At 49.3% G+C, this 141216-nt stretch overlaps 4 protein-coding genes and 1 long non-coding RNA gene across 14 annotated transcripts in view; 2 read left to right on the top strand and 3 right to left on the bottom strand.

Annotated features, from left to right (window-relative positions):
• Positions 1-22122: 22122 nt before the first annotated feature.
• On the bottom strand, positions 22123-37546 carry HPN (hepsin). Of its 3 annotated transcripts, none has more exons than XM_058279205.1 (13): positions 37385-37546; positions 36907-36976; positions 32057-32164; positions 31932-31973; positions 26726-26855; positions 26529-26651; positions 26349-26389; positions 25849-26014; positions 25545-25735; positions 23335-23430; positions 23001-23143; positions 22679-22843; positions 22123-22465 (listed from the first exon to the last, which is right to left on the bottom strand). In XM_058279205.1, the coding sequence occupies exons 2-13, from the start codon at positions 36920-36922 to the stop codon at positions 22424-22426; spliced, it is 1263 nt and encodes a 420-aa protein (XP_058135188.1). In that variant the 5' UTR covers positions 36923-36976; positions 37385-37546; the 3' UTR covers positions 22123-22423. The 3 variants fall into 3 exon arrangements, with proteins under 3 accessions (XP_058135188.1, XP_058135189.1, XP_058135190.1); XM_058279206.1 differs by having other exon boundaries at positions 22123-22451; XM_058279207.1 differs by lacking the exon at positions 26529-26651.
• Positions 37547-38968: 1422 nt separating this feature from the next.
• SCN1B (sodium voltage-gated channel beta subunit 1) lies at positions 38969-47906 on the bottom strand. Of its 4 annotated transcripts, none has more exons than XM_058279209.2 (6): positions 47529-47906; positions 45691-45857; positions 44656-44896; positions 40111-40252; positions 39614-39685; positions 38969-39535 (listed from the first exon to the last, which is right to left on the bottom strand). In XM_058279209.2, the coding sequence occupies exons 1-5, from the start codon at positions 47566-47568 to the stop codon at positions 39619-39621; spliced, it is 657 nt and encodes a 218-aa protein (XP_058135192.1). In that variant the 5' UTR covers positions 47569-47906; the 3' UTR covers positions 38969-39535; positions 39614-39618. The 4 variants fall into 4 exon arrangements, with proteins under 4 accessions (XP_058135192.1, XP_058135191.1, XP_004484364.1 ...); XM_058279208.1 differs by lacking the exon at positions 47529-47906 and adding an exon at positions 46901-47045; XM_004484307.3 differs by lacking the exon at positions 47529-47906 and adding an exon at positions 46528-46819.
• Positions 47907-50531: 2625 nt separating this feature from the next.
• Positions 50532-77258, bottom strand: GRAMD1A (GRAM domain containing 1A). Of its 4 annotated transcripts, XM_058279201.1 has the most exons (20): positions 76985-77258; positions 75915-76232; positions 65917-66127; positions 65812-65832; positions 65272-65356; positions 65076-65179; positions 64902-64997; positions 63864-63944; positions 60288-60400; positions 59969-60119; positions 59210-59408; positions 58115-58258; positions 56545-56663; positions 56329-56471; positions 54843-54946; positions 54582-54755; positions 54395-54482; positions 53128-53235; positions 52917-53037; positions 50532-50992 (listed from the first exon to the last, which is right to left on the bottom strand). In XM_058279201.1, exons 2-20 carry the CDS (start codon positions 76181-76183, stop codon positions 50900-50902), a joined length of 2424 nt encoding a protein of 807 aa, XP_058135184.1. In that variant the 5' UTR covers positions 76184-76232; positions 76985-77258; the 3' UTR covers positions 50532-50899. The 4 variants fall into 4 exon arrangements, with proteins under 4 accessions (XP_058135184.1, XP_058135187.1, XP_058135185.1 ...); XM_058279204.1 differs by lacking the exons at positions 75915-76232; positions 76985-77258 and adding an exon at positions 75234-75256; XM_058279202.1 differs by lacking the exons at positions 75915-76232; positions 76985-77258 and adding an exon at positions 72817-72969.
• LOC131274188 (uncharacterized) lies at positions 71874-82682 on the top strand. The gene is made up of 2 exons (XR_009181384.2): positions 71874-72219; positions 79050-82682. It is a non-coding gene; the product is annotated as an uncharacterized lncRNA (long non-coding RNA).
• Positions 82683-133907: 51225 nt separating this feature from the next.
• The window catches only part of ZNF792 (zinc finger protein 792), a 7937-nt gene continuing 628 nt past the window's right edge, over positions 133908-141216 (top strand). Inside the window, exons 1-5 of one of the 2 annotated variants that reach the window (XM_012519261.4) lie at positions 133922-134201; positions 134298-134336; positions 138890-139016; positions 139566-139688; positions 140346-141216. The exon at positions 140346-141216 is cut by the window's right edge and continues 628 nt beyond it. In XM_012519261.4, the coding sequence (XP_012374715.3) occupies positions 134304-134336; positions 138890-139016; positions 139566-139688; positions 140346-141216 (1154 nt within the window). In that variant the 5' untranslated portion in view covers positions 133922-134201; positions 134298-134303. Of the gene's footprint in view, positions 134228-134297; positions 134337-138889; positions 139017-139565; positions 139689-140345 lie in introns of both variants that reach the window. The other variant, XM_058279200.2, reaches the window with a different exon arrangement.

Genomic DNA, 141216 nt, shown 5'->3' with positions numbered 1-141216 from the left:
GTGTGCTGCAGTGTGGGAGAGATAGTTCAAAGCAAGGGAAGCTTGATGAAGGAATGGGCTAATGGAAGGGGAGAAGGATGGAAGGGTGGAGGGATGGATGGATCAATGAGTGGATGGAAAGTTGAATGAATGGATTGAAGGATGATTGTATGGAAAAATGGAAAGAGGGATGGATACAGCATGGGCTTAAAGGGATGAGGGAAAGGATGAGGGATTGGCTTGAACAAAGCTGAGAGGTGGTTATTCACCCTTCTGTGCCCTCACCTGGACTTGCTGCCCTCGTTCCATGACCACGTGGGCCTTCAGTCTGGGGCTGCTGAGCTCCACCTCCACCTGGTTCAAGAAGGACACGTGGGGACTGGAAATTCCCCACGTGTTGGGGGCCTTGTTGGAGGCCTTCATGCTAAAGTTAAGAGGTGGATTCTGGCCCACAGGAGTGGGCCAGGTGGTAGGTGCAGGTGCCTTGGAAGTGGGCAATGGCTCCGTCAAAGGTGAAGTAGTGAGGATCTCCCATGGCCACACGGGTGTCCGAGGTGCTCCTGCAGCCCAGTGGGCCTTCCTGCAGACCACAGATCTCCCCACCAGGGCAGTGTGCTGGCCTGCAGCCAAAATGTCTGGATCTGTCACAGCTGCAGCAGTGGGTGCATTGGTTCAGCCAAACCAGGCCTCCCAGCTCTGGGGAAAGAGACCAGAATGGTACCCCCTGCAGGCCCAGCATGTGGCATATAAAAAGTGCTCATAAAACATTACTGATTGTTATGATGATGGGATTACACAGGTAGTAAATGCCCAAAACGTATTTGCTATTGCTATCATTATTATTTGAAATGCTTAACTCAGGAGCATAGTAAATGTCCAGTATATATTGGCTGTTATTATTGTCATCATCATCATCATTTTTATTTATTTATTTTTAAAAGATTTATTTATTTATTTTTCTCCCCTCCCCCCCTCACCCCGGTTTTCTGTTCTTTGTGTCTGTTTGCTGTGTCTTCTTTGTCCGCAGCACGAGAATCTGTGTTTCTTTTGGTTGCATCACTTATTGTGTCAGCTCTCCGTGTGGGTGGCACCATTCCTGGGCAGGCTGCACTTTCTTTCGCTCTGGGCGGTTCTCCTTATGGGGTGCACTCCTTGCGCGTGGGGCTCCCCTACGCAGGGGACACCCCTGCGTGGCACAGCACTCCTTGCATGCATCAGCACTGTGCATGGGCCAGCTCCACTCAAGTCTAGGAGGCCCGGGGTTTGAACCGCGGACCTCCCATGTGGTAGACGGATGCCCTAACTACTGGACCAAGTCCGCTGCCCCATCATCATTTTTAAATGCATACACACAGAGAGACACAGAGTAAATGCCCCCAAAATATAAGCCATTCTTATTTTTGATTGAAATGCTCAGTCCAAGCATGTGCATAAAGTAAATACCCAATACACTATTATTATTATTATTAGCATGGGACCTGACATATGGTCAAGACTCAAATGTTGGCCATTAAAATAATACAATATCATTAACAATAATAAAACATTTAGTACAGAACCTTGCACTTATTAATACTAAATAAAGTTAACTGCTGTGATTATTGTTTTAATTATCATAATTATGAAAGTGTTTAGCTCAGGGACAAGAATTTAGAAGGCACTCAGTAAATGACAGCTAATAAAAACAATAAAGCTAACAATAGTAATTAAAATATGGTTAATACATTTTACATACAAAATATATAACACATTATATAGTACAAATATATATAAATTATAAATTAATAATAAGCATTTAGTGCTGAGCCCACAGAAATGACCTTAGTACATAGTCCTGGTATTATAGAAATCAATAATAAATAGGGGAGCGGAGGTGGATCAAGCCGTTGGGCGCCTCCCTCCCACATGGGAGGTCCTGGGTTCCATTCGGATGCATCCTAAAAAGAAGATGAGCAGACAACAAACAGACACAGAGAGCAGACAGCGAGCACAAACAACCAACAAGGGGGGCGGGGGCAGGGGCGGAAGAAATAAATAAAATAAATCTTTTAAAATAATAATAGTAAAGAGGCCAGCACATCTTAAGTCTTTATCAACCACCCACACAGGTTGAATATGGGTTTTCTGGATTGGGGTTTATTCCTGGAAGATTGTGGGGGTTTCCTCCCCCCGCCCCAAAATGGCCAGGTCCTCCTCCTGTCCCCAGCTCACCTTGTAGGTGCGGCGGCCACGCGTGCAGCCGCACTGCTCAGGGCGCACCACCTGGCCCTGGTCCACAGGTGCGGTCGTCGCAGACGCAGCTCTCGGTGCGGGCGGGGCCATCGGGCAGGTGCACCTGGGCGGGGGCGCAGAGCCGCCCCCGCGGGGTCCTGGCAGAGCTGGTAGGGGCTGTGCTGCGAGCGCGCGGCGGCTGGCCAGGGCGGGGAGAGACCACGCGCAGGTAAGGAGGCGTAGGCGGTGCGCGCCCCCGGCGCCAGCTCTGCCTGAGCGCTTGGAATCCTGGCTCTGTCCCCGACCAGGGTTTCGCTTAAGCTCTCAGTTCCCCGTCTCCAAAATGCGACTCTGTAGTACCCATTTCATAGACGTGCTTCCAGGGTTAAAAAGAGATAAAAATAAATTAAGTGGTTGGGACAGCGCCTGGCACATCGTGAGTCCTGGTTAATGGTAACATATCATTATTCCAGAAACAGGTAGTCTGCCTACCCCTCTCACTCCAGGAAGGCTTTCCAATGCCCCTTCCCTACTCCAAAGTCTTGGAGGGCTCCGTTTCCTGGGTGTCACAGATTCACATCTGGATCTGACATCAGTGGGGGCAAGCCATGGTTTTAGGGGTGTTCTGACCCCCAGAATGTCCCTGTAAGGTTTGGGGTACCTTATTGGTTGGGCAAGGGAGTGGTACCCCCAGAGAACATGCCTGTCTCTGTTGCACACCTCATGTCAGAACCAGGTAGGAACCTCTGATACCCAAGCACTGGGGAGACATTATGGGGCAGCGGAGGAGAGCCTGGTGTTTCTGAAACAATCTGGAAGATCTGAATATGGAGTAGGTTTTTCACATCCAGAAAAATTTTCTCATTTTGTTAGGTGTGAGGAAATCGTGACAGGTTTTTTCTGTTTTGTTTTGTTTTAAAGTCCTAATCTATTGAGGAATCACACTGAAATATTAATAGGCTTACCTGAGCTCTGGGATTTGCTCTGACGTACTTCCTCCACACACCCAAAAAGTAAATAAAGTGAGGGGTGGGGTGAATGAAACAAGAGTGGCCACAATTTGGCCATGGTTGAGGCTGCCTGATAGATACAGGGGCAATCATTATACTATTCCCTCTGCTATAATTTCTATTCGAGAATTCCTATAATAAAGAATGACAGTAAATAAAGTAATTAAGAAGAAATAAAGAATATATGCAGCTCTAATTGCCTTCATAAAATGTCTTCTGTCTCACCCCCATCCCTGGAGAAAGAAAGGGATGGCCTCAGATCTAAACTCTGTCCCTCAGTAGCTGTGGATAGTGGCTTTACCTTTATGAGCCTCAGTTTCCCCAACTGTAAAATGGGAAATGGGATAACTGCCACATTCCCTCACTCACAATGTGTTTCTCAGGGGGTGACAACAAGAAGCAAATAAAGCCCTCAGCCCCATGCCTGGGACAATGCAGATGCTCAGTAAGTGTTTGCAGCCCTCAAACACTAAGGATTATCATCTAAGTGTCTCTGGGAATTAGGGAAGTGGGCATCTTTTGGGTCTGGCTTTCAGAGAGGAAAAGGACCTCCAATTCACTTGACAGGGAGGCAGGGAATGGGCACAAGAAGTCAAAGGGTCAACCCCAGGGTGGTGTTCAGAAAATCTAATTATCGCTAGGACACGAGCACCACACCAACCCGCATGTATCCAGCCAGAGACCAGGAAGAGGGCCTGGGAGCCCCTGCCATGCCAGGCTTCACCCCTTTAACCGCTGGCTGAGGGGAGGGGCTGGGGACACACAGGTGGCTCAGGCGTGCAGAACCAATGCAGATGAATTCCTGCCCGGCTCCACCGTGACTCATCACAGAAGGATGGACTCCTCCAGGGTGGGATGGTGACATTCGTGTCCAAGCTTACTGGCCTAGGCCTGCAGGGCCAGGCAGTGGATGCGCTTGCTGCCCCTGGTGAGACACAGATCGTGGACCCAGCTGGAGACATACGGGTCAGGGCCAATCTCGCGGTGGCAGGGGGAGAAGGGACTCCAGGGGTCTTGCAGGAGGCAGCAGTGCCCCCTGGCCCGCACAATCTGCCCTGGTCCTCACACGCTGAACTGGCAGCCCCACAGGCAGCTCCGCACACTCGCCTTGCTTTTCTTCTCCCAGGCAGCGCCAGCCTCGTCATCATCCTGGAGTCACCGCTGAAGTTGCCATAGAGCCTGCAGGTGTGGCCCACATAGGGGTGGGGCAGGGTGACGGCGAGGCTGTAGGTAAGGTCTGTGCTGAGCCTGAGGCCAAAGCCGGCCTGCAGCCTGGAAAGGAGGCCGTTTTAGGACAAGGCTGCCCCCGTTCAAGCTCACAGGGAGGGCTACTGTCATTCACCTAAGGGGCAGACAGGGACAAAGGAAGATTCCCAGGAGCAGGAACCATATTTGTTTGGTTCCGTGTTGCCTGGCACCCAGTAGATATTCAAATGCATGAAAAAGTATTTTTTAATAAAGGGGCAAAGACGAAACTATTACAGTCACCACTCTTGTTTTAGCCTATCAGCACTCATTCCTCCTGTCTCTGTCAGTGGGAAACTACCCTTTCATTCTCTGTCCCAGTAGGTCACAGGAAGTTGGCCCCGCCCCTAACTTCCAGCACATGACCCAGGCCCAGCCAATCAGCTAGTGCACAATAAATGTGTCAGCAGTGGTCACGTGACCGACTTGGCCCAATTGGGCCCCAAAACTTCACAAAGTGCTGCTCTCTCGAGCCGCATTTGCTAAGCCAGTGACGGTCCTTGTTATCACAAGGAGGGAAGGGCCTGAAAATGAAGCTGCTACATAGGAAAATAGAGTCCAGAATTGGAGACAGATTTCTTACGTGTTGTTTGAGCACTGGAAGCTAGGGACCTGTAGATTTTATTTTTCAGTTATGTAAACCAATCCATTTTTTTTTTCTTAAGGTGGTGTGAGAAGTGTTTCTGTCATTTTTAATTGAATGTGCTCTGATTGATACAGACAGCAAAGGGGGTGTAGTCAGAGAAGAGAGGTAAAAATGTGGAAACATCGGAGGGCAAATAATCTCTTCCCTTAGGAGCTGGGATCCTTAGAAGCCACAAGGCCCCAACGCTGCGTGCTTACCTGGCCAGGCCTGGGTTGTCCCTCTGTAAATGCACCTGGGTCCCCTTAACCTGGATAGAGACCTGAGATATGAGTGGGACGGGGTTCCACCTTGAAGAAGGGCAATGAGGAGCCACCAGATTCGGCAAAGATGGATGCACAGGTGCCTGGGAACTCAGTAGTCCTCCTCCTGTGGAAACTGGTGACGTGGGAGTGCCCGGATGCCTGGCAGGTGCCAGGGGTGAGCGGGTGGCACCAAAGATGCCCCTCAGAGTCCCGCACCCCTCCCCAGGCCCGCAGGAGGAGGGGGAGCTGTGCACGGCGTGGGTGGAAGCCTTGCAGTGTCAGAATTTCTCGCAGTGTTCCCTAGCCCAGGAGGCCTCCCCGGCCACGTGGTACCTGCCCCCAGGGCGGGGGGCCCACAGTCAGTGCCGCTGGGCACGAAGCCCGCGTTGCACTGGCAGCTCTCCTGGCTCGGTTTCGGGCAGCTGTTGGGCAAGGTCAACTCGGCGCAGGGGTTGCTGCGAAGCTCGTAGTGGCTGTGGGGAGGGCAGGCCAGCCCTGGAAGAAGACAAGTCAGGAGTCCGAGGACTTCAACTCACTGCCCCAAAATCAAATTCCGTCCCCTGCTCTCTCCCCACAGTCCGGCATATGGCAAACATCGGTGGATATTTGTTGAAAGAATGAATGAATATATTGAAACCATCTTTGACTGAGCATCTGCTAGGCACCAGGCCTCATTCTAGGGCTGGGGTCAAAGCAGTGACCAAGGCAGACAGAAATACCTGCTCTCATGGAGCGGACTTCTAGAGCAGGCGTCGGCAAACTACAGCCATGGGCCAAACCCTGGCCCTCTCTTGTTTCTATATAGTCGGCAGGCACAGAGTAGGTTTTACATCTTTAAATGATGGGAAAATCAAAAGAATCTTTTGTGACGTGAAAATTATATAAAATTCAAATTTCAGCATTCATAAAGTTTTATTGTAACCCAGCCATTCCATTTATTTGCATATATACTTTCATGTAAATATTTATTTTTATATAAAATATATTTTAAAAAATTATATATATATATATATATATTTTTTAGGAGGTACTGGGTTTTGAACCCAGAACCTTGTACACTCAACCCCTGAGCTACACCTGCTCCAATTTGCGTATATTGATGGCTGCCTTTGTACTACAGCAGAATTGCTGAGTAGCTGTAGCAGAGACTGCATGGCCCAGAAAGCCTAAAATATTTGCTATCTGACCTTTTACAGTAAAAGTTTGCTGACCCTATACTAAGGGTGGAAATTAATTTAATTAAAAAAAGTTTTTTTTAAAATTCAGGGTGAGACACAGGGTTGTATAACAAGGAGTGGGCAAGGCCTGTGGGTTCCTTCGGATCTGAGGGCCAGGGAGGCCTCTCTGAGGAGGAAACAGGTGAGCTGAGACCTGAATGATGGAGGGAGCCAGCCACGTGCTGACCAGGGGAAGGGCATTCCAGTCAGAGGGAACAGCGAATGCAAAGGCCCTGCGGTGGGAATGCTTCTCCCGGGAAGAGCAGGGAGTCCTGTGGGGCAGGAGCCAAGGGCCGACGGGAGGTGGGAGAGAGGGCAGCACATAAGGATCTCTGAGGAGGCCTTGAAGTTCATTCCAAGAGCAGAGGGGAGCCAGGGAGTGTTTGAGGCAGGAGTCTGGTAAGTCTGATAAGCTCTAACTTGCGCGGTTAAGCTCTTGTGCCAGGTGAGACCAAGACAGCCCCACCCGTGTCTTTGGGAGGTTTCACAGACTGGGAGGAAGATAGATATTGGAGGAGGGACTGCTGAGGAGGTGGATGGTTGGGGCTCTCCCAGTCCCAGAGTTAACACAGGAGGCCGGGAAAGGGAGGTGCCCTGGGGTCGAACTAGGGGAGTTTTCCAGCCCAAAGGATTTTATGGTTTGGGTGTGCAGAGTTCTGTTGACCCTCTTGTGCCTCAGTTTCCCCTTACAAAAAAGACAATGATAACAGTACCTACCTTGCAGACTTGTCGTGAGAATCAGATGGATGACCAGTTCCTGGCAAAGCAGTATGTGCTGTAGCAGCATTAGCTGTCCTCCCTGGGTCATTTTCCTGGGTTCCCTCTGCCTGGAATTCTCCCCAGTCCCGTGGCTCCCTCTTCAACCCTTTCCATCTTCGCTCCACCAGCACTTCCCCCTGACCCCAGGCCATCCTGAGCCCTCCGTTTAATACCCCATGCCCCTTTTCCAGCTCCCCCCACCTTCTCTCCAGCCCCATCTTGCTGACAACTGTGTAATGTATACATTTATTTGCACCTGTTCTCTCTTCTGCAACGGATTATTGGCTCCACAAGGGCCGGGTTTGTGTATGTTTTGTCCATCGCTGGGACTGTCCTTGCACTGTCCCCAGCATGGCCCAGAACAGGCCAGGTGCAGGGTGTCCCCTCCCTGCCACTCCCTAGCTGGGTGGCCTTAAGCCAGACCCTTCCCTTCTGTGCCTCCTGTTCATCTATGAAATGGTCCTTTCACACCCCAGCTGCTTGCTGGGGCGCTGACCCCAGTCCTTCCCCAGGACAGGCTGGCTCCTGGCTCTCGGAAGAATCTTGTGAACCAAGGTCGTCACCAACAGGGCCCCGGGGTGCAGAACCTCGTGGCGCTCATCTGGGGGCAGAGTGACATTAGCGCACTGTTTTTCACTCATGCGAAGGTTGGAAAATCAGTCTGACAGTGATGGCTGACACTGCTACAGCACACGCCTTGCATTGCCAGGAATTCTTCATCCATCTGATTTTCACGACAACCACATGAGGTAGGAGGTAGGTACTATTATCATCATCCCTTATGTAAGGGGAAACTGAGGCACAAGAGGTTAAGTAACACCCCTAAGATCGCACAGCCAAGAAGTGGTGGTGCTGGGATTCTAACCAAAGCAGCTTGACTCTGGGATCTGTTTTCTCAGCCTCAGGGCTATACACTTTAAAAGATGAAGAAGAGTAGCACAAAATGGAATGGAATGTATCTGAGTGCACTTCCTACTCGGTGTGTGTATACATTGGTGTGGCTGGTGGATAATGCCTTCCAAAGGTGCCCCTACCCTAGCCTCTGGATGCCGTGAATATGTTACATTCTGTGGCAGAAGGGTCTTTGCAGGTGTAGTTAAGTCTATGGACTCTGGGATGAGAGAGGTTATCCTGGGTTATCCAGAGGGGCCCAGTGTAATCCCATGGGCCCTTCAAAGGGAAGAGGGAGGCAGAAGAGTTAGCAAAAGGCAGGAGAGATTCCAAGTGTGAAAGGGACCTTTTTTTTCTTGGGGGAAGATTTGCAAGGACCAGATTTTATTAGTTTTTAAATCATCCTTGTGGAGAAAGTGAATGATGGCCCCTAGCAGGACACTAAAAAACAAACAACAGATTTCCCAAATCTCAACGGAAGTGTAAGAGCCAAAAGGATTTCACGCACAAATCTCTTTGGCATTGGACCCATCTCCCTCCTTGGAGAGCAATAATTCCTTGTGGGTTTTTTTGGTTTTGTTCTTCCTTATTCTTTTAATGATTCCAAAAGCAGTAAGTTACATTAATTAAGGGCTCCAGTCCTGTCTACCCCCTCCATCTTATTCCTTAGCCCCTCTATTTGGTTTCTTTTCATGTCTTCAAACCAGGCAACAAAGAACTCTTTCCAAAACATAATCTCCCAGTATGGCTGCAGCAGGCAGTGTCTTGGCTGTGTAATTCTGATCTTAAACATGAAGTTGTAAAGCCAGTTTAGTTACGGTGGTATAGAAGGACCCTACTGCTCACTTCCAGACCTGAGAGGGCCAGCTCCATGGGAACATATGTGCTCTGTTCCAGCAGCAACCCTGAGTGCACACAAATCACATTTAATGCAGATTTTAGCAAATTTCTCACCAGCTTTTTTGAAATGAAATTAAAATAATCCCACCCACCAGACCAGTGCTCTGAAGATGGAAGACAGAGGCCAGGAACCAAGAAAGGTGGGCAGCCTTGAAAGCTGGGAGCGGCCCCAGTGACAGCCTGCCTCCTACAGCTGCAAGGAAATGAATTCTGCTAACACCTGAATGATCAAGGAAATGCTTCTCCTCTCTCCAGAGAGGAACGCAGCCCTGCCCACACCTTGGTTTTAACCCGGTGAGAACTGAGATGGACTTCTCACGTATAGAACTGCAAATTAATAAATTCGTGTTGTTTTTCAAGCCTCTGAGTTTGTGGTAATACGTTATGGCAGCAATCAAAACCTAGTTCAATTGGGTGTGAAAACAATTTCATACTGAGGGTCTCCATCAAAAATGTTTGAGAGACTTTGCTTCATGCTTTCAATGAATATTACTTGGCAGCTGGGCAAGGACAAGATAAGTGGAACTTTGTCCTTTAAGCATCAGCCAGTGCCAACTGCCAGCTGTTAAATGCACTCCAACACCCGCTGGTGAGCTCCCCTCTGTCTTTCCAGAGTGCCCAAGATTGCCTCCTCTGCTCAGGGGCAGAGCCTGGGTCAGCAGGGACAATGTGAGGACCGTATTCCACTGACCACTGTGATTGGTACAGAACAAGCCAGCCAGAGCCCCTGAGACTCAGTGAGGTGGCCCCGGGGCTTTTAGGACCAAAGCATCTCCCTTTTCAGGGGAGCAGAAACCTGAGTGGCTGTAGACCCACAGCTACTGTTCTCAGGATGAACCTGTCTGGAAATGGACCACAGGGTGGGAAACCTGGTGGAGAGATGGAGGTGGTGACCCCAGGGCTCGATGACATCAAAGTACTCTTAGAATATAACGAGCCTACTTCTGTAACTAGCCAAGTGGGAGCATCCTGGCTGGCCTGGAGAGGGAGGCAGCGCACGGGAGTTCACAATGGGTGCAGACTTCCCTTGCCGCAGGCCACAGGTTGTCTCCAGGGCTGCACGGGGAGGCCGCCCGCTGGCCCTGCTGGGCGTATCTCCCTAGCGCCCCGCACAGGATCTCCCGTGAGCCCCGCACGGCGCAGAGATCATGCATGCCATTCTCCACGTGGACCTGGAACTCGGCCGGCTCTTCACAGGCCTGGAAGGGCCCATCACGGGCACTGAGCAGCCAGCAGAAGGCCTGGGACCAGCACCGGCCCTCCCTGTCAAGCAGGCACAGGGGGCAGCCCCGTGATGGAGCAGTGGGCCCGGGAGCCTGGTGCCTTCCAGCTTTGTACGAAGGCCTCGGCGTCAGGCAGCAGGGAGCCATCGGGGCCACGGAAGTCATCCTGCGGGTCCCTGTTGAAGCCTCCACCCAGGCCCCAGTGGGCCCCAGCGTAGGTCTCAGGCACATGTGGTGCCAGTTGTCCTTAGGTACTCATTGCCCACCCAGACTGTAAGGTCGGCATCCCAGGCCAGCTGGACAGGTGCGACTCAGCATGTGACAGCAGGCCACCTGGGCTGTGAAGGCTGTGCCGTTAAAGGTGCGGTAGAGGCGGTCACCCCGACCCCCAGCTGCTGCCCCTCCGGACCCCACAGTGCCAGGCCCCGGCTCGCAGGAGGCATGCTGCCCCCTCTCTACAGGCTTGGGGACTGCAGTGAGGGGGCTGCCTGGCACTCTCACAGCTCACGGCAGTTGGGGCTCAGCTCCTGTGCCTCCAGGGGCAGGACATATGGCCCCTTCAGGGGCAGCCACAGAGGGCCGGGTGCACGCAGGCGCCACTGCTGAACAGGTAGCCAGCGTCGCAAACACAGCCCTCACGGCACGGGCTGTTGCAGGCCAGAGGCACTTCCTCATGGGGGCAGCTGGCCCCGTGGGTGTAGGCACATGTCTCCCAGTGCCTGTTTTCAGGGCAGGACAGCTCTGGAGCAAGCAGAAGAGGGAGAGGCATCAGCATCAAGCGTTTAACTCAAGATCAACCTCTCCCAGGTCAGGGCCATGGTCAGGGTGATGGCCTCTCAGAGCTCCAGGACAGGGCTGTGTCCCTTCAGATCCCTACTCCCCCTAACCTCACCAGGCTAGGGCTGTGTCCCCTTCAGACTCCAGGACAAGGTAAAAGTATTTTGTGCAATGCACAGCCTGTGCAACTGTACACAGCACTCTTGGACCCCGCTCCCACCCACCTCCTCACTACCTCCCTCCAGCTCACCACAGAAGCCAGGACCACACCAGGTACCCAAAGGGAGGTCAAAAGCTTGACAGGCCTGGACAAAGGCAGGCAGTGCCTGACAGAGGAACGGCAGGCTCCCGTTGACTGCACACGGCTCCTCTACACAGCTGTCCATGAACGGGCCCACGGGGAGGGTCCAGGCATAGGCTGCAAAGGGTCCCATCAGCTCTGAGAGCCGCCCACGGGCCTGGGGCCTGCGTGCCTGGCCCTCAGCTGATCTGCACTGCCCGGCCACTGTGGGCTGCAGTGCTCCCCCTCCTGCCAGCTGCCCTGGAACTGCCCGGCCTCCAGCTGGGGCATGCCCAGAGGGGTCAGGGCCTCGGGCCCATGCAGGCCCCTGGTGGTGGTGACCACAGCTCCTGGTGCCCATCCTGGCTCCGCAGTGCGAGGTGAGGGCCAGGTCCTGGGTGAAGCTTGAGAGGGGGGCATTTGCAGCAGAATCCCAGGATGAGCTGCCCAAGGGGATGAGTGAAGATGGAGAAACAGGAAGATGTGCTGGGCCCAGGGCCCTCCAGCGGTTAGAGGTGGGCTGGAGAGGAACCGATGGAGGAAACCAGGTGGGCGTGGGACCCAGGAGGAAGTGATTCACAGAGGAGGGAGGGGTCAGCTGCGCCAAAAGTCGCTAGTGGTCAGGTAGGACATGGCCTTGGGATGGCCACTGGGTTCAGCAACGTGGAGCCCAGCAGGGGCCCTGTCGAAGGTGGTTTTGGTGGCGTGAAGTTGGAGTGGGACAGAGGCTTGAGAGGAGAGGACCCGAAAGAGAATGAAGAGTGGATGAAAAGGGAGGAACGGGAGGCAGCGCGTGTAGGCAACTCATCTGGGGACTTTTGCTTAAAGGGTATCTCAGAAGTGGTCCAGAGCGAGGGGCATAAGCTGGGGCTGAGGGAGAACTCAGCCTGTTGGAATGTGGGTGAGCAGGATCCAGTAGAAAGGAGTCAGTGTGTGGTGTCAACACAGAGCAGTGGTGTTCAAACTTCAGGGGACGTCAGAATCCCCTGAAGGCCTTGTTAAAACACAGCCCGCTGGCCCTACCCCAGAGGCATGGTGGGGCCCAAGAATGTGCATTTCCAACAAGTCCTGGGGGACTGCTGGTCCAGGGGCCACGCTTTGAAAACCACTGAGCGCAGAACGCCTTTGGCCGCAGCAGCCTGGAAGGCAGAGGGAACAGGGAGGGCGCGGGGGTGGGGGCTCTCGGAGGCATCCCCGGAGGTCTCCCAGAGAAATAGGGCACGGGATCATCTGCAGATGGGGCTGGTTGGCGGGGGAAGGTTTGGTCTGAGGAGAGGGGAAGGCGTGAGAGGAGCAGAGGATGGCGGTGGGGTGACCCTTCAAATTTATGTCACAGCAGGAAGCTGCCCCGCATGTGCGGGTGGGTGCAATGGACAGGTGGGCTTCCTGAGTTAGAGGGAGGGAGGCGCAACGGAGCCGAGGGCGCAGGCCAGGAGGGGTTGCAGATGGAGCCTGGGGTCCTGGAAGTGAGGGGTGGGAAAGGGCGCAGGGTCAGCAGAGTGGACGGCCCGCGTGATTGACCAGTCGCTGGAGTCAGGGACCAGAGGGTGGAAAAGGGGAAGGGGGGGTCGACCCCAAGGCCCTGGAGGGAGGGCTGCCCCCGCCAGGCAAGGATGGGGCTGCAGGACAGCCGGGAGGTGACAGGCCTCAGGAAGGCGCCCCGCCTGTGGGCCCCAGAAGAGTCTGCGAGTGACTTGCCATCTGCCCGCGTTTGTCCACCTGCCTCCTGGCCTCTCCATCTCTCACCACCTGTCCTGCTCCTCCCAATAACATTCTGTCCTTCTGCTTTCCCATCCGCCTGACACTCTCTCCCTCCATCTGCCCACACATCCTATCTTCCCATCCATCTGTCTGATTGTCCAGTTGTCTGCCTCTCAGTGTTTGATGGTCTGTCTGCTTGTCCATCTGTCTGCTTGTCCTTCTTTCTGCCTGTCTGTCTGCCAGCCCGTCTGCCCTCCGGTCTTTGACAGCCTCTGTGACTGCCTACTCATCTGACGGTCCTTTCGGTCCAGCCCTGCCCCTGCCCTCACTCACCAGCTCGTGCCCCTGTGGGGCCCTCAGCTCTCACCACCACAACCTGGCCGTGGGCCACCAACAGCACGAGGGCCGCCAGTGCCGGGGCTCCCCTGCTCGGCTCCACCCCTCACAGATGCCAGGAAGCAGGGCCAGGATGAAGTGGCAAGGCTGGAGCCGCAGCTGCCGTCCCGAGAGCGTGTGCAGGTGGTCCTGGGGGCCCAGGCGGCAGGAGGGGCTGCGAGGGGCCCGGCAGCATGGGAAGGGGTGTGCAAGCAGCCCTCCGGCCAGCACTGCATCCCACCTTCCTGCCCACAGCGGCACCGGTGGCTGCAGGCGCTGCTGTTCCAGAGTCGCTGCGGGGCAGGAAGCAGGCTGCAGAGAGACTGGGGTTGGGGTGGAGGAGCCTGGACTCTGGGTCCTGGCTGGAGTCTGAGGATGGAATTGGCAGGGGAGAGCAGGGGCGCCAGCACCTCACCACTGTAGGCACAGCCACCGGGGAGGGCGAAGGCATCCGCGCAGAAGGCCCAGCGCTCCGGGACACCCGCGTTGCTGGTGCCTGCCACGTGCGGGATGTCGGGGCTCCTAGAGCCGGGGATGGTGAAGTAGTCCCGCTGCCGGCCACTGTTGAAGCCCATGTGGGGTATGATTAGGACAAGGTCAGCCAGTCTCTGTCTCCTCGCCCTCCCCGCAGGCTCAGCCACAGCCTCTGCTGGTTCCCCCCCCCCCCCACCTGGGCCGCGATGCCCCCCAGGCCATCATGGGGGTTCCCGCCTCTGGCCACGCCCATGTCCACTGGACGATGGTGCAGAGAAACAGTGCCCGGGGATGCTGGCACCCATTCCAGCACTGCCTGGAGGGTGTTCGCCTGTGGGGAGGGTGAAGCCAGGGCCCATCTGGGCTGGTCCAGGAACATGCCCCCCACCGAGGCCCACTCCCCAGCAGGCGTCTGTCCACCCACTGAACTGCCTTCTGCCGGCCCTCCTGCCTCCCGGGCCCTGTCCAGGTCCACTTCCGATGGAGCTGTCCACCTCTCTCTCGCTTGACCTCTGCCTCTCATTTTCCGTTTCTCTTTATTGGTCTTTCCCTCCAACCTCTTTCTCTCTCTCTAGGTCTTTCTCTGTTGTGGCTTTCTTGCTTTCTGCTTTCCTTTTTCTTTCTCTGTCTCTCTGTCCATCTGATTCCTTCTTATTCCTCTCTTTTCTTTTTCTCTGCCTCTCTCCCTCTTGCTTGCTGTCTCCCCATCATTCCCTCTCTCTCCCCGTCTGTCTCTCCCCCCACCCCATTTCACCTCTTTCTCCCCCCCCCGCCCGCCGTCTCTCCCTCTCCCTCATGGTGTCTCCAACTTGCCCAGGAATCAAAGCCCCTCTTCCCGGGGGGCCAGGCTGGGGAGCCTCACCCAGGCTGGGTCCTTCTCCCCCTCCCCCTTACCTGGGGACCAAGGGCCCCAAAGAAGTGGATGTGGTCCCAGGGTGCCACGAGCAGGGTGGGAGGGGCGGGAAGGGCACAGGGGAAGGCGGTGGCCAAGTACTCGGCCGCCCGACGCAGCAGCTTTGGCTGGCGGCTCTGCCAGTACCACACGTGGCCCCTGCTTGACATGGAGCCACCCACCCAGGATGGAGCCGCAAAGGCCTGGCCCAGCTCCAGGAGAAATGCCTCAGGTGTGAACAGGGCCAGTGGCCCCCCCCCGAAGGACACCAGCCCATCGGTGCAGACCTGGGGGAGGGGGAGAGGCGAGGGCCTTAGATCAGGGGTGAGTGTCCAGATGAGAGTCAGGGAAGGGGTCAGGGAGAAGACGGGGCCCTGGGACCATATGGTCAGGGGTCAAGGGTCAGGGCACTCACATAGGCCGTCCTGTGCATGACCCCAAAGAGCGTGATGGGCTCCAGCAGCTGCAGCTCCTCGGAAGAGCTGTCGTCCTCTCCCAGGAGGGCCGGGTCTCCGTGCTCCAGCCCGCAGGGGTACAGGAGTGGGCTGGGGAGGGCCAGGTCACTGAGCTGCTCCAGCCCAACTAGCTCCTTCTTGGACCCCCAGGGCAGGGTCCTGTTCCCCTCAGGCTCCCAGAGGCCCCTTCCTGCCTGCCCCATAATTCTGCCCCTTGTCAGGCTGGGGAGTATTATCCAGCCTCACCCCCCGTCTCCTTGTTCCAAGTCACTTGGCTCTGCAGGTCTGAGGGCAGGAGGTGTCAGCTAAGTTGGTCCACTCCCCACGGTCAAGCCCCCACCCAGAGCTCCCGTTCCCACTCACCCACCAGCAGCAGCAAGAGCACCCCCTTGATGGCCCCAGGCACTGGGTGGCCAAGCTGACTTCTACCTGGGCAGGGGTGGGGTTAGGGCGGGCCCCCGGCGAGGGGAGCCTCTAACACAGCAGCACCAACCCCTTCGTTTGCGGCTCCAGGGGCCTGGGAAGTTCCCAGGGATCCTGGTACCCATTCGGGTCTGGTTGAGGCTGGACCTCACATGGTCAAACCAGGCCTTGATTTGCATGCTGTCCCCCACCCCTGCCACGACCAAGTGGCACCCTTTCTCCTGTGGAGACTTTGGGGGAAGGCCTCCCAGGCTCAGGCCCAGGGCACCCCCAGTTTCTGGAGACACACACTTCCCAGCAGAGAAGGGCTGGGACTGGGGGGTCTCAGCCCCTTCTCCTGAGCTGTCCTGGTTAGAGACCCACTTGCAGCTTTGCCCCTCAGATGTGCCACCTTGGGAAGAAGACATGGCCCCTCTGTAGGGGTGGCAAACCCACAGCCTCTTCCTCCTGGCTTGCAGGAAGAATAAACCTGCATTTCCCAAAGTGTGGCACATGGGCTGCTGGTGCCAGAATCCCAGGCACGTAGAGGAGGGCAACGAAGAAGTGCTGGTTATTATTTTAGTAGTATTGTGAATTGGTACTTGGAAAACCCTCCATATGAAACTCGTGTTTCATAAATATTATTGCCAAAGTCCAGGCTAAATTAAAAGGAGAAAGACAAAAAGAAAGGTATGGGGGTGGGAGGAGGATGAAGTATGAGAATGACCAAGGAGGTACAGATGGCATTTTTTGTAGTCTGTCCCCCATCTGAAGGTCAGGGATTTTTGTCTGTTCTGTCACCAGTGCCTAGACTAGTGCCTGACACATGGCAGGTGCCCAACAAATATGAGCTGGATGAGTGACTGGCTAGTAAAGATAAGAAGGTCATTTGCAAAGGTCTGAAGTCAGGGAAATACTGTAACAACATGTGTAAAATGCTCAGTGCAGCTCCTGGCCCATAATAGTGCTCAAAAATATTTATGGATGTGTTTGTTATTATAAAAATTATTATTATTTAGAATTGTAACAAATAGGCACACTGGCCCAATGCTGACTAAGTGTTCAAATCAAGATGTGCTCAAAGCTGAATATCAACATCTTAGAATGAGCATCTGAGATACAAGAACAACTCTGAAAATGCAGTTAAAAAAAATAAAAGATCACTGCCACAATATTATCAGCCCCAGGATTTAGCCAGCAAATCTCTCCGTGTGAACACTTCAGTGAGAGATAATTTCTCCACTTTGTTCCTATAGTCAAGAAGTTCTGGCAGCTTTGAAATATGACCCTCAACTTTTTTTTTTTTTTTATTACCTCTGCGCCCTCAAGTCTATTTGTCCAACATTATTTGTTGGTACTCAGGCTCATGCCCCCCCTTCTACACTCTCCATACTTTGCTGGGGCTAGAAGCTTGAAAACCACATTACCCAGTTCCATGTTGCTAGCAGAGTCCCATCATGTTCTGCCAGTGGGAGATGCTTACATACAGTTAGAAGGCAGTAGTAGAGGGGGTGTCTTGCTCTTGGGTTCTTGCTCAGCAGCAGTGGTGGGGAGTGCAATTCCAGCAGCCCCAGTGGGCGTGTGGGACAGAGCCTGGCCTCCTGTGGGCCCTGCTTGGTGACAGGAGTTCCAGCAGAGACGCGGCTGGTGCAGGTTCGTGAGCCCTGGAAAACTCTGCTTCTTCCTCCTTTTTTCAGGTCCTGGGATGGTAACATCATCCCACAACTACTTATATGTCAGTAATGATACTTCTTCCTTATGCTTCTTCAGCATTTCCAACATTTTTGCAGCCAAATTCTCGCATTTAATTGCCTCTGTCTAAAAATATGTAAAGCCTTTTTATTCTTCCTGACTGAGCACTATCCTATACACAACCTCAACAATGATGTCACCATCAATCAGTCACTTTTCAATGCTGGATGTGTCAGGACTTTTTTTTTTAACTAAGGATGAATTTTGGGTTATGCCATGACTTTCACACAAAGGCATGAGGTAATACAGGAAAAAAAGTGAAAAAGGTGTTTATAACAATTGCAAAGTAAGTTCAATTCTACTAGTCCCCAGGCTCTGAGAAGGATTGGAGGGGTTCTTTTTTTCAGGTGGGTACTGAGAAAGCATGATTAGAAAAAAGCCCCATGAGAAATGGAATCCAGAACTTCAATGGGGAGCCCTGTCACAAGGAGTACAAGGGGGTGAGGGAGGGAAGGGCAGCAGAGTGCTACTGAGGTGTGCTTCTCTTAGCCAGTCACTGCCACACACTGCAAGCTCTCTGTTCTCCCCATCACTGTCACCTGGGCTGATGGCCAGGCTGGTGAGGCTTTTGGTGGGGCTGGTGGGTTAGTAGCCAGGGGAGGTGGGCAAGAAAGTAGAGCCTTTGGGATAGTAAGTGGGGCCAATAGGTGAATACTTGGGGAGGTTGGAATATAGACAGGAGAGGATGGTGAGTAAGTAGGGGCCATCGGTGAGTATTTTGGGGTGGTTGGCAAATAGTAGGGTTTGTAGGTGAGTACTTGGAAGAGATGGGTGAATATTTGGGGCTGGTAGAGGAGTACTTGGGAGAGGTTATTGTAGACTCTGATGAGCTGTCACTGTAGGAAGAATTGAATGGAGTCTACTTCAGCAAGGTAGGACTGTAGCTAGAAGAGCTCATATTATAGGTTGGAGATGGGCATGTGTTATGAACTTGAAGGGGAAGAGCTTGGAGAAGTCAGGGAGTAGCTGGAGGAAGGAGTAGCTCTGAGAGGTGGGACTGTAGTTAGGGCTGGTTGGTATGTAGTTAAGACTAGGAAGCAAGCAACTGGGTGATGCTGCGCTGTAGCTGGGTGATGTTGGGGCATCTTTGCTCTATTTTTTCTTCTTGTGAGACTCTCACAATGAATATATTGGTGTGCTTGATGGAGTCCCACAGATTCCTCATATTCTGTTCAATTTTCTTACTTTTTTCCTCTTTCTGCTTCTCAGATTACATGATTCCAGTGAGCTTATCTTCAAGTTCACTGATTCTTTCTTCTGCCAGTTCCAATCCACGGAGGGGTTCTTATATGAAGAAAAGTGTAGGGGTTTTAATGCATAATGGAAACTATTTGCAAAGGCTCAAAATCTCATCCATTTCTTTTAGAGTTCCTTTCTATACTCTTGGTTGCTTGGATTGTCAGAGATTTACTTCCTGTATTATAGATTTGTGGTTATTCTGTCCTTTTACCAAAGACCACAAATTAGGATGGAAGTCAGATGTAGTTACACTCATTAGATCCCTTCCACTTTCTCTAGCAGAAAGTTACCCCTTCTTGTGTTGGATCCTTCTGGAGTCATCTGGAGCCCTGTCATTCCAAGAACCATTCCTACTGTTACCCCCATTTTACACAGGTTCTTTATCAGAGAAGAATCACTGGGTTGAGGAGGGAATGGCCCCAACTTTTTGACCTGCCTCCCATGGAGAGGTGGGGAAAGGTTCTGTTTCCCTGCTTCAAGCCTGGGCATATGTGCTATTGCTTCAGCGATGAAGTCCAGCAGGCATGAGAATGGGATACAAAAAGCAGCGTCAGCTGGGAAGCTTACTCTGGAGCCCCAAGCCATCAGGTGAGAAGTTCAGCTGCCCAGTGGCAGCCATGCTGCAAAGAAGCCCAAGCCACTTGGAAAGACAGTAAGTAGACAATAGAGATTGATAGCATGGCCTTGGAGTCACTCCAGCCTGGGTTCCAGCAATCCTATTGCTTCTAGCCTTGAAGCCTTGATACCTGGTAGCATGTCCTTAAGAACCTGGATAGCATGGAGCAGAGAAAAGTTGTCCCTGCTCTTCCTTATTCAACTTTCTGACCCAAGAATCCATGCACATAAGAAAATGGTGGTTATTTTATGCCACTAAGTTTGGGGTGGTTTATTATGCGGTAAAAGAACCAGAACTGCTGAACTGCTGCTCACTTAACAATTGCAGTATTTAATAGTAATACTAGCATTTTGTGCCAAAACCAGCAATTCATTTCCCTATTTACACCATTATCTGAAAGTTCACCATAATTATTTCAGAATATAAAATTAGTGGCCTTCACAATCATTGTTACTTGTGGCAGTGCTTTCCTTGTGGAATAATTATTATGGAAATAATAACTGTATATTTTCCCTTCAGCTCAACTGTGAAAATGCCAGCTTATAAACCACATACAGAGCTGTTCATTCTAAGTCACATCTAGAAGGCTTTTCTACATTTGAAAGTGAATATTTGGATATAAACACTAAACACAAAAGCAAAATCTTGCTTATATGGTTACAATATGGAGCAAATACTTCTGGCTTAGAGAGGCACAGAGACATGGAAGTCATATTTTAATATTCAGCTTTTCTGAACATCAAGAGCCCAGCAGACTTTCAAAGCATGCCTGTGACTGCTGTTATGATTTTTCTGACACCTGCAGGGCTCCTTTGGTTGGAGGGCAAGGCTGGTGGGAATGGGAAGAGAATCAGAGGTTCAGCATCCCTGGCATGCAAAGGAAACTAGTGAATGATTCCTGACTGAATAGCAATCTCCCAACCCCTCCACTTCTCCAAGAGAGCAGTCAAACTGGTTGAGGTCAGGACAACTTCCCTATTCTACCCTATTGGGTTTTTTTAAATTTTTAAGTTTTTTTGTTTATATTTTTTTAAAAGAAAGATATATGGATCACATAAAATATTACATTAAAAAATATAAGAGATTCCCATATATCCCACTCCCCACACTTCCCACTCCTCCCACAATCAAAAACTTCTTTCATTAGTCTGTACATTCATTGCATTTGATGAGTACATTTTGGAGCATTGCTCCACAGCATGGATTATAGTTTATGTTGTAGTTTACACTCTCTCCCAGTCCATTCAGTGGGTTATGGCAGGATATATAGGGTCCTGCATCTATCCCTGCAATATCATTGAGGACAACTCCAAGTCCCGAAAATGCCCCCGTATCACACCTCCTTTTCCCTCTCCCTGCCTTCAGCAACTCCCGTGGCCACTGTCTCCACCCCTATTGGCTTTTGATGACCAAACTTTCCTCCAAATTCCCTAGAACAGGGCCATGTCCCCTCAGAATCATTAGGGCAGGGCTATGCCCTCTTCAGATCCCCAGAGCAAGGCCGTGTGTGCTTAGCGCCCCCAAAGCTGGCTGTGTCCTCCAGACTCTCCAGGGTATGGTCGTTATCTGCTCAGAAGCCCCAGGGTGGGCAATGTTTTTCAGAGTCCCCAAATATCATAGAACATTTATAGTCACATTCTCATAACTCAGTACATTTCCAGCAGAAAAATGGGTGAGCAAAGTCTCAAACAATACCCAGAATTTGATGGGTAGGACCGTGCACTCACACAAAAACCCGCAGTCTCTACAAACGAGACGTGGCTAGTGTGTTCTTGGCAGACAAAGCAATGTTGGTGCCAAGCTTGTTGAGAGTTTGGTGATCAGGGAGTGATACTTGGTTTATCTTCCCGTGTCTATTTATGTTTTAGGAAATTTTAAAAACTCAAACTTTATTTCAAATTCAAAAAAAATAAAACAACAGAAAAAAGGAATTACCTAGGAGCTTGTGATTGTTGGGTGGTATACGCTATTCTCTGTCTTTTACAGCTAAGGAAAACAGGGGCCCCCGTGAGCGTTTTCCTGCAAATGATCTGATTTTCAGCCACGGGTGGCCCCGAATAAGCAGGAAACACTTTAATTTCTCATGGTTTAGGGGGTAGCAGCGCCCCCTAGTGCCCATCGAGCCACGAGGCGCTGCAGATGCTCCAGAAACCGGGCGAATGGATTTCCCTTCCCCGAGGAAGCTCAGATGAAGGAAGGGGTGGACTCAAGCTTCTGTTCACAGGACCCCATGCTCCCATCCCTAGGCTGCAGGATATCTTTTGCTCACTGGCCTCTACATCCACCCTTCCTGGAAACAACATCCCCTTTTTCTTCGGGAAATCCCCCACACTCAGGTCATTTGACTCTTAAGGGTCTATGCCCCCCCATGCATCAGGCACACAGTGATTGGCTGAGGGAGGTGCACGTGACTCAAAGCTATCCAATGAGAGCCAGGCCTGAGACTTCTTATCACTGGAGCTACTGGGAGAGAAGCACTCCCTTCTGGAGTTAGGCTGTCTGCAGCATATAAGCCTGGAGCTTTAGGAGGAAGCAGAGGGCTGCATATCTGTCTCTGGTTGTGGAGAGGCTACTTGGAAATGAAGCTGGTGCAGAGCAGAGCAGATCTGACAAAGGATTTTCCTGATGAAAAATATTTGAGTGGTTGGAGCTGGCAGTATGTGAAGCCAATAAGCTCCAGAGTGATTCAGTTATGTGTACCAATTAAAACCTTTTCCCTTAACCCTTCGGGAATTGGGGGAGCCACCTCCTGCCTATTTGTGGCACGCCCTAATTTCTCTTCCCTCCCCACTGAGGGTCTGTATTGTGGCTTACATTTGCAAACTCAGAGGCCGCATTAATCAAAACCATTTTTATTATTTAAAGAGCATCCTGTGGCCAGAGGCGCCTAGACGGCGTCCCCAGACAGCAGAACAATATTTACATGGGCTCAGTAGGGAGAGGCTGAGGTGGTCCCAGGGCTGAGTGGGCCCGCCACTGTGGAAGAGAGGACCCTGGAGGGAGGGCATCCTTGGACCTGTGGGCTGGGCCCAAGAAGAAAAATGTTCCAAGCGAGGCCCAGTGTGGACCCCACCCCGTGGGGTCAACTCGGCCCAGGAGGCGTGAGCAGCGAGGAGAAGCCATAGGTCAGAGCTGGGTCACCATGCCGCTGGCTTCGGAGTGAGTCTGGGGAAAGACAACTGGGGGCTTCTGAGGTCTGAGAGGCTTCCCCCAAAGTCCCATGGTAGTCTCCACCCTGTCCCCAAAAGCCCTTCAAAATCCATCTGTCCCCTGGGGTGCGTGCTTCCATGGAAACCTGAGGATGGGTTTTCTGGAAACCTCTACCTCTCTTTCCCCCATTAGAGTCCCAAATTATTTCCACCCACTGGCTTCCATGTGGGCCCAACTTTCACCTTTATGGCCTGGAAGATCCACTCTCGGAAGTCTCCGACTTTGGTGTAGACACCTGGCTTCTGGGCCAGAGCACAGCCGGTGCCCCAGCTCACAACACCGCACAGCCGCCAACGTGGCGTCCGAGAGATGCCATCCTCGCACACGAACGGGCCACCGCTGTCGCCCTGGAGGGCGGTGGGACCCAGCTGGAGGCTGAGACGCCTGGTGGGGGGCCCGCTTGGGTGGCCGGGACTGGGAGATGGGGAGGCTGACCACCCACAGCCCAGTGTCCCTGCCCCTGGAGTAGAAGGGGCCAGGGGTTGCCCCCACACCGTCCCTCACCTGGCAGGCATCAATGCCACCCTCAGGATAGCCGGCACAGAACATCTTGGGCTTGATCTGGTTCCCGTAGAAGTCAGGGCCATTGCAGACATCATTGCTGATTATGGGGACTCGGGCCTCCTGGAGAACCCCAGCCTGTTGGCCTGGGGGTGTGCAGGCAAGGCTGGCCGGAGCTGGGGAGCTCGCCCCAGCCCCCTGACTGGTGCCCATCCTGGCCTCTCCGTGTCCCCACGTCCCAGGGCCCAAGAGTCACCCCAGCGGCCACACTGCCTTTCCCCAGCCCGATTCTGAGCTCCCCTAATGGTGGCTTTGCCAGCAGAAAGTGGGGGCCCACCATAGTATTGTGTGTTGCCCCAGCCAGTCACGGTGCAGATCTTGCCATCCACCAGGGCCTGGCCGGCAGCCGGGAGACACACCGGTTGGATGAATTCTGTGGGAGAGACCACGTGTCCAGCCCTTGCTGGCCCGCCCCACCAGGCACAAACCCCTCCAGTTGCCTCCACGTGCCCCCCCGCCCCCGCCCATCCTTTCCTCTGCTCTTTTAATAAGAACCAAAATGGAAGTTGCCATCTGTGAGCACCCGTTATATACTAGGTACCTTCTGGCAGCAATGGCTTTAGTTTCCCATCAGCCTAGGGAGGTGAGGGCTCCTATTACACTTTTTATGGAGAGGGGGATGAAGCCAAATTGCTTGCCCCAAGTCTGACAGTGGACAGAGCCAGCACTGGAACCTGGGTTGGCCCAATTCCCAAGCCTAACCCTGGCCCATGGGGCCACCATCAGCCTAGAAGTTTCCTTTGTGAGAAGAAGAAAAAGGCTCCCTTATCTTGAGTGCTCACCCTGTGCCCACACTGCTTTAAGCACTTCACAGTCTCAGTAACCCTGGGAGATGAGGGAAACTGAGGTACAGAGAAGTAACATCGTGTGCCCAAGGTTGCACAGCTGACAACTACCAGAAGCTGACCTCACAGCCCTTGCTCTTCTCCCCTCATCCATGTGTCTCAAATCCAAGCTGTTCCCACCCCATCCACTTGTGTCCCCCATGGGCTCCTCCTTACTTTAATTTTTTAACCCTTCACTCTCCACTAAAGGGAAAGGTTTCATTTTAAAGGAAATGTGTATCACTCCCCTCATTGGAAAACCAGTATCACTAAAAAGAAAACAACCACAAAAAAATAAATACAATGCAAACCACAAAATGGTACTGAGTTCTCTGGCAGCAGAGCATGGGGTTGACAAGCACAGACTCCACGGCAGTCTTTGCCCCTAGCCAGCAGTGGGAACTGGGTAGTCTTTCACTGCCCAGGGTGAACACTCTGTTTCCCCCATGTCTGAAAACAGGATCAGCTGTGAGAACTAAATGAGTTCATACGCAGGACATGCTTGGAACCATGCCTCGCACACAGGAGGCCCCGTGAGTGTCGGCACCTACTGTCATTATGAGTCTGACCATTTTATTATGTTAATTCATCATTAGTTAATTCATCCGTCTACGGCTGCCTGTTGAAGGCTCATCAGCACCATCACTATTATTACGTCATTATTTTTACTGCTACCACCACCATCACTTTGATGATTATTTATTACACTGTGGCCTGCAGCAGGCTGGAGCCCAAGGCTCGCTCCTGATCCAAAGGGGAGCGAAGCCCACCTTGGGGTGTGGGAAAGGCACATCGGCACCAAGTGAGTCTTTCTCAATGAGACCAAGGAAATGCTCCAAACTTACCCTCTAATCTGGTCATTCACATTTTTAAAAATTTTTAATTAAATTAAAATTTTCAAAAATGTTTGGTAACAGTTTGAGACATGATTCACTAACCATACCATTCACCAGTAAAGTACACAACCATCACCACCATCAATTTTAGAACACTTTCATCATCCCCCCAAAAGCCCCATTCCCATCAGCTATCACGCCTGACCTCTCCATCCCTGCCCCACATCCCCCTCCTTGCCCCACCCAAAGCTCTAGGCAACCACTAATTTACTTTCTGTCTCTATCGCTCTCTCCATTCTGAACATTTTGAATAAATGGAATCATATAATATCTGGCCTTTTATGTGTGGCTTTTTTCACTTCTTTCAGGTTTCATCCATGTCATAGCATATATAGGTATTTCATTGCTTGTCATGGACAAATAACATTCTAACACATGGATACACCACATTTTGTTTATCCATTCATCTGTTGATGGCCACTTGGGTTATTTCCACCTTTGGTTATGATGAATAGTGCTGCTATGAGCATGGGTGTACACATTTTGTTGTGGATGTGCGTCTCATTTCTCTTGGGTATATACTGAGGAGTGGAATTGCTGGGTCAAATGGTAACTCTATGCTAAACGTTTTTGAGGAACTGCTAGACTATATTCCAATGTGGCTGCACCAATCGTTCATATTTAATGCCCAGTGTGTGTCCCCTCAAGATGAATCACCAATCAGCATGGGCACCTGAATCTGATCTGGGAAAGTGTCTATGCCCTGTGCCCCCTCGGCTCCTGCTGGTCTCTGGAGACCCAGGCCCAGGCTCAGCCCCCAGACTTACCTGTGAGGGGCAGAGGGCTGGAGAGGTGGACCAGGGCGATGTCATTGCTGTTTTCCTCGCTGTTGGGGTCGTGGAAGGGGAGATAGCCCCCGTGGTAGACCACCGCCTGCACCCCCAGTTGCAGGCCATGGGGTGAGGCCTGCGCCACAGCCCCAGCAAACACCCGCCATCGGGACAGGACCCGGTTCCGCCTACCAGGGAACGGGAGGGAAGGGTGGCAGCCTGCCTGGCACAGCCTTGCCCGCCTCACCGCCTCCCTCCACCTCCCCCCTGCCCCCACCTCAGCACCCTGGGGGACTCTTACTCAGGGAAGCAGTGGGCAGCCGTCAGCACCCAGTCTCCAGAGAGCAGGGACCCCCCACAGAGGTGCGCCCCATCGTAGCGAAGACTGACTTGCCATGGCCACCTGCCCAGGCTGGTGTCCTGGCCTCCCACAATGCGATCAACCTGCAGCTTCCTGCGGCCACAGTCTGCGGGGGAGGGGCAGCTGGGTGGGGGAAGGGCAGCTGGGGGGGAGGGGCAGTCGGGGGGGCGGCAACCCAGAAGCCAGGCCTCTGGCGCCCAGGACTGACCCCGCCCTAGCGAGTCTGAGGGGACACGGCCCCAACTTGGGGCGTCTGAGACAACATGGCCCCACCTGGGGGTCTGAGGGGACACAGACCTGCCTTGCGGGCCTGAGGGGACATGGCCCCATCCTTGGGGACCCACGAGGACATGGCCCCATCCTTAGGGAATCTGAGGGACATGGCCCTGCCCGGGCATCTAAGGTGAAGGGTCCTCAGTCACAGGTAAGTCGCATCTTACCTTGGCAGATGGCGGCCAGAAAACGGCCCCTGGGACAGTCACTGTGAGAGGGACAGGGATGGAGACACAGAGAAACAGAGACGGATTAAGGCAGATGACAGGAACACAGGGAGCCGTGGGGGCGCCCCAGGGGCCGTGGGCGCTGGGATGAGTGTCCCCACTGCCCGCTGCCCTCCTCACCACACGGAGATGACCTCGAGCAGCCTCCGGGCAAGGGGCAGCCTTCCCTCGTCCACACAGAAGAAGCCCGACGTGCCGTTGGCGCCCGCCGCCCGCACGTCCAGCTCCGAGTGGGCCAGTGCCCTGGGCAGAGCAGGCGTCAGGCCAGCTCCACCCGCCCCCCCCAACTCAGACCCCTCCCAGGGAGGCCCCGGTACCTGAGGAAACCCATCTCCTCGCAGCTGAGCCCGGCCACCCTGGCGTTGGAGCGTGAGGAGCACAGCAGCCGCCACGTCCCTTCCGTGTCATCAAACACCATGAGCCGCGCGTCAGCCGGGCTAACCTGCACTGCGGGGCAACAGGACAGGGCCGCCTGGGTCCCCACAGCCCCAGCGGGGCCGGTCAGAGCGCTCCACCCCAACCCCACCCGTGATCGCCTCTGGAAAGCGTGCGTCTCAAGGCGGACCAGGGACCGACAGCCCCGGGGCTTCAGCGCGCCATGCCGGGAACCAGGGGAACTTCTCTCTTTTCACTAAAATTCCTGGCTACTCATGAGACATCAATCTGGAGCTTTGCTTGGACATTTGGGAAGAGGGAAACTGTTTCAACTGAGTGTCCAAGAGAATGGCATAAAAGGCTGTATCTTCTGAGGACCATCTTTGTCCCCGTGAGGGGAAAAGAAGCCAACATGGAGCAAAGCTGAAAGACAGGGTTCTGACACCGCTTTAAAGGCCCTTGATGCAGCCAGACCTGAAGTACCCCTCCCCAGAATTGTTGGTTAAGTGTAGTGATAATTTCCCTTTTCGTTTTGCCAGTTTCTTTTTTCCTTTTGTTTTTTGTAGCCTGAAGACCCTTGACAAATATTCCAGATTTCCTAAATATTTAAATACATATCCCATAGTGTTAACAGTTTTAAAAATAAAGAGGAAAAGAAAAACTAAATCTTTTCTGCAGGACTTGTCTGGGCCTTGGTGCCTGATCACCCTCCAAGCAGAGGATGTAGTGCTCATGCATTCACTCAATGAAAAGCGCCCTCCCTGCTGGGGACACAGAGATGAGCAAGACAGCCCTGGGCTCTGCCCTCACAAGCCGGAGTTGGTGGGAGGAGGGACAGTGATTAAAATATGTACATATCAGCCAACCCAGACTGTGACAAGAGCTCCCAGGGAGACTGGCGAGAGCCCACGATGGATCGTCCAAGTCAGGGGCTGCTGAGGGGGCAGTTTGTGTTGAGGACGGCTGTTCTCCTCCCCTCGCACTGTTCCCTGCGCGTGGCCAAGGGAATCCTGTTAACGCTTACGGCAGGTCCCAGCCCTTAGCTTGTTCATGTGTTTCCCAAACGCTTAGTACCTGCCTGGCCATATTTTAGGCCATGAACAAATCCAACAAAAGTCCCTGCCTTTAGGGAACTCAGAGCCCGGGAGGCGAGGTGAATCATGACCAAGACACGCAAGTGAACTACATCGTGTGTCCCAAGGTAAGAAGGGGTCACGGCCAGGGGAGGGGGGTGCTGGGCTGAGGGGTGAGGCTGCAGTTTGAGACAGATGGGAGGGCAAGCTCCCCTGAGAGGGTGGTCGATGGACAAAGGCCTGCGGGAGGCGAGAGGGGCGTGGAGGTGTGCGGGCCAGCAGGAGCTGGAGCAGACAGCGAGGGCGCGGTGAGGCGGGGGCTGCACGGACGCCTGTAGGCCCTGGGACGCGCCCGGAGCCAGGGGCAGCCGGGGGAGGCTCGAGCTGAGGGCCCGGCGAGGATCCTGGGGTTCCCGGGCTCCCGCGGGCTGAGTGGGGGGAGCAGGGAGACCAGGGAGGGGGCAGGGGCGATGGTCCCAGCGGGAGAGGCTGGGAGCTGGACCGGGGGGCCAGTGCAGCAGGAGAGGCTCTGCAGGTAGTGCCGAGAGGGTCTGCGGGGTGACAGCACGTGGGTGGGAGGGACAGGGAGGGGTCAAGGACAGCCCCGATGTGTTTGGCCTGAGCCCCTGGAAGAACAGAGCTGACACTGATGGAGATGAGGCAGGCTCAGGGCAAGACCAGGAAACGGAGTCAGGTGCCCACCGCTTTCGCGTCCTCTTAGAGGAGCCCAGCTAGGGGACTTCCCGCAGACCCACAGATCTGGACAAGGCAGGGCTTCCTGGGCGGCCGTCCATGTGCTGGCACTACGCTAGTGCCCCCTGCCCCAGCATCAGCCAAGGCCACAAAGACCGAACCCGTTTTCGAGACAGTAAAGCTAAAGCTCAGAGAGGGGTCTGGCTGGCCCGACCTCACGTAGCAGGACAGGCAGAAGAGGACGTGGCTGCAGGCCAGTGGCTCCCAGCCCCGGGCGTCCCCAGTTGCCCTAGACAGCCTCGCAGATGACTTCCTCTAACGCCCCTGCTGCGCTGACCGGGCTGTGTCAGGGCTGGCCCTGGGCCATGGGTCATGTCTGGGTGGGTGTCTGGATCCCACTGCCCCGGGAGAGAGAGGCCATTTCTAGACCCATCTTACGGATGGGGAAACTGAGGCTCAGAGACGAGGGGTCACTTGCCCTGGGGCAACACGGCTAAGAACTGGCAGAGCCGAGGATTTGCTCCCAAGCCCGCGGCCCACGTGCTCCCCTCTCCTCCTGAGGGTCTCAGGCAGACGCTTGCCTGGGCCCTCCCTGAACGCGCTCCTCCCCGGCCGGCGCTGAGCGGCCCTCTGCCGGTTTCTCCCCATCGTGGCCTCCTGCCCCAGGCCCGGGGACAGGCACGCCTGGCACCGCTGTGGGGTGGCGCCCACCAACCCCTTCGCGGCAACCAAGAGCTGGTGACCGGAGACACCAGTGGTGAGGGAGACGGGCCTCAAAGGTGGCTTCTAATTGTTCTAGAAATGGGGTTTACAGAAGGTGTGAGGTTTTAAGGGGGGAGAAAATCACTTTATGGGTGGGTGCTGAGGGAGGGGGATGGGAAGGGGAGCACATCAGATGCCCCCTCCACAGATTTTTAAGGCCACATTCTATGCCACTGTTTCTCACTTTTAAATTCTTTATCCTTGTTTTTATTATTTTAAGCAACACAAAAAGCGTGTTCTGGGTCAGCCGGGATGCTTACCAAATTGTCTGATATATTTAGAGGTGTGAAAAATCCCAGAGGAAAGAGGTGGGGATACAGTCTGGGGTTGTTTTTATTTGTTTCTTTTGTAATTTCCAAACTTTTCTGGAAAACCCAAGTTCAATGGAAGGGCAAAGGCTTTGGCATTGGCCGAGCCGGGTCTGAGTTGTGGTCGGTTGGCTCCCCAGCTGGAGGCCCCGGGACCAATAAGCCTGTCTCGGTGACACGTTCTCGGGCCTGTTCATTAAGCAAAGATTTTCTGAGCACGCACTAGGTGCCATGCACTGCCAAGAGCAGGGAACAAAATGTCCCTACCCTCCCGGCCTTCACCAGGAGGGAGTGATGAACTGCGAGTGTGCAGAGCGCTTTAGCAAGGACAGCCATGGGCTGAGTGAGTCGGGGGTGGGAGGTCTGGGCTGGGCTTGCGTGGGAAAACGAAAGCCTGGTGGGCAAGAGACCTTAAAAGCCAATGTTTGGGAATCGGCTATGGCTCAAGCAACTGGGCTCCCGTCTACTATATGGGAGGTCCAGGGTTCGATTCCTGGGGCCTCCTTGTGAAGGCAAGCTGGCCTGCACAGCAAGCTGACCTGCGTGGCGTGCTGGCCTGTGTGGGAGTGCTGGCCCGCGAAGAGAGCTGGCACAGCAAGATGACACAACAAAAAGAGACACAAAGGAGAGAATTTAAGAGATGCAGCAGACCAGGGAGCTGAGGTGGCACAAGAGATTGAGCACCTCTCTCCGACTCCGGAAGATCCCAGGATCAGTTCCTGGTGCTGTCTAAAGAGAAAACAAGCAGAACCAGAAGAACACACAGTGAACGGACACAGAAAGCAGACAGCGAGCACAAAATGAGGGGGTAGGGGGTGGGAGTAAATAAATAATAAGAATAAAAAACACCAGCATTTCTTGAGTTGAAGAGCCAAGCACTGTGGGCTAATAATCGCCTCTAATTCTCATTTGATTCTTCTTACCACCACATTACAGATGAGAAAACTGAGGCTTGGAGCGGGTCAGGGCTGGTGTGAGGCCCCAGAGCTCAGAAGTGACAGAGCAGGATCAAACCTGCCTCCAGGTGGGACCTGGGAAGAAGCAGGTGGCCAGGGCGTTGGTGCCAGGAGGAATGGGGCATGGGGGGGGGTGGTGAGAGCCGGCCCAGGAGCAGGGGCTGGAGAGCTCTGGAAGCCTGTGTGAGGGGAAGGTGAAGAGAGCTTCTCACCCTAGGGACCCTGGGGACTGGGTGAGTGGGTCAGGGGTCAGGACTTTTTTTCCGATGGCATTAGGGGCTTTCAGCAGGAGTGTTATCCCCCTGCTCTGCCGCCTAGTCAACGTGTGGTCTCAGGCACCAGTTCATTTTGCTGGGCCTCAGTTTCCCCCATCTGCAAAATGGGGTGATGACAATAGCCCCACCTTCACAGGGCTGCTGTGTACAGCCTGTAGCCAGGGCCTGGATTCGAATCCCAGCCCTGCCACTTACTAGCTCTGAGACCTGGGGTAAATCGCTTGGCTTTTCCATGCCTCGGTTTCCCCATACAAAAATGGGCTGTTGTGAGGATTTAATGACCTGATACCTGGGAAGCCCAGGGTATCTGAGCTTCCCAGTCTGAATTTTTATTTTCATTTCTTCTCTAACGAGGGCTGAATCCTTCATCGAATTAAATGAGGCAAATGGGCATGAAAAACACATCCCCCTTTCCAATTTTCCCTTTTATCCTGCTGCCCTGGGCCATAGAATGCAGCACAAATGGTGTTGGAAGCCACAAATGGAGTTTGGCAAGAGCCTCTCATTCATTCCACAATTCCTTTCTGCATCTATTTATTCACATGGCCATTCATTTTCCGTGTGCCTGCTGACACACCCATGGCAGACAATAGTCACCAGAGCCACTCCTGGCTCCGCAGTCCTCCAGTTGTGTGTCCTCTCTGCTCCTCACTTTCCACTTCTGTAAAAGGAGCCTCTACCTCGTAGAAGAGGTAGAAGGGGTTACTGAATTCAGACAGGGCCTCTCAAACATGTTTTGACCATGCCTCAGAGTAGGAAACACATTTTTACACCATCACACAGCCCACATGAGCTCTGCTTTCTGGGGCATTGCTCTGAGCCTCAGCTTCCCCATCTGTGAAATGAGAGAGAATAATGATTTCATGCAAAACCCTGGGTAAAGACGTGGGAAGTGCCCAGAATGGAGCCTGGTCCATAGCAGGCCCTTAGTACACGTGCACGATTCGTACCAGCATTTACACACTCACGCGTTCATTCTACAGTTTTACTGAGCTCCTCCCTGGCACCAAGTTCCCCCAGGGCCCCCCAGATGAGGGCCTGGGCTCCCCAAACCCAGGAGTCACCAGCTGGCTCGACTCACCCGGATATAGCAGCTCTTGGTCGCTCCTAAGTAGAACGGTCACTGCGGAGAAGGCAGAGGTAAGGGCAGGTGGGCTGAGGCCCGCAGGGGGCAGGGGAGGGGACAGTCACAGGGGCCTCTCTCACCAATGGCCCAGGATGCTGCCCCGATGCCCGTCAGGAGCAGCAGGATTCCCACAGCGAGAGCTGCCGCCTTGGGTCTGGCGCAGCGTGGGCATGTCACCGTCTGGCCACCTGCAAGAGACACCATGCTGGGGACCCTGCCAGGCCTGTCATCGCTGCGGCAGGCTCTGGGCACTGGGCCAGCTCCACCCCACCCTACCCCCAGGGCAAACTTCTCATGCCTGAGCATGCCGTGCCCTGGGACCAGCGTCCTGGGGCCCAGCAGTTGGCAGGGATGTCCCTCTCCTGCCATGCAGACAACCAGGTGTCTGGCTCCTCAAGGGTGGTCCAGCTGGGAAGGGGGTATGGCTGGGACAGCTCCCACCCTCCCTCCTCCCTGCCCCCACTCCTGGCACCTTTGGGTTTTTTCCTCCCCAGTGACACAGCACTTTTCCGGGTGTGTCACACTCCCTCCTCACTTTGTGCTGTCTTCTCTTGTACCTCTTCTGCTAACTTTCCCAGGGGTTCTTGGAGCCTCCTGGGGGACTGCGACCCTTGACCTTTGCCCTCTTGGGGCTTTTCTTTCCTGCTGTTTGGCATTTGCCAACTGCCTGGTTTCTTTCTGCTGTTCTAGACCCTCTACCCACAGGGAACCCCTGAGGCCAGCTCTGAGAACAAATTTGGCCCTGGAGGTTGAGAAGCCAAACGGGAAATTTGCCAGCCTCACCATAAAATACTAGCCTTATCCCTTCCCATATGGGACCTTGGGCAGGCAGCTTCACCTCTTTGAGCCTCAGCTACCTCATCTATTGAATGGATATCCTTCTAGCACCCACCTTCAGAGATAATACTTTAAAGTTCTGCCAAACAATCATAATAGCCACACCCATATCAGATGCTTATTCTGTCCCAAGCACTGATCCAAATGCGTTAAATCCTTCAGTCCTTATCTCAAGCTCCCATTATGATTCCCAGTTTTCAGATGGGGAAAACAGAGGCTCAGAGAGCGGGAGTCATATACCCAAGGTGACCCAGCCAGGAATAGGCAGAGCTGAGTCCCGAACCGTGGGCAGATTTGGTGCTGGGACCTCTGACTGTGCTGTGGTGCCTGGTGTATATAGTAAATGCTCAATAAATGCTTCATAAGTCACCAGTGCCGTGTGGCAACTCCCTTCACTCTCTCAGCCTTGGTTTTCCCATTGGGAATTATTCATCCATCATCCTATGGAGCATTGGATGTATCTGGCACCATTCTAGGTTCTGGGGACATACCCTAAAACAAGACAGGTGAGATTCTGGCCCCATGGGACTCACAATCCCCTGTGTGGAGGCAGGGGAAGGGGCACAGTGCACAAACAAGTAAATGAGCCCAGTCATTTCCAGATTGTGACAAAGGCCATAAAGAAAACAGCCCAGGTCAGAGGGCAGCAGGTGGGGCTGCGGCGGGGCACGAGGGAGGTCCTTTTTGGAGAAGTGACTTTTGAACTGAGACCTGAAGGGTCATGTGCCAGCCATGCAGAGACCTCCAGGAAGAGCATCTGGGCAGAGGGAACAGCACAGGCAAAGGCCTCGAGGCAAGGCCAAGTGGGATGGCTTAGAGGGCTGGAGAGGCCGCTGGGGGCCCAAACAGCATGGGCTTCAGAAAGGGGAAACCATGGCTGGGCCCAGAGAGGGGGCCATGTGGTCCGGGCAGAAGAGAGATTTTATTCTCAGTACAGTGGATGCCCTGGGGATTCAAAGCCAACCCCTTTGCTAGGGACTGTGGGAGGACAAAAGAGGAAAGGCTGCTCAGCCGACCCTGGCATGGGCCCAACTGCCGTGGGCCTCTGCAGGGCTCCCCCAGGCCTGCAGGAGCTCCCAGTTCCCCCATCTGTATCCATGGTCATCTGGCTGGGACAGCGTGGGGAGTGGCCCAGAACCTTCCAGGGACCACCAGTGTCTGGGTGTCTTTAGGATTTGAGAGCTCAGTGGCTCCTGCCAAGGCCCAGGAAGGCCAGGCCTTCCCTCCCGAGAGGCCCCCGTGGGCCGGCTCGGCCCAGCCCCTGCTGGCTGACTCCTGCCTGCCTTGGGGAGGGGCTCTCAGGCCTGCCCCCGACTCTGCCCAAGCCATCGTCCTGGCTGAGGGTCTGGGCTCCCAGAGGCCACCAGGTTCCTCTGTTCTCAGATGTGCCTCCTGGGGCTGGGGGCTCCCCAGAGCCTGGCCTGGGGGCTCTGGCACACCTCGTGGGGCAGGGAGCACCGCCGCCCATGTCTCCTTCCATGCCTAGTTTGGAGGACTTTGGCCATATCTGAAAAGCACCCTCCCTCTGGGTCCCCTGGGGTGAGCTGCGTCCTTGTGGCAGATTTTCACTGGCCCAGGAAGCATCCCTGATCTGGGTGAAAGGCATCCGCGGGCCCTGGATGCCCCGGGAGCAGAAGGGCCTTTTTCCTCAGGTCGCCGGACCTCCCCACCCCACTTCTCCCGGAGGCTCTGCTCCCTGGTCCCCAGGCCCCTCCTGGCTGCCCTGCGGCTTCTCACAGGACAGTTCTTCCATCCCCACCAATTCAGCCGCAAAGAACCTCCCACCAGCCTCAGCCTCTCCTTCCGCCCCACCCTCCACCAGGGGCATCTTCCTAAGCCCAGATCCAATCCTGTCCCTTCTCTGCCCAGAACTCTCTGTGACTCCCCAGTGACTGTGGGACAGAGTCCAAGGCTCTCAGCTCTGAGTTTCCAGGCCCACTAGGATACAAGCAAAGCGTTTAAGACTCGTGGGTTGGACATGTTTCCTCAAATTCCCAGTCATAAGGGTCTTTATCAGACACCAGATAGAGCTCCGCAGAAACAACCAGAACTACAGACCCTGTCAAAACACAAGTAGAAAAGAGAAAGACTAACCACCAGCGCCATCTCGTGGAGAGCCTCAGCACTGCCAAGCAATCTGCTGCCCTCCCCAAAAATAGTCCCAACAGACTCTGGTCCAGCTTGCACACTTCATCTCCCTCCCAGCTCCATTTCCAACTCTACCCCCAGAAACACCCAGGATTCTCAAGGTGTCACTGCACACCTGGCAGATGGTCCTCCCCCAGCTTTCAGCCATGCTGTTCCCTCTGCCTGACACGCTCACCTACTCCCTACTCATCTTTTGAGTGTCAACTCAGATATCACCTCCTCCAGTTTTAAGTCCTGAGGTAGACCAGGAAGCTGGCCTTGGGTGTACTTCAGTGCAATGACAGTAACACAAACACCACTGGCAGCGGCACGTTGACTTGCGGCCCTGTCCTGGGGCCCCCTTGAGCCTCACAGCAGTCCACAGCAGGCAGGGGCTGGGGTGGGTCTTCCCCAGGTTACAGATGAGGAAAGGCGGCCCAAAGAGGTGCTGCCACCTGCTCCAAGTCACCTGGCAGGTAAGTGCAGCATCAGAACCTTTCGGCACCTGCGGCCATGTGTGACAACCCTGACCTCTGGCCAGCCCTGACGGGAGGCCTCCTTTCCAGAACCAGGTCCAAGCCGCCGGGGGATACACTTGGAGCCCTTCTTGTAGCCAGATCCATCTCCGTCCATTTCTGGGTGCTTTCTGTGCTTCTTGCTTTCTTCACCCATGGGCCTCAGCCCTGGCGGCCCACTTTAATCAGCTCCAGGAGAAAGGTTCCAAAGTTGTGACTGCCATCCACCTGCTCAGCCAGGGTGTAGGTCCTTCTCCTGAGCAACCAGCATCCTGGGTCCACTCTGGGCCGAAGCTACGCAGTTTGGGGTCTGAGTCACTAACTATGCAGAGACCAAGAGGCCAGCAATCTCTAATTTCAGACAGCAGTCAGCATTTCCTGTGTATTATCACGCTTAGATCCTCATATACCACCCTGTGAGGGAGGCATTAATATCATCTTCATTTTACAGACGAGGAAACCGAGGCCCAGAGAGGGCAAACTGCTTACCCAGGGCCACACTGCTGGAAAGTGGTACCACCTGGGGCTGAACCCCACTAGTCTGGTTCCAGGAAAAGGAAGTCCTCCCCAGGTGGGGGACGCAGGAAGGCCAGGCCACTCCTTAGCTGGCCTCTCCGCAGGTACCCACAGTGGAGGGGGAGCCAGACCGCCTGGGGCCACTTCCAGAGCTACTGGGAGCCATCCCTGCTCCCTCCCCCCGGTCAGCCATTCTGTCCAGTGGTTTCGCTGTCATTCCCAGGGTGGCTTCTCTGCCATCTTCCCCCTCTCCATCCTTCTGGACTGTCCAAAGTCCTCCCTCCGCTCATTTGCCCACAGAGCCAGGAACCAGAGGAACGTTTGGAAGTAGCTCCCAGGTCCCTGGGACTCTGAGTCTGCCAGCCTCTGTCACGACAGTGCCAGCTTATCACGTGCCTCTTGTGTGCTGAGCTCCATGCTGGTGCCTTGTGTGTGATACAGGCTCCCAACGACATCATGGAAGTGGAATTAGGATCCAGGCTTGACCCAGGAGCAAATTGAAGTCCAGAGACATGATGTCACTTGCCCAAGGTCACACAGCAAGAAAGGTGGCAGAAGCAGATTCAAATGCATGCCTGTGGGCTTGACTCCAGAGTCTGTGTTCTCAACTATGATAGCTACAGTCTCCCCACTTAGCCCCAAGCAGAGGACTGCTGTAAGATCAGCGAAGAAATCACCGGGGGAAGGTGGGGGTGAGAGGAAGCTGAGGCACAGAGCCAGGATGGTCAAATGGGGTGGCAGGGAGGCAGGTGGAGGCATAGCTGCATAGGAAGTTTGGCTAATTCTTAGGTGGAAGAAGTCTCAGAGGGGGTGGGGGTGGCCCCAGAGGGGTTCCCAAGAGAGGGGTCTCTGAGGTGGTGGAGGGTTGAGAAGAGGGCACAGAGGCAGGGGCGCCAAGCAAAGGCAAAGTGGGGGCTCCGGAAAGGGGCACTCACCCTCCTTCTCCGCCATGTCACGGCCTCTTGTTAATGATTCCCCGGCTGACCTCCTGGGCCAGGGCGGGACCTGTGGGGAGAGAGACGGGGAGGCAGGGCCTGGGGGGGGCCGGCCCAGTTGAGAGCCCCCAGTCCCCGGTGCCCATCCAGGGAGGCTAATGGGCCTGGGCCCGGGGCCAGAGCACGCTGCGATCATGGGTGCCGACGGGGCTGGGTTCAGGGACAGGGTCGGTGTCTGCCTAGCGGCAGGGACACCCCTGGGCTCGCTGGCGACCAGGACTCCTGGGTCTGAGGGACAAAGGAGCCTAAGTCTCGAGGCTGAAGGAGAAGAGGGCCAGAACGCCTGGGTCCTTGGGGAAACGTCGGAGAGCCGGCCCTCGGGGTGCCAAGGAGCTTCTCTCTCTGTTGGGTGGTGGGCCCTGGGTTGGGTGAGGGGGTGAAGAGACTGAAACTGTGGGTCGGGGGCCCCGGTCCTTACCCTGGGCTCCAGCAGGTGGGGGCAGAGCTGCGAGCTGGTGCTGGCACAGGGTCAGTCTCCTGGCCTGGACGAGAGCATGGTGGCCCAGCGCACGGTGGCCCGGGAGGCAGGGGCGGCGGGCAGCAGAGGCGGCGTGGGGCCTGCTAGGCCTGGCTGCCTCACCTGAGGAGGAGGGAGCTGGGCCAGAGGCGGGGGAAGGGGCGGGAAGGGGCCGGGCCATGGGATTGGCAGCGCAGGAGGCCACCTGGCCGGTGGGGCAGGGCCGGCGGGGGTTGGACCAACCAGGCCCAGCCACCGCCTGCAGCCCCCGGGGGCCCAGGTGTGCCCTGGTCTGAGGTGGGCTGGGACCAGGGGCAGGCTTGGCGGCCTGGGGTTTAGGGAGACCGAGCAGGTTGGGGGGGTGCTCAGACAGACTGAAGGATGTGGGGGGGGGCGCGGATCGGAGAGAATCCAAAGGAGGGCCCCGGCTGCCCTAGGCCGGCTCCCGCCCCTGCCACTTCCCCTGCTCCTGCCCAGCCCCACTCTGCCCTGCTCAGCAGCCCCTGCCCAGCTCTAGGCCCAATGTGGCCATTTCCTGCACCCCCTGCCAAGCCCCCAAACAAGGTACTCCCCAGCCCTGCCCCTTTCCTGCCCCTCCCAGGCCCCCAGCCCACCCCAGGGCCAGTGCCTGGCCGCCTTGCCCTGCTCATCCCACCTCCCTCTCCCCAGCTGTTTTCCCACAAGTCACGGGGGCTGGTTTGCTTTGGCAGCCTTTCTGCTGCTTGCAGCAGTGACCTCTGGAGCCAGGAAAGTCCTCGACAGGGGGGATGGGGGCTTGGCCTGGAAAAGGCAGCACTGAGTGCTGAGGCCCGGGCCAAGGGCCGGAAGTGTTCAAAGACAGAAACACACTGTGCCGCCAGCAGGCAAGAGTGACCCACGTCAGACCAGGGCCAAACAAACACCCGGGCACACACGAGTCACCACCAGACACCTGTCTGTGGTCAGCCACGCACCCGCACACAGTCAGACCACAGCTGCTCCCCGAGATAGCCCGTCCATGTCCATCCTCACCCAGCTGGACCCCCCCTCGCCCCACAATGCCCCCGAGCTCAGCCCACAGCCTACTCCCCTTGGGCAGCCCCGCAGCCTCTGGCAGGTGGGCACACTAGGTTAGCCCCAATCTCTCTCTTCTTCTCCATTCATCTCCCTCCCTCCCCTTCCTTGGTCTTTCTTTTCCGGACTCTCTGTCTGTTCTCTCTCTTTCCCCCATTCCCACCTCTCTAGAGACTCACACTGCTAGGAACACAGCAGACCCACAAAGGCCTGCACCCAGCCGCGGCCTGGCCTCTCCTCCTGCTGTAACCCCCCGGGCTCTGGCCCTGGCTCCCTCCCCACCCTTCCTGGTCACCCAGGGCGCCTGCCAGGCTAATGCCAGCAAGTGGCCTTGCCTCCTTGGCCCCAGGAGCCGTCCCCTCCTCCCCTCCACCCCCAGCTCTGTGTGTTCTGCAGAGGTGGCTACTGGCGAGGAAGGAGGGTCTCTGGGGAAACTGAGGCTCTTGGATTTGGGGTGAGGGTGGGGGTGACTGGCTCACAAGAGAGACTGAATCAAGTCCAAGAATCTTTATTTCATGAACAAAACTACTTCTGTAAAGAGAGACGAGGCTGAAAGGGCCCTTCTAAGTGGCCACAATCCAAGGCTGGTGAGAGAGGGCAGGGTCGGGCCGGGCAGGAGTGCATCACAGGGGGGGGGCCCCAGGTCCAGCCGGAGGAAGCGGGAGGGGGGACTGTGCCAGCCCGTCGCGATCCCCACCGGGCAGGGACGATGGGGCAGGGAGGGGCTGGGCCCAGTGGTGCATGTCCAAAGCGGCCGACGTGTGCAAATCAGCAAGAAGGAGGGGTGCGGAGCCGCTGCCCCCACCTCGCTGCCGCCCCTCCCCCCAAACAGGCAGCAGAAGCAGGGGTGGGGGCAGCGGCAGTATTGCTTTACCATCATGCATGGCGGTGGGTGGGCAACAGGGGCCGGAGGAGGAGGACGGGGGCAGGGGTGCGAGCCCCGCCCCGCCCACCCCGCGGCTCCACTGGCAGGACTCTGAGGCGCGGCGGGGCCCAGGAATGGCCACCCCCGGGCGCTCCCCGTCAGGGTTGGGTCTTCCTTGAGGCGGAGCTCAGGGCCTGGAGACCAGCAGAGACAGGGAATGAGGCTGGTGTCCCCTCAGATCCCTCCAGCCCCTGCCGGCAACCCTGCCTTACCAGGGCTACTCGGCCACCTGGACGCCAGTGCAGTTCTCTTTGCTCTCTGAGGTGATGGCCAGGTATTCCGAGCTGGAGGGCAAAGACCAGGTGTATAGTGACCCCATCATCAGTCGGGCCCGACCCCCAGAAACCAAGGAGGTTTCTGTCCCAGTGCACAGGGCTCCGGAGCCTGGGGGAGGAGGGGGCTGTGGGCTGACGCCTGAGTCTGAGGGAGGAGGGGGCTGCAAGGGGAACCCTGAGTCTGAGGGAGGAGGGGGCTGCAAGGGGAACCCTGAGTCTGAGGGAGGAGGGGGCTGGGCCTGAACCCCGGGTCCTAAAGGCAGTGGGGAATGGGTGTCTGGGGGGAGAGGACAGGGGCCCTATCCCACCTCTGAGGACAAATGCTCTCCACTGGGGAGGACGTATAGGCGGTGGCCCAGTTGCCCCGACCCCTCGCTCCCCACCCCCACTCAGCTCCGCTGGCCGCCAGGCGCCCCCCCCCCCGGCCCACTCACGCGTTCTCCTGCGCGGCAGCCTCCGTGGCGGCAGCGATCTTCTTGTAGCAGTACACCATCTCTGCCACGAGCCAGATGGTCAACACCACGATAAGCACGTACATCATGATCTCGGACACAATGGACGCCATGTCCCTGTTGGCTGCAGGGCCGAGTGGGTTAAGGAGGCGGCCAAGGCCCGGGCTCGGGAGGTGTAAGGGCCTGAGCGTGCCACGGGCGGGCTGTGGCGCTGCGCAGATGGCCCAAGCTCCCTGGGGCTGCTCTGCAAGTGGGATGATTGCGCTGCCTCGCTCCAAGGCTGGGAGGATGCAGTGAGTGGAGGCTGGGGCCCAGCACACAGTAGGTGCTCAGTCAGCATTGACAGCATGGGTGTCACTTGTGATCATTAATAACCAGACCCAGAATCGGCCTCAGGATCCCCCAGACCTGGGGATGGGGCACCTCTGTGGCAATCAGGCGGCTATAGGCTGCAGCTCTGCACCCAGAAGGTCCAGGCTGAATCCCAGCTCTGTCACTTGCCAGCTGGGTGACCTTGGGTGAATGACTCAACCACTCTGGGCCTCAGTTTCCACATCTGTAAAAACTTGATAATCATAATACCTCCAGGGGATTGCTGCAAGGATTAAGTAAATTCTAAAACTCCTTAGAACAGTGCTTCACATATAATTAGCACTCAATAAATGTCCACCAAACTTATTAGTACCACTGTTGTTGGCACAGTACAGCATAGTGGTCGAGAGCAGGGGCTCCAGGGCCAGACTGCCAGGGTTTGAATCCTGGCTCTGCCCCTTAATAGCTGTGTGACCTTGGGCAAATTGCTTTACTCTCTGGGCCTCGGCTCTCCCTCTATAAAGTGGGGGTGATAATACTCAGATCTGGGTTGCTGGAAAGAAGAAATGAGTTAACATCTGAAATGAGCTGGGATAAGCACGAAGTCAGCACTACCCAAATGTCAGTCATTCCCTGACACTTTCTGGAAACCCTCCATCCTTTCTGCGCACTGGTCCTTGCCAGCTCCCTTTCCCTGAGCCTAAATTTAAACTGTAGAGGAAGCATAATCCTCCAGGAAACCAGTCGAAGGCCACCTTGGCGTCCTTGGCCAGATCTCGCAGGTGTCCACCCTGCATCCCCGGCCCCCGCCTTCCGGATGGCCCAGAGCTCATTTCTCTGCTGTCTTCCTCCCCTGTCAGCAGGGTGCTTTCTACCTTGTGCAGATGGTACCGTAGCTATCTGGGCCAGAGTGAGGGAGGCGCAGGGCTGGGTCCTTCTCCCCTGCTTCCCTGCAGAGGGAGCTGAGAACAAGGTTCCACACCACATTCATTCATTCACTCACTCATTCATTCATTCAAGTGTTCTTAATGCTTCTCATGCAGTGAGCATGTGTTCTCAGCCAGATCCTATACTGACATCTCCCCGACTCCTCAAAACAACCCTGAAGGACAGAGACTGTCCTGGTTTCTCTCGTCACCTGGCCTCAGGAACCAATCTGAGTTGGAAAGATGCTGGATAAAGCCACGTCCCTGGAATTTTCACCCTTGCTCCTAGAAGTCGACACCCAAATGGGCTTGGGTAACAAGGCACCTCCTGCCCTCCCACCGGGCCCTCTGACTCCTGCTCCCTCGAACAGATCAGGGAGGTGACCGGCATGGGTCAGGTCCCCATTTTATAGACGAGGACATGGAGGCCCCGAGAGGAGAAGGTGCTGGGCCAAGGACACACAGGTGATTCGAGCCAGGATTCAAGTCAGTCCCAGGGGGACTGACTGCAGGGTCCACGTTCTTCTCTGCCCTGTAAACTGACCGCGACCAGAGAAACACTCGGCCATTGCTCCCAGGGAGCGAGTGCAGCCCCCATCACCTGCCCAGGTGCCACTGCCCCCACCTCACAGCTGAGGAACTGAGGCAGAAGAGAAGCCCCTCCAGGGCCCCACAGCGAGTCAGAGGCTTCACCTGCCCTGCCCCACAGCCAGCCAGCGTCAGGTCGAAACCCCAGCCTGCCCTCTGGATGGATTTGTCCAGCCTCAGACACCGCTCCTCCTCAAAGAGTTTCCCACTCATACTCTGCATCTCCAAACCAGAATGAAGCCTCTTCTTCCCATCTGCATGCCCCACCCCAGCTGCTTCTTACCTCTCCTTCTACACCTCTCTCAGGTCAGGCGAATCCTCACCGCCTGCGGAAATGGCTTGGTTCACTCCTTTAGGATTATTACCAGGAGGTGACAGAGGTTGTTGGTGATGTTGAAAATGCAGTAAGAGAGTGGACAATAATTTTTTTTAAATACTGGTATGGTATGGTGGGCAATGCTAACGAAACAGGAGCATAGTGGGTAATGAAAAACAATATTGTGATAGATAATGTTAAAAATACTATAATATAATGGATAAAGAAGAAAAATATTACAGCATGGCGCACAATATTAAAAATACTATACTATGGTAGGTACTAGTCTAAAACACCATAGCATGGTGGGTAATGATAAAAATATCATAGTATGGCGAGTAACATTAAAATGATGGGGTGTGATAAAAATATTAATGTATGTTTGATAAGTACTGTGGCATGTCGGTTAAAATACTGTAGGATAGTATATTGTCTATAATAAAATACTTTAGTAGAATAAATAGCATATGATAAAATGCTGTAGTATAGTATGTAGTATGTAATAACATGCTGTAGTATAGTAAGTAATGCTCAAAAGGCAACTGTACAGGATGGTGGAGAAAAAATGCTAGAGTATAGTGAACGATGCTAAACACACATGTTCCAGTTGGCAAGAGAGAATGGTGGACAGTGTTCATAGCTCTATATTAGGATGAAGATTGCTAAAATCATAGACTCTGGGAGGTAGCGTACTCTGAGGATAGTGTTTAAAAAGCAGAGGCTCGACAGGGTCACAGGCCCTGACGCCCGCCCTCCACCCACAGAAGAGGACGAAAGAGCTGAGCAACAATACGGAAAGAACCTGGGTGACTGAACGGCATCATGGAATCTCCTTCTGCCCCTTGGCCCTGACTCATGAGAGAGGAATAACTCAGATTCATTACGCCCCAGGACTGGGGGGCGTCTTTGTAACAGAAACTCCTCTTTGCCCTCATCATCCATGTCCAGGGATGTCCACTACACCCAGGGCTGGCCCTGGCGGATCCTGGAGTACAGAGAATCACGCCCAGAACAGAAACAGTGGTGGCACGGGCTCGCTGGGTTCCAATCCAGGTCATAGCCATGTGGGCTTGGTCAAGGACTAGTCCTCATCTGTGAAATGGGGATAATGAGAGGCCCTGCTCCAGGAAGCGGACTTGGTTAGGGCATCCGTCTACCACATGGGAGGTCTGTGGTTCAAACCCCGGGCCTCCTTGACCTGTGTGCAGCTGGCCCATGCGCAGTGCTGATGCACGCAAGGAGTGCTGAGCCATGCAGGGGTGCCCCCCGCGTAGGGGAGCCACACGCGCAAGGAGTGCGCCCCTAAGGAGAGCCGCCCAGCGTGAAAGAAAGTGTAGCCTGCCTAGGAATGCTGCTGCACACACGGAAAGCTGACACAACAAGATGATGCAACAAAAAGAAACACAGATTCCTGTGCCGCTGACAACAACAGAAGCAGACAAAGAAGAACACGCAGCAAACAGACACAGAGAACAGACAACTGGGGCAGGGGAGAGAAATAAATAAAATAAATAAATAATAATAAAAAAAGAAGCCCTGCTCCAAAGGGAGTTGGGAGGATTCAGTGAGGGACTCCACGTAGGACCCCAAGGCCAGTGGGCATCCTGTGGACAGGAAGGTGAGCGTGTGCTGCACACGATGATGTGAGCCCTGCTGGATATTTGCCAGGGCTCTTGCTGGCCCAAGGTCTGGGCTGTCATCCTGACCCTCTCAGTCCAAGGGCTGTGGGGCCCTGGAAAATTCCCAAGTAAGCCCGTCAGAAGGCAGTTGGGACAAGGGGTGGACTTCATTACCCTCCAGAGCAGCCTTGGCCAAAACAGTGATATGTTCACACACGCTTTAGACCCTTGCTGCACAGTGTGGCCCCAGATTGGCAGCTTGGCCTCACTTGAGAACTTGCTGGAAATGAATCTTGGGCCCACCCCAGAGCTGCCGAGTCAGAATCAGCGTGTCAGCATGACTGCCTGGGGCCCGTGTGCCCAGTGGAGGCCGAGGGAGCCCTGCACTAGATGACACACGCAGCTCTCCTCTCCACCGCAAGGAGGAGGCAGGGCTACGGCCACTCTACCAGCAGGACCACCACTGTCGCCCCCACTCCGCAAGGCCCTGCCAGGAGCTGGCACATGGACCAAAGCTACTCAATGCCATCTCAGACAACACCCCAGCAGGTAGATACTATTATCATCAGAGATGGGCAGGTATCTGCTGGAGGTCACCCAGCACAGGTAGCTGAGCTGTCTGGCACCCAGAACCTCCACCCAGGAAGAGGCCTGCTGGGGGCCTCAATGCAGGTGGGGGGCAACTGGGTGGGGGGCAGGTGTGGCCTCCCCTTTGGCCATGGGTGTTGGCTGCCCTGGGCGTGGAGCCAGGTGGGGCCGGGCTTACCTTTGTCCACCACCTCAAGGTGGATCTTTTTGACGACGCTGGTGTTGTGCTCGTAGTTCTCGAAGAAGAGCAGGCGGTAGACGTGGCACTCGTAGTCGCCCGAGTGGTTGTAGGTGACGTTGGTGATGAAGATGGACAGGTCCTGGAGGTCCTTGGTTCCTCGGCTGCCGTTCCACACCACACGGCCCTCGAAGCGCTCGTCCTCCTCCAGCTGCAGCACCTCGTTCTCATAGCGCAGGATCTGGGGTGGCCAGGGGGTCAGGGTCACTGCCTGGGCCTCCCCATCCGCCCTGCCTGGGCCCAGGCACTGTCCCCAACCCTGATGCACACAGAGACAGACAGACACGGCCCTGGGCTCAGGCACCCTAACCTCGGGCAAGGAAGGGGCAGGGGGTAGGATCATCGCCTGGGCCTGTCCCAGACTCTGATTTTGCCTCAGCCCTGAAGCTCCCCCACCCCCCAGGCCCCTACTCGGCTTTCCTGGCCTTCTGTCTCTCCAATCCTGCCCCCCTCACATCCTCCAGCCCCCCAACACACTGCTCAGACAAGCACTGGGGCAGCCTGATTCCAGCTGCCGTGAACCCCAAATTCCTCTGCTGGCCCTAAAAAGTTTATGGCGCACCCCACCCCATATGTAACTCGAAATATATGCATAGTGTAAAGAAGGTCAAAACTGTTCTGCTTCTTCTCCATGATGACTATCTGAGACATTTTTGCTGGTACCAAGTAATTCCAGTGACATTTACTTTATGCCAACCATGTGTCAGGTGTTTCAACTCACTCAGTTCTCACACAAAACCATGAGGGAGAGACCTGTCACCCTCATCTCACAGAGGAAATTGGCTCGGAGCCTCAGCGACTTGCCCAAAGTCACCAGCTGGTCTGTTCTGGAGCCGGAATTTTCACCCAGGTTGATAACAGCAAATTATTAAAAACTAACCAACAAACATGCACCGCCCCCCACCGGATCCAGCCCCCACCGATCCCTGAACACAGATACCCCCTCTCCCACACTCATGCCAGGCACCCACACACCTTGACAAACTCCTCAGTGCCCTTCTGGCGGAAGGTCCACTCGGTGAAGGTCTCGGCCGTGGTCTCGCTGCGGCGCTTGCAGGAGATGCACAGAATTTTGAAGGTCATCCCGTACACGGCCTCGGTCTCCGAGTCCACCTCCACACAGCCCCCCCAGGCTGAGGACACTGTGGGGACAGTGGGCTCAGGTCGAGCAGGGGCACCCCTCACCCTGGGCAATGCCAGGCTCCCTGGCTGGTGGCTCTTGGGCAGCTTGGAAACCATCTGTTTCCCTTTACTGATGATTAATGAATGGGCAGACCAGGGCATCAAGCCTGGCTCTGCCACTCACTGAGCGACGTTGGCAAGTCACTCAAACTCTCTGAGCCTCGGTTTCCCTCTCTTTTAGCTTTTCCCAGCAGCTGTGGGACAGATTCCATGTTAGGCGAAGCCATAGCAAGCAGCCTGGCACATGGGAGGCCCCCCAACAAGCAGGGCTGTTAACGTCAAGAACTCAGCATCTATGGTACCCAAGTTCCCTTTCTCAGAATGTCACTTGCCCAAAGTACCACACCATCTCTGTAGTGGGACTAGAATTCCAGCTGTGTTAGAAGTTCAAGGTGGCAGAGCTACTTCTACCATTTCGGCTCTGCAAAAGCAGCGAGCCCCAAGAGAAATGGGTAGGGAGAAGGGAAGGCCCCAGAAGGGGAAGTAGGGGCCAGGGCCAGGGAAGACCCACCCTCCAGCCCTGCTTTGGGTCTTACTAGCCCTCCTGTGACCCCACCCCCTTTCTCCTGTCTTGTCCCCTCCTCCCCAGGCTTCCTCACCTCCAGACCCCTCCCACCTTCTCAAACTCACCCAGCTCTTTCCCGCTTCAGGGCCTTTGCACCCCCTTGGATTCCAACCTCTTCCACCTCCTTAGGGCCTCCCACCCAGCGCGCCAGCTAATGTTCTGGGTCTTTTCCTCTGCCCCGAATCTTCCCTCTCGGCATCTTCAGAGCTTCTGAGCACCCTCCTCTGCACCCTTTCAGGCTCCCTGAGTGCCTCTCTCAGTCTCTTTATACCCTCTCTGTGGCAACTCTCATCTTTATATCTCTAGTCCTGGTCTTGAAATGTCCTACCACTTCCCATTCTCCCTCCAAGCTCTGACTCTCTCTCCCCCATCTCTCCCTTTTTAAACCGCCCCCCCCACCCCCCCCCCCCCCCCCGATTCTCTCCCAGGGCGACTGACCTCTCCATCTGTCTCCTTCACCTCTCCATCTTCCTGCTTCTCTCAAGTTTCTCCCCGCCCCCCGCCCCCTCAGATTCTCAAACTCTCTCAGCCATCTCCCCGTCTCACTCTGCATCTCTCTTTCCTCCATCTCCCCCAGTCCTCTGTTTCCCTTCAGGCTCAGAGTCGCTCTCTGGCTGCCCCTTTACCCCCATTGCCCCAGTCTCCCCACGACGCTCTCGGGCGCGCTGAGTCCTCCTCTGTCCGCTCACCCCCTCCCCTGCTCAGCCTCTCCGGGTCTCCCCTTCTCACTCGGCCGGGTGTCCGGACGCCGCCCTCCCCCCAGCCCCACCCGCGGCTGTGGGTGTCACGTTGCACCCTGCGGGGCTCTCGGAGCAGCTGACTCCGCGCCTTCTCGCTCCCGGCTGGGCGCCCGCACCCGCGGGGCACCGCCAGCCGGGCCCCCGCCCGCTCTGGTCCACCCACGCCCCGCCGCGCTCCCCAGCCGGGCTCCCCGCGCGCACAACTTCTGAAGCGGACTTAGTCGGGTCGGGGGGATGGGTCTGGGGCCCCGCTGCCCGGGAACCGGAGCGCCAAACCCGTCGCCCCGCCCGCGGCCCGCGGCCGCGCGCGCCCCCCGCGCACTCACCCAGCGCCGCGCCGACCACGAAGGCCAGCAGCGTCCCCATGGCTGCGCCGCGCGCGCTGCGCCCCCCTCCCGGGCCGCAGGTATTAATAGCGGGGCTCGAGGCGGCGGGACCCGGAGGCGGGTAGAGTGTCCCCGGAGCGCGCGGGCGCGGCAGCTGCGGCTCTAGGACCGGCGGGGGGGGCAAGGGGGGGCGCGGCCCCCCCGCTCCGGTTACCGCCGGGGGCCCAGCCCCCGGGCCCGGCGTCCGGGCATCCCCGCCGCGCGGGCGGCGGCCTCAGCTCGGGCTCCTGCGCTGGCGCGCGCAGCCGGGCGCATCCGCCAGGTACACCGACCCCGGCCCGGCTCGGGCTCCGGCTCCCGCTCGGGCACCGGCGCGCTCGGGCACGGGCCGCGGTCTCCTGCGCACTGCAGCGGCGGCGGCGGCGGCCTAGGGAGGGAGGCGGGAGCGAGAGGGAGGGGGCGGGATGAATCACCGCGGGGGGAGGGCGCGGCCGCCCAGCCTTTGCCGCAGCGGCCCGGGAGGCGCCCGCTGCCCCGGCCTCCCCGGGTGGCGCCGGGACCGCGACTTCCTGGCCTGCGGCGGGAGGTCCGGGTCTCCCCGACCCCTCCAGCTCCCGCGGACCTCCAACTTGGGAGCGGAGGAGAGGTCACCCCCAGAGACACAAAGAGCTTAGAAGGCGGCTTGGGGGTCGACTTCCGACTTTTGATTATAGAGGTCAGACTCAGGACATCCAGGGGCAATTGGCTGGGACCTCCAAGTGACTTCCCGCTCAGATCACTGGCATCTGGGTCTGGAGGTCACCGCGTAGGGACCCAAGGGGGCTGGTGGGGGGGGGGAGCAGGGAGAGGGGTTCAGGCTCGGGCGGATGATAATACCCTGGACCCTACGCAAGCAAGAGGGGGTCACTTTGGAGTCCAAACCAGAGCAGCTGCCCTGGGAGGTTGGGGGAACCACATTTCAGGAGCCAGGCCCTGCCAGACCCCACCCCCAACTCTTTATGTCCCGTGACATCATCTCCTTCCCCTCTCTCCCCCCACTCTGCTCTGGCTGTTATCAAGGCACCAAGCTCCTTCCTGCCTCAGGGCCTCTGCCCTTGCTCTTCCCGCAGCCTGGACGCTCTTCCCCCAGAAGTGTCCAGGATTCACTCCCACATTTCCTGCAGCTGTTGGCTCCAGTGTCACCTTCGTGAGGACTTCTGTATCCTGACGGGTAAACTGCCCCCGCCCCTCACCTCTTACGTGACCTCCTTTACTCTTCAGTTGTTTTCATTGCAGTTGTCACTTGGCATTATATGCTTCCTTTATTCGTGTCTATCTGTTCATGGCCTGTCTTCCCACCCTGTAATAGCTACTCCCCCAGGGTAAGTGTTTCCAGCACCTTACACTGTGCCTGGCACATTGTGGGTTCTCCATAACTATTTGTCAAGTGAATAAATGATAGGTAATGCTTATTAAGCCCTTCCTTTTTGCTGAACCCGCTTCAACCTCCCAAAACCCATTTGCAGCAAGTTTTATTATCCCCATTTTACAGGTGAGGAAACGGGCTGGGACAGGGTCGTTCCCTTCCCAGGGCCATGCAGCTGTCTGAGGTGGATCTGGGGTCTTGCCTGGCTGGTGGGCTCTTGGTAGGTTCTGCCAAGCACAGAGGCTAGGGCAGGGGCTCCAGGCATCAAGGCCAGGGTGGAAGTGTGACTCTTGGCTGGGAGTGCTGCCAGTGCCGGCTCCTGGTGCCCAATTCTGGGTGGGGTGAAGTTCCAGAATGCCCCTGGCCCCATCCTGCCGGGCAAGGGGAACCAGAGTGTGGGGCAGGACCAAGGCAGAGGGGCAGGGAGCCAGGGTCACCGGACACCTTTGTGGTCTGGGCCTCTGTACCAGCACCTCCTGGGCTGTGAAATTCCCAGGCAGAAAATAACCCTCTTACTCTTCCGGGCCGTCCCTCCAGTGGGGGTTGCAGGCAAAGGCCCGGTGAGGACAGGCTCTGGGCATCGGGTGGGGGCCACCTGCTAACAGACCTGCAGGCTGCTATTTACCAGGTGCTTCTATAGGCCTGGTGCTGTTCTCCACTAGTATCAACTCACTTAATTCTTCCTGCTTAGTGGGCATTATTAGCATAATGCCCAATTTACAGATGAGAGAAAGTGAGGCTCGAGTGGGCAACTTACCACAATCACACAGCTAGAGGAGAGAAAGCTGGCCCTGCCCTTCATGACCTGTGGTTCATTCTGCCTCTCGCCGACCTCTCCTCCAGTCCCCTGCCCGTGTCATCTGCTAAGACTGCCCTCACGGCCTGTGTCTTGTCAGAGGTCTCTGCTCACTGTGAGAATGAAATGAAACTCAGGGCTTGGTGCTGAGCTTGGCACCCTCCTTGGTGCCTGCTTCACGAGTTCCTACTTTCTCCCCCTTTCATTTTTCTGCAGTAAGACTAACACAGTGAACATTTATTTGGTGTATAAGCAGTCGTATCAATCCTGAGTCCTTGTAACAGTGGTCCTCAAGGTGTGGTCCCTGGACAAGCACCATCGTCATCACCAGGGAACATTTTAGAAATGCAGACTCTCAGCCCTACCTCACACCTAGGATCAGAAACTCTGCTGGTGGGGCCCAGCAGTCTGATTTCTGACAAGCCCCCCATGTAAATTAAAATTGAGAAACTGTTTGCTAATAGCAACGCTTGGAGGCAGCTGCTATCATTATGCTCTCTGGAGAGAGGAGAAAGCTGAAGCTCAGAGGCTGAGTGACCTGCTCCAGGTTATACGACTGCTAAGTAGCAGAGGTAGAATTTGAACCTGGGGCACCTGGCGCCAGAGACTGTATTTGGAGCCCCCCCCCTACACCCGTACACTGAACTCTGATGATGCAAAACCTGTGTAAATGGTGGGGAATTCCAGATCATTTCTTGAAAATGACCCCAGAGAATGGGCAGATGACCCCCTCCCACCACGGAGGCATCCGATTGCAACAGGAGGCCCCACCCACTCCCAGGGACCCACAGCCACAGCCACAGCCATTTCCGACACTTTATTGGGGCTCCATCAACCCCAAATAAATATAATACATTAAACCCAGAGCTGAGGGAATCGTGTACCCCAGGAGGTGCCCCCCACCACCCCGGCCGGGCAAAATAAGTTAGTGGCAGGGCTGCTGAAGGCTTGGCCAGCTCCCTGGCTGGGCAGGCGGTGACGGCTGGACTTGCACACACTGGCCTAAAGTGCATCTTGCTTCTGTGGTCCCCATGTCGGCGTGGCCCCTAGTTGGGCCGCTGGGAGGAGCGGACGGGAGGCTCCCGGCGCTCCCACTGTGCCAGCAGTGGTCGCCGAGGTTCTGTGTGTCCATCTGTTCATTTGGGGGGATAGCTGTGCGGCCAGGCATCCTCAGGAGAAGCTGTCATCGGGCCGTGGCTGGGAGTCGAAAGGAGGGTCTGAGACAGCAATGCCTTGGTGCAGCTTCTCCAGGGAGAACTTCATCTAGGGAAGGAAGCGGGCAGGGTGGGGTTAATGCTGGCAGGGGATGACACGGCAAGTCCCCACCTGCAGCGGGAAACCACGCTCCCTGCCAAGGTCACCCGTGAGAAAGCGGAACCATGCTGCCTCCAGTTTAACTTCCCAGAGGCAGCAGGTGGAAGGGGTCAAGTGTGTGCCGAGAACCCAGCTGGTCTGGGTTCAAATCCACCACATTTTCAAAAAATCCCTAGATAAGCACCTCCAGCATCACCAGGGAACTTGTTAGAAATGCAGACTCGCAGCCCTGCCCTAGACTTATCAAATCAGAAACTCTGCCCCTTACTGGGTCACCTTGGGGCAAGCCCCTTAATAGTCCTGGGCCTTGGTTCCCTCATTTGAAAGATGGACCAGTAACACACCTGCTTCCCAGGATTATTTCGGGGACCTGCTGGGTGAATGCCTAGAACCCGGCATACAGTAAGTGCTCAATGCTGGCTGTTGTTAACTACTCATTGTGGGGCCTTGGGCAGGTTCCTGTACTCCTTGTGTCTCAGTGTCCCTACCTGCAAGGTGGGAGTAAGGAGAACATCTCTCTCAGAGGGTGGGGGCCAAATAAGAACCCTGTGCAGCACTTGGAACAGCCTGGCTCAAAGCCAAGTGCTCACTCCAAGGCTGCTGTTAGCATTAATTTAGAAAGTCAACGCTGGGACCTTGGCAGCTGGACAGAAAGGGAAGTCATCAGGATTTAACTCAGGATGGGGAACCCCTGCCTTCCCTCTCTAGAGCAATGGGGTCCTAGTCGTCATCCCCTCCCTGTCCGATCTGGCACTGGCTATAGTGCCACATCTCCCTCCTGGCACGATTTCAGAGTACTGTGGGGCCCCTGAACAGGCCCACCCACTGGCGCTCAGTGGTTACAGGAGGTCCAGACCAGGTGCAGTTTCACCATCACCCCCAACTTGGGCTCAGCTCCCCACGGGAGCCCTGCCAACGCCAGACACTTTCCAGCTTCCCATCCCCCCACACCTGAGCAGCAAGCTCCGTGCCGACCTTTGCCATCGAGAGCCCCCTGAACCAACCTCATTGCCACCCCAGCTGCTGGCCGGAGCTTACTGGGGCCCGTGGGCATTGCTATGTGGTGATTTCACATTTACTAAGCACCCATAGTGGTGATTTCACATTTACTAAGCACCCATAGTGTGCCTGGACTGGGCCCACGTGAACAGTAAGAGCAAGCAACATACAAAGCGTCCTGTGTGCCAGGCTATCCAAAATATCAATTCACCTAATCCTCACCTCAGTCGTTTTCTCCTCTGTAGAGGAGGAAGTTGGGGCCCAAATGAAGTCACTTGTATAAGGTCACATGCCAGAATTTTGTTCTGTCTAGGTGGGTGCTGCACCTGAATTATGGGGCTGTCTGGAGCAAACCCCTTCAGGCATCCCCAAAATCCTTTGGAGAACCCCTCCATCGCCCTCAGACCATATGACCCGTGACCTCCTCAAAGTGGGGAGGGGTATAGAAACCAACCTAGCCACCCCTGGCCACTGTGCTGGGTTCCCAGCAGGGCCGATGAAAGTAGCTCTTTCCGCTGCATCTTGGTCATCTTGGAGAAGAGGGAGCCCCCAAACAAAGCCAATCCCAGAGCACGCGGTGCCGAGATGGTGTGAGAAATGGGGCTCTTCATTACATTAAATGACTGGACCTGGCCATGCCTGAAACACCCCTGGATGTTTCTGCAGTGTGGGAGCCAAACCTTCTCTTCCTTCTGATTTTTCGAGCAGCGCTGTGAGTTGGGGACTAGGAATGGCCTCCCCATTTCATGGAAGAGGAAACGAGGGCCCAGAGAGAAGAAGGCATGCGCTACCTCTGGGGATTTGAACCAGGATCCCACAGCCCCAAGGCCCCTCCCCACTCCCACCCCAGCCCTGGCTGATGCGACGCTCCTACCTCATCCAGGAGCTCCACAGAAGCCCGCAGGATCTGCCTCCACCTGTGCACCTCGACGCTGTGGAACTGCTTCTGCAGGGCCAGGATCTCGGCCCACTCCGTGGCCGTCTGGGGGAACTTGCTGCAGGGGACACAGGGCCTCCATGGGGCCTTGGTCTCCCCAACCTGCCCAAGCCCCCCAAACCGCCCTACCCGGAGACTCCCCACTCACCCCTTGGCCAGGGCTAGACTGTGCCAAGACTCGAAGGTGTGGGCTGTCCTCTCCAGGGACCAGAGGCGGTAAAAGAGGAGCACGTTGAGGGCGATGAGGATGATGAGGCTGGGGGCGGGGGCAGAGGTCAGGCCTGGGGCATGGCTGCTCCCGTGGGGCACAGACTTTGGTACCACCCGCCCAACCCAGCCTCAAGGAGCCACGATCTACCTGCCCGTCAGGGGCAGAGGGCGAGTGACAGGCCGGGGCCCCACAGCCTGCAAGCAGCGGTGAGGGTGCAAGCCCAGCCTGTGCTGCGCCAAGCCCTCAGCCACCGCGCCAAGCCCTGCCCTGTGAGGGCCCTGGTGGGGCCAGGCGTGGGGAGGAGGGGCTGCAGCAGGAAACATGGGGAGGGGAGCGCGGGGGAGGCGTGGCAGCAGGACCCTACCTCACACAGATCCTGAGGCAGCAAGGGGGGAGACAGAGAGGTGAGAGCCGCCCAGCCCCTCCTGACCACCCGGCCCACCTCCACGCTGGGCCACTCCGAGTGGAGTAAGCCCGGGGCGTCTGGCTGGATTGGGGTGCTGGGAAACCGAGGCCCAGAGGGGCTGAGCAGGAGGCCGACCTGACCCTCCCTGCCAGGGCTGGAAGCCCAGGGATCTCGTTTCCATTTCCTCCCGGTTCCAGGCCCTGGTGCATGCTGGTCTCTCCGCCTGAGTGCTCGTCAGGTCTCAGCCAGGGTCCTCTCCTGGCTTGGGAAGCCTCCCGACTGCCCTAACTGCCCAGCCTGGGCGGAAGCCTTCACTCACCCCCCCAGCTCCCCCATCCTTCCCCAAACCCCCATCCCAGTCCTGATCACTCCGGTCTAGTGTCAGCTGTCTCCTCCCAGGGCTATTGGTCACCACTATGTCCCAGCATCACCCAGCTTCGGAGCGGACACAGAAAGCATGTGCAATGTATAGATGACATTACTTCTGCAAGCTTCTCCCCGTTCACTGCTGCATTCCTCCTTTGGGTGTCCCCTCCTCCAAGAAGCTCTCCCTGCCCCCAGGGTAGGTCAGTCCTCTCTGAGCTCCCACAGACACTGGGTTCCACTCTCCTGGGAGGGGAGACTTCCCCACCATAAACCGAGCACCTACACTGTGCAAGGAACTCCACCCAGGGCATCCCAGCCACCCTCTCATTTACACCACGCTCCCATCCAAGCAGCGGCCTGGGAGGCTGCGCACATGCCCCAGGCCGGGCAGCAGGGCGCAGGCCCAGGCCCTGGCCGCCGCCTCTTACTCACACGATGCTGATGAGGACCAGGGCACTGGGGATGCCCGCCCCGGGGCCCTGGTCCATGGACGGTTCGGAGAAGCGGGAGCTGAGGGAGCCTGTGGGAGAGCAACTCGGGTCAGACGGACACTTCCCAGGCCACCCCTCCTGGGCTCCCGGCTCCTCCACCACCCCGACTGGGCCCTGACGGAGCGCACCCGAGGTGTGCATGCCAGCCCGGGCACAGGGGTCAGGGTCTGGGTGCTGGGGCCCGTCACTGTGACCCCTCCAGCTCAGGGGCCGCTTCCGCCGCCGCAGGCCTGACAGCAATCCCCGGGCATCCTTCCCGCCTTCCTCCAGAGACAGCTTCTCAGCCTTGGCAAGCTCTCGCTCTGCAGAGAGAGGACAGGGCTCCAGATGTCTGCGTCTGGCCACCTCCCCACCCACTGCCCGGACTCCCACCTACTGCAGACCCCTACCCAGGTGGTGAAAATAATCCTCAATGCCACTCCACGAGTTCTTCTCAATGAGAGACTTCACGAGGCTCCACGGCTGCTTTCGGTAGCGGATCTCAGAGGACACTCTGGGGTTGGGGGACAGGGGCAGGGGATCAGGGTCTGACCCCAGCTCTTGCTGCCCCATTCCCCAGGTGGGCTCTTTCCTTCCGCCAGTTCCCTGAGATACACTCACAGCCTTCCCTCCCTTCCATGCTTGCCTGCACCCCACTCATCACCCCACGGGCTGCAAACAAGGCCAGTGCAGCCCTCGGTCCACACCCAGGGTCAGCTACTGCCTCAGCACCACCCACTCCCAAGCTGAGGTCTTGGCCCAGACCTTGCTCCCGAACTCTTCCATCCTGCTGCACCCCAACTCTACACGGGGTGCCTAAGGGCCAGCTCACCACAACAGGTTTAAAACGGAGATCCTGGTCTTTCCCCAAACCACTCCTCCCCACCTTCCCATCTGTCAGTGTCAGCTCTGTCCTTCCACGGGCTCAGGCCAAACACCTCGGGGTTGACCTTGACCCACATCCAGTCAACCAGCAGACCCTGTCTGCTGCCCCTACCAACCCCACCCAGACTACGCTCCTCCTGCACTGCCTCCATCCTCTCCTGCCTGGACCATGCCAGGAGCCTCCTTCCTCTTCTCCCTGCTCCCGTCCCTGCCCACCTCCCCAGCCCCCAGATCTGCTCCCCACATGCAGCCAGAGGGAGCCTGTGAGCACCTGGCTCAGAGCCCTCCCAACTGCCCCTCACCAGGTAAGAGTCAATGTTCTCACCACAGCCCATGAAACTGTACCATCTGGCCCCATCGCCAACCCAACCTCACCTCCTACTCTTCCCTTCACTTGCTCCACTCCAGCCATTTCCTCCCCACACTCCTGCCTCAGGACCTCGGCCACTGGCTCTTCCCCATGAATTGCTTCTTCACCTCCTTCAAGTGTCTGCTGAAACAGCTCCTTCTCAGAGGGTGCGTCCTTATTCCGAGAATCTACCTCTGACCCAGCCCTTACAGTGCCACCCTTGTCTCCACAGCCCTTATCACCGGAGAACATTCCACAGATTTACGTAATACTGTTAATTGTAATACTGTTTATCGCCTGGTTCTGCACTAGAACATGAGCTCCCTGAAATTCTGTTTGGTTTTGCTGTCTCCTGGAACTGAGCTGGGCACGCGGCTGGTGCCCAATACCTGGCTGCGGAACAAGGGACCTGTTCACTTGTGGACTCGATCACGCCCTCTGGCAGCTCAGACACCCCCAGCAGCCAGGGCCTGTTTCACCAGAGGCCCCCGGGTCAGCCTCTCCTACCCCGGGTTCAGGGGCCTCGAGGGCCTGCCTTCCCCCTGGCACCAGCACTTCTGCTCCTCTGCCAGGGCAGGAACCAACGGCTGTTGTGCCGCTGACTTCGGGGGAGGCGAACGCCCTGGAGCGGGCAGGGCTCGGAAGGCCTGGCCGCTGCTCACCGGAGGCGGGCCTTGTTGCGGGCCAGGCCCAGGATGCAGTAGCGGTGGGCAGTGTAGAAGTAGTCCTGGTAAGGGATGCCCTGCGTCAGCACCTCCGAGTCCACCACGCACCCGCCTGCCTGCGGGCCGCGCCGGAACAGCGTCTGCGGGACCGGGAGGAGGAGGTCAGGGCCCACCCCGACCCGGCCGCCCCGCCCCCCGCCGGCGCCCACCCACCTGAGTCTCCACTACAGATGCGCTCTTGGGGCCCAGTGGGTTGCTGATGGGAATGGTGTACGTCAGCACTCGGCGCTGGTGGCACTTGCTGTCCCCACTCCAGGGGCTCAAGGTCACGTCTGGGGGAGGAAAGAGCTGAATGGGGAGACCATTCTCCAGTCCTCTGCCCACAGGCTTCTTGGAGCCTTCCGGTTCTCCTGGCACCTGCTCCCTCTCTGCGTCCCTGCCTTGGTGTCTACCCACCTCTTCCTTCCGGGCGCCTAAAACTAAATGTTGGTGATGCTCGGAGGTGGGACCCCTTTTCTCCCCACGGTTCTCACCCCTCCTGGGGCCGTCTCCTCCACTTCTGTGGCCTTAGTTTTCCCTTCTCTCCCAGCTCTGGCTTTTCCCCTGAGACCCTCCTCTCAGGTCCCCATCTCAGGGCAGCCCCTCCATCTTCCAGCCTCCCACCAGAGCCCTGGCCTCCCCCTGGACACCGGTCTCCCCCACCTGTCAGCTCCACTGCAGGCTTGCTCAGCCTCAGGAGCATCACCCCTGGTCCAGCCCACCACTGCTGGCAGGTCTCCTCCCTGGCCTCCCCCTGGATGCCTGGCCTTAGTCTCCCTGGGTGGCCCAGCAGTATCTTCCTAAAGGCAAATCTGACCCTGACCCTTCAGCAACCCCAGGACGTGCCAGTCCTTCCAGAATATACACATAATTTTGAATGTTGGGGAACTTGTATTCCCCCAGCACAGGACACAGTCTTATTGATTCTGCAGGGGATTCTACATGGCTCATTTTCATCACTGTGAAAAAAATGAGACAAAGAAAAACTACCATCTGACCAGCCTGTCTCCTGCGAGAATCTCTCCTGGAACCACCCAATTCCTCAGCTGGTCCCAAGGTCAACCCCTCACTCTCACCTGGAGGTGTGGCCCCTCCCCACACCTGGCTTCAGTGGCCCAGACTCAAGGGCTTTCTCTCAGTGTCTGCCTCTAGCCTCAGGGCTTTTGCAGGTACTGCCCCTGGCCCTGGATTACTCTACCCTCACCTCCTCCCCCTTTCCTGGGTAACCTCAGTTCCTCCTTCAGCTCTGAGTCTTGATCTTATATCAGCCTTCCCAGCAGCCCCCCAGGATCTCAGATACCCTGACATTCACAACCCCTGTGCTGTTTTAACGCCCAGCACACCTGACATTTCACTAGATTCTGAGTGCTGCGGACAGGAACTTATCTGTTCTGCTTTCTCCTGGGCCTCCAAGCTCTGCATGGGCCTGAGAGAATTGGGGCTAAATGTGTGATCGTTAACCCCCACTTATTAAGCGCTTATGGTCCAGACACTTTTTTGGTATGAGCTCACTCAGTTCTCTTGAAAACCCAATGAGGCAGGCACTATGATCATACCCCCATTTTACAGAAGAGGAAACTGAGGCACAGAGAGGTTCAGAACCCTGCCCAAGGTCACTCAGCTAGCGAGAAGCCAAGCGACTTCTGGTCTCACAGACCTGGCTCTGAACTCTCTCCGGCCTGCCCACCCCCAATCCGCACAGCAGCCACCTAACTGGGGGCTCCTGGGGTGCCCTGCCCCCGACCTGTGAACTTGCACTGCTGCAGGAAGCCCTGCAGGAAGGGCGAATCCGAGAAGAGCATCTGCTGGAGCCGCTCGGCACCCACGTGGAAGACGGTGTTGATGAGGAGACGGCCGGAGAGGTCAGGGAGCAGGGCGGCCAGGTCAGCTGGGACACAGAGGGGTGCGACGTCAGCCTCCACACCTCCTCGTCACAGCGACCCCTCTGGATGACTGCCCCTCCCCACTTCCCGGCCTGGGGGTGTGGATGGGCAGACCCCTCTTCCTGGACCAGAGTGGACGCTGGTGCAGAGTGCAAATCCACCACCTCTGCCCACGGGGCTCGGGGTAGGGTGGGCGTGTGTCCCAGGCCCAGCCAGTCGGAGCTGCCTTGATGGGTTCTGGGTGGAGCACACGCTTAGGCTCGGCCAAGTACGACCACACCGACTACCGTGAAGGGTGGGCGTGGGCGCAGGGCCAGCGGGTCACAGCGACTGGTTTAGGAGTGGGCTTCAGGCTCCAAGGAGGAACAATCGGAGCCAACCTTAGGGCTTTTGCTGCAGTCACTGGGAAAAACATGCTTTCCCTCTGCTAGGCTCGTCTGGGACAGGGCTGGGCCTATCTCCACCCCAAGAGAAGAGCCCATCTGGGAATGAAGCTGAAAGGGGAGTAACAACAACAACAGTAAAGATAATACTAATAGCCAACACTTATTAACTGGTCCAAGTGCTTAACACAAATCAACTCACTAAATTCTCTTAACAACCCTATGAGGATGGTACTATTATTATTAATCCCATTTTTCAGATGAGGAAAAGGAGGCTCAGAGAGGTTAAAACCATTTGCCAAGTTACACAGGCAGGAAGTGGTGTGGCCAGGATCTGTACCGCGACAACTGGCACCAGAGTCTGTGCTCTTATCCATGCTGCTCTATGGCCTCCAAAGCAGAGTCCAGGGATAGAAAGATTTCTTACGACACTATCTGAAGGCCTGATCAAGCCATGCCTGACTACTCTCTAGAATTTTAGTCCCATGAGCCAAAAAATGCCCTCTTGCTTAATCCCATCTGCATTAGGTTTGTCAAGTACCATTGAAGCGAATGAGTCAGGGGCTGCCTCACCTTCCTCCCCCGTGGATGAGGAGGAGTTACTTGTGTCTGTCAACAGCTCCTCACTGGGCAGCAGGTCCAAGGGGCCCAGGGAGGTGGGCCCATCAGGCTGGGTGGGCTCTGTGCTCGGGGGTTCAGCCACTGGGGTCACCGTCTGGCTGGAGGAGGCATCCAGCTGCCTGTCTGTCTGCTCCTCCTTGTCCTCCTCTGCCTGCAGAGAAAGGTTGAATCCAGCGTGCTCTGCCTCCGTCTCAGCCTGAGGGCCTCTGTGTCCCCAGCAGCCTCCAGGAATTTGAGAAACCATCCAGGCCTCAGCAGGAAAGCCAACACTTACAGCTGAGCTGTGAGGGGCCCTGGGACCTCTGGATGGGGCTCCTCTCAGCACCAACCAGGCTTTGTCTCGGACTCCTAGGCCATAATTTTTCTTATCTGTCCTGTCCCTCCATCCAGTGCCCCATCTGTCTGACTCTGCCTCCTCCCATCTGCCCCTCCTGCCCCTTTATCTTTACCTTCCCATCTGCTTGCTCACCCTTTGCCTGTCTCTTTCCCTCTCTTAGGTTCCTTGCCCATCTTTTCCTCTCCACCCTACCCCTCCACCCATCCCCTCCCTGGCCCTCCATTTGTCTCCTCCCTCACCCCTCCAGCTATCTCCATCCCTGTCCCTCTGTTACTCTCCTCCCTTGCCCCCCATGTGTTAATCTGTCCCTCTCCCCTACGCCCAACTCACCCCCGCCTACTTCTGCTGCCACTTCCCTCCACCCTCCTGCTCACCCCAGGGTCCGCATCGCTGCTGGCCCGGGAAAGGTTGGGGGTGATGCGGCCACGGCGAGAGCCCACCGGGCTCTGCTCCTGGCTGTGGTCAGCTGCCCCCGATGGGGTGATGTCACTCAGGGCGATCACATCCCCCACCTCTTTGGGGCTCCTGCGGGGAAAGGGAGAAGGTGGGATCGCCACACCCATGAGACCTCACACCCCTGGATCTCCCAGACCGTGGACACCAGCCTCACCCACCCAGGACTCCAGGAACTCTGCACACAGCTCCTCCTGCCCTCCCCTGACCCCAGGGACCTCCCACCCACCTCCGACTCACCCCAGACCGTTCAGCTGCAAGGGGCAGACATAGTCCTCATCCTCGCTGGTGAGGCCCAGCTCGGAGCCATAGCACTGATGCACCAGGTGCCAGAGCTCGCGGGGACTCAGCGTCTGAGCAGGCAGGACGTCAGGTTGGCCCCCACCCACAAGGCCAGAGCCCGCCGCCCCGGCCCCAGCCCCACCCACCCTCAGCCACTGCAGTTTCCCTGGTTCCCGCCAGGGGGCAGCCACGAGGCCCATAGGGAAATCTCACCCCACCCCTCACCCCTCCACCAGGACCCCCACTCCAGCCCCTCCACCGCCAGGCCCCAGTGCTCAGCATCTCACAGGGACCTCCCAAGCCCCTGGTCGGTTAACGTTCCTGTTTTTACAGAACTCAGACCCAGAAAAGGAAGTCATGTGCTCAGGGGCACATGGGTGACCAGAGGCAACTCAGAGGCTCCAACCCAGCCAGACTCCAGCCAGACTCCAGCCAGGATCTCACCCCCAACCCCGGGGTCTCAGGTCTCTTGTCAGGTGTCAGGAGCCTGGGATTTCAGCCCCCCACAGACAGAGTTAAAAGAAATAAAACAAAATAGAGTTACTATATGGCTAAGGGAGCTGGGAGGTCATTCTGGAGGTTACTCTTAGGCAGGTCTCAGCCAGCTATCACAACCCACAAAGAAGGCAAAGGCTCAAGCACAATGTTCCTCAACAACTCAAGGACATCCAGACTATAGAACAAACCACAAGACCAAGAACTCAGTCAACTATCTCATCTGAAGGAAACTAGAGGACCCCAAATATCTGCCAAACCTAAGCAACTTGTATAATCTGCCTTTCCTTTAAAAACTCTTGCCTGGAAATGCCAAGATGGGGCATGATTTGGGTTGCTACCTGAATCTTGGCTCCCCGAATTGCAATTCTAAAACCCCAAATAAATGCCTTTATGGCCTTGCAGTTTAATTTATTATTTCTAGGTTGACACCAGAGTGGTCAGATGGTGGTGGTGATGATGATGATGATGATAGCAGCGGCTGACATTTATAAGTTGTTACTGTGTGCCAGGCACTCTTCTCACCCCGACATGTGCTAACTCACAGGGTCTCAATATAATTCTACAAAGTTAGCGGTAATATCATTTTAAGACAGTGACGCTGAGGCACAGAGGTGCAGTGACATGTCCAAAGTCACTCGACTAGGGAGTGACAGTGCTGAGACATGATCCTGGGGGGCTTGTCCAGAGCCCTGGATTAACACTGGGAGACCCAGCCTCCTAAGGGCTGACATTACTGGGCCCAGCCCTGGTTGCTGTGAAGTGGGACAGTCATTATTCCCATTTGACTAGATGGAGGTTGATGCCTTGTCCCTGGTCACTGAACTGCTTGGCCATGGGGCTGGCACTTGAACCCAGCAGTCTGGTTCCAGGGCCTGAGTTTTGAAGCCTCCTCTGCCCGCACCCTGCCTTTGGCTGCTTTGGCTCTGTGCTGTCCCTCTCTCAGCCTGCTGAGTGGGACCCTCGAGCACTCTTGCCCCGGTGGGTGGCCAACATAGGAGCTGCTCCAGGGGAACAGGAGCCATTGAGAAGGCTCATTTGTGGTTTTTAAGGTGTTATTAGCCACCAATAGCAGGCATTGTATGGTGCCTACAGCTACCCATCTTCCCTCCCTGCCAGCAGAACCCAGTTTGGTTGGACTGAAACTCTTCCCCAGCTCTAGGAATGAATTGTGATCTATTCCAGTTCATCGTTCCTATGCCACATGCCCAGCTTCCTTTGCAACTGAGGGTGGTCACATGACTCCGTTCTAGCCAAAGGAAAGCAAACAGAAATCTGTTAAAGAAGGCTTTCCCTTCCTAACAAAAGGACAGCAGCTTTCCACCTTCCTTCATGACACTTCCATTAGGGCATGATGCCTGGAGCTGTAGCAGCCATCTTGCAACCATGAAGTGACAGGCATGTGGACAACACACCAACATGCAGAAGGTGCCGGTGTGGAAGCATGGAGAGCTTGGGTCCTTGATGACAGAGGAGAGCCACCAAATCCCTCATGGACCATCCACTACCAGACCTCTTGCTACATGACAGTATGATGCAGTGGTTAAGGGACTCCAGAACTTGACTGCCAGGGCCAGCCAGAACCCCAACTCTGCCATGTACAAGTCCATGCAACTGTGAGCAGGTTCACCCTCTGGACCTCACAGATAATCACCACCCTGCTTCAGTAGGGGGAGGGGAAACTTAACAAGTTAATTCATGCAATGCTTGGAACTGGTGCCTGGAACCCAGGGGCACCATAAGTCTTCAGGATTATGACTGCCTTGTCAGGTAAACCAGAATCTGCTTACTTAAACCAAGGTTTGGTTGGGTTCAGTTACCGGCAGCAGAATGCATCTATATACAACCCTGGAGGGTATCCCAAATGGGCCTGCTCGGGGCTGATGCACTGTCAGACTGTCAGAGCACCACAGGAAAAAATCTAAAACCCTTCAGTCAAAACTTCTGGGCCAGATGTGACTCCAAATCAAGAAGCTTTGAGATTTAGGAAAGATAATGTGGTACCCATACTATAATGTTATATGTTGTAATTAGCACCAATGGTAACCACTATATTATGTATTAAACTTAGTACAGTGTACATCAGACGTTTCCAAAGTGTGGCCCAGGGATTCCTGGGGTACCTGTAGACCCTTTCGGGGTGTCCACGAGGTCAAAATTATTTCCATAAGTATTATAAGTATTTATGTGGTACTAATACTGTAAGATATTATTGCCCTTTTCACTTTCCTTCTCTCACAAGGGTATAGTGGAGTTTCTCAGAAGCTATACCATGTGTGATGACATCATCGCTGCTGGCTAATGCTTTGTGTACTTGTGTATTCTTGTGCTTTGAACCCAGTTTCATTGGCTAATACAGTAAATATCAATAGATATAATTCACCTAAAGAAAAGTTCTTTGGAGTTTACAATAACTTTAAAGCATGTAAAGGGCTCCTGAAATGATAAAGTTTGAGAATCACTGGTATAAACCCTGGATAGTCTAAGCTTATATTTAATTACTTATATATTATTTGTATATTATATATATAATTGTAATTATGGTTGCACCTCATTCATACACTAGTATTTTTGCCATAAGACATACTAAAAGTCACCTTAATTGAGGTAAATATAGACCTGTCTGTACAAGAAGGTACCCGCTAGCCACATGTGGCTATTCCAATTAAAATGAATTAAAATTAATTGGAAAATTCGGATTCTCAGCTGCACTAGATGCATTTCAAGTACTCAACAGGCACGTATGGCTAGTGGCTCCTGGATCGGACGGTGCAGGTAGAAACAACCTCCATCAAAGCGAAGCGCTCTACTAGGACAGACTGTAAATAACCACGTGGGAGCTCTGACCAGATTTCTCTGCCAGACATACAAAAAGGCCTCTCCATTTCCAGAAGGCCTTTGGTTTGCGGGCGGCTGATGAGGGGCGAGGATACGGCAGGGCAAGCACTGGTAGCCCTTGGCTGCCCCCTGCTGGGCCTGTGGCGGAAGCGGCCGGTGCACGGGGGCTGGTGGTTCTACCCTGGCCCAGCCCAGGCTCACCTTTTCCAGCAGCGCATTCTGCCAGAGGCGGAAGATGAGAAGGAAGCAGCGGTCACGGGCCCCGAAGGAGGTGAAGAAATGCTGCGGGGCAGAGAGGGGCATAAGCAGGGTGGAGGGAGAGACCAGGCCCGAGGCAGGAGGAAGCCCCGACCTCCTGCACGCTGACCTCCAATCTCCACCCCATGTTCTCACCCATTCACTCACTCATTCATTCCACAAAGGTGGACCCTGTGCCCAGCGCCAAGCTGGGTGATGACAGGTCACTGCACTGAGGAGACAGCCCTGGCCATGTCCTCAGAGGTCACCCACCTCCAGACAGAAAGCCTAGAGCAGGGGTTCTTAACAAGCTTGAACTGGAATTCACAAAACCATTATTCTTGTGGGGACGCGGTGGTGCAGGTGTGATATATTTATTAAATAATACATAGTATAGCGTGGCCTTGGTAGGGGGTCTGTGGTTTTCACCTGACTGGCAAAGGGGTCGTGGAACTAAAAAGGTTAAGAACCCCAGGGACTGGAGCTGGGATGGGGGTACTTTCCCAGTCTCCTTGCCACTAGGAGAGGTGAACAGACCCACTTTTGGCCACAAACAAACAAACAAACAAAAATACAAAACATACATTCTCTGCTGAGAATCCCCACCACTGCCACCACTTCCTCCTGCCACCACCCCTTATTCCTTCCGTGTGAGCCGCAGGGGTGAGGGAGCGAGTCAGGGAAGGCTTCCCAGGGGAGGGGCCGTCTGAGTTGATGGATATGTGGGAAGGAAGAATTTTCCTATTAATTCCACCCCTGAGCAGATCTGTGAGGGCATGGGTTGTAAGGACCCAAGCGGGAGGCTAGTGAGGAACCCAGGTCCGAGATGATGGGTACCTGGGCTGAGGCAGGGCCTGGGAGAGTAAAGAGAAAATGACAAATTTGAGAGAATTTGGGGTGCAGAATAAACAGGGCTTTGACCTGACTGGCTTTTTTGGGGGGAAGGGGAGAGTTGCTAAAATCAGTGACCACATGGTCCCGTCATCAACTGCCCCCACCCACCTTCTCGCTCTCCGTGCAGATCTGGATGGCGTTGGGGATCAGCTTGGCTGTCTTCTCCTTCTTCAGGCACGTCACCTCCTTCAGCTGGATGGAAATCTGAGGACAAAAGGAGGGTCAGAAGGGGCCCAGACCCTGCCTGGGTCAGGGCCCCTCGTCCCCCTGGCTCGGGCTCACCGTTGTCTCCCAGCGGAAGATGTTGCTGTAGAAGCAGATCCAGTTCTCTGAGAGATAGAGGCGGCCCTGAAGCAGGATCTCACGCTGCAGAGCGCAGGAGTAATCTGAGAACGCCGAGGGGAAAGACAGGCAGACACCTGAGTCACCCAGCTGCCCTGGCCCACAGTGGCCCAGGGAATGGGGCGGGAGCGCTCACCCACGATGAGGCGCTCGGCTTCAGGGAGCTTGCTGAACAGTTTCCGGAAGTCTTCGTTGCGTTGTTTGTAGGTAGGGCTCAGCATCTGGGGGAAGCTGGAGGTGAGACTCTGGATGGTGGCTCCCACCCCCAATCCTGCCTGGGCCCCACCCCCTCCCAGTCTCCTTAGCCCCCCAACAGGCTCTCGGGGTTTCTGCATCCAGCCCGCCTCTGGCTTCTGCTGCCAACACTGACAGCGACAAGTGAGCCTCCCGACGGCTGCCGGGCACTTTCTTATCTAGGCCAGGTCCTGAGCCAGGAGCCCTCCAGCATCGCCAGCTCTCCCAGAATGGTCCCTTCACCCTGTAAGGTCGGGACTGTTTCTCCAGGAGAGGACATGAGGCACCGAGAGACTAAGCATCTCACTCAAAGTCACATAGCACCTAAGTGGCAGGATGTGACCCGAGGTCTGCTGACCCCAGCCCCATGCCTTGACAGCTGCAGCCGGGGGCTCCTGGCCCAGTCCCCACCCTACCCCAACCCCTGTGTCCAGACACTTACACTGTACCAGCTCTGCATCTTCTGCAAGAAAAAGGAGAAGAGTCAGAATGCGCCCCAGATTCCCCCTCCTGGCCCTCTCCCCACCCCACCTGGGCTTGCACCCACCTTGCTGTTACGGATGAAGTTCCGGCTGCCCAGGCTCTGAGTGCTGGGGGTCCCGGGCACCCCACCCTTCTCTGAGGAGCTATCTGACCCTTTCTCCACCATGGTGCTCAGTTCAGGCTCAGGTGGGGGCCGGCTTGAAGGCAGGAGCTGCAGCCGCTTACGGAGAGATGGGGAGCTGCTGGGTGTGCTCCGGCCAGAGTGGGGGGTGGTGCTGGGGACAGAGGGGGAGAGGAAGAGGAGAATTATGGGGGAAAGTGAAACCACTCATCAGCCCATTGATCCCCACCCAGCCTACCACCTGCCCATCCATCCATCTACCTACTTGTCTATCTGTCCGTCCGTCCGTCCATCCATCCATCCATCCATCCATCCATCCATCCATCCATCCATCCATCCATCCAACCACCCAGCCCTCCACATACACACCCATCAATTCTCCATCCATCCACCCTCCTACTTCACTTTCTAGCAGTTTGACTCCCAGCAGGTTCCCTACTCTCTGTCTTGGTTATCTCATCTGTAATCCAGGAATGATAAATATACATCATCATCTGGGGTTTTGATGATCAAATGAATCAATATCTATAAAGTGTTTCTAACCATGCCTGACATATAGCAAGCCCTCAGTAATGCCTAATTTTCTTTTTTTTTTTTTTAAGGAGGTATCAGAGATTGAACCCAGGACTTTGTACATGGGAAGCAGGCACTTGAGCTACATGTGCTGCTGCCCACTCTTCTTTTAACTCATTAATTCATTCATACAACAAAGATTTATTGAGCAGCAACTACCTACTCCATGGCTTGAGCCAAGAACTTAAGCATCTTTTTTTCCATGTAGTCTCCCTCCCCTTAAGCATCTTAATTTCTTCCTTTTCTTTGTGCCTCATTTCTAATCTGTGAGGAAGTCCCATCAGTTCCACCTCCAAAATCTATTTCTATTATACCCATTTCTCCCCCTCCACTACCCCGTGGTCCAGCGTCCACCCTCTCCCGCCTGGACACTCCTCCCTGGTCTCCTGCTTCCACCTCTGCCCCCATTGTCTCCCTCCCCGCACCCAGCCAGAGGGAGCCTCTGAACACCTGGCTGAGACCAGGGCCCGCCCAGCTGAGCCCTGGCTGCCCCTCACTCCAGGTAAGAGTCAAGTCCTCACCCCGGCCACCCGGTGATCTGGTGTCACCTCCCTGACTTCATATCCTCCCCCTCCCCCTTGCTCCCTCCTCTCCAGCCACCCCAGGCTCCTCAGTCCCTTTAGCCCACCAGCTATTGCACTTGCCCCTGCACCTGCTGCTCCCTCTGCCTGGAAGGCCTCCAGCACCACCCCATCACTGGACTCCAGGTAACCTCCCCCGGGCACCTGGTCACCTCCCACGGTCACCTGGTCACCTTCCCCGGTCACCCGTCACACCCCTCACTCTGTAAACTCCCCCTTTCCATTCCTTCAGTTGGTTCACTGTTTGCCCCAGACCATACGCTTTGAAAGGTCTTGGTTGCCACTGCATCCCCAGCACAGAGCGAGTGCTCAGTAAATATTGGTGACTAAATAATCTGGGTGCTGGCAGGATCTGGTGTTGAAGAGACCATCAGATGCGGGTCCTGCTTCAAGAATTACCCTTCCAGGGAAGCAGACTTGGCCCAGTGGATAGAGCATCCGTCTACCACATGGGAGGTCCACGGTTCAAACCCCAGGCCTCCTTGACCTGTGTGCAGCTGGCCCACGCGCAGTGCTGATGTGCGCAAGGAGTGCCGTGCCACGCAGGGGTGTCCCCCACATAGTGGAGCCCCACGCACAAGGAGTACGCCCCATAAGGAGAGCCGCCCAGCGCGAAAGAAAGTGCAGCCTGCCCAGGAATGGTGCCGCACACATAGCAAGATGACGCAACAAAAAGAAACATAGATTCCCGTGCCGCTGACAACAACAGAAGCGGACAAAGAACACGCAGCAAACAGACACAGAGAACAGACAACTGGGGTGGGGGAGGAGAAGGGGAGAGAAATAAATAAATAAATAAATAAATAAATAAATAAATAAATTTTTTTTTAAAAAAAGAATTACCTTCTGGTAGGGAGCAGACATTAAACAAACCACCACACAAGTGGCTGTATAAACACAAACTGCAGCGAGGGCTGTGCGATATCGCCTTGTGGATTCTGTGTGGGAACTAAGGCAAGCTCTCCATTCCAGCAATTTCATCCTTCCTCAGGTAACCCTGTGCATTTTGCTATCACTATGTCTGCTTGATAGAGGAGGAGACAGAGGCTCCAAGAGGTAAAGTGCTGCTTGCCAAAGGATGCAGGGCTGGGTATATTTGAGGGCAGGATTTGAACTCAGGGGTCTTGAACTAGTCTGGGGTGGGGGTGGGATTACCTCACCACTTGGGGCTCCCCAATCTTGTCTCTCTTGCCTCCAAGGCTTTGCGCATGCTGTTCCCTCCATCCAGACCCTTTTCTCTTCTTTGCCTTATTCATCCTTCGAGACTCAGCTCACACCTTCCCTCCCTTTGAGTCTCCAGAGCGTCCTGGGAAGCTCCCATCCCATCCCACTCTCCCCCCATCCCAGCCTCGACCCCTCTGCCTCAGTCACTCCAGGCTGTCACTCTCTAAGGCCAGGCCCACCTTCCCCACAAATCCATGAGCTTCCTAATGGCAAGCCTTAGTGTCGTCTTGGTCACTGCCTTGTCCCCAGAGCTGCACAGGACAGGGCCCAGGGCAGGTATTCACGTAATACTTGTAAAATGAACTTTGGGAATAAAAATAGATGAAGTAATAAATGAAAAAGATGGTGGCCCATGGATGCATCCCTTTCCTGTCCCCTGTTCCTGCTCCCATCCCTACCCCTACCACAGGCAGCCCGAGGAGAGGGAGTGTGGCAATCCCTGGGCCGACCAGGGCCCTCCGCTGCCCCTCACTCCAGGGAGAGGCCCAGGCAGTCCCCCTCTGCCCTCCTTGCTCGCCGTCCTCCAGCTTCTGCCCTGGCTGCCCCTTACTCCCAAATGAGCATCCTCAAGGGGCTCCTTGGCCAGTGGACGCCTCTCGAGGCCTTGGCCAGTGGACGTTTCTCGAAGAAGCCTTCCCTCACCTCCCCACTTAAAATCACAGCCACCGCTCCCAGTCCCCTTCTGTGTTTCTCCCCTTAGCGCTTCTCCCCCCCCCCCCGACATTCTGCGTTGACCATTATTTCTTGTCCTTCCCCCACCGGTCTGTGAGCGACCACCGGTCCGTGAGCGACCACCGTGACAGGCATTTCTCATTCCCAGCTGCAGCCTCCTCGCCTAGAATGGGCCCCGGCGCACAGGAGGTGCTCCTCAGCCCTTGCTGGGATGGGCCGGGGAACAGCTAGCGTCCCCCGCCCGGGATTCAGCCAGGTGCACACCCCGCGGGCCCTCAGTGGGCCCTGAGGTGGCGGGTCTGAGGGCAGCAGCTGGGAGGTGGGTCCCTGAGCTCAGTGAGTTCCCAGCTCAGTTCTGCCACTTCCTCCCTGTGTGACCTTGCACACAAGCACTTTAACCTTTCTGTGCCTCAGTTTCTCTGAGTATAATGAGAATAGTAACAGTAGTGCCTCATAGCACCGCAAAGGGTTGCTGGGAGGCAGAAGTGTGGTAATCTACAGAAACCCAGCACACAGAAGGCACGCTTGTTTGATTATGGATGTTTTCCCTCCAGCAGCCTCTCCCATCAGACTAACACACCTTGCATATGGTCCTGCCCCCATCCCATCACACCTGTCTCAGATGCTACACTGACCCTGAAGGGTACCACAAACCACCTTGACCTGGCCTTACAAGCCTCCACCAGCTGACCCCACAGCCAGGCATTTGCCCAGTAAATACAAGCTGAGCAACCCCCTGCGCCAGGCACTGGAGACAGCAGTAAGCAAAATGGACACAATTCCCTGTCTGCTGGGGAACACAGACAATAGATGAGAAAAGAGAAATGAGGGGGAGGATTTCAAACACTGGTCAGTGCAAGAAAGCAGCGCTGCTTGGTGCAGTCCAGGACTGGACGGGACCAGCAGTATTGCCATCCCCGGGAAGCCGTTAGAAATGCAGATTCCAGGACCCAACCTGGACCTGCTGAATCAGAAATTGGGTGTGTGGCCCAGGAGATTCCCTGCACAGTCACTTTTGAGGACCACACAGACCAAGGAAAGGATAGCTGGGAGTGGGGATGGTTTCATGAGTGAAGGCCTCCCTGAGCAGGGCACAAATGAACTGGGCCCCGAAGGACGAAGAACCAAGTGGGCAGAGGGCAGGAGAAGATGGTTCAAGGCCACAGGGACAGGCTGAGCTTGGCAGATCTGAACAGTGCGGTGGCCAGTGGGGCTGGGGAGGGAGGAAGGAGGACACAGGCCTACCGGAGGCCCTGGTCAGTTGTCTGGGTTTTCACCCTGAGGGCACTAGTGAGCTATGGAGGGTTCTGAAGAAACAGCAACTCCACCCCTCCAGGCCTCGTCTTCTTACCTCTCTAGGCTGAAACAGAAACCTTTCCTCCAGCGTATTCTCCTGCAGCCACAGGCCTAGGGGCAGCAGCTGCACCCCCAGCTCTAATTCCTTAAGAGGGCAAAGAGGAAGTGCCTAAGGGCTCGCAGTCTGCAGCAGAAGGGAGGGAGGAGCCTGAAGTGGCTGAAAGGCCTGTTTTTGGGTGGGGTGGCAGTGGGGGCTGGAAAGAGAATGGGGTTCCTGCCACAGCAGACACTCCACCCCGGCTTCCCCGGCCAGGGGCCTCAACAGGTCCAGAGCTGCTGGCTGGAGAGGGGCACACACAGGGTGCATGAAAGGGAAATTTCCTGCTAGTCTCAGGCAAACTGCGCTCCCCTACGGTTGCAAGAAGTCTCACACTCATACACACACACACACACACACATTCAGAGTCACACACGCTACTACTGCCACACAGAGAGCTACAGACAGTGCCAGACACGCTTGCACACACACAGCCACAGCCTTACTGGTAAAGTCCCGGAAGAGCTACACATGCACAGGCTCACAGGGGCTGCAGAGAGTCACGGAAACACAGAAAACCACGGAAAGTCCCAGATAAACGACATTCACACAGAGTTGAAAAGTCGAAGGCGAACAACATGCACGCCACCACCCCGAGAGCCACACACTTTTTAAGGGCCCCAACTAACACACACAGTCCACAGCAAGTTAAACCACGCATTCAGCCCACACGTCTGGGCAGAGCACCCCTCTGCCCTCATGGTGTTCACCGTGCCCGGGGAGAGACAAAGCAAAGGTCTGCTCTAAAGTGGCAAGGGATGGAGGTGCCAGCTGCTGAACCCTGACATTCAGATAGCCATGAAGGACTGGAGAACAAGGCCCTCCCCCAGGGGAGGGGCGGACCCACGTCGCCTGTACAGTGGCCAGGACAGGCAATAATGCACCGGCAAGCTTCAGCATGCTTTGTAAGCTGTACAGAGGGAATGAGGTCAGCTCCTCTCATTGCCTCCAGAGTCCCAGAGAGGCGGGAGCACCCGGGGGTCTCAGGAGGGAAGGGGTCAGACCACAGCCAGCCACGAAGGGTCGCTCTCATCTCTTTGAACCACAACTATGGACGGTCCCAGCTACACACTTGGACAATGTCGCAAATGGATACACACGGGCACTTCACTCACACCCAGAGGTAAACACAGGCACAGCCACACAGGCAGAGCCCCAGGCATACAGTGTTACAAATGGACATGCACAGGTATTTGCACACAGAGGTAAGTTACCGGCACAAACAGGCACAGAGGGTCACAGCCTGACTCACGTGTACACACACTACAAAGTCACACTCAGACAAACACAAGTAACAGAGTGACCCACAGAGCTACAGTGGGAATCATGGGTAAATCACACACAAACAGCCAAAGAGGAACACAGCCGCCTGTTCACCAGGTGTCTCAGCCACACAAATGTGCACACTATAAAGCCACACTCAGACACACGTCATTTATATTTACACACGGAGCCACAGCTGGAAAGGGACATCACGCATACATGGCCAGAGGAGCTAACAGTCACATGTGTATACACAACCAAGCAACATCCAGAAACAGGAACTTACACTCACATCCATTTGGAAAAGGCACAACCATAGAGGATCACAGCCACACACGCAGAGCCCCAACACACAAGACAAAGTCACAACCGGACACACACAGGTCCCTTACAGAGCCACATGGAGCCAGATGGAATCAGAGGCAGATCACATACACAAACACAGCCAAGGAAGATCTGCAGAAATACACGGACCCACACTTCAGAGACACGGATTCACAATTGGGAGACACGCGCACACCAGGCCGCAGGGAAGAGGAGGTCAGTTCCTTGCCCACACGATCCCCGGGGGTCTCAAGCGCGCGGTCCTCGGACCACGAGGACGACCCACCCCCCAGCCCCGAGACTAGCAACAGACAAGAACGGTGGGAGAGGGGACAGACGTGGAGGGGCTCCCGGGCCTGGCAAGGTTCCCACAGCCTTTGAGCTCAGGACCGGCGGGGGCTCCTTTCCGTTCCCCCTACCCCCACTCCATCCCCGGGCCAGAACCCCGGGTCCGCGGTGCGCCCACCCCTATCCTCCCAGACGCGGGCAAGCCAAGCCGGGGGACCCTCCCCACAGGCCGCCCTCCTGCAGAAACGTGCTCCCCCAGGCACATTCCCGCAAACCCTGCCCCTCGCGCCCCGGCAGGAGCCCTGGGGCCCTCCCGCCGTCTGCGCTCGCCCCTCGAGCAGCACCCCTGGGCCCCCGCGCCCCACCCCTCCCGCCCCCATCTCCTGGTCGTCCCCGGCCGGGCCCGTCGTGCAGAACTCGCAGACCCCGGCTCCGACCCGGGCGGCCGAGCTCGCGCGGCCCCCGGACCAGGCCGCCCGGCCCGCCCGCGCCCTCCCCGCCGCCCCCGGCCGCCGCGGTCCTTACTCGAACATGGATGCGGCGCGGCGGGCGCGCCCGGCCGTAGGGCAGGGCCGGGCCCGGGGCGCGGGGCTGGGCAGAGCAGGGCGTCCCCGCAGGGCTCCGGCCTCGCCCGCAGCGGCCACCGCCCCCAGCGACCCGCCGCCGGCACAAAAGGCCGGAGCCTCCCGACGCCGCCGCAGCGTCGCGACACCCCCTTCCTGCCCCCGCCCCGTCGCGTCACGGCGCCGCCCCCCGCCCGGGAGGGGAGGAGGAGGAGGGACTGGCCGAGGCGGGGAACCGTGGCGCGGACGCGAGGCCTAGATGTGGAGGCTGGGGAGAGTCAGAGACTCAGAGCCGGAGAGAGAAGAGAGAGCACAGGGGAGGGAGTGGACGTGAGAAAGCTAGAGGGAGACACTGAGAGACTGGGGGTGGAGGTGGCGGAGGAGTGGAGGAGACGGGGGGGGGGGGGGGCGGCGGGAAGGGGGAGAAGGAGGGGAGAGGAGAGGAGAGGAGGAGAAGGAGAAGGGGAGACCGAGGGAGCTGGCAAGGCGTCGGGGACTGCCCGAGGCCCAGCGGGAGAGAGAGGCTAGAGTGCAAATTTGAGATCTGGGGACGTGGGGACGCGGAGGTTGGAACAGAGCGCCGGAGAGAAGGCGGAGGGCGGCTGGGATGAGAGGCAGGGGAGAGAGCCAGAGAGAGGAGAGGAAAAAGAGACAGCCAGTGAGCCAGAGGAGAGCACAGAAAGCAGGGGAGGAAGAGAGAGAGAAAAACAGACAGGATTATTTTAAAAAACAAACCAGAAAACCAAGTTCACCGTGATGGTGGCTGCCTTGGCCCAGGGGGGCAGCCCTGTTACCAGGAAGGGATCCCAGCACCAAATACCCACCCTGGCCAGAGTGTGGATGGAGATGATCAGACTGGGGGAAACGGAAAGGTTGTGGGAATGGGGGGTGGAGGGGGGACCCAAAGTGGCAGGAAGGGGGAGGCCGGTAGAGTTGCACCCCCACTTCATTCTCGGCCCCAGGAGATCCCCTTGTCTGGGTCCCCAGTCCTGTCCAGTCCCCCTTATCTGCATCACCCAGAGCAGGTTAGAACCCAACCTGCCTGCCTTTGGCCATGTTATCCATCCCGGGCTTTCCCACTGGCAGAGGCAGGCAGGCCACAGTCCATTTTCAATCCCGGAATCCTCGCCTCAAGGCTGGGAAATAACTTTCCGTGGGTCCCCTAGGGTCAGACTGCGGAGATGGAGCTGCTCCTGCCCTGCCCAGAGCCCGCCCCATCCCTGCAGCGCCTGCCTGAATCTGTTGGTGCCCTGGACTCCTGAGATGCCAGTCTCACAGCGCCTGGGCCAGCAGAGGCAGGGAAAGACTGGCCCTAGCACAGGCACTTGTTCCCCACACCTGGTCCAGGACAAGCTCCTGGCAGTCTCTACCTTATTTGAAGGAAAAAATAATCCATTCCAATTACTTGCCCCTCCCGTCAAAAAAAAACACCAACACCACCACCCACTTCTCCAGTTTGATCAGTGGCAGCTCTGTGTCTTCTGCTGCTCAGGGCCAAAACTTAGAAGTCCCCCTTGACCCCTCTGTCTCCCTCACACCACCCCTCTGTCTCCCTCACACCACCCCTCTGTCTCCCTCACACCACATCCATTCTGTCAGCAGCCTGTGGGCTCCACCTCCAGACTCCATCTAGAATCTCTTCTCCCTTCCCCTGCCCCATCCTGGCCCAGTTTCTTCCTTTCCCATTGCAGCAGCTCCCTCCTTGGTCTCTCTGCTTCCCAGATGGAGCCTTGGGGACACCTGGCTCAGGTTAGGGCCCTCCTGCCTGACCTCTATGCTACCCACTTCCTTCCAGGTGGGAGTCGAAGTCTTCACCATAGCACCAAGGCCTGGTGGTCTGACCCGGTCACCTCCTTGACCTCCATCTCCCCCTCACTCCTGTCCAGCCCCCCAGCCCCACTTGCTGTTCCACTAACTCACCAGACACGTCCTGCCTCCCTGCCTCTGCACCTGCGGTTCCCTCCGCCTGGGATCTGCCCTTTATCTCTATTTTTCCTCTTTTTCTATTTCTCTTAGCCTGTCTCTCCTTTTGCGATACTGTTTCTTTTTAAATTAGGGAATATTTCTTTCAAATAGGCAAAAAAAATATATAATGGTTCTCTATATCCCCACTGCCCATATGTAACAGATGTGGGCATTTTTGCCATTTTTGCTTCAGACTCTTTAAAAAAGAAGAGGAAGAGGAAGGATGAAAGAAAGAAAGAAGAATTGCAGTTATAACCAAAGCCCCAGCTCCCATCTCTGCCCCCAACCGCTGGGTACTCACTGCCCTGAAGTTGCTGTGTACATATTTCAATCCTTTTTCTACATCAGGATGCACCCACCAACAATATATCCTATTGTGCAGTGTCTTTTAAAAAAGATATACAAGATTCATACTGTATCATTTTGCAGCTTGCTTTTTTCCTCCTCCTTTCTGAGATTAATCCAGGTGGATTCGCAGAGCTCTACTCCATGAGCTTTAACTCTTAGCGACGCCTGTCCTGGAAGGAACCACATTGTAGTTCTTTCCTTGCCCCCTGTGACCTTGAGCCTCCCAGTTCCTGTCTATGCTGGAGGGAGTATTTCTTTACTGAAATTGTGTTTAAACAATTTTTTTTTTTGTCCATGAGCTGCCACAGGAAATATCTTTTACTTTAGCCTCTAGTGCACACTTAGATGTGATGTCACAAGAGTTGAGGAAACCACACTGTCCTCACTCTGCTTCCTACACCCTGTTATGGTCAATTTCTTCGTATTTCAGTTCGAAAGACAGTGCTGACCGCAGCCCATTTCATGCATTCCATGGCCCGCAGGTGGATCTCAGCCCTCAGTTTAAAAAGCCCTGAGTGGGTCAAAGGTGGTGTCTGCCGCCAGCATTCCACTAGCTCACTGTCCTTGTCCAATGCACACCCTCAGTGGCCTGTTTTTGTCTGCACGTCTATTTCACAACCTCCGCTCACAATATAACTTACCTGCAGCCCCCCACCTGGACCATGACAGCCACAGCGAGCCCACCCTTGGGCCTGCGTCCCCAGAGAGCGAGAGAACGTCTTTTCCATCCCCCTGCTCAGAACTGACCTGTCCAGGGACAGGCTCTCCAGGTCTGGGGTCCTTAGATGCTGCTGGCGCCGGGAAGCCGGGGTGCAGGGGGGTGACTCCCCATCGCTGGACGGTGTTATGTGAATGGTGGGCACCTCCAGGAGCCTCCAGGGCTCAGGGGCCAGGCCCGGGGCCCTACCGCCCTGTAGCTGCTGCCTCTGCTGCTTGGCTGGGGGGACGGGCGAGCCCTGGGCACCTCCCTGATCCATCGGGGGTACCCACGGCAGCAGGGGCAGGAGCTCAGCCATGGGGAAGGCTCTGCCTGCCTCGCAGTGGGGCTTTGCAGCCACGTGGTCTCTGGGGATGAGAGAAGAGGTGAAGAGGGGCGCCCCCGTCCATCCCTGCCCTTTATGGGCTTCTGCCTGCTCCCCAGGAAGAAGAGAGACATGCCATGGTTGAGAGCACAGTTTGGGGATCAGACAGGTCTGCCACCCTGAGCCTCCGTTTCCTCTTCTGAAGACACGGGCCTCCTAAGGGTCTGGGCAGTGTCCAGGGGCCCCGACATGCAGAACGCCAGGCCCAGGGCCAGCACACACTAAGGGCTCAGGAGACATCTGCTCGTGCCCTGGGCTGAGGTTCATTTTTTTCTGAGTGGTCACCAAAACCCTTCCCTGGGTCTTCCACCCACCTCCCACCCCAACTCAGAGCTGAGAAGGGGCCACCCTGAGTGGGGCACAGAGGCTTCGGGCCTGGGTAACGGCTAGTCAAGGGCAGAAGAGAGGCAGAATCCAGGATTTCCCGTCTCTGTTTGCTCAGCAATTGCCCCTCCCAAGACAAACAAAGGGAGGGTGGCTGGCTGCCGCCTCTCGACCTGGGAGGAAGTCAGGCCAGTTCCTGCGCTGCGGCTATAGTGTGGGAGGCCGCCTGGCTCGAGTCTGTCTGTTCTCACAGCAGAACACGGCAAGGCCCACTTGGCATCTGGCTGCCCAGGAACAGGGAAGGAGGACCTGCGGGACCCAGAGAGGGTCTCCCCTAGTTTGGACAAGACCCTGACCCTCACAAGCCAGGCCAGGACCCAGTGCCCTTCCCAGGCACCCCAGTACCCCTACCTTATGGGTTCCTCCTCCTTCTGTCCTCACAGGGTTCGGACTTCTCTGGGTAGGGGCAAGAGACCCGGCTGAGCCTGCCCCCGGGAGTCCTAGCTGGGTTGCAGAATCATGACCTTGCAAGCCGGAATAGCATGTCCGGCTGGAGTCGTGTTACTCTCTGGCCAGCTGTTGCTGGGAGTCAGGACGGAGTGTGCTTGGGGGGGCGCTCACACCAAGGAGGAGGCCTTAGCAGGACCACCTCACCCTTGCCTTCTTGCCGCCGGCATTGTGGAAAAGCGTGTCCTCACCCTACACCACGCTGGGCCCTTCCTTCACGCTGGCCTGCAGCCAGCCACAGTGTAGCTTCTGGCCCCAAGGCTCCCCGCCACAGCTATTTGAATTCAGAGGTCACCCCCAGGTGGCCAAATCCAAGACATGACGTTTTCCATTCCTCACCTTGCCACACCACTCAGCAGCCCTGAACCAGGGAGACCCCTTCTTCTGGGGGCTCTCTGCGCCTCTGGGTGCCCTGCTGCTGGCTCCCCTCCCTCCTCACTGACAGCTCCATCGCATCAAATGTGCACAACTCCTCTTCCTCTACCCAGTCTGTAAAGCTGGTATTCCCCAGGGTTCAGATCCGGGCACTCGTCTCCTATTTTCCATTTTTATTTTATAGTAACTGACACATACTAAAGGGCACCTGTGTCATTGATGGGGGTTCTAAAGTATAACGATTAAATGAATCCCCCACCCACCTTGAGAACCAGCACGTCACACAGCGAGCACTCCTGGAATGCCTGCGGCCCCTCTGCCGCCCGTCTCCCCTCCAGAACCCTCACCACCCTCCTTTTGACAGTTATCATTCCTCTACATTTTCAGTAGTCCTTATCACATGGGAGTGAAGCCTCAGCACTATATATTTTAGTTTGGCTTGCTCTTGAGTTTTAGGAAATGGAATCACACCATGTGCCATGTTCTATGACTTGCTTTTCTCAACATTATTTCTAAGATTCATCCATTCGGTTGCAGGTAGTTAAACTTCATGCATTTTTGTGGCAACACAATAATCCCTTGTAGGAATACACAAATTATTTCTCCTTCTTGCCGTCCACAGACACTTGGCTTGTCCTTGGTTTTCTGCTAGGATGACCAGAACCTCCCTGAGCATTCCTGGCTGTGTCTTTTGGGTAACTGTGCAAGAGCTGGACAGATTGCCGGTGTCCTCTCGGCCACCTCACTTACATGAGTCCGGATCTGAGTTCTCAGCTTGGTTCTGTGGATCTGCTCTCTGATCCCAGGCTCATGAGACATTGTTTCAATTACTTCAGCTTTACAGTGAGTCGCGATATCTGGTAAAGCGAGCCTGCCCATCTTGTTCCTCTTCCACAAGAGTCAGTTTGTCAAGTTCCAAAGGGGAAAATCAACAACGGGAAGGTTATTGTTATGCCATGACCAACAACTGGCATCTTCACAACATTCAGTTTTCCAGGGTGTCCACATGGGGTCACTCTTCATGTATTTAGATTTTGTTTCGTTTTGTTTAAATAATTTTTCTTGCGAAGTTCTTGCATATCTTTTGCTAGATTGTTTTCCTTTGTTGCTTCATGTTTTTTAAACCATTTTGTGACAGATAACACACACAGAAAAGGACATAAAACATAAGCGTGCAACTTAATATGTAATTATTATATATAATAAAATATAATGGACCTGCCACCCGGATCAAGAAAAAACACATTTTCAGCACCCCCGGACGCTACAGGTGCCCTTCCCAGATAAGCCCCTCCTCCCCTCTAAAGGCAAGCACTACCCTGACTTCTATACTTATCACTTCCTTGCTTTTCTTTAGTTTTACTACTTGAGGACATATTCCCAAGCAGTTTAGTTTACCTTTGCCTGCTTTTGAACTTCATATATGTATTTGGCTTCTTTCTCTAATCTAGTGTTTGTGAATCATCCACCTTATGCTTGGCTGAAATTTGCTCATCTTATCATTTGGTAGTATTCCACTGATGAAATACATTGTGGATAAGTACTGACTTATGGCCAGTGTTCTCATTACTGTTCCTGATCTCTGTCTTTGCAGACAAGTTTCTGAATAAAGTTCATGGCTGGCGTTAGGGCTGTGGAGAGAAGAAAACGCATAGAACCGGAGGTCATTGGAAACATGGGAAAGGGATGGCAGATGGAAATGAATCCTCCAACAGAGCAGCGCTACCTAAGATTAGCCCTAGGAGAAGGCCCCCCTGTTTCCCACCCTGAAACCGCCTGCCTCCAATTTCATTATCTCTGCTTTCGCCACATTCAGAGGGGTAACTGGGTCTGGAGGCTGCCCATCAAAGGTCCTTTCCGGCTGAGGCAGAGTGGTGGGTTGAGGGGTCCAGAATTTGTGTGATTTTTATACCATTCTCCACATGAAAGTTGATGCACAGATAGGGTATAAGTGGACTGGACTGTTTTCTACTTCCATGCGGGTGCTGAACGGAGCTGACAAACAATAAGCAATAATGTGATATTTGCACTCCCCAGACACATCAAGACTTGGCTGGCTTTGTTTCTATCTGATCTGTAACTTTTGGCCTTTTCTGGGAATGTGTTCACCTGGGTCCAGTAAGTTTTGACTTCCTGCCAAATTTCACCCACTCTCTACCAACTTAAAATTTCTTCCTCAGTAGTGTCAAACTGGCCAAACCCTTCCCACTCCCTCCACCCTAGAAAATCCCAATCCTTTGATGTCTTCTCCCTTCCATTCTTTGTGTCCTGAGGCTTCTCCCTTTGGGCTAGACTGAGCTTCATTTCTACAAAAAAGGTGCTAACTAGGTGTCCTAGGGGAGGCTGGACAGTCCCCTCCCACTCACTCTGCTTAAATCTCCTAGCAAGTGTTGGGAGGCGCCTCTGTTTCTCACAAACTTCAGCTTCGTCTCCACAGCGTCTTTTTTTTTTTTAAAAGAGGTTCCAGAGATCACACCCAGGACCTTGCGTGTGGGAAGCAGGTGCTTAACCACTTCAGCTACATCCACTCCCTGGACAGCATCTTAAATTGAAGTGCTTGGAATGCTGCTGCTCTCAGAGCAAAGACATCATGTCTGAGACCGTTTCCTGCCTCTCAACTTGGAGATATCTGAGGAGGAAGTTTGGTATACCTCAAGTTGCCCAAAGGATTAGCACCTTGACCAGAAAAGGGCAATAGGGATTAAGATGGATTTTTTTATTTTGGGTTTTGTGAACCAAAGCACCATAGGTTGGGCCTCCCAAGGGTTTCTTCCTTGGTAACTTCTTTGATCTTCTGCCTTCTTATTTATTCATTATATTTCCATTCTGAAAAGTCTGATGAAGGATCCAAGGCATATTCCAAGAAAAGATGGGCTGTTCTACTTAGAAATCCTAAAGAAACAGTATATTCCTGACCATCTGGCTTCATTCCTGCAAGGAGCTGTCAGGACCATATAGAATATTTTCTGCAGAAAATAAACTGTTTTGGAGGGATCTCTAATGCCTGACGGAACGTCCATGCCGTAGATCAGCCATCCTAGAAGGTCTTCAAGTCAAAGCCAAAAGGGCGGAGGTACCATTTCAGCAGGAACGGTGGGGAAACTTCTGATGAACTGCAATGATTTTCTAGGCTGTCTCTCCTCCTACTGACACATTGTTAGCCGCTCTTCTGGAAGATGGACACTCAGCTGTGGACAGACACATCCCTGTTGTCAACGCTTACAGCCCTCATCTGTAGAGCATGGGAAACGTTATCACCCACCTCAAGGGGTTTTGAGAGGATCTAATGAGATAATATAAGTGTAATGTTAAGCTTAAGCTTAACCACACAGTAATGTTAAGCCTAAGCTTAACCACACATAGTAAAGAACTATGTTAGCTGTTATTATATGTTCCCAAGAGGATATTGGAATACTCATTTATGGTGCATGGTTTCAATAAACCACGTTACACAATATGTTGGGGAAACAAGCCAGGAGAAATATAATCATTCTAGAATGTTTGTCACTTTCCCATGCTGGTTAATTTTTTTAACTCTAGGTGCTTTCCACACCATTTATTAGAAAAATTCTTAAGATGAGAAGGTGATCCACGCTCATTTGCAAGGAGAGCAAAGAAGCAGGGAACTGGAGAGATTCCATTTCATTCCATAGTCAGACCTGCAAAAACATGAGCACCCCCGCCGTGCCCCCCCCCCAAAAAAAACCCCACAAAAAACAGGCAGGGTTAGTATGGCTCATTTTTTTCTATTTTATGTAATGGGGTTCTATATATTTGGGGGGGGTTATTTAGGAACACTTCAAAAATATAAGAATGGCTAATTTTTATAGGAAACAATTGGCCTTGCCCCTGCAAGCCTGAAAACAGGAAGGGAAGAGAACATGGGAACTGGGCATGCAAGCAGTGGGGCTCAGGCTGCTGAAGGAGTGGACACACTGGGTGGAAATGGCTCTCTGAGTGGCCCTCATGGCGACAGGCAAGGTTTGCTGATACACATTGACAATTACGGAAGGGTGGGAGGGCATTCTCAACACTTTTGTACCTTGAGCAAAACATCACCTCTTCTTGGAAATGGAAGAAAAATTAGTCTGTCCTCAAAACACTTTCTAAAATTTCAGTTGGAATGTTGTGCACATTACAGCCCCATAGCAGTGGGTACTAATAAAGTTACATTTTAAGGGACACCTGTGTTAGTTCTCAGGGCTGCCATAATAAATCACCACAGACTTGGTGGCTGGAAACAACAGAAACGTATTCTCTCAGCGTCCTGGAGGAGGCCGGAAGCTTGCACTTCAGGTGTCAGCAGGGCCTCAGAAGGCTCTAGGGAGACTCCTGTCTTGCTGCTTCCAGCTTCTGGTGACTTCTGGTGGCTCCAGGGGCTTGTGTTCCTTCTAAGGTCACTCTCCATTGGATATAGGGCCCACCAGATAATCCAGGCTGACCTTATATCACAGTCCATAACTTCATCATGCCTGCAAAGATCCTTTTGCCAAATAAGGTCACATTCACAGATTCCAGGGGTTGCAATGTGGGGCCCCCACCACCCACTGAAACACCCAAGAGAAAAGACTGTGAATTTCCACTGAAAGACACATGAGAGATGATCAAAGCAGCTTTATTCATAATAGCTGAACTCTTGAAACAACCTAAATGTCCAGCAACAATAGAATGATTAAATAAATTGTGATATATTCATAGAATGGAATACTATATGGCAATAAAAATGATGACCCATTTTCACACACATCAACATGCACGCATTGTCATTAACATGAAGTTCAAGAGCAGGCAAAATTCATCCAAGGTGTTAAAGGTTAGAAGAGTGGTTATCCCTAGGGAAAACTGATTCTAGGGACTTTCTGAGGTGTGAGAAGGATTTTATATTTTAATCTGAGTCGTGGTGACACAGTTCTATATATGTGAAAAATTAATCATGTTATACATATGAAGAATTATGTACTTTACTGCATATAGGTTATATAGCAATAAACAGTTGAAAATAAAAATTTAACTCATAGTAATATGTCAACATTTAAAATATTTTAATAGCTTTATTGAAGTATAATTGATGTAAAGAAACTGATATTGACATATGTATACACCCATGAAACATCTCCACGGTCAGAAAAACCTACATATCTATCACTCCCAAAAGATCCTCCCTTCCTACACCATCCCTATCATAAAGACATTAAAACTTTTATGTTGAAATAATTTTCAAAGAAAATTACTGTTGTCCTTTTTCTTCCAGGGATTTCACCAAAGCAGCCAAGAGAACTTCGAAGTAGAAATGCTCTCTCCAGTTTAGGCATAACCGGGGGAGGGGGGTATCTGAAAGTCTAAACCAAGGCCTAAGAGGAAGGGCTGCCAATACAATGAACGTCAAATGAATAACCCAAGAAGCCAAGAAAGAGTGCTTACTATGGTTACAATCTCCTTCTAAGCCTGCAAAGCACGGGAGGCTTACCCTCATGGCAAACCAGCCATCACTTGTTTGGGACACGAAGAATGGGATGTACAGCCTGGCAGCTGGAACTTTCCTGGAACTGGCTAGCTTTGAGGCCTGGGGCCAGGGGCCTGGCTAGTGCTGGGGGGAAGAATCCACACAAGCTTGTCGGATTCTTCAGGAAGCCTCCTGCAGAGGAGGAGGCTGGGGTGAGAGGGTACGTTGTAAGTGGCTTTCCTGGTGCCACTCCAGGCCAACTGGGGTGAAGGAAAATTAAACAATTCATACACAGACACAGCCCTCCGAATTAGGAACATTGCTGGAAATGAGGGAGATTTCCTGCTAGGCAGGAACAAACACTCTTTGTCTCTCCTCCCCACCACAAATCTCTACAATTAGTTGGCACAGCAAGAGCTCACCTCACTCAGGGCTCAGAGGTATTTAGAAGAGGAATGCACAGCTAACGTGTTTAGGAGTGAGTGTTTTGCTGTTTGCCGCTTGCTTGAAATGCATAAAGAGGAAGGCAAAGCAAGTACAGTGGAATGTTAATGCCGGAATCTAAGCCGTGGCTGTAGGAGTGTTCACTGTACATGTGCTTTTCACCTTTTCTGTGTGTTTGAAGATTTTCATTAAAAAGTTGTTGAAATAAAAAATTTTAAAACGACTAAAAAAAAAAAGAAGAAGAAAAAATTGGAGAAGAGGATACACATAGGATCTGAACAAAGATATCAAAATTTAGGAGAAAAGAAACAGTACAAAAATCAACTGAAAAGGCTGGTAGTCTAGGATGCCCAGTTAATTCAAAGAATAAATGACCACCTGAACAGCTATTTTCAATAGAAAGGGCCCACCTGACCCAGTGCCACAAAGGAGAAACACCTCTCAACGAAAATACTAATTTATTAAGAGTGCACAAGCAAGGAACTGGGGAAATCTTTCTAAAACCAGTTTGAAATAAGAATGGGAGCTAGGGTTTTTATAGGCAAAGAAAAGGAAGTAGGGGTCAAGGATCAAGTGATGACCATGTTATGCATTCTTGCCATGCTGGGGATGATCCTGGATTTTTCGAAGGGTCTCATGAAGTGGATGTGGGCAAATTTCTCAATCCTGTGTTATCTGAAGCATGCCAAGCCCCTGCTTGTTGTCCTGGTTTCAGAGATTTTCCAATTAAAGTTTATAGGTGGATATTTTTGTGTGAGCAGCTGACCACTCAAGGATATCAAACTTTTTGTTTCTGAAGAAAGTCACAGATTTATTGGATTTTAAGGTGTTTTTTACACCATTCTGTGGTTTTACTTTGAGATGTGATCTTAAGCAGAACTGGGAAGGTCTGGTTATCATCCTTCTAGGAATGAAGAACAGAGAGTATTAGAGTAATAGAAAACCAGTTCGACTAGATCTGGGGAAGATGTTAGAATTTCCAGAACTGCGTAAATGAAAAGATTTTCAGTAAGCACATTTCCAGTTATCATAAAGAAATAGAATAAATAAAAATAATAAAATAAACAGAATAGAAAATAAACAAAAAGAATAAAATGAAAAGAAAGCACACCTAGAAACCACAAAACACCAAAGACAATGCTACGATCTTAAAAGCAGCTGGAAATAAAAAGATTACATATAAGGGAGCAAAATTAGACTTATTGATGACTTCTCAATAGCAACAACAGGAAGAAGAAGACAGTAGAGTGTTACCTTCCAATGTGCTGAGAGCAAACAACTGCCAGCCTAGAACTGTATTCCCAACAACCTTTCAAGGATGAAGATGAGCTAAATACATTTGCAGATAAATAAAAACTGGAAAGATTTTGCTACCAACAGATCCTCACTAAAAGAAATTCTAAAGACTGGACTCAGCAGAAAGAAAAGTGATACTGTAGGGAAACGATGAGCTATAAGAGGGAATAATAAACAATAAATGTGTGAGTAAATCTAACTGGACAGTGATTGCATAAACCAATGAATTTTTGTCTTTCAAGGAAAAATAAACCAGGAGAGAACTAAAGTACATGATAAATAATAGTCTAAATTCAGGATAGATGACTGGAATTAAAGTATTCTAGAGTCCTTATACTGCTCAAGGAGAATAAAAATACTGATAACAAACTTTGACACATTAAATAAACATCTAAAATAATAGGAAGAAATTTTATAATATCCAAATTAGTAGAAGGTAGAAAATGGAAAATAAAAAACAAACAAACAAAAAACCCTGAATCCAAAATACTGCAAAAAAAAAAAAAAAAAAAAGGTAAAATGAGAAATATGGGGGAAATGGGATAAAAGAAAGTGCACAAAATAAGATGGCTGAAACATATGAAACATATCAATACTTTCAACATATGCAAATGAACTAACTGCTGTTAAAAGACAAACATCGTCAAACTACAGGAGAAAAAATCCAGCTACATGTTACCTACAAGACAAATAATTGCTATAAAAAGACAAAGAAAGATTGAAAGTGAAAAGATTTGTCGGGAAACTACTAATCAAAAGAAAGGTGGTATAGGTATATTACCAGACAACAAAGGCATTAAAAAGCAAAAACCATTAAAGATAAAGACAACCATGACCTAACAATGTAAAAGTTCAATTTACCAGGAAAATATAATGGTTCAAAGCTTGAATACACTAATGAACAAATCATATCCAATAAGGACAGACTATACATTCTTTTAAGGACACATGGAATATTTACAACACATGTATCTCAGGCTAGGCCCTAAAGACAGTATCGATGAATCGTTAAAGGATTTTGATGGCAAACAAAGACATTCTCTGGTTACAATAAAGTTGTCAGCAAATAATAAAAAGATTACTAGAAAAACTTGTATGCTTAGAAATGAAGAAACACTTCTAAATAATTCATGGGCCAAAGAAGAAACTATAATAGAAATTAGAAAAGATACGGAACTAACAATAATTAAAATGCCACATATGAAAACTTAAAGGGGAAATTATAGCCTTAAATGATTATATTAGAGGGGAAAAAAGGTAAGAAACCAAAAGGCAGAAAAGAATAGGAGGAAAAAACCCTAGGAATATCGGAGGAAGAAAATAATAGAGATAAGGGCAGGAAGTAATGAAAAAGAAAACAAAGGTACAATGGAGGAGACTGGAAAAGTCACAAGTGGGGTCTTTGAAAAGATTAAATGACAAAACTTGGAAAGATTGCTCAAGAAAAAAAAGACACAAATAAACCAATTAGAAATGAAAAAGGGAAATGGTACAGGTGCTACAGATATTAAAAATGATCCTTAGAGTATATTATGATCACTTTTTTGCAATATATTTGAACATAGAGATACAATGGACTAATTCCTAAGGAAATATAATTTACCAAAATGGATTCAAGAAGAAATACAAAATATAAATTGTAACCTAACAAGTAAATTGAGTAAGCTGAATTACTGGTTAGAGAGCTTGCTCCCTTTGTATCTTCTAGGCATGGTCCCTAGGATATATAATTTCTGAGAAGAAAGGAAACAAGGTCATCCATTCTGAATTGTCATTCTTCTCATCTTACGTCAGAGGATATCTAAGTTAAACTCAGTACCTTCTCAAAATAAACACTTGAAAAGTGAAGTAATATCTTTCCATGTGTCTTTCAAACTCCAGGTCTGGATATAAATACGCTTTAAGCATAATATAGTGTTAAAAGACATATATAGAAAGTCATCTCCTACCCTCCAGCTATTTTCTATAACATCACTTTCATCGTTTAGCTCTTCTAACATTGCTCCATGTTGCTGAATAATTTGCATAGCCTAACATCCTTTTTGCATTAAAAAATTTTTTTAACTTATTTAAGTATATCACTCATACATAAACATACATAAATGAGTGTATAGTAACAGCTGTGAATTTACAAAACAAACATACATTACATCATACAGGATTCTCATGCTTCACCTTACCATCGATACCTTGCATTGTTGTGAAACATTTTAAACTAATGGTTAAAAAACATCCTCAAGGGAAGTGGTTGTGGCTCAACTGGTAGAGCATCAGCCTACCATATAGAGGGTCCAGGGTTTGATACCCAGGGCCTCCTGACCTGTGTGGTGAGCTGGCTCATGCACAGTGCTGCTGCGCACAAGGAGTGCCGTGCCACACAGGGGTGTCCCCTGCGTAGGGGTGCCCCACGCGCAAGGAGTGCACTCTGCAAGGAGAGCCGTCCCATCTGAAAAAAGCGCAGCCTGCCCAGGAGTGGTGCCGCACACATGGAGAGCTGATGCAGCAAGATGATGCAACAAAAAAAGGGACACAGTTTCCCAGTGCCACATGACAAGAATGCAAGCAGACACAGAAAAACACAGAGCGAATGGACACAGAGAGCAGACAACAGGGGGAAAGGGGAGTGAAATAAATAAAATAAATCTCAAAAAAAAAGCATCCTCAAAATATTACTACTAACCAAAGTATTCTCCCCCCAACTCACCCTATTATTATTATCATTATTTTTTTTATATCATTTGTATATGAACATACAGGACCAATAAGTGTATAGTAAAAGTTGTGAACTTACAAAGCAAACACGCATAACATCATAAAGCAGTCCCATATATCAACCCACAACCAACATGGGCATTGTGAGACATTTGTTACAAATTATGAAAGAATATTGTCAAAATCTTACTATTAACTATAGTCCTCATGTTACATTGGGTGTAATTCCCCCTCAACCCATCCTATTATTATTTTTTTAAATATATTTTTATGACAAAAGTTGTAAACTTACAAAACAATCCTGCACATGTGTAGAATTCCCAAACAACATTCCTCTATCAACACACCACACTGTGGTGGAACATTTGTTACAGATTATGAGATAATATCCTGAGATTAATAACAGTTCCACAGTGTACATTTGGCACACTTTATCCATACTCCCCCATTATCAACACAGTACATCTTTGGCATAGATGCATGAATATTGCATTATTATTGTCAACCACAGTCCATAGGTCACTACATTTGTATTTTTCCATGCTTCTTCACATTCCCACCACCCTGCATTAATGATGTACATCTGGGGCAGGAATGAGTTGCAGGTGTGAGCAGCAGTCTATGGCATGTGGGTCCAAAATGACTGCAGTTGTCCTTGTTGACTTCTGATTGTTCAGTCTGTGCCAGCTGAATGTACCTTCAGGTACCTGGAGAGGCTGGTGCAGGGCCTGTCAGCTTCCTCCCTGCTAGAGGTGGAGCTGAAGCCTTGGCTAGAGCTGCAGGCCGATGAATCTTCTCTGCAGATGGGCAGTCTCCTCCTTCCATTCTTTCAAGGATATTGCAGGATGCTCTTCTGATCTCCTGGAGCCCCCAAACAGGTGCCTTAGAGAGCTCTGGGTGATTACTAACTGCCCTGTAGCAGGAGCCAACTCTAGGAGCTCCTTACTCTGCTGTCATCTTGCTGGTTCCCTTTTTGCATTGTAATTGATGTTGTTGAGGGATAATTTACATACAAGAAAATGTAACCCCTTTTTTGTTATTATTTAAACACAATTCTTCAAATGCTGTGCTTGCAATGCACCAAGTGGATCACATGTAAGTCCTCAAAACACTAGCTTAGCATTTTCACACAGTCATATTGGCAATGGGGAAAGTAAAGCAATTAATTATAAAGTCAATAGTACTTTGCAAATGTCACAAAAATGCCCACTTTTTTCCCTTTGTCTGCATTGCAGACCATGCTGAACTGAACATCCCTGTACAAGTAATTTAATGTAGATTATCAGTATTCCCACTTCGGATTCTTAGAATTTAAGTCATTGGTCCTAATAGATAAACATTTTATAAACTTTAATTTTGATCAAAGTTAAATATGTACTTAAGAGAAAAGGTCAAATAATTCAACAAGATTTAGAATGGAGCCCAGCGGCCCTTTTCTCCACCCCATGCCTTTTCATGCCCATGTCTACTCTCTAGAACCAGCCACTTTAATTTCTCCTTAGTGGATACTTCCATTTTTAACCTCCATACTTGTGACTAGCAGGCTTACGGATTTGGCTCTTTCGTTTTACATATTATCCATTGACTTTTTACTGGAAGGTGATGAAGTAGATCTTCCCTACCACATACAGATTTCCTTCCTCTCTCCCCAACTTGGCATTTCATGATATTTATTAAATCAGTTTCAGTAATTATATTGTTATGATTAGGAAGTGTTAGTCAGGGCTGAGCTATGTGGTATGCTGTGATTACATTTCTTTCTCATGCAAGCTAAGACTGGAGCTAAAATTTTCCTTTTTCCCCCTTTGAATAATTTAATTTCTAATATCTCTGTTTTCCAGCTCCAGTCTGGACTGGCTGCTCTTTAAATCAGCTGCATAATCCTCATGCTGGGACCTGCCTTCACCATTTTGTTGTGTTTCTCTTTCCTAGCTTGGTAGAATATATCTTCCAGTAGCTTCCTGAGAAAGAGTGCTTGGGAGGCACTTAACTGATAGTCTGACAGAAGTCTAGGTTAATTAGTGTTTTCCAGAACTTCCAGTGCCCTTCCAATTATGATCCTTTAACTGAGAGCTATTCTTCTTCTTTCTCTAGAAACTTTTAGAACTGTAGTTCTGAAGCAACACGTCATGTTTTAACAATTGTGCTAGATATCTTGCAGTCCCCTTCTAATCAAGAGGCTAGTTCCCTGGTGTGGGGATTTTTTCCTGTGATATTTTCTGGGGTAGTTTCATAACCGTAATTTTCAGTTTTCTCTTTTTTGGAATTTCTGGATTTATCTTGTAAATTTCTTATCCTGTCTTTTATTATACATTTTTCTACTTTCTAAGAGCTTTTCTTTTAAACTGTATGGCTTTGTATTTCCCCACAACCTTTCCAGATCTTTCTCCTCTTAGTCAACATTTCATTTCTTAACAGTTACACGGCAAGCCTTGAGAAATAACTGCGCTCGTGACTGATAAGTAAAACTTGTTGATTAGACTTCTTTCCTGGAAACTAAGAATAATCTGATCTGTGAACTGCTTGACCACCTTTCTATCAATAGATCTTTTACATTATTACTGTAAAGATGTAACTTCAGCCCTACTGACAAACATTGTAAATTCTCGTTTTACTTAGTTACTGTAAAAGTGCAACTTCTGCCTTGTTGGGAAATACTGTCTGTTCCTTGATTGTCTGTCCTGAGCACTGCACTTTTCAATCATGCTCCCCATCACATGCTGTCCCCATCTGCACATAGACACGTAGTATAAAAAAATCCTCTTGTTCTGTGGCAAGTATGGACTTGAGCCTCAGAAGCGTCGTGCTCTCTGCCGGCTGCTGTTATAGCAAAGCCAGGAGTTCTGAACCGTAGAACTCATAACCGACATTCCAGAAAGGTGCATGAACAGTTTTATTACGTGCGGGCCCAGAGGAGAGTCAATCTCCAAATTCTGAGCCCAGTTTTTCAGTTTTCATCGGGTTATATAGGATTTCAGGTGGGATCAGCATAACTTTTGCTCATTGGCTAACGTGTTGCTAGGTGAAATTTTGCAAGCAGGGGGGTTGCAGAGGCAGAATGCAGCTGCAAGGTTGAGGGCTGATTTACAGAAGTGGGGGGAGGGGGATGTCACTCATTTGATATCTTCCTACTAGGCCATGTTTCCACAGACTGCTTTACAGAAACAGGGGGCAGGAGTTATTTACTTGATATTCTCCTGCAAGGCCATGCCCTCACAGGCCGATCCACAGAAGTGGGGGCAGGAGTGACTTGTTAGATATTTTGCAAGGTTATGCTTTTTATTCCTCAACACTGCCATGGAAAGAAGATGTAGGCCACGGCCAGGCTTGGATCTACCACTGTGTGAAAAGCCAAGCTGGACGAGTCCGAGTTTTTCTTTGGGCTGGCGTATCCCTCTCAGTTTGGTGGGAAGCAGTCATTTCACAAGGCTCCCTGCTATGCTAGGAGCATAACACTCTTAGTTCATATACTATGTGTCAACTTAAGGAAGTGCTTTTCTAGTTCCAAATGGCTAGGAGTTTTAAATTATGAATAAATGTTGAATATTTTATAATGCTTTTTGCATCTTTTGATATGTTCATGTGTTGACTGACATTTATTGATTTTCTATGTTAAACTATCCTTCCGTTCCTGGCATAATCTCAACTTTGTCATCTTAAACATATTGCAGAATTCAGTCTGCTAATATTTTGTTTAGGGTTTTTGCATCTATGTTTATGAGTGTAATTTTCCTTTTTTACAATGAGCTGGTCAGATTTTGATAATCTGGGAATCCGAGATTCATAAAATGAGTTGGGGCCTTCCCTCATTTTTCTTTCTGGAAAATAGTTTGTATATGAGTGGGATTAGTTTTTCCTTGAATGTTTAGTAGAAGGCCCTGTTAAAAACCATTTGGTCTGTGTTTTTGTATACAAGGTTTGATCAGGGAGCACAGAGGGTAAGATTTTTAACTAGTAATTCAACTTATCCAATTTACTTGTTAGGTGACCATTTATGATTTGTATTTCTTCTTGAATCTATTTGGGTAAATAAGGTTTTCCTAGAAATTGGTACAAGACATCTATATTTTCAAATTGGCAAAAAGTTTATCATATTACACTCTAATCATTTTAATATTCCATAGCATCTGTACCATTTCTCTTTTTTCATTTCTAATATGGTTTATTTTTGCCTTTTCTCTTTTTTCTTTCTTGATCCATTTTTCCAAAGTTTTGTAAAAATCTTTCCAAAGAACCAATTTGCAAATGGGTGAACGATGCAATTGTGGGTTCTGTTTATTATATTCAGAGACACCCCGAGACTTGCTGCCTGTGGTTCAAGCAGGGAGAAGTTTAAGATTTCTCCAGAAAGAATACATGACCTGGGCTGTGATCATCATGCTGTGAGCATGCTCTGCACTTGACCCTAACCCCTGGCCATGGCCATCTCCAGCCAGACCAGGTATTCTCATCCAGACCTGATCCGTGGCAAGTTCAGCAGAAGATGCATCTCGGTACTGAAATATCAACAGGTTCTGCTCTTCTACACACCTAAATTTGAGGCAGAATGAGGAAAGCACACCTGGCATTGAGTTCCCACTGCCCGGGATGCCCATCTTGGCCCTCGAGGTCCCCATGCTGACTCTGTCCTGCCTAAAGACCCAGCCACATCTCCCCCACTTTTCGCGGTGAACCCTGGACTCAACTCACACTGTTACTCATGCACATCATCAGAAATTTCCCCTCCAAACCTTTGTTGTCAGCCTGCCCAGAGCTGTTTTTTTTTCCTGTCACTTTACCTACTTTTCAAAACCCACCTCTTCCTTCTTTGATCATCCCAGCTCTATGTGCCCCCTTGATTTTCTGGATGGCTGGAGCATTTCTACATTTGGTCTCCCTGGCGAACATTTGCTGTTCTTCAAAGTCCAATTTACAGGAAACTACCACTACAAAGACTTCAGCAAAATCCTCTCCAAGAAATTTTTTGCTCCTGGGTTCCCAATGAAATCAGTAAGTTTTTCAATCAGAGGACCTATTGCCTTGACGCATAATAAAGCGTTCATCACCATTTGGGATCCCCTAATAGAGTACGAGTTTCTCGAAGGAAGATACTAGATATTAGTCAAATAGCATCAATGACACAACAGTCTGCTAAGTTAATATGCTCCTGTATTTTTCCTCACTCTCAGGACCCAGTTTAACTGTCACCTCTTCTAGGAAGCTTTTCTGCTTGCCTAGAGCAAGGTGGTCCTACTGTAGCATGATCTTCTGGCATCCCTACTTCTTTATCCTGATTATGAGAGTTATCGTTTATTTGGGAAACTGTTTATTAAATACTTGTCTCTTCCACCAAGCTGTGCACACCATGAGGGCAGGGGTGAGGTAGGACCTGGTCGTCAGACTCCTGGTGCCAAGTACAAAGTTTGGCACAGTCAGTGCTCAATAAGTCACTTGTAGGATGGAAGCATTAAGGTGTAAATCTTATCCACCATGACACTTTGCTACTCCACACTCAGTCTAGCACAGGGTAGATTGTAAAAACTTTTTATTATGGAAATTTTCAAACATTCCCAAACGTAGAGAGAAAAATATAACAAATCTTCACATTTCATCATCCAGCTTCAAAGCTACGATGGTTAACATTTTTGCCAGTCTTTCAATGCAGTTTTTTTTTCTCCAGTCAACTTATTGAGGTAGAATCTGTACCCAATAATAGGAACCTATTTTCAGTATATACTTCAGTGACTTTTGACAAATATATACACACATAACCCCCAAAGTTCCCTTGTGGTACAGCTAGGGATGTAAAAATTCTTAATAGTTTGCTACCGTATTTGGATGTGTTCCAAGACAAGCTGAAGAGGTGGCTTGGGCTTTGAAGAAATGCGAGATTTGAAGCAGCCCTGGGGAAAACAGGGAAAGATTTGAGTTCCTAGGGCCTCTTGTCTGGGAACCTACCCCAAAATTGGTTCACCTTATCCAGTCAGAATATTCTTTATGTTTATCCAAGTACTCATGAAAGTTTCTTTCCTACAAATGGAGAAATAAGGGAATTAATTCCTTCACCTTGGGACACAGTTCCTGAATCACTCCAAGCAGATACCAACACCCCTTCCTCAACTTTCTACCGCCAGCCCCGAGGGTCCAGTGCTGGTAGCATCTTCCCCTGCCATTGCCTGCCCTTCACGAGGCCCTAAGTGTAGACTACGAGGAGAAAGAAGGTTGAGCCATGGGTGCCAGACACTGTCAGTCCCTAGGCAGAATGGGGCCAAGTGGGAGCCGTGCGCCATGCCCGTTGGCCACAGTGTCTCCCCGGACAGGCAGTGTGAGCCCTTGGACAGTCAGTTCTCGAAGAAGAAAGTTGGAAGCTCTGCAGAGAGGGTGGGAGGAAAGCAATGGGGGAAGGGCAAGGCTAGCTGGGAGTGAGGGGCTGGCCCGACCAGGTAGAAACACTGATGGTGAAGAGCACCTCATTTCACATCCTTCCTGCACCTCCAATGCCCGTGGGAGGGGAGGAGTTTGGGGACCCAGGAAGGGTTTCTGACCCCAGAGGAGTAAAAGCACTTGGCCCAAGAACATGGGGAGCAGGAGGGACTCTTATCGACAGAACTAAAATCCTGAGGCTCACTGAATTCTTCAAAGAACGTTACAGCATTTTGTTTGAACAGGAGAGACATCCAGACTTTAACCTTCTTTTTCTGCATCCTAGAGAGGGACAGGAGAAGGGAGTGGGATGCAGGAGAGTTGGTCATTATTGGAGAAGATCAAGCAAGTTTTCTCCCTTTTTTGGTTTGCTGAAAGCTGCCAATCAATATACCAGAAATAGATTGGCTTTTATAATGGGAATTTATTAGGTTAAAAGCTTACAGTTCCGGGACACTGGAATTGTTCTGCATGACACAGCAATGACAGATATAGGCTATTATACATTTTGTCAAAGCCTATAAAGTTGTGTGGTGCTAAGTATAAACCATAATGTAAACTATAGCTGTGGTTAGTAGCATGCCTCAATGTGTGTTCATCAATTATAACAAATGTACTGCACACTACTGAAAGAGGTTAATGGGGAAAAGTATGGGAGGGGATGGGGAGTATATGGAAATTCCCTATATTTTTAATGTAACATTTATGTAATCTAAAGCTTCTTAAAAAAAACAACAAACGTACAGGTCTGAGGCTGTGAAAATGTCCAAATTAAGGCATCAGAAATGCTGCCTCACCAAAGGTCAGTTGCTGGCAATCCTGGACTCCTGGCATGGTGGCTCTGCTGGTCTGGGTCTCTGCCTTCTCCTCCAGGCTAACCTTCTGGAGCTCAGCTGTGGGCAATCAGGCACATGGCTTGTCTCTCCCCATTCCTGGGCTGCATCTTTCAGCCTCTCGGGGGTCTCTTTACTTGCCTCTGTGCTCTGCTGATTCCAGCCTCAGGCCTCTGGGACCTCTCACTCAGCCTCTGGGGTTTCTCTGTCTCTGCTGCTTTTCACTGGGTGTCTGCTGCTTTCAGTCCTGTTTATAAAGGACTCCAGGAAGAAGATTAAGGTCCACCCTGTGTCACAATCTAACCAAAGTAATTTGGTTAACAGAAGTAATTTAATCAAGAATTCCCAATAGGTTTACATGTACAGGAAAGGATTAGCTCTAAGGATATGACCTTTTCTGGGACCCACAAAAAGCTTCAAACTGTCACACTCTCCACAGGGTCAATCGTTTCCACCTCCCCTGCAGTCCTTCACAACCTTGGTTCGGTGGGTAACCACATCCCATCATGCTACTTGCAGGTTCTCTGTGAGGTTCATTTTCTGCCTCTGCTTCCTCTTCTCTAGATTTTAACTTCACGAATCCAGGTACTTCACTTATCATATGCAAAATATCTGGGTAAAGTGCTAGAGCTACAATGGGAAATAAACTCCTTGCTTTTAAGGAGTTTCTAGTATCATGAAATCATTATATTATTACTAGCTTTTACTGAGAATTTACTCTGCATCTGGTATATTGTCTATCGAAAATGAGAAATCACGTAAGTCCATGGATATGTGGGGGAAGATTGAGAATTCTGGAATGACAAAATAAACTTCCACTGAGAGGAGGAGAATGGAGATGGAAGAGCCAAAACAAAATCCCCAGAAATGCTCAGTGAGGAAAGAGTAGCCAGAACTTGGATATTGCCACATTCTGGAAATAACGCTGAGGCTGGATATGCAAAGCAGTTGCTTATCTAGTTCTGCCTGACTCATCTTTACCTGCAGAGTTAATCTAATACCTAACAGAGACAAAATAATGCACATACAAATGCAAAGGGAACTGTGTAGGTCATTATATAAATAGGAAAGAATTATTAATACTTGCAAAAGTCCTTCCACACACTGCTGAACTCCTTTCCCCACCAGCCGGTGCCTGCCAAGGTCATGGAGCAGTTGTGGATGGTGCTTCTTTGAGCAAACAGCCTTTTGGGGGAGAACCAACACATTTCCTGCTTGTGAAGAACTCACAGTTGAAAGCTGGGAGGCAAGACAGGCAAATATTTACTTGATATGAGGTGAGAATCATCACCCAGCACAGGGGTGGAAAACCAGCATTTTATGGGAAGAGCTGGTGTTTGACCTGAGTCTTTAAAGCACTCTCGATAGGAGATAACCCTGTCTTCAAAGTTTCACATTTTTACATTCGCCCTGCCTGACTCTGTTCAAACCTGGAGATCGCAAATGTGCAGGCACATTCCTTTCAGGTGGGACCTGATGTCTTTCTCTTGTGTACCATTGCCCAGTTCCATCCATACATGAGGTTCTTACACCTAGGGATAAGCTGGACTCACTGCGGTTGGCTTGCACTTTAGAATCCCCATGGGAGCTTCTGATCATCCAGAGCCCAGGCTGACCCCAGACCAGTGAAAGCATCTCTCGGGGTGGAAGGTAAGGGCCGGGGGCGGGTGCGTGTGGAAGTTTTAAAGCTACCTGGGGGACTTTAACATGCAGCCAAGACTGGGAACCGCCGAGCTAGGGGACTCCTCAAACTTTCATATAATTTTGATCCAGCAGGTCTGGATTTGAGGCCTGAGACTGCAGTTCTAACAAGGCGATGCTGACACACCTTTGCTGCTCGTCCCTGGCTCACATTTTTCAGAAAGCAGCTCGAGTGTAACTGCTGCTGCACGGCCACAGCGGTTGTGGTTCTTACGCCCTCTGGTGGTCAGCGCCCAGCAGAGAAGATTTTGGAAGCCCCCTATCAGTCTAACAGTATTTCTGGAACATTTATCATGCGACAGGCGGTGTGCTAAGTGGAAAACGGGAGAGTACCTCTTTGCCTCTATTAAACTTTTAAAAGCTTTATTACCTATAGCTAACATAAAAAAAAACTTCATTAAAGTTTAATAAGTTTTATTAGCCTTTTTGCATGTTTCATTAAAAGCAGATATAGCTTCACCAGTGCCTCCTGCAATCTTACCAAGGAGCCAGACTACTGATTTTGAAGAGGTGAACAGGAGGGGATGGAATTTTTTAGTCCGAGAAGAAGGATTCCACCTTCTTCCAGCATGGGGATGTCCCTTTCTGATCCAAGTACTTACCCAGATCTCCTCTCATGGGGGTGTAGTAGGCAGAATGTTGGCCCCATGACCTTTGCCCCCTATTGTTCTCTGCGTGAATATGTTACATGGCCTAGCAAAAGGGACTTGACCTATGCAATAAGGTTACTAATGAATTGATCTTAAGCTAGAGAGAGTGGCTAGATTCTCCAGAAGGGTCCAATGCAATCCCATGAACCCTTAAAAGCAGATGAGGAAAGCAAATGAGTAAGGCAAAAGGAGAAGTCAGAGAGATTCAAAGTTTGAGAAGGACTTGACAAATTGTTGCCAGCATGCCTTGCTGGCTTGAAGATGGAGGGAGCCACGAGTGAAGGACTGGGGTGACCTCTAGCAGGAATGGGTGGCCCCAAGATGGCAGTCAGCAAGGAATCAGGGACCTCAGACCTTCAGTAGCAAGGAACTGGATTCTGTGCACAACCTGTGAATGAGCTTGGAAGCAGATTCTTTCCTAGAGCCCAGCTGGCAGACTCCTTCATTTCAGCCTTGTAATAACTTGAGCAAAGCCACAGCAATCCCACTGGACTCCCGACCTACAGAACAGTGAGATAATAAAGGGTATTGTTTTAAAACAATAAATCAGCAGAAATTCATTATGCAGCAACAGGAAACTAAGGCAGAGCGTTTTTCTTTTTTTTTTATTGTCTTTTTAAAAAAGATAAATAGATCACACAAAACGTTAAGTTAAAAAACATAAGAGGTTCTCATATACCCCACTCCCCACCCCCCACCTCTCACCCTCGCTCCCCACCCTCCCAGCCCTCAACGCCCGCTCCCCACTCCCCACTCCTCATCCCCATTCCTCTCGCATCAACATCCCCTTTCATCAGTGAGGCACATTCACTGCGTTTAGTGAATATACCCTGGAGCACTGCCATACCGCCTGGACCATAGTTTACTTTGTAGTTCACACTCTCACTTAGTCTATCCAGTGGGTTATGGCAGGATATACAATGTCCTGCACCTGTCCCTGCAAAATCATTCAGGACAACTCCAAGTTCTGAAAATGCCGCATATCACACCTATTCTTCCCTCTCCCTGCTCTCAGCAACTCCTGTGGCCCCTGTCTCCACATCAATGATACAATTTCTTCCATTGCTAGAGTCACAATAGTTCTATAATAGAATATTAGCAAGTCCTCTCCAATCCATATTATATTCCTCCATCCTGTGGACCCTGGGATGGCAATGTGCACTCCACTTCTAAATTGAGAGGGGGCTTAGATCCCACATGACTGATGGATGTGATTCTCCTTCTGGCAGCTATAGACACTCTTGGTTCCCTAGTGTGGTGGTTGATCATTCTCACCTCCCTGTCAGCTGATCTGGGTACATCCAACAAACAAGAGAGTAGGTGTTGCAACTCTGCTGAGGCTCAGGGCCCAGCTGGCACATGGCCAGTCCAGAGATTCAAGTCTCCTTAGTATGTATCAACCCCAGCGCCAATCACAGGTTCAGTAAAAGTGACAGAAGAGGCATGTGTAGAGAGGTCACATCTGAGTCCAACTCCATCACAATCAGGAGCACAAATTCCAAAGTAGGGCCCACTGGCAAGGCAATGAACTCCAGAGCCTTCTGTCATGACTGTAGAACCTGTGTGTCTCCATAGCCCTCAGGAGCACCAGTACCTGGGGTTGTATCTACAATGGCTGTCTCTGGGATCCTGCTGAGATGAGCATAAGCATGACCCCTCTGATGATAACTTCCTGACTCATTTTGAAGTCTCTTAGCCATATAAACTCATTTGTCTTTACCATTTCTCCCTTTTATTCAAGGTCTTTTTTGAGTTGCATCACCAGCTGGTGCTTGGCAGTAATCCCTCAGTGCCAGGGAGGCTCATCCCCAGGCGTCAGGTCCCACACTGGGGGTAAGATAAGGCATTTACATGCTGAGTTTGGCTTAGAGAGTGGCCACATTTGAGCAACATAGAGGCTCTCAGGAGGTAACCCTTAGGCACCCTGCAGCTCTAGGCTTAGTTGAAATTTCAAGTACACAGACTCATAAGCATAGCCATCAGTATCAAGGGTCCATCATTGGACCATCCTTCTTCACTGGTCTTTGTTCTTGCACTTGGGGGATTGTTGCTGTTCCATTGGGTAATGCAATAGAACTCCCCAGGATGGGAACTCAGCACTCCCTCAGTTGTCATGCTTAATTCTATCCACTATGACGATACCCAACGAACATCCGAACAGACCTATATATCCTATGTGCATGTCCTGGAAAACTCCCACCCATGCATGCTCCCTCAAAGACACCCCACACAGTGCTCCTCCCCTGCCATAGTTGAATCCCTCTGTGATTCAAAACTTCTTCTAAAATGAAGCCTAATATATTGCCAAATTCAATTAGTAGGAAAATGAAATAGTATTGATAGGTTTAAAGATTAGAAATAGAATACATAATAATTTAGAAAAACTAAAATAAAGTGAAAAAAAACTTGGGGCATTAACAAATGAAAAATACCATAAAACTTTGTTTTTGATGGTTTGCCTTTCATCATGCTCCCTGCATGTACAGTGACAAGGCAATCTCTTCCATTTCTTCCTCAGTGTCTACATCTTTTTTTTTTTTTATAATTTTATCTTCTAAAAAGTTTTAGATCACACTAAAGTCACATATACAATATAGGGGATTCCCATATACCCAACATCAAACTCTTTTCCCACATCCCCAGCAATGCTTTTTTTACATGTGGATGTTACATTTGCTACACCTGATGTACAGATATTGAAACATAGCTACTAACCATGGTTCCATTATGGCTTACATTATGGTTTGTATTTTAGACTGTACACTTTTCTAAATTTCTGGTTACACTATGGTTTACATTTTAGACTGTAAACTTTTATAAATTTTTGGTGAAATTAAACATGACTTATATTCATTGTTGCACAATCTTGTGGAACACTTCCGTTGCACCCCCCCCCCCCAGTTACCCCCTCTTCCATCTATTCTATTCCTTTTTCCCCCTCTCCTCAGGGCCCACAGTGACAACCAAGCTTCACTGCTTGAAGGACAAGATTCATAGATATTAACAACAATGCTGAGGGTTTGACACTCTAGTCTGTCCTCCCCATTGGGAGCCACCCATGCTCTTGAGAGACACTCTCTCCTCTGTTTGAGAACATCATTCTGCCCCAGGATGGGGGTACAACACTTTCTGGATCATTGTATATGTCTCCACCCACTGATATAACACATAATGACAAGATGAGAACTCACACACTCCCTAGAAGCCTGCCCCAGTTGCACCCTGTGCCAGATGCCCCCTGTCAAACACCTTAAACAAGTAACCTTTACTGTATTTTCTAAAGTGTTTTCTCAACATTATAATTTCAACCACATATCTGGCAATCTCCCATGTTCACCCGCTCCCCCCAAACCCTCCCTCTAATTCCATGGACCATCTGACCCATTCTCCCAACCCTAGCTCCCCTCAAGCCTGCAAAACCCCACCGAACAGTATCCTTATGCCCCCTTCTTATCCCTTCAGTGCACAACTACCTACCTCCACTTTATCACAGATTTCGCTCATGTAGGCATCAACTCACAACTTTCCTCCCCCACCACCCCATTTCCTGTAGGCCTATTGTCCAGTCTCTAGTTCTCTGAGACAGCTCACTTTGCTTACTTCATATCAGAGAGGTCATGTAGTATTTGTCCTTTAATAAGGCAGAGAGTTTTATAGGCGTTACAATAATAGGCTAAATGAGAATCCCAAATCTACTATCTTGGTCCAGCAACCCTGCTCATAATTCCTCTTCTCTAATCCAGGCACATGGCCCAGTCCCAACCTCTTGCCCCAATGGGAGAAAAGACAGAGATACAATTACTTCTCATTTCTCAAGATTATACCTTCCACATTTGAGTAACAAGGTAGTTTTCAGGAAGTAACTCTCAGGCAATGGTTAAAATTAGGCTAAGTTTCAATTTTACAAGAATAAGGTTCACAAGTACAAGCATTAATGTCGAGGGCTTGGCATATTTGTCTGTTTTCTTTCTTTTATTAGGTGCTCCCTATGTACTTGAGAGATTTTTGCCCCTCTATTTTAGAATGTAGCAGGACTCTCCAGGATGGTGATGTGGGCTATGTGGCAGGCTCTTTGTCTCTTCAGAGATAACCTAAACTATCTGTGACTTGTGGGTGTGGGATGATAAAAGGCTGCAGTCCTGCCCTTGGTGAGCAGGAAACAGTTTAACAATGCAAGGTCTATAAACTTTAAGTATTCAGGGGAGATGCAAACCAAATATGCTAAAAGCTTATCGAATGCCTGAGGTCCATGCTAAAAGCTTACCTAAGATGTGGAAATATATGCTAATTCAAACCTATTGAGAACTGAAACAAAAGGACCATTTGGCCTTTCCTCTCTGTATAAAAGGGACTAAAAAATCTTGTTCGGGGCTGGGGATTGAAACAGAAAGTTCCCGAGTCCGGTGGGCCGTCAATAAACCATTTTTCCTTCTCAAAATCATTCCTGAGTCCTGGCCTCTCTATACTCAAATAATTGAACTTCTCTCAAATTCAACAACATTTTATGGGAGTTTAGTATTTTGTTATTTATTGTGTGGGTTTCCGCTCACTGAGATAACACCCTGTGACAAGATGAACCCATTCAAATTCCACAGAGGCATGTCCTAGGTGCACCCCTCTCCACCTATCCCCCCACCACCAACACCCTGCACCAGTGACACTACTGAGAAAAAAGTCTCCTTCTTATTCAAATGAGGCCTCTCTCTAAGCCAAACTCAGCAAATAAATGCACCTATCCCCCTCCCTGCATGGAACATGACTCCGAGGGATAAGCCTCCCTGGCACCAAGGTGTTAATACCAAGCACCAAATAGTGATGCATCTGGAAAAAGGCCTTGAGCAAAAGGGGGAAACATTAAATACAAAAGATTTTTACGACTAAGAGATTTTGAAGTGAGTTGGGAGGTCATTCCAGAGGTTACACTTATGCATGTCTCATGCACATTTCACTAACTGCCACCATAAACAAAGCTTCTAATAGGGGTGTTCCTGAGGGCTCTAGAGACATCAGATACTTTAGGTGAGACACACAACCTCTTGAAATCAACACCCCATTGGTGGGCCTTACCTTGGAATATATGACAACCTATTTCCCCAATGTAACAGAGTTAGACTTATTTATAATTTCCCTACACATGATTCTTTTACCCCTTTTATTTGAACCTATAAATAGGACTCTACCATCCATTATATATATGTCCCAGAGACTTAAATCTTTGGTCTGGTCATAGGCCAGTTGAGCCCTGACTCTCAGCAGAGTTGCAGCCAACACCTATACTCCAGGTCATTTGACCCACCCAAGTCAACAAACAAAATGGATGATGATGGACAATGCCCACCCCCCAAAACAAAGAGTATCTACAACTGCAATCAAAACAATTTCTTCCATCTGCCCCATAAGATCTAAGCCCCCTCTCAGTCTGAAGCAGAACGGGCATCACAATCCCCAAAGCCTCAAGGTTCAGGAATGAACAAACAAAAGGGGCAGGGGGGGATGTAACTATAGAGGGAAAAAATGATCATACCTGTTGCCTTATTTCTTCACCAAGTGGCAGCACACTTATTTTCATCTAATGATGTTCTAATGATGTTCATTGCCACTGACACCTGGGAAAGCTCATTTGTTCTCTGTAGCAGACTGTATTTTCCAAAAATGAACATGCTAATATTTCCCATCCCACATGCTCTCCTTACAATTTGCCCTGGACATTCCTCTGTCAAGAGATGAGGTCTGTGTTCCTTCTCCTTGAATCTAAGACTATGGTGGGAATGATGCTAGACTTTCAAGGCTAAGTCATAGAAGATGCAACACCTTCTGCCTGGCTTTCTCTCTCACAGGATGTCATCCTAGTAACCCAGGCATCATGCTTTGAGGAAGTCCAAGAAGCCACACAGAAAGGCCACCTTCAGGTGTCCTGTGCACAGCCCCAGCTGACAACCAGGATCAGTGACCAGACATGAGCGTAAGCAAGTCTTCAGAACATTCCAGCCCCCTATCTAGCCACCCCAACCAACACTGAGTGGAGCAGACATGAGCTGTCCCCTTGGAGTCTTTGTCCAAATCACATATTCCTACACAAAAGTTACTTTAAGTCACTAAAATTTGGAGTGAGTTGTTGTGCAGCAGTAGATAATAGTGGAACACTCTCGGCCCCTCTCTTGAGGTCAATATACCAAATTTGACCAAGTTTGGGGTAGCGCTGATGTGGGCTATGGGTGGCAGGCTCTTTGTCTCCAGAGGTAACCTAAACTATCTGTGACTTGTGGGTGGGATGATGAAAGGTTGCAGTCCTGCCCTTGGCGAGCAGGAGACAGTTTAACAATGCAAGGTCTATAAACTTTAAGTATTCAGGGGAAATGCAAACAAAATATGCTAAAAGCTTATTGAATGCCTGAGGTCCATGCTAAAAGCTTACTAAGATGTGGAAATATATGCTAATTCAAGCCTATTGAGAACTGAAACAAAAGGACCATTTGGCCTTTCCTCTCTGTATAAAAGGGACTAAAAAATCTTGTTCGGGGCTCGGGATTCAAACAGAAAGTTCCCGAGTCCGGCCGGCTGTCAATAAACCATTTTTCCTTCTCAAAATCATTCCTGAGTCCTGGCCTCTCTATACTCAAGTAATCAAACTTCTCTCAAATTCTACAACATTTTTGGCGACTCCGCTGGGACAACAAACGAAGGCCAGAGATGGTAGCATTTTGCTTTCCAAATTCCCGAGGAAGCCGGGAGGACTCAGGTGAACCCCAAATCTGGGTGCCCCTGGATTAAATTTAATCCAGAAAAGATGTGGGCTCCACCAGAATCTTCCCGACAAAAATCGAGGGCAATGGAAGGTCTGAAGAGAAAGATTCTAGGAACGAAAAAGAACTCTGAACATGGAAGAAGGTAAGACTCCCCAGGTGAGCACAGTCTGGAAGGCCCTAGCTTTAATTGCTAGGAAGGGGAGGCTGATCACCTCCCGAGAGAACCCTAGTAGCTCCAGAAAATTGGGGGGAAGCCGTTCTCTCTAGGCTTGGGAAAAGGAGAAAAACCGGGGAAAAGCCCTGTGTTTTGGGTTTGTCTAACTGCATGTTAGAATCTGGTACTAGTCTTATATCCACTAAAGGAGTGGAGTCTTGATTTTAGTAAAAAGGGCTCTTTATAGGTTCAAGTCCTAATGTCCTGGAAACTGGTCTAGATTTAAAAAAAAAAAAAAAAACTTCGTTACAGGAAAATGGATCGGCTTTTCTGGTGGAGCTTGGTCTGGGTGTAAAGTTTAAACAGTGGAAAAAGTCTAGCTGAAATCTTTTGTTATGGTGCTAATTTGTGAATGAATTCGCTTTATACCAAATGTTAAGTGTTCTGAGGTTTGTGATGGCTGTGGGGGCAGCCATGGTGAAAATATATATAAACTTGTGGGTCAGATTAGTGACCTTTGTGCTTCTGTCTGTGTCAGCTCAATGCTAGTGTTGGAGTTGTGTCCTTATGTAAAGTAGAATTACAGCTGAGCTGGAGCCCTCCCTTGCCATTGGCAAGGGGGTGAAATGATTATGGGACAAAACTGAGGAGTCTGGATGTTTGCGGAGTCTAGGTGTTTGTGCATGCTCTACTGTCTTGTCTCTGGTCTGGCCCTTTGCCGGGGCTTGGAGGCCATCTGTGTCCGCGCCATGCACCCAAGTTTGTTGGGGCTGCCCCAGTCAGGGTGGCTGGGTCCCCTGGAGAGTTGCTGAATTTGAGTAGGTTCTGTCTGCCCATTTTGGCCTGAAAGATGGGAAGGGGGGAGTGGCTTGCCCCTTTCCAGTGAGTCCACACCTTCTATTCATAAACTGCATTCCTGTTTGATTGCTGTGCACCTGACTGCCCCTGAAGAGGGTAAAAAGCAGAATCAGAATAAATGCAGTAAAGTGCCCTCCCTAGGGTGTCAAAGCCAAAATACCTTTGCATTCTGCCCAGGTTCTTAGAAGGTATTGTGGTAACTTTAAGTAAGAGAATGTGTTCTGTGAAGGTAAAATTTGTCTTAAGGGTATAAATAATTATAAAAGTTTTACAAAGCATTGTTTAAATTAAGGTATTTAAATGGCTAATTGCAGAAGATCATTATTTAACAAAAACTGAATTGATAATAATAATAATAAAAGGCAGTTTTATAACAAACTTATTATTTGGCAGCCAGTCTCCCCTGCCAACTTGCTTCCAAAAAAAACTCTTTCTGGTATTACATGCTACTAAGTATTTAAAGTGAAGAAAAGTTCATTATTTTAACAAGCTTGTTTAGTATTAATGGCAATTATATGTTGTAAGAAGTTTGCCTGGTAACTTAGTATGTGGGATATATGGAGTGTGTTTTTATTGTTAAGGAAACAGAAGATGATTTTGTCCTAAGATAAAATGATTGATTATTGGAAAGAGTAGAGTGTGGGACAGAACCTGAATGAATACTGAAAGTGTAGAAGGTTTGTGGAAGGAAAATTTTTATGATTAAAATTGAGTAAGATCAATATACAAAGAAAATCTTTTATCAATAGCTTCTTGTGCTTTAACCTCATCATTTCCTCAGTGTTTGAAGAAGAGTCTTACCTCTTTTAAAAGAACATTTATGTTCTAGAGATCAAATCCTGAAAAATAGCTTTTTATTTCAAACTAACTGCAAGAGATTTATTCTTTTACTTTAAAGGAAAAATTAAAGTAATGGTTAAGTTCATTTAATATGTTATAAGTCGAATGAAAGGTATTTAAAGGTGTTATAAAATTAATAGGTTTTTAAAAAATTAATAAAAACTGTAACTAAGAGTTAAAATCATTCATAAATGCATTTATATTATAAAACAGTGGAAAGGTAATAACTGAAATTATAGCTGGGTGAATTTAGCTTGAAATTATTAAGTGTAAACTCTAAACTTTACCTTTCCTTAGTTTATGGTTACTTCAAGTCTAATCTCACCCCTTGCCTTTGCCTATGGTTATTTCATAATAGCTTCTGCCCCTATAGGCCAAAGAAGAACTGGGACATCACTGTCTCCTCTCCTGGTATTAGTAACCCTTTCTCTCATGAATTCAAGTGTAAACTAAATAAATTGCTGCCTGATGGAATAAGGTTAAATGACCACTGGAGTTTCATTATCTCCAAAATCAAAAAGGGGGGTGGAGGGGGAGAAGTCTCCTGCCTTGATGGTCAGTGTTCCTAAGAGTGGCAATTCATGAGAGAAACCAGTCTGTTTCCCTGAGGCTTCAAATAGCCTCAGTAAATATATATAAAATTAATCTTGTTGCTTATCCAAAATTCTGCTAAATTCAAAGTAAAATATAAAGTTCTGAAACAAAAAATAGTGCTAAAGCATTGAGAACATTTTGGTTACAATCCATTAAGAAAGAAAATTCTTGTGTAAAACTGCATAGTCATAGTATAAAACTGCACAGTCATAGTGCAAATTAAGAGTTTCAAGAGTCTTTGAAATGTTTTGCAGTCACACTTGTTTTGTAAGAATTAGAAGTTTAAAGTAACTAAAGTTATGTTGTTGTGTCAAACTATTCATGTCTGCCTATTTGCTCAAATTGTTGAGGTTAAATATGCAGTTATAAGTAAAATATATTTCGGGACCCCAAATTAAGCTAAACAGTATATAAAATAATTCAAATTATAAATAATATCAATGAGTTTTGTTTCTGTGTCTAACTCTTTGTGTCTGCCCATTTGCTCAGTGTATGTCTTCATACATCGGGATAATAATATCAAATTAACAAATGAAAATTCTTAAAAGAGCTCTATTCAAATTGTTAATTAAATATGCAGTTATATATGTAAATAAATATTCTTAAAGCCCAAATTAAACTAAGCAGGATGAAAAAGTCATAGAAATCTGATTATAGAAACAATTGGGAAAGGGCCTCCTCTTTGCAAGAGCTTTAAAGGCAAGACTAGGTGTAGCAGATTAAACCTATCTACTAGGCTAGGGAATTAAGAATCAGTTTGCCTGGTAATTTCCCAGTTTAAACCTTTTGTCAGCCATAAAATGTAAAAACAAAGATTAGGTTAATTTTCACATAAGAAAAATGTTGATGTAACCTGGCGGCCTGCTGCCTCAGTCTCCCACTCCCAGGTTGGACAGCAGTGGAGGAGACCAGTTTAGGCCAGTCCTATGGCCAGTGGAAGGATGCCCAAGAAGGAGCTAAGTCGGTGCCATTTCAGCACTAAATTCTATTCCTTATTTGACGAAGGGGAGCAGGTAAAAACTAAAATGGTTGGAATGTGATAGAGGAAGCAGTTAAATCACAAACTTTTGCATGGGAAAGTTAAATCTCAGATAAGATGTAACTTCTGAAGTATCCAATCTGTGGAAAAACAGAGGAAGAGCTGCATGGCTTAGGGGTATAAATTGTGTCATTTTTCTTTGTTCGGGGCACCAGCCATATCTGGCTCTGCGCCCCTTCTTGCAAGATTGAAAATAAATTCTTTTCTTCTCCACAATCTGGTGAGCCTTATTTTCTTCCAGAAGATTTCTTTCCAACAAAATAAAGGTAATTAGTGGCTCTATTAACAAATTTCAGTAAGTAAAGGAAAGTCCATAAAAACTATGGAGAGATCTTTCCTGGGTTATGATTTTAAAAAATTAAGTAATTGTGTAATGTGTTTTAAAACCTGGTAGTCAGTATGCTTTTAAATTATTAATTTTCATAACTTAAAGAAAAGAAGTTTTTAGCTTCCTGTAAGGGAAAAAGAGGACATTCCTTGCATAAGCTATTATGGTTTCAATTTTATTTAACTTGAGTGTAATCTCCCACAGTTAATATATAAACTAAATTAACATTATATATACAAAATCTTTAGAGTAATGAAAATTGTAAGTTCACATTGGTGAAATTAGGCTAAAGGAAAAAGATTATAGATATGTTCTCTTAAATAAATAGAGTAAATTTCTTTGGTAATTGTAATTTAATAAGTTTATTTAAACATGAGGTGTCTAGTCAATGTGGTTATAGTCAATTATAAGGAGGTTGTAAAATATCTGCCAAACTGAAAATGTTTAAATAGTTCTAGTTCTAGAAGTCATTGTTAACTAAAACTTAGATTGGTATTGGTAGCAGAAATAACTTAATGATAATAAAACCTGTCTGAAGGCCACCACAAAGTACATATATAAGTAAATGGTAATAAAAAGTTATCTTGATTCTATTGGAAATCTTCTGTTTTCATTTTAACAATGAAAAATAATATTTTTCTTCTATTACTAAAGTACCTACTGTTATCTTCATAGTAAAATTGTGTAAGTGAACAGTCATTTGATATATGTGTTGCATTAAGTTGTTTAAAATATATATGAAAACAAGGAATAAACTTTAACATTGTCAAACTCTTGTGCATTCAAACCAGGCCTTGAATACATTACAGGTGGCCTCTCCATGTGAGTTATTGGCTAGGTTGGTCACTGACCCCTCAATTAAAAATATTTGCTATCAGCCTCTGGTTCTGCTCCTGAAGTCGATGGAAACTACGTTGCAGTTTCAAGCTCCTGCAGCAGCCAATAATGACTCGGTACAGCCAAGTGTACAATGGATATCGCCTCCAGACTGGCACTGTTCCATAGTGCCAGAGAGCACTATGCACCAGGCTAGTAGAATACTGGAAATTCTCTCTAAGATCAAGGATGCTGCGACTTGCTCACTGCGTTGAAGAACATGCTAAGTGGAGCCATGATACCAGGATACAGTAAGTGAAACTTAAACACAATTGGCATTATGGCCTGCTCTCATGGAGAGATAACATGTAAAGTATTACAAACCTGAAACTCAAAACTAATAATTGCAACTCTGAATCCTTATGCATTAAGTAATACATTAGTTAATATTAAGTGCTGTACTTTTATCCTGTACTAAATATATGCCTAATAATTAGAACGTTATCTTTTCTATTTTGGATCAAGTGCAGAAGTATATTAGACATGTTAAATTCCTGGTAAATTCATTTTCTAAACAGTTAAAAACATGTCTATAGAATAAGGTGGCAGTCTCAGCCAGTCTCAGTCAACTTCTATATTCTACTGTACTCTGCTGTGTAGCAAAGGTGAGGCTTGCTTGCTGATGGTGAGTCACCTATTAAACAAGTCAAAATTGCTAGAAATTGTACAATTAAAACCAAGGTGTAAAAAAACAAACAAACCTTTATTCTGTAGTTCTGATCCACTCCCCAGGTGAAAAAGAAGAGAATTTCCAACTTAGTGTTCTAATCCTGAGTGAAGCCAGTTGCCCAAGGAGTGCCAGTTCACCAGGAGCATCTGACAGAGCGAATGAGTGCCAATCATTGAACAGCTTGGAATGTGTCTTCAGACAAAGCTAAGTGTCTGTTGCAATTTATCTCTAAAGATGAATAACTTAAGAATATATATGCTGTTCCCACCAGCTTTGAAGGAGTGCCATCTTTATAGGCACCTAACCTTGTCTACCTCTGTAATCCAATGTGTCCTCTTTTAAAAACGGGTATTCCAAATTTTTAATTAAGTTTGTTTCTTTCAGAGTGAACATTTTATTAACCATATGAAAACTTCATCCAACTTCGTACAGAATGCCAGATCCATCTTCCTCCAGTTAGAATAAATTAAGAGTTTTACACCTTATTAGGCAATGACTACAGCCCATGGCCAGCAGGAAGCAGTTACAGAAAAGAGATCTGTCTCCCTTTAGCACCCTTTTTAAATTAAAGGTGTAAACTTTTCAAGGGTAAAATAAAATTAATAGATGGATCTGGAACCTGACTGGAAATGCATGTGAGCACTGGTGGCCGCAGGATGACTGCAGAAGGCCCCCACCCCAGGATTCCGCTGTCCAGAGTGAAAAATTCTAAACTCTTAAAAAAACAGTCCTGGATGCTACACTAAAGATTGATAAATAATCAATCAAAACAACAAACAGCTATCCACCTCATAGCTCCAACAATAATTATGCCAAAGCTTAGCAAGTTAAACTTTGGCAAAGGGGAGAAATGATGTGGGTTATGGGTGGCAGGCTCTTTGTCTCCAGAGGTAACCTAAACTATCTGTGACTTGTGGGTGGGATGATGAAAGGTTGCAGTCCTGTCCTTGGCGAGCAGGAGACAGTTTAACAATGCAAGGTCTATAAACTTTAAGTATTCAGGGGAAATACAAAGAAAATATGCTAAAAGCTTATCGAATGCCTGAGGTCCATGCTAAAAGCTTACTAAGATGTGAAAATATATGCTAATTCAAGCCTATTGAGAACTGAAACAAAAGGACCATTTGGCCTTTCCTCTCTGTATAAAAGGGACTAAAAAATCTTGTTTGGGGCTCTAGATTGAAACAGAAAGTTCCCGAGTCCGGCCGGCCGTCAATAAACCATTTTTCCTTCTCAAAATCATTCCTGAGTCCTGGACTCTCTATACTCAAGTAATTGAACTTCTCTCAAATTCTACAACAGTGCTGGTGAGGAACCTCTGGTTTTAATTAATTACAGGTGAATTCGCTTTTTTTTTCTTTAATTCTTATTTTAAAACTTTTATTAGAAATTCAGCCAATGCTTGTAAACAATTAAGAAACTAGCCCTAGAAAGTTTAGGGAGGTTGGCATTTTTATAAGAGTTTTCTTATTTAATTCATTAAGAAGTTTGAATAAATAAATCTCTCTCTCTTTCCTGTATTGTTTCCTTAAATAGATCTCAAGGGCAGGCTAGGCCCAGAAGGAAGTGTAGTTTTAGGTGTTTTTCTTCAGGTGTTTCCCCACCTGTGGCAGATAGGCAGACTTCGAAGGTGGCCCCCAATGATCCTCACCTTTGGTATTTGTGCCTTTGTGTTATCCCTTCCCCTAGTGGGGGCTGGACTTTGTGGTTTGCTTCTAACCAATAGAATATTGCAAAGGTGATGGGATGCTGTTGTAGAATTTGAGAGAAGTTCAATTATTTGAATAAGAAGGAGACTTTTTTCTCAGTAGTGTCACTGGTGCAGGGTGTTGGTGGTGGGGGGATAGGTGGAGAGGAGTGCACCTAGGACATGCCTCTGTGGAATTTGAATGGGTTCATCTTGTCACAGGGTGTTATCTCAGTGAGTGGAAACCCACACAATAAATAACAAAATACTAAACTCCCATAAAATGTTGTTGAATTTGAGAAAAGTTCAATTATTTGAGTGTAGAGAGGCCAGGACTCAGGAATGATTTTGAGAAGGAAAAATGGTTTATTGACAGCCCGCCGGACTCGGGAACTTCCTGTTTCAATCCCCAGCCCCGAACAAGATTTTTTAGTCCCTTTTATACAGAGAGGAAAGGCCAAATGGTCCTTTTGTTTCAGTTCTCAATAGGCTTGAATTAGCATATATTTCCACATCTTAGGTAAGCTTTTAGCATGGACCTCAGGCATTCAATAAGCTTTTAGCATATTTGGTTTGCATCTCCCCTGAATACTTAAAGTTTATAGACCTTGCATTGTTAAACTGTTTCCTGCTCACCAAGGGCAGGACTGCAGCCTTTTATCATCCCACACCCACAAGTCACAGATAGTTTAGGTTATCTCTGAAGAGACAAAGAGCCTGCCACCCATAGCCCACATCAATGCTACTTCCATGATTAGGTTACAAAATACTGTGACCTCTTCAGGCTCTCTCAACTGCCTTCGTGGCTTGACCACTTTGATGAAGCAAGCTGCCATTGGTGGAAAGGCCCATGCAGCAAGGAACTAAGGGCAGCCTTTGTCCAACAGTCAGTAAGGAACTGAAACATGAACTTGGAAGCAGGTCCTTCCCAGTCCAGCCTTGATTTGAGAGAACAGTGCCCATCAACACCTTAACTGCAGCCTCATGACAGATCCAGAAGCAGAGGACCCAGTTAAGCCTGTGAGACAATGTGTGTTGTTTTAAGCCACTAAGTTTTGGGATAATTTGTCATGCAGTAGCAGATAACTAATATACTTGAGTGTTTGCCTGTCATTTATCAGAATCCCCAGTCATCCTCAGGCTAAATGTGTCCACAAGCATCACACATACAGCAGGTTTCTTATCTGAGTTGGCCAGCCTGTGTCTCAATGCAGTGTGTATTTCAGTTACACCCTGATGTATTGGTTTATTTTCTGGCAGGTACCTGTGCTTGCCGAGCCTATCTTGGAACACTCAACTGCATCCTCATCCCTAAAAGTCTTCTACTCTGGGGGTCAGCCTGAGTCAGATTCTGTCTGAATCAGAGAAAGCTTTGACCACACTCTCCACTCCTGAAAGTCCCAGATGCATTTACTCTTTCTCTGGGCCAGGCTGAGCTCAGGCTCAGAATTTGTGGCTTCCCCAGATGGATTGACTTTTTGTGGCAGGAAGAACCATTTTCTTCAAGTTATGAGCCTTCTCACTTGAGCTTTTGCCTCTCCTCTATGGCAGTTCTGGACTGAGACCCCCTGGTCAGACGCCATTTGTGCCTCTCAGATTTGGAAATATGAGGAAAAGCCTTGTCCAGTACAGTTGATGGAGGAATTCCTGATTAGAGAAGGCCAGAGGGCAGGAGGGGCAGAGGTGGGTTTCTGGATTTAGTTCTGTTGAAAGAAGAACATTTTGATGCAGAGAGGTCAATGCTGAGGTCAAGGCCGGGGCTACCTGGGTGTTGCTGCCTGGTGTCCCTCTCTGTGCCCATACCCATCCACTTACATCGCACCACTGTCCTCATAGCCAGTTAGAGCAGGATTCAGTGTCTACATGTCAAGGACTGATGCCACTGGTATCAATGGCAACAAAAAGCACTGGGCTCTGTGTCTGTCAGTCAAGGAACGTGTGAGGCCAGCATGGCTGTGAGAGGCCCAGAAGGCATGGGGGCAAGACTTTCTCCCTGGGAGGATGGGGGTACTGAAGGATATGTCCTTTACCTACCCCCAGTGGCTGCAACTTCCTCTCAGAAATGTTTGTCAAAGCCCCTTTTCCATAGTATACATGCATGAGCTTCATTTCCTTCTTCCTAGCTTCCTTCCATTCCCACCTTAATCTATCTAGCACTTGTCCAGTGGACTCATTCATTGGTGCATACTTCTGTCCATCCTCCAGGTATCCATTTCATTCATGTATGCTTTCAGTAAATATCCATAAAGTACCCACTCTTTGCTCTTATGGGTGCTAGGGTGCAAAGGGAAATGAGTCAACCCCAAGTCCTGGCCCTGATGGAACTCATGGAGAGGCAGGAGGTGGGAGACACACTAAATTAACCACACACTGATGGTGGACAGTTGCAGGCTGTGATGAAAGAAAAGACAGCCATTAGGGTGAGTAAGGGCAGGTAGGCATAGGAGGCTTTCCTGATGAAATGAGAGGTGGCTGGTTCAGGAATCCCAATAGGTGATGAGGGGGTTCTGGACCATCATTTGAGGCACAAGGAGGATATTTCTGCAGGGATCAAACACTGCCTTGAGTGTGGAGGGAGAAGGAGGAATGGGGCAGTGAGCAAGGTGAATGTTTGGATAAAAATGATGAGCTGGGCAATTGCACACAAGGTCCCAGCCAGCAGAGTATCCCCATAAGAAAGGCACCTGATATTTAAATGTTGGTGCTCCCAACGACTGGTGCTTCCAGTACCTGGAATCAGGTTCTCAGGCTTGCTGGGGCTGTCTTTAGAGGTGCTGGCTCAGAACTGCTCCCTTGCTGCTCCCCTTAATACGTAATTTTCTGGGGTTCGAAGACTTTTCTGTTGATAGATGATAGATAGATAGATAGATAGATAGATAGATAGATAGATAGATAGATAGATATCTGGCCCTGCCTCTCTCTCTCTGCCTCTATCTTGGACACTAGACCCTCTCACCTTTCTTCCTGATTGACATGGGAAATACTGGAAAAGGAATAAAAGGAATACAGGATTGTTTAAAATGGGTAAGGTAGCTAGGGAGGAAAGAGGAAAACAAGCAGAGACAGGAAAGGAGAGTGTTGCAGGAAAAAGCAATCTGGGTCAAAAGTTGCTGAAAGACTGAGGAAAAAAATATCCATTCATCAAATTATTCATTCAACCATTAGGTAAGCCTTCAATTTTCCATTTATTTATAAGGTCACTAATCTTTCTATTTATCCATCTGTTTATCCGCATACTGTGCACCTGGTGTGGGCCAGTGGCACTAAACAAAGGCAGATATGGAGGGATCTCACTTGACTGCATGGAAATAAGGGAAGCATTGGCTCAGCAGCATATGCTGAGAGGCTGAAATACACCAACTGGAATAGCCCACCTGGGAGGTAGAGAAGCAGGCAGAAAGAGGAGTCTAGGATGGCTTGGGTCTGGGTCATTTCAACAAGTGTTTGTGTGCCAAATTAACAAAATGTCCAAAATAGAAAAATGGATCTAAATATAAAAGCTAGACTCATAAAATTCCTAGAAGAAAATGTAGGGAAGCATCTTCAAGACTTGGTGGTAGGTGATGGTTTCTTAAACCTTACACCCAAAGCATGAGCAATGAAAGAAAAAAATGGATAAATGGAACTTCCTCAAAATTAAATACTTTTGTGCTTCAAAGGATTTTGTAAAGAAGGTGAAAAGGCAGCATACTCATGGAGATAAAATATTTGGAAAACCATATATCCAACAAGGTTTGATTTCCATGCCATATAAAGAGATCATAAAACTCCAACAATAAAAGGGCAAGCAATCCAATTTTAAAAATGGGCAAAAGATTTAAATAGACATTTTTCCAAAGAGGAACTACAAATGGTGAAAAAGCATATGAAAAAATTGTTCACTATCAGTGGCTATTAGGGGAATGTAGATCAAAACTACTATGAGATATCATTTCACACTCAGAATGGCCATTATTAAAAACAAAACAAAAAAAACCCCAGAAAAGTACAAGTGCTAGAGAGGATGTGGAGAAACAGGAACATTCCTTCACTGTTGGTGGGAAAGCAGAATGGTACAGCCTCCGTGGAAGTCAGTTTGGTGGTTTCTCAGGAAGCTATATATAGAGCTGCCGTATGATCTGCCAACCCCTCTACTAGAAATATATTCAGAAGAACTGAAAACAGGGACATGAACAGACATTTGCAAACTGTTGTTCATAGCAACTTTACTCACAATTACCAAAAGATGGGAACAACATAAGTGTCCATCAATAAATGAATGGATAAACAAATGTGGCATATACATATGATGGAATACTATGCTGCTGTAGGACCTGAGGACATTATGCTGAGTGAAATAAGCCAGACACAAAAGGACAATATTGTATGGTTTCAATAATATCAAGTAAATACAAAGAATAAACACATGGAGTTACAAACTAGAGTATAGGTTACTAGGAGATAGGATGAGGGCTGAGAAGGGATACTGATGCTTAATGTACGTAGAGTTTTTAATTAGATTGTAAGTATGGAAATGGATAGAGTTGAAGGTAACACATTATAGCGAGTATAACTAATACGGCTGGTTTATAAATGAGATTGTGGCTGACAGGGAATTTAGGGATGTAAACATCAACTTAAAGAAAGCTAGAGAATAATCAGGCCTGAATAACATAGTGAACCTGGTAGTGGGTGAGGATTGTGGTTAGTAGTACAAATACAAGAGAGTTCTTCCATGAACAAGAACAAATGTATGTCACTACCACAAGATGGTAGGAGTATAGTTATGCATGGGAAAAATACAGTTAATGTAATTCATGGCTATACTTAACAGCAATATCATAATATTCTTGCATCAATGTCAAAGAAGGTACTATAAATGCAGAGGGTCAATAATAGGGGGTTATGGGATTTTTTATTTTGGACTAAGGAAAACATTCAAAAAATAACTGAAGCAATGACTGCACAACTCTGTGATAAAAATTTGAGTTGCTGAGTGTACACTTTGGATGGACAGCACAAGGCATGGGACTGGATAACACAGTGAATCATGTGGTGGATGATGGACTATGGTTAACTGTACAGATATGAGAGTGTTCTCTCATGGACTATAACACATGTACAATACCAATACATGGTGTTAATAATAGGGAGGTGTATAGTATAAGCTATGGACCATAGCTAGTAGAAATATTTTACGATGTTCTTTCATAATCTGTAACAGATATTCCACAATGATGCAAGTTGTTGGTGGAGGGGTGATGTATGGGAATTCTGCACATTACACGTTTGTTTCGTAAGCGCAGAATAGCAATGAATTACATATAGACATGTAATTCAAAGAAATAAAGCGAAACAAATGATAGACTTTTATTTTTAAAAGTGGCATCTACATTAATAGGGGAGAATAAGATGGCAGATATTTAATGTGGTGAAAAAGGATTTTCTATTTTCAAAGACATGACTCCTTCAAAATACCTAAAAATCCCTGGGCCGTGTTAATAATAAAAGTAATTTAAAGTTTTTGAGAATATTTCTTTATTTTCTGGTGAGGGAGAGGGTAATCTTTGTAAGCCTGTCAGATAATCCATCTAATTTGGAGATTCAGGAAAAGAGTAGATAAAAGAGAGGGGAGGAAATTTAAAAAGGACATTTTCCAGATTGACAGTGATCTAAGTTCTCAGATTGAAGGGGCCAACTGAATCCAAGAAAAACAAAAATCTCAACATTTTACTGATGATAAGATTGTAGATCCATGAAAGATAAAGGAAAATGCTTAAGAAATTTCAGAGGAAAAAAAAGATTGTCCGGTATAAAAGAATCAGTTGATATCAATTTTATGAATCCACAATAATGGGAAGTGAAAAGGTAATATTTTCAAAATTTGGTGGGAAACTAGCATGATTTGAGAATTAATACCCTGTGATATTATAAATAAAGACTTTTTTTACATATTCAAGAACTCAGAAAAATATACTAACCATTAATGGCATTAAAATAATTATAAGAGACTAATCCAGTAGAAAAAGAATGAATAACAATAAAAATGAAACCAAGAGGGAATCAAGAAACAAGAGTTAACAACAAGATATCAAGGGAAGTGGATGTGGCTCAAGCTACTGGGCTCCCATCTACCATATAGGAGGTCCAGAGTTTGATTCCTGGGGCCTCCTGGTGAAGGCAAGTTGGTCTGCATGGCGAGCTGGCTCATGCAGGGTGCTGGTCCACATGGAGTGCTGGCCCACACAGAGAGCTGGCAAGATGATGCAACAAAAGGAGACACAGAGGAGAGACAATAAGAGATGCAGCGGACCAGGGAGATGAGGTGGCGCAAATGATTGAGCACCTCTCTTCCATTCTGGAAGGACGCTGGATTGGTTCCTGGTACTGCCTAGAGAGAAGACAAGCAAACACAGAACACACAGCTAATGGATACAGAGAACAGACAATGAGTGCAAATAATGAGGGGGTGACGGTGGGGGTAGAAATAAAAACAAACAAACAAACAAAAAACACAACAAGACCGCAAGCAAACTGCAGTGTTGGTTAATCAAAAATGGGCTTTCAGCCTTCATTGAAATACCAGATGATCTCATAATGAAGGGCCAAAGAGAGAGTTTTCTATGGAGCTGTTTTGCTTGGAGAGAGGCTGAAAGTGTGATTTAATTTATGGGGTATAGTTATAAACTTCAGCCTTAAAATTATTTAAAAATTGACACTGAAACTTTGATTTCCAGTAGGGATAGGCTGGATATTTAGGTCAAACATCCCACTGAAAATAATTCAAAATTCTGGGGGAAAACACATGAAAACCTCAAAGAGCTAACAAGATAGTGCAGAATTCTGAGGCTAGATTCTAAGGGGCAGAAAAGGAAATCCGAGAGCCTCAAAGCCACTTTTACAAGCTTGAGCTTTGGTTTTGGTGATTGATGGTGGAGAAGGAGAGGGAAAGGCTCAGGTCCCTTCCTGGGTGGGGAGACCATAGCATTATCAGACCCCAGAGGCCAACAAACTCAGGGGAGCTTAGAACAGTGAAAGCTGTGTATTTAGTTGAAGCCCTCCGACACTCACTGAGGCAGACTCAACTCCTCTGGAGGAAGCACATTCATCCTAGGTCCTGAAGAATTTGTTTATCCATTCATATGTTGAAGGACACTTGGGTTGCTTACATCTTTTGGCTATTACTAATAATATTGCTCACAAATAACTTTTTAAAGAGAATGAGAGTATATAATAAACCAATTAAACAGATTTCCACTACCAACAATGGCTAATGGAAAGCTGGGAAAAGAGTAAAAGTTGAAGGTATTAGAGGACCACCAAAGCAATAAAAATCTCAAAATAATTATGCTGAGTAAAAGAATCCAAAGAAGAGCACATACTGTATAATCCCATCTATTTAAAATTTTAGAAAATGCAGTTGACCAACACCCACTGACTTGTCTTGATTATGCTTTAGTAAGGCCTGTCTCATCTTCACACAGATGAGCTTCAGCTCATCCTTGAACTTAACTAAGCACTGGAATGCCGAACAACCTCCTTAGCGGCCCTTTTTGAAGACTGGCTAATGGAAAAGAAATTCATTTCCTGCTTAGTTGCTGGATCACACCACCTGCACACCCCACTTCCCAACAACCACTTCTTTCCACCCTGTTTACTCCTCCATATAAAAGAATAACCTTTTGCCAGCCTTTTGAGATGTTCATAGATCTTAGAGCTGAAGAAGGCTCCCTACTGCAATAGCCTTTTTTGAAAAAAGATTTATTATTTATTTATTTCTCTCCCCTTCCCCACCCTCCCCCCCGGCCAGTTGTCTGCTCTCTGTGTCCATTTGCTGTGTGTTCTTCTGTAACTGCTTATATTCTTGTCAGCAGCACTGGGAATCTGTGTCTCTTTTTGTTGCGTCATCTTGGTGCATCAGCTCTGTGTGTGTGTGGCGCCACTCCTGGGTAGGCTACACTTCTTTTGCACTGGGCAGCTCCCCTTACGGGGTGCACTCCTTTCACATGGGGCTCCCCTATGTGGGGTCACCCCTGCATGGCATGGCACTCCTTGCACGCATCAGCACTACACATGGGCCAGCTCATCACATGGGTCAGGAGGCCCTGGGTTTGAACCCTGGACCTCCCATGTGTAGGCGGATGCTCTATCCATTGAGCCAAATCTGCTTCCCTGCAATGGCCTTTTAAAATAAAGTTTCAATTTGTTTTTATTTGATGATTTCCTGGTGCTGTGACTTAACAGAATACTGCCTGCCCCCGTGGACTCTGCTGTCTTCACTCAGGTATTGAAGGCAATTTCTCAGATCCTTTGTGTCCTTTCCTGGAAGAGGAATTTGGGACCACAGTGGTGTGTCACAACTCCTAATTCCCGTGCTCCAGAAATTTGCTGTTAGAGCAAATAACTGTGATTCTCTATGAACAAAGAATTTTTTTTTGGCTGTTGAGTGGAGATCTGATTCCTGACTCTTTCCGTTGAGTGGGACTTGTTTCAGTTCTTTTCTGTTGAGTTGAAATCTTCCCAGCTATTTTTGTGGGGCCTCTTTTGTTTATTTGAATATGAGTCCAATCCCTTGGGTACTTCATGCTGCACCAGGTGCCCTCTGTCTGCTTCTTCCCCCATTTATGTGCTCCACCAGTTGGTACTAATTTAATCCAGTATCTCTTAAAATGGCAGAATTCATTAAGGATAATTCAGAACTACAATGGTTTTTTTTTGGAATCTCTCCAAATTTGTTCATCTCCAGGGGCCCTTGAATCATGAGGATCCAAAATTCCCTCTACACAATGGCATGCTTATTTCTCCTGATAAGAAGCAAAAGTGACTTTTTCAGTCTAACTTTAATCAGGCCATTCAACAATCTCAGAGTACATTATTGGAGGCTATTCAGTCTCTCATGAATTACCTGTCCTCCTCAACTGTTACTACCTCATAGTTTCCATACTCAAAGACACCCCCACCTTCCTCCTTTTCCTCTCCTTATCCCTTCATACTCTAGACTCATTCCTGTTTCTCCTGCCACCATGTCCTGACCCTCTTTTTAATAACCTGCTTCTTCCCAAACCTGTTCCTACTTTGCTGGCTCCCCAAATTCCTAGGTACTTGAGACCTTGGTCCTTTCCTGGTACTCTGATCCTGGGAAAGGATGTCAGTGGACCTCAGTCAACCCTCCTCCAAGTTATTCTTTAAAAAATTATTGAAGTGAAATATTCATAACATACCATTAACCCTTTTAAACTGAACACTTCAGTGTCATTTAGTACATTCACAGTGTTGTGCAACCACTACATCTATTTGGTTCTAAAACATGTCCATCTCTCCAAAATAAAATCCTGTGCCTATTACTCACTTTCTCCTTACTCTTAACTCCCTCCACCCCCTGGCAACCACCAATCTTCATTCTGTCTCTAAAAATCTACCTATTTTGGATATTTCATATAAATGGAAATATGCAATATGTGTCCTCTTCTTTCTGGCTTCTTTTACTTGGAATGATGTTTTCAAGGCTCATCCATGTTGTAGCATGATCCATACTGAATTCATTTTTTTTAATCCCCCCTCCTTTGTGGCTTTTTGCTTGCTGTCTGCTCTCTGTGTCCATTCACTGTGTGCTTTTCTGTGTTTTTGCTTGTCTCCTTTTTTTGGTTGCGTCACATTGCTGAGTCAGCTCTCTACGGCATCTGCAGACCAGATGGCTCTCCGTAGTGTGCCTTCACAAGGAGGCCCCAGGACGCGAACCCAAGGCCCCCCATATGGTAGACAGGAGCCCAACTGATTGAGCCACAGCCACTTCCCATACCTAATTCATTTTCATGGTTGAATAATATCCCATTATAGGTATATACCACAATTTGTTCATCCATCCAACTATTTGTGGTGATGGACATTTGCACTTTTTTTGGCTGTTGTGAACAAAGCTACTATTAACATACATGTACGTATGTTTTTTTGTGTAGGTATATTTACGTATTTTCTTATTTTGTGGTTTTCTTTGCTTTTTTAATTCTTTCTTTAGTTTTTCAAAACTTTTTATTCATTTACAATCCAAATTTTCTCTTCTAGCCTTTAAAGCAAACACTCTGATTGTGTTGTTTAAGCCAAAAATCACAAGCACTCATTTAACACATTAGAGCACAAAGTTATAAATACCTTTGCCTTCCTCCTAGATAATATAAGGAACTGGGAGTCTTATATTGAATACTAATCACTTTATCCATCTCAATTTATATGTTATTGGCACTATGCATGGTAATGCCACCATTCTAACTCCACAAGTATATATTAATCATGCTTTAACAGATAATGAGCAGTGGTATTAATCCACCAATCACCTTTCTCTTGGATCCACAGTCCTCCTCTCATTACAGATCTTCCTTTCACATTGAGTAAATTTTCATCATGTTTTAATGTACCTGTTTTAGTTTTCTAAATGCTGCCAACATAATATACCAGAAATGGTTTGGCTTTTACAATGGGAATTCATTATTTTAAAAGCTTACAGCACTTTGGGGAAGATGGTGGATTAGAAAGATGTGGAACTCTCTTCTCTCCCAGACAAACAGCCACAGGACAGGCAGAAAAGGCTTGGAAAAAAAATCTTAAAGGTTTAAGACACCAGGGGAAGCTGGACACCACCCAGAAGAGAGAGGCACAAAGGAAAAGAATTGTGATGGCAAACTGTGAGTTATAAATGGCAGCTGCTACTGCTGGTACCCATTTTCACACTAGACACTTTAGAATTCTAAGGCCTCTGGGCTGGTGGCTACAGACAAAGGGGGCTCCAGGGATCCACCTCCCCAGGAAAGGGGAGAGAGAGGGACACAGCCTAAGGCTGACAGCTTTTGACCACAAATTTGGTCTGCTGTGTCCTACAGCAGGCTGGGGAGACTGCCATTGTTTGCCCTGGAAACTTGCACAGGACTAAAGAGATCTGACCCTCTCCATCTCTCTCTCTACTAACAGAAACTGATTGTTGAGGATGCAGAGGGGAGTGGCATTATTTCCTACCTGGGAAAAGGGAGCAGGTGCCAGCAAAGGTTGGAGAACTGTCTCTAAGAAAGTAATTACAAGGTTCTTAGCCCCCAGGCAGGAACCTAAATCACATTGACCCAGTCTGTGCTGCAGCAAACACAATGCGACCAGGTACTCAACTGAGAGGGCTGCCAAAGAATGCCGTCTGCTGGTAGACCAAGGAAGTGCATTCAAGGAAATTAAAAGTAAGTAAATGAGACTTTTTCAGGCTTTTATAGCCTCCCACCCCAAGGTTCTAGGAAGTGGATCTGAAACCCATTACTGGGTCCAGAGCCCAGTTTTGAGCAACTATCAGGGACAATCCTAAAGATCCAGGTTGAACCAAGAGTCAAGGAACAGCAGTATCTTACAGCCTCCTGCTACTAAGTAGAGAAATAGAGCATCTGAGTAAACTCAGCATTCTAATCAGATGCCTAGACATCAGCAAAAAATTATGAGCCATACTAAGAAAATGGAAGACATGGCCCAAGAAAAGGACTATATCAAAGCACCAGAAGAGATGCAGGACTTGAGATAGCTAACTAACAAGAAGCACACAAATTTCCAAAATCAAATCAATGAGTTGAAAGACGACATGGTTAAAGAGATACATGATATCAAGAAGACATTGAGGGAGTGCAAAGAAGAATTTTTAAACTGCAATAGAAAAGTAACAGAGCTCGTGAGAATGAAAAACATGAAAGGTGAGATAAAAAACACATTAGAGGCGTACAGCAGCAGAATCGAAATGATAGAAGAAGGAATAGTGATACTGAAGATAGAACAACTGAAATCGAAGAGAGAAGAACAGAAAGAGAAAAGAATGGAAAAAATTGAGCAGAGGCTCAGGGTGTTGAATGACAACATGAAACACAACAACATATGTGGCATGAGAGTTCCAGATGGAGAAGAGACGGGAAAGGGAGCAGAGAGAGCTTTTGAGGAAATAGCTGAAAATTTCCCAATTCTCACAAAAGAAATGAACTTACATTTCCAAGATGCGCAGTGTACTCCAATCAGAATAAATCTGAATAGACCTACTCTAAGACATATACTACTCAGAATGTCAACCGTAAAAGACAAAGAGAAAATTCTGAGAGCAGCAAGGGAGAAGCAAACCATCATATACAAGGCAGGCCTAGTAAGATTTAGTATGGATTTCTCATCAGAAACCATGGAAGTGAGAAGACAGTGGTATGATATAATTAGGAGACTGAAAGAGAAAAACTGCCAGCCAAGAATTCTTTATACAGCAAAACTGTCCTTCAAATATGAAGGTGAGTATAAAATATTCACAAACAGAAACTAAGAGAGTTTATGAAAAGGAATCCACCTTTGTAAGAAATAGTAAAGGGAGCCTTAGAGCCTGAAAGAAAAAGAAGAGAGAGGTTTGGAGGAGAGTGTAGAAGAAAGAATAGCAGAAAGGATAACCAAACGAATAAAAAGACAGACAAAGATAAGATATGCCATATGAAAGCCAAAGAATGAAATGGTGGAAGTAAATAATGCATTTACAGTAATATCATTGAATCTGAATGGATTAAACCCCCCAATCAAAAGATATAGGCTGACAGAATGGATTAAAAAAAAATAAGCCCTCCAAATGCTGCTTACCTTAGATCCAAGGATACAAGTGGCTGAAAGTGAAAGGGTAGAAAAAGATACTCTACACGAAGAGTAAACAAAAAAAGTAGGTGTAGCTATACCAATATTGAACAAAACAGATTTTAAGTGCAAAAAAGTTATAAGAAACACAGAAGGCCATTATATATTAATAAAAGGGACAATCTACCATGAAGATATAACAGTCGTAAATATCTATGCACCTAACCAGGGTATCCCAAAATACATGAGGCAAACTGGCAAAATTGAAGGGAGAAATAAACATCTCTACAATAATTGTTGGAGACTTCAGCACACCACTTACATCATTAGACAGAACAACTAGACCAGGAGTTCTTAACTAGGAGTCTATAAGCTTGAGCTGAAATTCAAGAAATTTTTTTGTGGGGGTATGATATACTTATTAAGTAACACAGAGTATAGTGTGGACTTAGTAAGGCGTCTGTGGTTTTCACCTGACTGGCAAAGGGGTCCATGGAACAAAAAATGTTAAGAAATCCTGAACTAGAAAGATCAACTAGAAAACAGAATTTGAAAAATATGAAAAGTGAGTTAGACCTAATAGACATATACAGAACACTGCATGTTGGAAACTGAGGCACAGTGGTCTCATAAGGAGAGACCTGTGCTGTTTCCAAGGCTATGCTTGCACCCTAAGGAATGCGGTAATTAAGAGTTCCCGGCAAACAGGATGAAGCTGTTAAAGGCTGAAAGAAAAGATGAGCACATACCTTTTGTAGTAAATAGAACACTTAGACTTTGTACCTTGAGATAAGATTTTTTGAGTTCCTTAGTAATCCTAATAGTTAACTGCATGTTGCTGCTTGCTGTCACATAGACTGGGGTATATAGAGAGCCCCTTGTAAACAATAAAGTTGTCTGATGAGTCTCTATTCGCAGACCCCCTGATCCCAGCTCTCTCATTCTTCTTTTCTTTTTCTTTCTTTCTTTCTCTTTCTTTCACTCTCCTTTTTCTCTTTCTTTCATTCCTGATACCCTTCAGGTCCAAATCTCCAACAACTGTACCCAAACTCAGTGGTTTATACATTCTTCTCAAGTGCCCATGGATCTTCCTCCAGGAGAGATTACATGTTAGGTCACAACACAGCTCTCAATAAACATAAAAAGACTGAAATTATTCAAGTACCCTCTGAGATCATAATGGAATGAAACTGGAAATCAATAATAGACAGGAAAGAGATATATTAGCAAATATGTGGAGGCTAAATAACATACTCCTAAATAATCAGTGGGTCAAAGAAGAAATTGCATGTGAAATCTGCAAATATATTGAGACAAATGAAAATAAGAACACAACTTATGGGATACAGTGAAAGCAGTTTTGAGAGGGAAATTTATAGCCTATATTAATATAAATGCCTATATTAAAAAAGAAGAGCTAAAATGAAAGATCTAACTAACTAGAGAAATTAGAAAAAGAGCAGCAAACCAATCTGAAAGCAAGCAGAAGTAAAGAAATAATAAAGATGACAGCAGAAATAAATGAAATTGAGAACAAAAAAACAATAGTGAAAATCAACAAAACCAGAAGCTGCTTCTTTGAGAAGATTAATAAAATTGACAAATTGCTAGCTAGACTAACAAAGAAAAAAAGAAGAGAAGATGCAAATTAATGCAATCAGAAATGAAAGGGGGAGGTTATAACTGATGCCACAGAAATAAAAAAAAATCATAAGAGGATATTTTGAGAAACTATATGCCAACAAACAGGACAACCTGATTTTGAAATGGACAAATTTCTAGAAATGCACAGACAACATACACTGATGCTACAAAAATACAAGAACTTAACAAACCCATCACAATTAAGGAGATTGAATCTGTAATCAAATATCTCCCAACAAAAAAAGTTCAGGACCAGATGGCTTTAGAGGGAAATTCTACCAAGCATTTTGAAAAGAATTAACATCAGTCCTGTTTAAACTCTTCCAAAAAATTGAAAAGGAGGGAAAATTATCCAAAACATTTTATGAAGCCAACATCACCAAATCCAGATATAGACACAAGGAAAGAAAATTACAGAACGATCTCTCTAATGAACATAGATGCAAAAATTCTCAACACAATACTTGCAAATCGAATCCAACAGGATATCAAAAGACTTACAGGGGAGCGGACGTGGCTCGAGCAATTGGGCACCTGCCTCCCACATGGTAAGTCCCAAGGTTTGGTTCTTGGTTCCTTCTAAAGAAGATGAGCTGCAGCAAGCTGCCATGAGCTGCCAGCAGAAGTCGCTCAAGCAGTAAGGTACTTGCCTGCCACATAGAAGGTCCTGGGTTCAGTTCGCAGTGCCTCCTGAGGAAGACAAGCAGACAATGAGAAGACAGATGAGGAGCCATCTTTGGGGGGTGGGGAAGGGGAAGGGAAAAAATGAAGCCAACAACATAACCAAATAAACTTAATAAGAAAATGAAATAATAATAATAATGAAGACTTATACATCATGACCAAGCAGGATATATTCCTGATATGCAAGACTGATTCAACATAAGAAAATTAATCAATGGAATACACTACTTTAACAAATTGAAGGGGAAAAAAACCACATGATCCTCTTGATCGATGCAGAAAAGGCCTATGACAAAATACAGCATTCTTTTTTGATAAGAACAGTCCAAAAAATAGAAATAGAAGGAAAATTCCTCAATATGATAAAAGGCATATATGAAAAATCCACAGTCAACAACATACTCAATGGAGCAAGGTTGACAGCTTTCCCTCTAAGATTGGAAACAAGACAAGGATGCCCACTGTCACCATTGTTATCTAACATTGTACTAGAAGTCCTAGCTAGAGCAATTAGAGAAAAAAAAATCTAAATAGGAAAAGAGGAAGTAAAACTCTCAATATGTGCAGGATACATGACCCTATATTTAGAAAATTCTGAAATGTCTACAACAAAGCTACTTTAGCTAATAAATGAGTTCAGCAAAGTGGCAGGATACAAGACTAACATGTAAAAATCAGTAATGTTTTTGTACCTAGTATTGAACAATCTGAGGAGGAAATCAGGGGAAAAATTCCATTTACAATAGCAACAAAAGGATTTAAATACTTAAAAATCAATTTATATGCAGAAAACTACAAAACAATGCTAAAAGAAATCAGTGAAGACCTAAACAAATGGAAAAACTTTCAGCGTTCATGGATTGGAAGACTAAATTTCATGAAGATGTCAATCCTACCCAAACTAATTTATAGATTCAATGCAATAGCAGTCAAAATTCCAACAGCCTACTTTACAGAAATAGAAAAGGGAATTACCAAATTCACTTGGAAGGAAAAGTGCACCTGAATAGCCAAAAACATTCTAAAAAAGAAGAACAGCATGGGAGGAATTTCATTACCTGATCTTGAAATATATTACAAAGCTACAGTGGTCAAAACAGCATGGTACTGGCATAAAGATAGACACATCAATCAGCAGAATAGAAGTGAGAGTCCATAAATAAACTTCACCTCTACAGGCAACTGGTTTTTGATAAACCTATCAAGTCCATGTTAATGGGCCAAAACAGTCTCTTCAAACAAATGGTGCTGGGACAACTGGATATCTATAACCAAAAGAAGGAAAGAGGACCCCTATTTTACTCCCTATACAAGAATCAACTCAAAATGGATCAAAGACATAAATATAAAAGTCAGGATGATAAAACTACTAGAAGAAAATGTAGGAAAACATCTTCAAGACCTGTGGTAGGTACTAGTTTATTGGACCTTACACCCAAAACACGCACAACAAAAGAAAAAATAGATAAATGGGATCTCCTCTGAATTAAACACTTTTGTACCTCAAAGGACTTTGTCAAAAGGCTGAAAAGGTAGCTAACTCAATAGGAGAAAATATTTGGAAATCATATATCCGATAAGGGTTTAATAGCCCTTATATATAAAGAGATGCTACAACTCAACAACAGAAAGACAATCCAATAAAAAAATGGGTAAAAGACTTGAATAGACATTTGTCCAAGAAATACAAATGGCAAAAACAAAAAAAAAAAAACAAAAAAAACACACACATGAAAAGATGTTCAACATCTGTAATGATTAAGGAAATCCCAATAAAAACTATTAACTAATACAATGAGATATCATTTCATACCTATCAGAATGGCTACTATTAAAAAGGGAGAGAAATAAATAAAAAATAAATCTTAAAAAAAAAAGATAAAAAATGTTGGAGAGTATGTGGAGAGATAGGAACACTTATTCACTGTTGGTGGGAATGTAGAGTGATACAGCCACTGTGGAGAGGTGTTTGGTAGTTCCTAAAGAAGTTGAATATAGATTTGCTACGTGACCCAGCAATACCACTACTGGGTACATACCCAGAAGAAGTGATAGCAATGACACAAACAGACATCTGCACACTGATGTTCATAGTGGTTGTGATGGTTAGGCTATTGTGTCAACTTGGCTAGGTAACAGTGCCCAGTTGTTTGGTCAAGCAAGCACTGGGCTAACTGTAATACAAGGGCATTTATGGACTTTAGTCACCACTGATTTTACTGCAGTGGTAAATTATAGATAGCTGGTTATAAGTACATCAATCAGGGAGATTGCCATCAGCATTGAGTGATGCTTAACCCAATCAGTGGAATGCCTTCAAAGGGTAAGTGATTCCAGCATTGAGAGAGAATTTCCCAGCTCATCTTGGACAGTCAACATCTCTCAGAACTCGTCAAGAACCTTCACTGGACTTTTATTGCAGACCATGGTTACAGTCTGCCTGTGGAACCTGGAATTGTGCATCCCCATGACTGCATGAGATACTTTTCTAGAATCGCATACTATTGACGTATATCTCTTGCTGATTCTGTTTCCCTAGAGAACCCTGACTAATACGGTGGTATTACTCACAATTGCCAAAAGTTGGGACAATTCAGGTATCCATCAACTGACGAATGGATAAACAAACTGCAGTATATTCACATGATGGAATATTATGCAGCTTTTAGAAGAAATGAAGTCATAAAGCATATGACAACATGGATGAACCTGGTTGAGTGAAGCAAGTCAGACATAAAAGGACAAATAATGTATAATTGTGCTACTATGAACTAAATATATTGTGTAACATATGGAATTTATATAAAGTGTAAATATAAAGCAATTTATAAGATGAAATTAGATTAATGGTTATGTAGGGCTGGGGAAGGCATGCCAAGGGGTGTGGAGTTTTTCCTTTTGGAGTAATAAAATGGTTTTCAGTTTTTTGGTGGTGAACAACACAACACTGTGATTATACAAAAAGCCATTGATTATACACTTTGGACAGACTGTGTGGTATGTGAATATATCTCAATAAAACTGATAAATAAATAAATAATCGTGCAAGAATAGCCAGCAATAGCAGCTATGTACAGCAAAGGAAGCGGAGAGAGATTGAGAAGTGAAGAATTTTCTTGTTTATTATGATTGGTATTGAAATAATGAAAATGCTCTAATAATGACTGAAGTGATGAATAAACAACTATGTGATTATACCAAACACCACTGATTTGTACACTTTGGATGAGCTGTATGCTTTATAAATATATACCAATGTATTTGAAGATAACAGATTCAGGACTGAGAAAAAGATGTCTAAATGAAGGCTTCATCAGGAGATGTGTTCTCCCTGAGCTGCAGCTGTGGGCAATCAGGCACGTGGCAAAGCACAGTGGTGGTGTCTGCTGGTCTCTGCCTTCTCCTTCGGGCTCTGTTGCTTTCAGCTTCTGGCTGCTCTATCTGTGGCTTTCTCTCTCAGCTTCTAGGAGTTTTTCTTTGCATCTGAGGCCTTTATTCTGCATATTCATTCGATTTATAAAGAAATCCAGCAAGAGGATTAAGAATAATCTAATTAAATCATCCCTAACTGAATCTAATCTAATCAAAGTTTCACAATAGGACCACACCCGCAGCAATAGACCAATTTAAGAACGTAATTTTCTGGCATCCACAAAAGACTCAATCAACCATAAAAACGTTTAGGGTTTCACTTTGTGCAAATCAACTTTCCATTAGATTTTTTCATTTTTGGCCTAAAATAGTTTTCATTCACTTATTTTTCTTGAAAGGCACATTTTCAATGTATATTAATAGAAATCTAGTTTGACAGTAATTCCTTCAGCTTTTATACAGGTCATGGTGGCTGTGCCCTGAACCACCACTCTACGCTGGGAGTGATTGGTGACAATAACTTATTATTTAGTTTCTAATCTTCTTTAAATTAGGTTTGGAATAGAAATACTAAGATGGAGACGGAGGTAGTGACTGGATGGAGTTTTTGCATTTTTGCATTGCCATACATAACAGGGTTTTGAATGTGTGGGGGAAATAAAAGATGGGTATCTTGTTACCAAATTGATATAGTTCTTGAAACTGGTTAAATATTCACTGTCTTAGTTTGCCATAGGACTGCTAATGCAATGTATCAGAAATGGGTTGGCTCTTATAATGGGAATTTTATTTAGGGTAAAAGCTTACAGTTCTGAGGCTGTGAACTGTATCAAGGTTTCAGCAGAGATGCTTTCTCACCAAAGTCAGCTAATGTTGATCCTGGTGTCCCGCTACATGGCAGTCAGGCAGACGGCAGGGCTCATCTCCTCAGTCTTGAGCTGCTCCTTGGGCCTAGCGCCTTGAGGACCTCTTTCCATGCCTCTGTTCTCTGTCGATTCTAGACCCTGGATGCCTCTCAGCTTCTCAGGGCTTCTCTGCCTTTTTTGTAGCTGTAGGCAAACCTGGAGTCCTCTCTCTCCCATGGCACAGTCAAAATGGCAGAACTCCCTTTTTCTGTGTCTTTGTGTGTGTGTTTCTATTTATATAAAGCTCCAGTAAGAGGGCAGACACTCAACCTGAGTCATGCCTCACTGACACAGTCCAGTCAAAAGGGCCAGGAATGGATTAGTTAAAAAACATAACCTCTTTTTGGGATTCACAAAATTCAAACTGTCATACTCACTAATCCCTTTTTCTCTTTCTGTACACCCAGCTTTCCTTACACTTAATTTGGACCACATGAATGACTACTGGACAATGGAAAATGAACAGAAATGATGTTTGTGTCTTCATTATATTTTATTTGTGCCCTTTCCTGGTGTCAGCTCCTTGTACCTCACTGGTCCCAGTTTTCATACTACCTCAGGATATTTTAAAAATCAATTTTATTTAAATGTATTCATAAACCATACAATCCATTTAAAGTATACAATATGTAGCACTTGGTATAACCACAGAGTTGTGCATTCATCACTTCATTCAATATTAGAGCTTTTTCACTACTCAAAAAAAAGAAAAAAGAAAAAAACCCAACTCTTTAGTAGTCATCTCTCAATCTCTCTATCCTTCTCCTGCCATATGTAACTGCTAATCTATTTCCATCACTATAACTTATTTGTATTCACATTTTCTATAGACATGATCTAACAATATGTAGTATTTTTGTCTAATTTCTTTCATTTAGCATACTTCCTTTTTTTCTTAAAAGATTTTTAATTATTTATTTATTTCTCTCTCCTTTCCTCCTGCCCCCATTGTCTGCTGTGTCCATTCTGTGTGTTCTTCTGTGTCCGCTTGCATTCTTGTCAGCGGCACCAGGAATCTGCGTCTCTTTTTGTTGCGTCATCTTGCTGTGTCAGCTCTCCATGTATGTGGTACCACTCCTGGGCAGGCTGCACTTTTTCCGCACGGGGCAGTTCTCCTTGCAGAGTGCACTCCTTGTGCATGGGGCTCCCCTACACGGGGACACCCTTGCATGGCATGGCACTCCTTGCATGCATCAGCACTGCACATGGGCCAGCTCACCACATGGGTCAGGAGACCCTGGGTTTGAACCCTAGACCTCCTATATAATAGGCAGATACTCTATCAGTTGAGCCAAATCTGCTTCCCTCCTTTTTTTTGACCATTGATGGGTTATTAATATATTATTATACACCACTGACCATAGTTTGCTTTGATACTATTTTTATCCAAATATCACCCTGATATTAACATCTTGTAACATTAATGTACATCTGTTCTGTTTCAGAAAAAAAATTCTTTTATATATATACTATTAACAATCATTTTTCACAAGAGTTTGCTATGCTATACTGTCCCATGTTTCATTTTTTAGCTTTCCTTCTAGTGATATACACAATCTTAGACTTTCCCTTTCAACCACTATTATGCCCATATATTAGCACTGCTAATGACAAACACTCTGATGTACTTCTACCATTTCTATTCATTTACAAACATTTACAAACAACTTTTTACCAATCCCAACCAGTTTAAACCTCAGCTTTCCATTCTCTAACTTCATTCTATTTTCTTGTGACTTAGTTAGCTATTAACTCCAGGAGTTTGCTCATAATATTCTGTTCATAATAGTGAAATCATACAATATTTGTCTGGCTTGATTCACCCATGTTGTCATATGCTTTGTGACTTCATTTCCTTTTATAGCTGAATAATATTCCACCAGGTGTATATACCACAATTTGTTATACATTAGTCAGTTGATGGACACCTGGGTGGTTTCCATCTTTTGGCAACTGTGAATAATGTTTCTATGGTGTGTTCATGTCCCTGCTCAGTTCTTCTGGGTATATACCTAGTTGTTGTGCTGCCAGGTCACTGTATCTAACTTCCTCAGGAACCACTAAACAGACTTCCACAGAAGCTGTACCATACTCCACTCTCACCAACAGTGAATAAGCGTTCGTATCTCTCTACATCCTTTCCAACACTTGTAGTTTTCTGGGTTTTTTTTTTTTTTTTTTTTGGTTTTGTTTTGTTTTTCTATTTTAAATAGTGGTCATTCTAGTAGATGTGAAATGAAATCTCTTTTCAGCTTTGATTTGCATTGCCCAGGATTTTGTGCTCACCTGTGGGCTTGATGAGGACAGGACCTGAAAACCTCCAAAAGAAGACTTCAAGCTGGGACGTCTCATGATCTCATGATTTGTATCTGGATTTAGCTGTTCAGAATGCCAGAGGGGAGTCAGAAGGAGGGGGACGGGAGTGGGTTAGGAAGGGGACCCTTCTGATACTCGGGAATTAGAGATGAATAAAGGCACATCATTTGTCAAAGAAAAAACTGTACCAAATAATGTTGAACAGGCAAGGATGACTCTACTCATGGCTCCATATTGGAAGAAAGAGAATAGAAACAAAGTCTGAACTCCATTCAGTAGGAACAAAGGACAGCCAGGTTTTTAAGAGCTGAAGTAGGCTGGTAGAAAAATACTGGAGGGTGATTGGAGGGGGCCAGGGGAAGGGTTGATCACTGGGATGGGTGAAGGATTTACTGAGGTTGCAATTAGGACCGCTTGGTTTTCCTTTGCAATAATTAGGCCACCTGGAGCCTAAAAGGGCTGGGAGAGAAGAGGTAGATGAGGAGCTCTCCTTAGACGCCTATCAGGTGCCTGGATAGTACACCAGAGTGTACTGGGGGAGAGGGAGGTCAGGGGCTTGGAGAAAGGAAAGGCATGTCCAAAGTTTGGTCAAACTAAGGAGAAGTGAAAGTCTGTCTTGGTTTCATCTTCTGTGAAGAACTTGAAACGATGTCAACTCCACTGTCAGTTAATGTTTGAGGGTACTTAGCCCTGGTGATCTCAAGTCTTAAATCATGTGGCCTGTAAGAATTCATCCTTAGGGTAGGAGGCCTGCCTGTGGTTTATGAAACCCTTCTCCATGATCTATTTTCAAAAAGCAAATAGAGAAATTAGTCAATTAATTAAATTAAGCCAAATCGTACAAAGCGTGTACTTTCATGTAAACATTATAATCATTACCCATGAGGCTCTTTGCTGAGTTACGAGTGTTAGACTCTATCCTAAGTGCCTCTGCAGAGAGGTGACTGCCTTGTCCTCCCACAATGGGGTTTGTGAAAAGCCTTGTGGTGATGATACTGAAAATACCTCTCATGTAGCAGGCAGTAATTTTGTGCCAGGCCCTGGGTTAAGCATTTTTCTTGTTGCCTACCATGAATGTACTGTTATTTTTCCCATTTTAATCACTGGATTTCAGTGCTCTCAAACTGGAGCAGCATTGGAATCCCCCGGATGGCTTCTGAAAACACAGACTGCTGGGTCCCATGTCCAGAGTTTGAGTCACTTTTGTATGACAACTTGCATTTTAAACAGATTTCCAGGTCATGCTGATGCCACTGGCTTGAGAACCACTGAATTAAAGCAACCTTTAATGTTATTACACAAAACTCTACAAATCTGATATTATCTTCATTTTTCAATGTCAATCTAGATACTGGAGTGCCTGAGGAGTCCGCCTTTGCCAGCAAGGTGGGAAGAAGTAATGGGTCCCTTATGGCGGGGTGTCGCCCAAGGTGGCCAGAGAAGTCTGACAGCGGCACCTGTAAGATGAAGAAAAGCTTCCTACATGTTTTTAGAAACTTAGAACTGTATTTTGCAGATCTCCTCGCGACACTGCCCGCCGCATCCTCTCCCCCCCCCCCCCCCCCCCCCCGCACACCACACCCTCGCGCCCTTCAGCTTGGCCAGAAACTACATTACCCAGAAGGCTGTGCCTGTGCGTCGTCGGCCGATCCAGGCCCAGCAGAGGGCGTTTCTCAGGGCTCGCGGGGGCGGGGAGGGACTGTTAGCGCGGGGTGTTTGTCCACAAGTAGCTGGGGGTCCCCGGAGCCGCACCTGGACTGCTTTCCCGATGGCTTTTGGGACCGAGCGGGGACGGAAGTGAAGAGGAGAGGACCCTCCTCCGCGCCTTTGTACAAACCTCGGTCGGTCGCCTCCCTCCCACGTAACGGGAGTGCCCGTCTGGGACTTGCGGCGCCCTGGGCCTTGTGCGTATTTTCCGCGGAGAAGACTGAAGCTGGAAGTGAGACCCTCGGCGCGAGGTCACAGCCCGCCCGGGACAAGCAAGGTGGGTGGTTGGCTGAGCCCGCGGGACCCACCTAGGTCACCCGCCTCTCCCGGTCCCTCTCTGTCCACAGGCACCGATGGCTGCGGCGGCGCTGATGGATCCAGCGCAGGTGAGTGGAGGGGCTTCAGTCTCTTAGTCGCTCGAACCCCCAGTCTCATGATGCAGACGACACGATATAAAAGATGGTGATGTCTTGGGACTTTTTGCCCTTATCATCTCCTTGTGTTTGAGTCAGGTGTGCCTGGAGGGGAGTCGCTCTTGGCCGAAGGTCCTGAACCTAGGCCATGGATTATATAGAGCAATTCCCATTTCTGGAATCCAGTGGGATGAGCTGAAAAAGGATTTTCCAGGCACAAGAACCAACGTATGGAAATGCTTAGGGGGTGAGATTGAGTAGGTAGTGTTCAGGGAATGCCAGGTCACCATCATTTCTGGTGCCACCAGAGAGCAGGTGGGCAGAAATCAGCTTTGGAATGGCAGGTTGAAGAGCTGGGTCACTAGAAAGAGGACCTGACCCACGTTTTTGGCTCCCTGTGGATGCAGAAAGGAAAACCAACTGTGGAGGCAGGAGGGACCAGGGAGTAGGCTACTGCGGTAGTCCAGGTGAGTAGTGCTGGTGTTTGGACCAGAGTGGATGTAGAAGCGATTGGATTCTGGATCTGTCTTTTAAGCAGGGCTGAACAGATTTTCTGATGTGGAGAGTGAGAAAGAGAAAGGGTGACCCCAAGGTTTTTGACTTTAGAAGCTGGAAGAATAAAAGTGTAAGAAGGGAATTGATTGTAGGAGGAATTTTCAGTGGATATATCAGAAGTTAGATTTTGGCCATTTTGAGTCTCTGGTCCACAGACCCCTTTGTGGAGTTGAAGAATGGGCAGCTAACACACAATTTTAGAGTTCCTGGGAGGTGTTAAGGTTAGAAACATTTAAAATATGTCAACTGATATGTGGACAAGGATTTAGCTGTGGGTCATATTTCGGAGGGTGAATCATAATCATGGTGGCAATGACATTAGGGAGACAGGGAAAGCTGAGACCAGAGAACCAAGTATGTTGCTTGGGCACCATGGTTGGGTTATTTGGCATTATACAAACAGATAAGGAAAAGCAGTGGCAGAGTACCTGTGGAGGGGGTAATGGGGGAGATAGTGTATGGGGGGAAGATTCTCTAGCAGGTGTCCACGTTTTCCAGTGGGAAGTAGGTATTAGATGGATGCTGAGGCTTAGTAGTAATGATGGTAATTACAGTGAGTCCTTAGTGGGTACTTACTCACTCATATATGTTCTCACTTATGACCCTTGATGGGACCTGGGGTTTTCAGTCAGGCGGGCAAGTGGGATCAGCTGGGGGAGTTGCTAGGCCCTGAGTGGGTGGGGTAGGATAAAGGGATAGAGAGTAACACAGAAGAGGAAGAGGACCAAAGATATCTGAGATGTGTCTGTGGTCCTGGGTGGCTTAGGTTGAAGCCAGAAGTGGGGCCAGGTTGGGAGGCCTTCAAAGCTCTGCAGTGATAGAGTTCATAGTTGTGAGGAAGGTGCAGTGTATTAGTCAGCCAAAGTCATGCTGATGCAAAATACCAGAATTCTGCTGGTTTTTATAAAGGGTGTTTATTTGGGGTAGGAGCTAACAGATATGAGGTCATAAAGCATGTTACTTCCCTCACCAAAGTCTATTTTTATGTTTTGGAGCAAGATGGTTGCTGATATCTGTGAGGGTTCAGGCTTCCTGGGTTCCTGTCTACCCAGGTCTTGCTTCTTTCCAGGCTAAGGTCCTCTCTTTTCCCCACAAGGTCGGCTGCAGACTCTCAGATGAATGTCTCTGTCTCTCTCATCAGGGTTTCTGCTGTGTCTAAGGAGCCATCTCTATTCCTCTGTGTTCTTCTCCTGGCTGAAGTCCTCTCTTCCTGGGGCTTGCTTCTCTTTCCTCTGTATGCTAACTTCCTGGGTCTCCAGCTCAAGACTCCAAAATCAAAACTCCAGTGTCAAAATCTCCATCAAAAAGCTACAACTCTGTCCTTTGTCAGCCTTTTATCTTTGAGTCCACACCCACCAAGGGGTGGGGACTCAAAACCCTACTGATGTGGTCCAATCAAAGCCCTTATCATAATTTAATCATCCCAGGTACAGACCAGTTTACAAACATAATCCAATGTCTATTTCTGGAATTCATATCTATATCAAACTATTACACTCCACCCTCTGAATTCCAAAAAGTCATTACAATATTAAAACAAACCTTAAATCAGTAACAGTGCAAGTACTAAATCACATCACAGTCGATTTAAAGGAATGCAATTTGTCTTGGGGCAAAGTCCTGCCTGGACGTAGACCTCTGAAATTATGAAACAGTTTATCTGCTTCTAATACACAGATGAACAGAAAAGGATAAACATTTCATTACAGTAAGGAGAAATTGGGAGAGAAACATGAGTAATGGGTCCTCTAGAGTTTGGTAAACCTGCAGGTCATCCTCCATTTCATTTCAAAGTCTAAGACTCATTCTTAACATGATGGTTTCTTCTCCTTGGGGCCTTATGGGAACCCACCCTTTCCACATGTTTGCCCAATGGCCATTTTCTTGGTTCCACCCTCATCAAGCATCTGGGTGTCAACTAAGCTTCAGACCTCACCCTTGAAGAGTATCAGGGTGATTGCCACACCTTACCCAATCTTTGGGTTAGAGTCTTTACCTCCCTAGTACAGTGATGTGAAGACAACATTCTCCCTAACCTTTGGCATATAGGCTCAACGCTATCAGAGCAACGAGTTGACCACCTAGCCTTTCCTAATCCGTGGGCGAGAGGCCTACCCCTCTCAGACCTCTGGGGCATCGACCTCAACCTCCCTAATCCTTGAGGAATGTGCTTCACCTCTCTGTATCTGGGGTGGCAAAACTCTCCCCAAATATCAGGTGGGAGCATCTACCCTCTCCAACTGCTAGGGCCAAACTCACTCTCTCTGTACACGTGGGTGGGGTTCCTCTCTTGGCCCAAGGTGATGTTTTAATTCCAGATCTCAATGGCACCTCTTAAAGCTGTTTTTCCTTCAGTGTCTCCTTTCCATGTCCTTTTTAGTCCAAGCTGACAGTGGTTTTGTTCATACAGCTCTTTCAAAAACTTTGTTGGTTTAGTATGCAAGAAGCACGGGTCCAAGCTTCAGACAGTAAGACTTTCCACAAGTCTTTCTGAGATAACTACATCTTCATTCCTGATTTACAAGTTCCAAATTTAGGTATGTCCTCAAATGGGGCATAATCGTTTGGGAGCTTGATTTCCAGAGGCTTGGAATTTCTGGAATCAGTTTCTTTTTTCTTTGTACCCACCAATTCAGTTCTCAGCTTACCTCTCTTGTCAAGCATTTTGCTATAAGTTGCAAGGAAAAGCCATGCTGCATTCTCCAAGTTTACTTTGGATGGTTCTTCAGCTAAATGCCCAGGCTCACTATTTTCAAATTCTGCCTTCCATAAAACTCCGGGAGTTAATCTTGCTAAGTTCCCTGCAACTTTAAAACACAGATCACTTTTCCTCTAGTTTCCAATAATAGTTTCATCATTTACTTCTAAGGCATCATGAAAAGTTTCTTTAGCATTCATATTGTTATTATCAACAGTTTCTTCAAAGTGATCTAGGCCTTTTCCATCAAGCATTTCACAATTCCTCCAAAAAATACCCCTTGCCCATTTATAAAACCATTCCAACATTTTGGTAATTGCAAAAGCACATCCTCACCCCTTGGTACCAAATTCTGTATTAGTCAGCCAAAGACGTGCTGATGCAAAATACCAGAATTCTGCTGCCTTTTATAAAGGGTATTTGGGGTAGGAACTTACAGATACGAGGCCATAAAGCATGATACTTCCCTCATCAAAGTCTATTTTTATGTGTTGGAGCAAGATGGCTGCTGACGTCTGTGAGGGTTCAGGCTTCCTGAGTTCCTGTCTTCCCAGGTCTTGCTTCTCTCCAGGCTCAGGTCCTCTGTTTTCTCCACAAGGTCAGCTGTAGACTCATGTGAATGTCTCTGTCTCTCTCACTGGGGTTTCTGCTGTGTCTAAGGAGCCATCTCTATTCCTCTCTTCCTGGGGCTTCTCTTTGCTCTGTGTGCTTACTTCCTGGGTCTCCAGCTCAAGACTCCAAATCAAACTCCAAATCAAAACTCCAACGTCAAAATCTCCGTCAAAAAGCTTGATGGGTGGGGCTCAAAGCCCTACTGATGTGGCCCAATCAAAGCCCTTATCATAATTTAATCATCCCAGGTACAGACCAGTTTACAAACATAATCCATTTCTGGAATTCATATCTATATCAAACTGCTACAGTGAGTGAGTATGAACTGTTGACCCCAGAGCCCCTATACTGTGAGATTAAAGGAGAAAACTTTGCACTTTTTATTTGTATTTGAGAGGCATGTCTTTGGTGACATTAAGGAGAGGGTCTCACAGAAGACCCAGACCTAGAGCTTAGATGGCATCTATCTGCCCACCTGCTTGTTTTTGCTGTGGCTGTCATAGTGATCAGTGAGGCATGAGGAAAGAACAATCACCAATGGAATCAGGGCCCCATATCTCCTCTGAGTTGGGGAGCTGGCAAGGAGGATGAGCAGGGGATGGTTATGGATTCCTGAGGAGAGAAACTAATCACGGAATGAACTCTGTCTCTATCATAATAGGGCTGTGTAACCTTTGAGGATGTGGCCATTTATTTCTCCCAGGAGGAATGGGGGCTCCTTGATGAGGCTCAGAGACTCTTATACTGTGATGTGATGCTGAAGAACTTTGCACTTATGGCCTCACTGGGTAAGGTCCTCATATTCACCCAGTGTCTCTGCCTTTCTTCTTTTCCCCAGTGTCAGCTCTTTCCTTCCCTCAACTGGACAATGGGCACTGCCTCTTTCCATACTTTCCTGGGATGTGTGCTGTGGGCTCTAGAGCTGAGCTGTGTGCACTTCCCCATCCTCTCCCTGAGCTGCCCTTATGCCTTGTAGGGAAGGTGAGCAGGCAATACCTGCTTCCCCAAAGCCTTGAAGGGAAGGGTCCCATAATGAGTCGCAGTCAGCCCCATGGATCTCATCTGGCTCAGCCACTCCCTGCCTGGGTGACTGTCCTGATCTATGACAACTCTGTGATTCAGGTTCTGCCCCTTTCCTTTAGCTGACATTTCCTAGCCTTACTGTGCCAGGAATTGCGACACTGACATGGTCACTATTGCTAGGACCACTGGGCTGTTTTTGCAAGACGTTCCTTGTAGGTTCTTTTTGCAGTATTTGTTTTTCTTTCTTGTGATCTGTTGTGGGATAGTTCACCTGGTCAAGTCCTAGTCACTAACCTGCCCTGTTATTCCCTTAGGACTTTTGTCTTTCAGGCCCCATATAGTTGCCCAACTGGAGATGGGGGAAGAACCCTGGGTGCATGACAAAGTAGACATGACTTCAGCCCCAGCAAAAGGAGCTTCTAGGGGGCCTGGCTCTGGTAAGTGGGAAATAGCAGAGAATGCTATGTCACGCCTGGGCTCAAGTCACACTTGCAACTTTTCTCAATGTTCGTAATTGTTTTGGAGCCAAACCCAGTGGCCAAACCTCATCTCTGCCTTTCCTTCCCCATTCATTACACTTTGCCCACTTGTCATTTCTACTCTGACTTTGGGCTTTCTCCTGCCCTTTTAGCCTATTTGCCTGACTCTCCACAGCTCCCTCTGTGGCACTCTCCAAGATTGGCCTACACTTAATATATTGTGATATGTGCACATTTCCTTTAATAGTCCTTGAACACTAGCCACTCATTGGCAGTTGGATTTTTCTTGGCCTGGACACATCCTTCTGCACAGCCCTTATAGGTTACCAGTAGCCACAGCCCTGCTGATAGGCCTTTGCAGAAAAGTGAGTTCTTTTGTCTCTCTGCCCGGTACTGCCCCCATCTGTGTGTCCTTGGCTCTGGTAAGGCTGGCTCTATTTTCTACCTTGCTGGCCACAGTGATATAGTAGACCATCTTTTTTCCTGATCCCAGGCTTCTTATCTTGCCAGTAATCCCCTGGATTCATTTCTGGGTATTTCAGATACACATTTGTGATGGACTGTTTTCTTCCACCAAAGTTAACATGAATTTCACCAGCATGTCTCTGCTTTCAGGTTTTTGGCATGGAACGGAGAGTGAGAGGTCACCTTCTGAGCATAGTGTTTCTGTAGGTGTGTTACAGAACAGGAATCCCAAGGCAGTTGTGTCCACCCAGAAGGACTACTCTTGTGACATGTGTGGACTACTCTTGAAAGACATTTTGCACCTGGCTGAACACCAGGCAATACATCCCAGGCAAAAATTATACATTTGTGGGACATATAGGAGAGGGTTTGGGTTCAAATCAAACCTTCACCAGCAACAGATTCAACAGAATGTAGAGAAGTCCATCAGAAGTGATGATGCTGGGGCCTCATTTATTAAGAGCTGCAGAAATGGTACATCAGAAAAGCCATGCACATGCAGGGAGGATAGGAGGGACTTCCTGGCCAGATCAGGCTTTCTCCAATATCAAGCCACTCACAGTGTCAGGGAACCACATAAGAACTCCAAAGGTGTGATGGGATTTCACACTGTGCAAAGACATTATAAGTGCATTGAATGTGGGAAAGCTTTCAGCAACAAACCTACACTTGTTCAGCATCAGAGAATCCACACTGGAGAAAGACCTTATGAGTGTGGTGAATGTGGGAAATTCTTTAGACAGACTTCTACCCTCATTATACACCAGAGGATTCACACTGGAGAAAGGCCTTATGAGTGCAGTGAATGTGGGAAAATCTTTAGTCACTGCTCTGGCCTCTTTCAGCACCAGAGAGTTCACACTGGAGAAAAGCCTTATGAGTGCCACGAATGTGGGAAATTTTTTAGCCACATCTCCAGTCTCATTAAGCATCGGAGAATTCACACTGGTGAAATGCCTTATGAATGCAGTGAATGTGGGAAGTTCTTTAGCCAAAACTCCAACCTCATTCAACATCAGAG

Source organism: Dasypus novemcinctus, chromosome 18 (genome assembly GCF_030445035.2).
Source record: "Dasypus novemcinctus isolate mDasNov1 chromosome 18, mDasNov1.1.hap2, whole genome shotgun sequence".
Classification (NCBI taxonomy): domain Eukaryota; kingdom Metazoa; phylum Chordata; class Mammalia; order Cingulata; family Dasypodidae; genus Dasypus; species Dasypus novemcinctus.
Note: the sequence above shows the minus strand (reverse complement) of the source record. Positions and strands in the feature narration are given on the sequence as shown.

What these genes read in the sequence shown, in the direction of transcription:
- SCN1B (XM_058279208.1), bottom strand. Translation starts at nt 47,030, where the DNA reads ATGGAGGAAAGAGAGATGCAGAGTGAGACGGGGAGATGGCTGAGAGAG. An exon ending in GCACTGAGGAGTTTGTCAAG is followed by an intron (nt 44,897 to 45,690) that starts GTGTGTGGGTGC and finishes TGGCCACCCCAG; the next exon opens with ATCCTGCGCTATGAGAACGA. An exon ending in GCTGCCGCGCAGGAGAACGC is followed by an intron (nt 39,686 to 40,110) that starts GTGAGTGGGCCG and finishes TTTGCCCTCCAG; the next exon opens with CTCGGAATACCTGGCCATCA.
- HPN (XM_058279205.1), bottom strand. An exon ending in CCAAGAGCTGCTATATCCGG is followed by an intron (nt 26,856 to 31,931) that starts GTGAGTCGAGCC and finishes GTTGCCCCGCAG; the next exon opens with TGCAGGTTAGCCCGGCTGAC. An exon ending in GAGGAGATGGGTTTCCTCAG is followed by an intron (nt 26,652 to 26,725) that starts GTACCGGGGCCT and finishes TGCTCTGCCCAG; the next exon opens with GGCACTGGCCCACTCGGAGC.
- GRAMD1A (XM_058279201.1), bottom strand. Translation starts at nt 76,183, where the DNA reads ATGGCTGAGCTCCTGCCCCTGCTGCCGTGGGTACCCCCGATGGATCAG. An exon ending in GAGAGCCTGTCCCTGGACAG is followed by an intron (nt 66,128 to 75,914) that starts GTCAGTTCTGAG and finishes CTCTGTCCCCAG; the next exon opens with CACCACCCCCCACTCTGGCC. An exon ending in GGCTGGCATGCACACCTCGG is followed by an intron (nt 54,483 to 54,581) that starts GTGCGCTCCGTC and finishes GCTCTCCCACAG; the next exon opens with GCTCCCTCAGCTCCCGCTTC.